Source organism: Castanea sativa, chromosome 3 (assembly GCF_040712315.1).
Source record: "Castanea sativa cultivar Marrone di Chiusa Pesio chromosome 3, ASM4071231v1".
NCBI classification, from domain to species: Eukaryota; Viridiplantae; Streptophyta; class Magnoliopsida; order Fagales; family Fagaceae; genus Castanea; species Castanea sativa.
In genome coordinates this window covers 19,307,094-19,451,272 of record NC_134015.1, presented here as the reverse complement: position 1 = coordinate 19,451,272, position 144,179 = coordinate 19,307,094, and the positions used below count along the sequence as shown (strand labels likewise).

Below are 144,179 nucleotides of genomic sequence, written 5' to 3'. Positions count from 1 at the left end.
ACATGAAATTAACACTGTTAAACAAGAAATAATCCAATTAAAAAATGATGTAAAAATTGTTAAAAATGATAATGTTAACCTTAAAGAAGAATTTTTTATTCTAAAAATTGATAAAAATATGGATAAACATCAGTCTGCTAATGATGAGCAAGAAGATGTAGATGAATCCACTCAACAAGCTCCTCCTTCTAGTAATGTTTCTGACAATGCTTTGATAAACTTGATTGATAATCAACTTTCTCTTGTTAAACATGTAATACTTCCAAAATGGTTTACTAAAGTCAAAATTGTTGTCTCACATGATTATGCTTTCAAAATAGTTGCTATGATTGATTCTGGTGCTGATGTTAACTGCATTCAAGAAGGACTGATCCCTTCTAAATATTTTGAAAAATCTACTGAAAGATTAGTTTCTACTAATGGCACTCAGATGAAAATAAAATATGAACTGAGTAAAGCTCATGTTTGCCATGATAATGTTTTCTTCAAAATACCTTCTGTGCTTGTTAAAAACATGACTGATAAGGTGATACTTGAACTGCCTTTTATTGCTTCTTTGTATCCTTTCTTTGTTGAAGATGATGGAATTACTACTGATCCTTTTGGACAGAAAGTAAAATTCAAATTCTGTTCAAAGTTTGAAACTCATGATGGTTTTAATCTCATTCATGCTAAAGTTAAACATCTTGACTTCCTTAAGCAAGAAGTTAGATACAAAGAAATTATTGAACAACTTTCTGATAAATTGTTATAGTCTAAAATTGATAATTTTCAGAAAATCCTTATGAATGATGTTTGCTCGGATATTCCTACTGCTTTTTGGCATAGGAAGAGACATATTGTTGACTTGCCTTATGTTAAAGATTTTAATGAGAAAAATATTCCTACTAAAGCTTGTCCTATTTAGATGAATGCTGAAACTGTTGATTTTTGCAAAACTGAAATCAATGATTTGCTCAAAAAGAGGTTGATTAGGAATAGCAAATCCCCTTGGTCTTGTGCTGCTTTTTATGTCCAAAAAAATGCTGAGCTTGAGAGAGGAACCCCTTGCCTTGTGATTAACTACAAGCCTTTGAACAAAGTCTTAGAGTAGATTAGGTATCCTATCCCCAATAAGAATGATTTAGTTCATAGATTGAGTGATTCTGTTGTATTCTCCAAGTTTGATATGAAATCTGGATTTTGGCAAGTCCAGGTTAGTGAAAAGGATAGGTATAAGACTGCTTTCACCGCATCTTTTGGTCACTATAAGTGGAATGTTATGCCTTTTGGTCTAAAAAATGCTCCAGGTGAATTCCAAAATATTATGAATGATATTTTCAATTCTTTCAGTCATTTTACTATTGTTTACATTGATGATGTTTTAATCTTCTCCAATTCCATTGATGAACACTGGAAACATTTGTAGTCGTTTCTAGATACTATCAAAAGAAATGGTCTTGTTGTTTCTGCTAAGAAAATCAAACTGTTTCAAACCAAAGTAAGATTTCTTGGCTATGATATTTCTGAAGGACAGATTCGTCCTATTGATAGAGCTATCCAATTTGCTGAAAAATTTTCTGATGAAATTACTGATAAAACTCAACTTCAAAGATTTCTTGGATCCCTAAACTATGTTGCTAACTTTTACAAAGATTTAAGGAAACAATGCAAACCACTTTTTGATCGACTGCAAAGTAATCCTCCTCCTTGGACTAACATTCATACTTCCCTTGTTAAACAAATCAAATCTCATGTTAAAGCTCTACCTTGTCTTGGTATCCCTATCGTTAATGCTTTCAAAATTGTTGAAACTAATGCCTCTGACATTGGTTATGGAGGTATTCTGAAACAGAAAGTTTCACCAGACTCATCTGAACAAATTGTTCGCTTCTACTCTGGGGTCTGGAATGTTACACAATTAAATTATAGTACTATAAAGAAAGAGATTTTAGCCATAGTACTATGTATTTCAAAGTTTCAAAGTGATCTATTAAACCAAAAGTTTTTATTGATAATTGATTGCAAAAGCACAAAATATGTCATTGAAAAAGATGTTGAAAATATTGCTTCAAAACATATTTTTGCCAGATGGCAAGCCATTTTAAGTGTTTTTGATTTTACTATTGAATATATTAAAGGTTCTCAAAATATTCTTCCTGATTTCCTTACTCGTGAATTCTTGCACTACCACAATGGCAAGTAGAAGATCCAAAGACAAAAACCCTATTGAACCACCCAAAAATATTGTGAAACAAGAGCCAGTTTCTCCTACTGAAATTGTTAACCATTTCACCCCTCTAGGAACAATTCCCAAACCTAATTACTCCTCTGTCTTGGCCTTTGCCTATGATCCTTATGCCTTAACCCCTATTAACCACCCGGTTAAAACTGTTTACCCAAGAAAACCCAATGCTTCCCAATATATGAAAAATCAATATTTCCAAAACCTATTTTTTATTGAACCAAACTGGTCTGCAATCCGAAATCCACTTCAGATTGCGAAAAACTACTTCCCTCCATTGTTTCACTGGATTCCAGAACATGGAGATAAAAAGCTAGAATATTATTCTGATATTTTGTGCCAGGAAGGATCCATTGTTATTAAAACTATTTTTGATCAAAATGATAAGTCCAAAATTATTTACCACAGTGTTTATTTGAAAAATGTTATTTCTGAAGTCAAATAGGGACACTCCCCTGCCTCAACAAGGAGACTTCCAAAGCACCCTGTTCTGGACTCATATTATGATTATATTACTGCCTGGTTCAGATTCATGCTTCATCAGAATGACACAATGACTCATTCATGGTTTATTAACTTTGATAAAGAATTTGATGAAACAACTGATTTGCCTCTTTGGTTCAATCGTTGGTGGAATCAATTTGGTCCTGATACTGATTTTTTCCCCAAGCCACTTTTGGACTGCTTCAAGTCTTTTGACAAAAATCTTAAGACAAATGCTCATAATGCCAAGTTTCCTGCTCTTCTCCATTTTGTTAAACATTTCAGAATCCCTTGGATTTTAAAATGGCAATATGAGAAGGAAGGTGATATTCTTACTAGACATTAGTATGTTAAATGGTGGGATAAGTTTGGTTATGTTCCACAAATCATGGATAATGTTTACAGAAGATTGTCTCCTAAGCCTCTAGCTCAAGTTAATTCTACACTGTCTACTTCATCCTCCAAAATCCATAAGGAAACTTCTTCCTATGATGATTGAGTAAGGACGCTTTGTATGCTCTTCTTGAAAAGAAGATCAAAGAAGAAAAAGAGGCTGCTAACAGAAACTCTGATGAAGAAGGTTCTGTCGCAGAAAGTCCTTATTACCCATATCCCCAACCTTACCCAAAAGATTGGTTTGGACATGATGAAGAATATGATGAAGAAAATACTCCTGATTTAGGAGCATAATGGTAATTGATCCAATGCTTGTCTGGCCTGCACAACGACCAAATCTGCTACAATGTTTACCCAAGGTTAAAAATGTTTACTGTTGCTTTTACGGATAATGATTCCGTTGTTGACTACTTTTGGCACAACATGCCAATCTACTTTCAGCTCCAAAGCCAACCTGATTCCTTCTGGATTTGGCGCTTCCGTTGCTCCTGTCACCCCTCACGGGTCCTGATATGAATAGTAAAAATGTCACTATTTACTTTTTCTCCTTTAGAACTCTCTTTAGGACTTCCCTTAGATCAGAATATCTCACTATTTCCACAAAGCTTGTAACTAGAACCAGGACTAGTCTTTAAGCCTTGTACTGTTTATCCTATTGATCACTGATCACTGTAATCTTGTAACTGCTACTACTACTGTAAGTGTTTTGAATTACTTTCAATAAACACTTCTATTTTAATATCTTTTAATCTATTTTGATATAACTGCTTGGCTGGTTCTACCGCCTTACTTTCAATTATAATTTACTTTGAATTATTATATATCTGTTGTGCTTCCTCCTTTTGCGTTGTTGTCCTCCCCCCTTTATGGTATTAGAGCCTTAAATCAGGTATTTCAAAATTCTTTTTCAAAAATTCATTAATATCATGATCTGGTTTAACAAAAATTTCAGATCCAGCAAAGGAATGTCTTCCTTCATTGATCCTTAAAGGTTTGTTTTCACCAAAACGTATTTTAACAGTGCCATCAGTGTATTGTGCAATATGAGTAAGATCAAGTTCTTCAAAAACAGGTTTAACAGGTGGAGTTTCACGTTCCAAAGTCCATTCTTTGGGAAGAGTAATATCTTGCCATTGAATCATTTTAGGGACTTGGATCTTAGCATTAGGGGTTGAACATTGAATTAACATAGTTTTTCCAGCAGGATCTCTATCCTTAGAACTAGGATCCAATTGAGAACCAAGCAATCGATAATAAATGCGATAAATAAGAGCAAAAGGCTTATTGCCATCATCCATATCATAACCAAATTTCAATATACTCAATGTCAAAGCTTTAACAATATTAGGATCATCCAAATCAAGAGCAAGATGAGGATAACAATCAAAGTAAACAGGTCCATCATACAAAGAAGCAGTAATCATACCAAGAATGCTATCATTAAATCTTTTAAATCTAGCATCTCTTAAGCACATGAGAATAGAAGCATCAATACTTTTTCTTGTCAATGGTTTAACAGCAACTTGAATAAGACCAATATGTAAATATTTGAGTTTCTTAGTTATGAAATCATTAATATTTTTTCTGGAAAATAAACAGCATTTTTCATGAGATTTAGAAATAGAAAAAGTTTGTTCAACAGTTCTAACTCTGTATTCAGAGAAAGAATGATTTTCAGCCCAACTAAGCTGGTAAACAGACTTGGAAGAGACTTTAGGAATAGTCCATTTTCTAAAATCAGGGTACTCACTTTCTCTTTGACTGGGTAGATCAATCAAAGGTTTCTCAGGTTTTGAGACAATAGGTTTTTCAACAATTTTTTCTTCAATACAGTTAAGCAGTTGACCAATAATATGCAAAGATTCATTAGTAAAATTGTTTTGTTCAATAATGCTAACAATAGGAGTTTTATCATCAGCAATTTTAAAAGGGGAGGCTTTTATCTCAGCCTTTTGGTGAGTTATCAAAACAGTTTCAAGGGGAGGATGACTAGACTGAACAACGGTTTTGTCTTTCTTAACAAAATTTGATTTTCTTATTACATTCAAATAATTAGTATGAACATCATTTTTTGAAACATAATAATTTTCAAGATAATCAAAAAACAAAATATGTTTTCCCAACAAATTCATTTTTTCTTTCCATTTCCTCTTAACTCTGTCTTTTTCAGACTGAGCAAAAGTACTTTGGTAATACTTTCTTTTACTTCTGTTTTTTGCATAAATAAATTCATTATACAAAGCAACCATATCAATTTCAAAATCATTATTAACACGAGTTAAAACTCTCAATTGATTTTGGTAAGGAGGAGTTTCAATAGGAGGAAAATCAAATCCAGAAGGAGCATCAAATTTTGCATCATCTTCTTCTTCATTAGCATTAGAGGGAAATTTAGCTTTAGTTGAATAATAAGCATTGCTAACTTAGGAATTGTTGCTCGCAACTCCTTTTAGCCTTAAATCAGGTTTTTCGAAATTCCTTTTCAAAAATTCATTAATATCATGATCCCGTTTAACAAAACTTTCAGATCCACCAAAGGAATGTCTTCCTTCGTTTATCCTTAAAGGTTTATGTTCACCAAAAAATATTTTTACAGTACCATCATTATATTGTTGAATATTAGTAAGATCAAGTTCATAAAAAATGGGTTTAACAGGTGGTGTTTCACGCTCTAAAGTCCATTCTTTGGGAAGAGTAATATCTTGCCATTGAATCATTTTGGGGACTTGGATCTTAGCATCAGGGATGGAACACTGAATTAACATAGTCTTACCTGCAGGATCTCTTCCTCTAGCCCGAGGAGTTAACTGAGAATCAAGAAATCAGTAATAAATGCGGTAAATAAGAGCAAAAGGCTACTGCCTTCATCCATATCATAACCAGATGTCAAAATATTCAAAGTCAAAGCTTTAACAATATTAGGATCATCCAAAGCAAGAGTAAGATCAGGATAACAATCAAAGAAAACAGGACCATCATACAAAGAAGCAGTAATCATACCAAGAATGCTATTATTAAACCTTTTAAATCTAGCATCACGTAAACACATGAGAACAGAAGCATTAATACCTTTCCTAGTTAATGGTTTAACAACAACTTGAACAAGTCCAATATCTAAATATTTGAGTTTCTTAGTCATGAAATCATTAATATTTTTTCTGGAAAATAAATAGCATTTTTCATGAGATTTAGAAATAGAAAAAGTTTGTTCAACAGTTCTAACTCTGTATTCAAAGAAAACATTTTCTTTCTAGCTAAGTTCGTAAACAGATTTAGTAGAAACTTTTGGAATATTCCATTTTTTAAAATCAAGGTACTCACTTTCTCCTACAGTGAGGTCTTCTTCATTCACAATATCAGGAGGACAACCAGTCCTAGAGCTAACAGAGGAGTTGGATCTCCACATCCTATCCATAACTATCTTAGTTATAACACTCAATTATCATGTTTTTCTCACAATCATTGCATTTCGTAACACATACTGCAACCAACCCTATTCCTCTCATGCCTTCACGCTTTCCGGGCTTCACTGGCCTTATTGTTCGGATCTGTGACTACAATCTACGACTACGGTGGCGCCAACAACGGTAAGAAGGAACACAACAACGAAGTATCACAAGGTCAGGCAGACACAAACGGAATATAGAAGACACAAAAACACTATCAGCTAAGGAAAGAATGGCTCTGATACCAAAAGTTAAAAGATTTGTTGGAAAACCAAATCCCATGTCTTTTACAAAAAACTGGTATTCAAAACCTACTCCTTCTGATATGCAGTTTGAAGAAAGAACTTTTCAAACTCAATTTTTAGTTTCTGCTGAAAAATTGTATGAATGGAATATTGATGGTTTGTCTAAACAAGAAATTATTAACAAAATGGCTCACATGTCTATGGTTGGTATTGCATACATAAATTACCATAATGATCTTGATTACCCTGATATTGTTGATTTGCTCGCTATTGGTTTTACTGGTTCTCTTTGAGGATGGTGGGATTCACATCTCACAGATGAATCCAGAGAATCTATTAAACATGTTGTTAAAAGAGATAATGATGGTATGCCCATTTTTTATGAAAATATTAATCGAGGTATTCCTGTAGGTGTTAATACTTTGGTTTATACTATTCTTAAACATTTTGTTGGTACTCCATCTAATATTTCATCCTGAATTTCTGATTATTTGAATAATTTGAGATGTCCCATTATGTCAGATGGTACCAAGATGTGTTCATTTCCAGAGTTATGCTCCAGAAAGATTCCACGAAGCCTTATTGGAAAGAGAGGTTTATTGATGGTCTGCCTCCTATCTTTGCTCATAAGGTAAAAAATGAATTAATTGGTAAAAATGATTCTATTGACTATGATAATTTAACTTATGGTGACATTTTTAGCACTATTAAAAAACTTGGAATCAACATGTGTAATGATGAAAAACCATTAAAACAAAAATTAAAAAACAAAAAGAAAACTAAATATGAAATGGGTAATTTCTGTGAACAATATGGTTTACCTCCTATTGCCCCTTCCAAGCAAAAAGGAAAAAGTAAACATGATAAAGTTTACAAAAGTTATTCCCATAAAAAGCATAAAAGATACAGAGCCAACTTTGTTAAACCCAATGATTTTTATGCTAAAAAGAAATATGCTTTTAGAAAGTATAAAAAACAAAGATCAGGTAAATACAAATGCTTTAACTGTGGCAAATTTGGCCATTTCAGTAAAGACTGTAAACAAAAGCTTGGTAAATTGAAAAATAAATTGAACATGTTAAACATTAATGAAAATGATCAAAATGAACTGTTTCAGATTCTTGAATCTACTACTTTGACTAATTCTTTTGAAGAGGATTTCTCCTCATTTGATTCTGCTTATAATTCTTGTAGTGATACTTCTAATTCTCCTAATGTTAAACTTGGTTGCACAAATTCTTGTTGTAATGTTATCAAATCTGTTAATGTATTAACTAAAGAAGAAGAACAAGATAATTTATTATTTACCATAGTAAGTAAAATTGAAAAGCCTGTTTTACAAAAGGAATTTCTTGATAAGTTTAAACAAAACTTAACAAGAGATAAAAATGTTAAAAAACTTAAATCTAATATAAGTTTTGAAGAAACTTTGGAAAGATTTAATAAAAAGAAAACCAAAGAATTAACTGTTAATGATCTCCAATATGAAATTAACACTGTTGATTAACTTAATTGATAATCAACTTTCTCTTGTTAAACAGATTATGCCTCCGAAATGGTTTACTAAAGTCAAAATTGTTGTTTCACATGATTATGCTTTCAACACTGTTGCTATGATTGATTTTGGTTCTGATGTTAACTGTATTCAGGAAGAATTGATCCCTGCCAAATATTTTGAAAAATCAACTGAAAGATTGGTTTCTGCTAATGGTACCCAAATGAAAATAAAATATGAATTGAGCAATGCTCATATTTGCCATGATAATGTTTGCTTTAAAATTCCTTTATGTGCTTGTTAAAAATATGAATGATAAAGTGATACTTGGTTTGCCTTTTATTACTACTTTGTATCCTTTCTTTGTTGAAGATGATGGAATTACTACTAATCCTTTTGGACAAAAAGTAAAATTCAAATTCTGTTCAAAATTTGAACATAATGATGCTTTTAATCTAATTCATGCTAAAGTTAACCATCTCAACTTCCTTGAATAAGAAGTTAGATACAAGAAAATTGTTGAACAACTTTCTGCTAAATTATTGCAATCCAAAATCGATAATTTTCAGAAAATATTGATGAATGATGTTTGTTATGATATTTCTAATGCTTTTTGGCATAGGAAGAAACATATTGTTGACCTGTCCTATATTAACCCAAAAGATGACATTCTTTCTCGGTCTAATATTCAACCCCAATCCATACTCCACCTTGTCATCCATCCAGTCAAAACTCTCAAAATTAGTCACTCTCATCTTAGAAGCTGTAGTCTTGCACAACTAAGTCATACTATTACCATACTAGCATTTTTAAAAAATAATTTTCAAAAGAATTCCATTTTCTCAAATATCTTTTCTCTTGCCTAGCAGGAAAGAGGACATATTAATACCACTAGTAAGTGGAATATAATGCCTTCTTCAGCAGAGAAGAAGAACAAAGGGAAAGCACCGATAGAGGGCTATTCTCAAAACAAAAGGCTCCATGCGGAACCACCTTTTGTAATGCATGAAGGTGCATCGTCTAGGATAAAACCTAGTGGTGCAACATCCCTTCAGGAATTTGTCATGACAGAGGAGACATATTCCAGTGGTGATATAATAATTTCTTTACAAGAAGTTTTGTCCAAAGAACTCCAATTCCATAATGGAATCTTTAGTGAACTGCCAGATTCCATTAAATTCATTCTTGACAACCTTCAAGCTGCCTTCTTATTAAACCACCATAAACTTTTCAAAAAAGCTATGAGAGCACTTGAAATTCACCTTGTTAGCCTAACTCAAAATGAAGCTTGCACAAGTCATCCTGCTGACCTTACTGCCCAAAATGAGGCTTATGCCGACTACCTTGTTGACTACCTTCTTAACTCTAAGGCCCATAAGAGCCATCCTAATAAACCAAATACTGCAACCCTCATTAGTCAACTCTTTGGCAAAGAGGAAATCCATTCAATGGATAAAAAGACTATAATGGGCACTGATTATGCTAGATTGAGTCTTAAGACCCAATCTCTGCTAAGAAGTGGTGTTGCCAACTTGCCTCTAGAAGTACAATCTTGTATTTTTGAAAGCAAGGCTATGACCAAAGATCCAGACCTTTGGTTCAGATGTTTGAAAACTCTTGTTACAATCACCCCTGATCTTGTTCACTCAAATGATCTTAATAATGCTCAATACAAGATAGAATGGAGAAAATACTTTGGGAGTAGTCTCAGAGTTCATGAGATGAATCATACTTTTCCTGGCCTTTTGATTAACTACGAAGATGGTTCAGATGATAATCCATTCTGGCTTTCCTAGATGTTTAAATTTGGCTTCATCAGACTGATAAAATTAACTAGTCATGATCAAATTAGCCAATTCCTTGATATTATACAAAAGGCTATTGCAGGAACTGAAAGTCCTTTTGTATCTATTAGATGCTGGAGCACTCTGCCAAAATGGGAAAGAAATAATTGGATGAATATTCAATCATCACAACATCTTGTTCTCATTAATGGTTATACTCACCAAGGACAATGGTATGAAGGAAATACTTACATTTCCTATAAAAAACCTTTTGCGCTTGCTGAATGTTGGAGAACTTACTTCAACAATCAAATTCTAGACGTCACCCAAGAATTGTGGAAAGATTATCACTTCAAGGGATGCACAGATAGAATTTATGTTTTTGTGAATAAACCTTATACACATGCTGTCCGCCATATGCACAGGAAAAGTCATGATAATCCAAATAAGTTCCTCACACCAAAGAAGGATCCTATTTATGAGCCATTGTTATATTATGGTTTCTACAATCAATATTCAACTTAATATATATATATATATATATATAAACCGAAGCATCTAAAACTCTCATAATTTTTCACGTCAGCACAATATTTAAATAAAATTATTTTTGTTTAGTCCAAACTTAACATGGAGTGAAACTCTATCTCCCTAAGAGCACAACCATCAGGTGTGTCAAATGCCAAATATTTGGCATTTGACACACCAAACACTACTGTTCAAGCCTCATGAGGTGTTTCAAATGTGTCAAAATTTTGACACATGCTACCGTGATAACTTTGGCACGGTACAGAACATTTTAGCACATCTGTTTATTATTATTTTATTCATCTTTCTCTCTCATCCCAATTAAAATATCTCCTCCTCTTCACTGATCAATGTCTGCTCTCTCTCTCACTTCCACCATTTCTTTGCTCTCTCTCCTTTTACTCCATGTCACTACCTCCCTTTCTGACGAAACCCAGGCCAGAGCATCAAGTCAGGCCGATCTCTGTTTCTGTCTTTGTGTGTGTGTGTGTGTGTGTGTGTTTTATTATTATTTTTTTTTTTTGCAGTGATTTGATACCCGGTTCAGCAATGGGTGGGTTAAGATGGTGATGGGCAGATCAGTGGTAATGGGCAGGTCGGTTGGTGATGGGCGAATTGATGGTGGGCGAATCGGTGGTGGTGCCAATCTCTGTTTTGATTTGTTTTTGTTTTTGGTTTTGTTTTGGTGGTTGTGATTTGATGGTGGATTCGGCGGCGATTGTGGGTTGATTTTAGTGGTTGTGTTTTTTTTTTTTTTTTCTGGTGATTGTGGTTGCAACAATTTTTCTAGTTGTTGTTGTTGTTGATGATGATGATGATGATAATGGGGGAGGATTTTTTTTTTCTGGTAATTGTGGCCGCAACAATTTTTTTGGTTGTTGTTGATGATGATGATGGGGGAGGATTTTTTTTTTTTTTTTTTTTTGGTGATTGTGGCCACAACAATTTTTCTGGTTGTTGTTGTTGATGACGACGACGACGACAATGACGACGATGGGGGAGGAATTTAATATATTATTCTAATGTGTTGTAAATATTATTTTAATATATAGAATTGAAGAATAAAACATCTGATGAATGAGATATTGTAAAATTATGTGATAAAATAATAAAGTAGGCTTTTGGTGTGTCAAAATGACATTTTTTATAACATACCTGATGGTAATGATCTAACAAGTCCAACTTAAACACAAATTCATCATTTTTTTTAAATAAAATTATTTTTGTTTAATGCAAACTTAACAAGGAGTGAAACTCTATCTCTTTAACAAGTCCAACTTAAACTCAAATGTTGATATTATTATTATTATTATTATCAAGCAATGGCTTCTTCATCAAATTGTAACACAAATTGAAGTCATATAAGAGCAAATCATACAATAGTGTAATTTCTTAATCAATTTAAGATTTTATTAAATTATTTTAATCTACCTTACAAATAGGTAGGTTCCCGTGCATAGCACAAATTAGCAACTAGTATTAAACAAAACTGAAAGTTTCATTATCAAATTTCGAACAAACCCAGATAAGGATTTGCAGAAACATGAATCAAATTGAAGCTGAGTCACTCTTTCTTTGCATTGTTGACCAGTTAAGTTGACAAAGATCACACATTTTCTTGTAACATCAAAAAACAGAGGCCAAGTAAATGCACGACTATTGCAAAAATCAGTTATATTTTATTGTACTAGCAAATAGTGAAGATTTATAATGTTTATTTTAATTTAATATATCAATGAACTGCGTTGACTATATATCACAGTGAGTGCCATGCATTTTGTGAAATTATATCATACATAGTACTCGACGTTTGCAAACTCGATTATCAATTAATTAAATCTTTAAGTTCCATGTTCAAATTTTAAAATTTTTAACTAACTCGAACTTAAAGAGACCGAGTTTTGTTTATAGAGGCCTCGCTTTTACAAAACTCTAGTTCCAAGTGGCATTTTTTAATTAGAAAAATCCACGTTAGTAGGTGCCACAGTGGCTATTTTTATGGAACTCGAGTTTCACAAACTTGAGGTTTAAAAATGTGTTACATTGCTAATTATTTCACAAATAGTGATAAATTACTAAAAATTTCAGCCAACAGTGGTATTTGGCCATTTTGGCCCTAATTCATGTTTGTCCAGTAATGAATTGGGTAGTCACTGTAATCTAATTAATCTACAACCATCTATATAAGAAGCAGCAGCTGGACTAATAGAGAAGAAAAAGAAGCTCACAAAGAGATCTGCATTAAGATGGATCATGTTCATGGTGAGGGAGTGAATGAGTTATTTCAAGTTCAGTCTCATTTGTATAAACACATCCTTGGCTTCATCGACTCCATGTCAATTAATTGTGCAGTTCAGCTAGGCATTCCTGACATAATCCACAATCATGGCCAACAAATTACTTATTCCCCTCTACTCTCCTCCCCACTACTCCCTTCTACTCTCCTTTCCCTCCAAACTTCCAAACATAGCATAAGTTTTATGGTTCTGATATGATATAAGCTAAGAATAAGTCTTGTGCCACATAAAGTGGTACAACAAATGCCACAACTCGCCCATGTGGCGAGTTGTGGTTGGTAGAGGGTTCATGTGGGGACACCCCTACACCACCACAACTCGCCCCATGGGCGAGTTGTGGCATTTGTTGTGCCACTTTATGTAGCACTAGAGAGGCTCTATAAGCTAATGCCATTCCACTAATACAGCGATACTTTAGGCACCCTAAATGAATGTCAAGGGAAACTAGGTGCTCAATTTTCTTTTCCTTCCTTCTGTTAATATTGTTCCTTATATACAGTTTTATTGTGCCAATAGGTTTCATTTTGACTTACATTTTCTTATTATGCTTTGGGGAAAGAAAAATTGAATTGCGAAGAAATTAGGCTTAAAATTGAATTGTGATGAAACACCTATAGTTTGCCTAATTATGCATTTGTGCTGCAATCTATGTGTAATTTTTTTTTTTGCTGGAAGAATAAATAGGTAAAGGAGCGACCAGATTCCCTTAGTGTAATTTAGGGCTTATTTGGATGCTTTTTTTTATCACTCAATTTTTGTCACTCATCACTCATCACTTAAAATACCACACCCGTTCGGCATCATCACTTAACTTGTCATCACTCAATATTTTTCAACTATTTGTGGGCCCCATACACTGACCTAATGTCAGTTGACTTTTCTCTCTCTCTCTCTCTCTCTCTCTTTTTTGCTTTTTCTTTTTCTTTTTCCCCTGCCTCTCCCCTTCATTTATCTCTGCTTTTTTCTTAGTTTTCCCCTGTTTTCTCAGCTTTTCTTTTCATCCATGTTAACACAATGAAAAACCATCACAACAACCACCGCCACAGCTGCCGCTACAACCCACCACAGCCACAATAGCAACATCAACAGCGGAGACAACCTCGATGAAATCGAGAAAAAAAATGGAAACCCAGTGAAAAGGAAAAAAAAAAAAAAACCCAAGCCCAGAAACCCAGTGAAAAGGAATGGAAAAAAAGAAAAAAGAATGAATCAGAAAAAACCCACACCACCACCACCACTCACCAAACCTAGAAAAAACCCACACCCAAACTGGCAAGCAACCCACCGATTCAAGACCGAAATTCAAACCGTCCTTCAACACCGAACTCAAATTGATTCAAAATCGATTCAACCCGAAACTCAAACAACACCACCAGCAACGAGCCGATATGACGAGACAATACGAGCCAGCACCGTGATGTGGTGGATCGGATCCGAAAGGTGGCGGATGAGGACCCGGCCCACCGCAAGATCTTTGTCCACGGTCTTGGCTGGGACACCGCCACCAAAGCCCTAACCGCCGTGTACAAGGAATGGGTATTTTGAAACCCATTCATGTTTGTATTTTGAAACCCCAAATCAAATCCAAACCCATCCTTACCCGGTCATGGAGTGCAGCAAAGACTAAAATACCTTCTGTGATGAAGAACCACAAAAAAAAAAAAAAAAAAAAAAAAAAAATCATGATGATCTGAGATGGTCTAAAGGATGGGCGGCAGATGGGTATGGAGAGCAGAGAGTTGCTTGGGAAGAGAAGAGGAAGAGGAAAAAAAAAAAAAAGAAAAGAGATGGTCTGATGATGGATGAGACAGGACACAGATAATGGGGGCCACCGTGTGAATATATTTACGAAAATGCCATTGAAAACAGAGTTATGGAAACTGAAAACACCTAAAATGTGTTTTCAGTTTCCATAACTCATAACTCAAAAATTATAGAATTGAGTGATGGAAACCAAAAACTGGAAACAGAGTTATGGGGTGCCAAACAAACTTCTCAGCTATGGGTCCTACCATTTTTGAGTTATGAGTTATGAAAATCATCAATCCAAATAGCCTCTTAGTAACTCTGTAGGATAATGATTGATAAACAAATAAAATCTTGATTTTTGGTGCTCAATTTTCTAGAAGCATTCTTGTTTATGGGACACATGGCGGGGATGTTTCTGGGTAAGCATTTATAAATGTACTACTCTGAGTAGTTCTAGACTTCTAGGTACCAAATTTTTTAAAAAAAAATTAAAAAAAAATTGAATATGAGAGAGAAAGAGAGAGAGAGAGAGAGCCGTTGAGCTTGAATCCTCAATAAATCATTTTTGTTCAATATACCTACAGGAAAGAAAAAAAATCATTTTTATTCAACGTGAATGCAGAGGGAGGCAACGCAACTAAAATGCTAATGTGATGCTTTTAAATAGCTTAAACACATTTTAATACACAACATCTTTATGGTGGCAAAGATCATGTCCTTTCGCTTTTAAATAGCTTAAATTTTCTTTGTTGTAATGCATATTTCTTGATTCCACAATTTTAATGGAAGGGTTGCATTTGCCAATACTCGATTTGATCCCATACTCAATGAGTGGTGGTTGGCTCTAATAGATTGATACAAATTGTTAGAAGCTAAGGGTGGCAATTTTTATTCATATCCATATTCATGAACCCACCCATTACCCATCTAATTTGGATAAGTCTTAACCCAACCCATTTGAATATTTGGGTTAAGGTTTCTCAATATATATATATATATATATATATATATATATATATATATATATATATATATATATATATATATATATATATATATATATATATATTTGGGTTAAATGGGTAAAGACCCATTAGGTTATTTAATTATATGGGTCTTAATGGATAAACTCACTAAAACCCATCTAAAATTTAAATAAACAACATAAGATTTAAATTTCTAAAAAATAACCAAAATACCCCCAAACCCAAAAATGACCAAAATACCCCCAAAACCTAAAAATGACCACAATACCTCTAAAACCTAAAAATGACCAAAATACCCCAAAAACCCAAAAAATGACCAAAATACCCCCAAAACCTAAAAATGACCACAATACCTCTAAAACCTAAAAATGACCAAAATACCCCAAAAACCCAAAAAATGACCAAAATACCCCAAAAACCTAAAAATAACCAAAATACCCCCAAAATGCAAAATTGATAAAAATACCCCCAAAACTCAAAAAATGACCAAAATACTCACGAAACCTAAAAATTACCAAAATACCCTCCCCCAAACCCAAGAAATGATCAAAATACCTCCAAAACAAAAGAAAATTACCAAAATACCCTCAAAACCTAAAAAATGACCAAAATACCTCTGAAACCCAAAAATGACAAAAATACCCCCAAAAACAAAACAAAAATGACTAAAATACCCCGAAACCTATAAATGACCAAAATACCCCCAAAACGACCAAAATACCCTTGAAACCTAAAAGATTACCAAAATACCCCAAAACTTAAAAATTACCAAAATACATCTGAAACCTAGAAATTTACCGAAATAACAAAAAAATCTAAAAATTATTGAAATACCCCTAAAACCTAAAAGATGATAGAAATGACCTCGTAACCTAAAAAATTACTGGAACACCCTTAGGTTATGTTTGGTAACAGTTTTTGTTTTCTATTTGCAAAAATTTGTTTTTGGGAATATAAAGAAAAAACAATTTTCTTGGATTTTTGAAATCAAAAACATATTTGGTTAGTTGAAATTAAAAAAAAAAAAATTGTTTTTTGAAGAAAAAAATAGAAAATACTAAAATATGTTGTTACTAGCATTTGAACTCTAATGCTAACTCATTAAATGAGATAGATTTATTAAATTAAATGTGTGTTTTCATTGACTTTTGAAAATTAGAAATTGAAAACATATAAAAGGTTGTTTTTAGTTTCCTTCACAAATTGAGATTTGAGAACAGTTTTTGTTTTCTGTATATTTTGGGTTATCAAACAAGTATTTTAGTCTAAAAAATAGAAAATTGTTTTTGAAAATAGAAAATAAGAGGAAAAAACAATTACCAAACATACCCTTAGAATCTAAAAAATGATCGAAATAACCCTGAAACCTAAAAAATTACTGAAATTCCCTTGAAACCTAAAAAATAACCAAAATTCCCTTGAAACCTATAAAATGACTGAAATACTCTTAGAACCTTTAGTTTGTCAAAAATATCCTCAAAACATCCAAAATAACCCAAACCTCTACTTTGGTAATTTTAGATGTTTCAGGTGTATTTTCGTCATCTTACATGTTTAGGGGTATTTTGGTCATAATTTAGGTTTTAGGAGTTTGTATCGATTATTATTATTATTATTATTATTATTATTATTATTATTATTATTATTATTATTATTATTATTATTATTATTATTATTATTGTTATTATTATTATTATTATTATTATTATTATTATTATTATTTTATGTTTTGAGGTTAATTTGGTCATTATGATCATTTTTTAGGTTTCAGAGTGTTTTGGTAATTTTTTAGGTTTTAGGGATATTTTAGTCATTTTTTAGGTTTCAGAGGTATTTCGGTCATTTTTTAGGTTTAGGGAGTATTTTGGTAATTTTTTAGGTTTAGGGTTTATTTTGGTAATTTTTAGGTTTAGGGTGTATTTTGGTCATTTTTCTAGGTTTTGGGGGTATTTCGGTCATTTTTTTAGGTTTTGAGGTATTTCGGTCATTTTTTAGGTTTTGAGGTATTTCAATCATTTTTTAGGTTTTAGGGTTTTGGTAATTTTTTAGGTTTGGAGGGCATTTCAGTCATTTATTAAGTTTCGGAGGTATTTCGGTAATTTTTTAGGTTTTGGGAGTATTTTGGTAATTTTTTAAGTTTAGGGTGTATTTTGGTAATTTTTAGGTTTTGTGGCTATTTTGGTCATTTTATAAGTTTTTGGGGGGTATTTTGATCATTTTTTCGGTTTCAAGGGGGGTATTTTAGTCATTTTTTTTGGTTTCAGGGTATTTCGGTCATTTTTAAGTTTAGGGAGTATTTTGGTAATTTTTTAGGTTTCGGGGGTATTTCGATCATTTTTTAGGTTACGAGGTAATTTGGTAATTTTTCAGGTTCTGAGGGTATTTTAGCCATTTTCTAGGTTTCGGAGGTGTTTTGGTCATCTTTTAGGTTTCGGGGGTATTTTTGGTAATTTTAAGGTTTTAGAAGTATTTCGGTCTTTTTTTTTTTTTGGTTTAGGGGGTATTTTGGTCATTTTTAGGTTTTGGGGGTATTCTGGTAATTTTTTAGGTTTTGGGGATATTTTGGTCATTTTAGTGGTTTTTAAGCATATTTGGTGATTTTGGAGATATCGGAGGTATTTTGGTCATTTTAAAGGTTTCATTGGTATTTTTCTTATTTTAGAGATTTTGGGTATATTTTGGTTATTTTAGTGGTTTTTGAGCATATTTGGTAATGTTAGAGAAATCGGGGGTATTTTGGTTATTTTAGAAGTCGGGGGTATTTTGGAAAAATTAAGATCCGTGCGGTGCAATCATATAAGGTCTTGGCAAGGAATTTTCTTGTAGGTGTCTAACAGTGTAAACAAGCAAAATGCTAGTGTTATAAGCCTTTTTCCATCTGTCCTAAAATATTACATCCATCATCTCAGAAGTCTAGGGTGTGACAAATATAGGGGCAAATAGATCAGTAATAATAGCTGCTAAGCCTGGGCAAAAAATGAAAAAGCACACAGCAGTGTATAATTTGACTTGGCAGTTCTTTTTTCATTTTAATAATCAGAATAATGTCTTTGGATACGAAGACCATTATGCTTCTTTATCAATGCAAATCCTAGTATTATTATTGTCTCTCCAAAAAAATTTCTTTCCAATAGCTTTCATCAGGTGCTTCTTGACTCATTAGACAGCTTCAATCAAAAAAATTTCTGAACGAAGACATTTCAATAGGCTTGTTCAGCCTCTTCCCCTACTGCATTGTGTGAACTGTGAAGGCTTATTTTCTGATGTTGTAAGCATATCATACTTTTTTGTTTGCGTGCAGTTTGGTAAGCTTTTTGCATCATGAATCAGAACTCTACTTGCTGTTTTAAGTATTTTTCATGTGATAAATAATTATTTTATTGATTGTTAATTTTTAAAATTTGAATATTTTTGCATGTAAGAGTTCCTTATTTTTTCTGCATGATCTCAAATGCTAGTTTTGGTGTGTTCTACCTTTTTCTTTATCATGTGATTCTCATATTTTTAAGCATTTTATTTATTTATTGTTTAAGTTGTTTCGAAATTCAGTGTTGGTGGCTTTCCTTGAAATCCAGTTCTTCCACAAACTCAAAGTCAACTTCTGAGAAAAGTTTCCTTTCACAGCACTATCAAACTTCAGTTTTGTTGCTCTTTGCAACAGTGGCGGAGCTAGGATTTTAGTCTAGAGGGGGCAAAATTAAAAGACGATATTAAAAATAAAATTTATCTAAAAAACATTAATCAACAATAATAACAAAATAAATAAACGATTGTAAGCAAATATGAATATATTTCATATTATTAAAATAAATAAACAAAAACAACCAATTCATAACTACTAAAAAATTTACAAACTGATGGAGTAAAAATGTAATTAGTGTTACTTAAAAAATATAATGAATAAATGTTTGAAATTATTTTTTGTGATTGATAACATGCCAATTTGTAAGATATAAGTAGTAAAATGTATAATATCTCTAGCATCATTCAAAGATAAAATGCTGTGAAAAGTATCATAAATATTAAAAATTGTGTAAATAATGATATAAAATAAAAATAAAAAAATTAGTGAAATAGGTGGTTTGGTCACTTTCAAGTTTCAACAAGTAGAAGTTTTTTTTTTTTTTTTTTTTTCCTCCATGTGACTACTAATACCAAAAAAAAAAAAAAAAATTAGGAGTCAGGGGGGGCAGGTGCCCCCCCTCGCCCCCCTCTGGCTCCGCCAGTGCTTTGCAATCACTTTTTACAATGTTTTGTTAGTTACACTGCTTAGGAGACTAGGAATTCTAAGGTCTGTTCTGCAATTTTTCTATTTAACTTGTCAATTGTGTGGTTGTTTCTTATTTATTAGCAAGCTTAACACTATGTGATTCTGATGCATTAAAATAAGTTTTACTGAAGAGTAGAGAAATATCTTAACCCATTAATAAGGAAACTAAAGGAAAACATGTTTTTATGGTTGTACATACATAGAAATTTGGAATTTAGGCATTGTCCCCAAAATTTAGAGCTTAGATGCTGTCTTGAAAGTTTGTTTAGACTATGAAAAAGGGAGAACCCAGCAGGTCCAGGGACGATGACAAGGATAAATGTGAAGCCTCTCCAAGAGACGAAGATCACGCATCTCAACGACCAGCAAGTGTGATTGGGGAGGTAAAGACGATCACAGGAGGACCATCGACAGGGGGATCATTCAGATCTCTCAAGAAATCATATCAAAGGTAGGTGAACAGCATTCATAGGACACCACCCTTGAAGCAAGGACGAAAAGACAGGGATATGTTTTTCTCGGAAAAAGACGCCAGAGGAGTGAAACAGCCACATGACGACCCCTTGGTCATAATGCTAATGATAGAAGGGTTCAACACTAGGAGAATCTTTGTAGATAATGGCAGCTCCACAGACATCATCTATCTTGCAGGCATAGTGACATTGACGGTCACTATGGGGGCTTATCCGCAACAATTGACTCGTCAGTTGGACTTCCTTGTGGTAGATTGTCCTTCATACAATGTGATCAATGGGAGGCCCACACTTAACCACTGGAAGGCAGCCACGTCCACCTATTGCCTAAAGGTAAAATTTCCAACGGAAAATGGTGTAGGTGAAGTAAAAGCAAATCAAGTACTGGCTAGAGAGTGCTACCAAGCAGTGTTGGCTATAAAGGAAAACCATACATGGATGATTGAGGAGAAAGAAGAGGAGAAGGTGGAAGCCCTCGAGACCGTGGAGCTGGTAGACAAAAAACCAATAAAGACCACGAGAATAGGGACGACCATGAGTGCAGACATGAAGAAGAAACTAGTCCGATTCCTTAAGGAGAACCTGGACATCTTCGCTTGGAGTCACGAGGACATGCCAGGCATATCCACAGAGATCATCAAGCACAAGTTAAATGTTAACCCCGAGAAAAAGCCCGTCCAGCAGAGACGACGAGTGTTCACTCTAGAACGGAACCAAGCTATCATGGATGAGGTAAATAAACTACTAACGGCGGGCTTCATCTGCGAGGTCTACTACCCGGACTGGCTAGCCAACGTCGTCCTTATAAAGAAAGAAAATGGGAAATGGAGGATGTGCGTGGACTTCATAGACCTGAACAAGGCCTGCCCAAAGGACAGCTTTCCCCTGCCAAGAATAAACCAGCTGGTGGATTCCACGGTAGGACATAAGCTCCTCACCTTTATGGACGCGTTCTTGGGTTACAACCAAATAAAAATGGCAGAAGAAGATCAAGAGAAAACTACGTTCATTACAAGCCAGGGGCTCTACTGCTACAAGGTGATGCCAAGCATATCCACAGAGGACATGCCAGGCATATCCACAAAGATCATCAAGCACAAGTTAAATGTTAACCCCGAGAAAAAGCCCGTCCAGCAGAGACGACGAGTGTTCACTCTAGAACAGAACCAAGCTATCATGGATGAGGTAAATAAACTACTAATGGCGGGCTTCATCCGTGAGGTCTACTACCCGGACTGGCTGGCCAACGCCGTCCTTATAAAGAAAGCAAATGGGAAATGGAGGATGTGCGAGGACTTCATGGACCTGAACAAGGCCTGCCCAAAGGACAGCTTTCCCCTGCCAAGAATAAACCAGTTGGTGGATTCCACGGTAGGACATAAGCTCCTCACCTTTATGGACGCGTTCTTGGGGTAAAACCAAATAAAAATGGCGGAAGAAGATCAAGAGAAAACTACGTTCATTACAAGCCAGGGGCTCTACTGCTACAAGGTGATGCCTTTCGAGCTGAAAAATGCCGGAGCAACCTACCAAAGGTTAATGAACAAAATGTTCAGTTAGTAGATCGGGAGGAACATGCTCGTCAAAAGCAAAGAAGAGTCTGCTCACGATCTCCAAGAGACATTCACAACACTCAGGCAATATCAAATGAAGTTAAACCCCAATAAATGCACCTTTGGGGTGGCATCAGGGAAGTTCTTAGGGTTCATGGTGTCCCAGAGGGGAATAGAAGCGAACCCAGAAAAGGTGCGAGCTATTCTGGAGATGACGTCCCCCAAGACCATGAAGGAAGTCCAGAAGCTCACAAGGAGGATAGTAGCGCTCAACAGGTTCATCTCGAAAGCGATGGATAAATGCCTGCCCTTCTTCAAAACTCTGAAACAAGCCTTCACATGGACGAACGAGTGTGAGGCAGCTTTCCAGGAACTCAAGTGCTACTTGAGCAATCCACCCCTCTTAAGCCCATCCAAAGAGGGAGAAAACTTGTATTTGTACTTAGCAGTGTCAGCCGCTACTCTAGAGCCTCCACCCTGGACGTCGCTGACGTGACCTTTGCCTCATGGGTAAGGAACTCCGAAGCGAGGTGAAGGCTTTCCCCCAACATTTGAAAGAGGATCCAACCTTCTAAACAATGCAAAAAAAAAAGAGGGTGAAACTACACAAGTACGTTACCTGGATGAGTTTGTGGACATGACGACCCATAACCTCATTAAAGGGCATGCTAGAAAAGGCCCTCATTTCCTCGGCAATGAAGACCTCTTGTACCCTCGCCAGGGCAAGGCCAGCGTCGTCCCAAACGTTGGACGAGCGAGAATCGGCCTTCTCTTTCCCCTTGTCGGCCACATAGGGCTTCTTCTAGATGAGAGTAATCTCTTCAACTGAGGTAGTCAAGGAGGCTGTCTTCGTCATCTCAGTGCTGGGGGTAGCTAGAGTGACAGAGACCCCCTTCTCCACGACATGCACTATCCTTTTCTCGAGATTGGACAGAGGCTCATTCTTCTTAGACCTTATCTTTGCATACATCTCCTAGTTAAATTTAGTCATCATCTTTGCAAAAGGGAAACAATTGTTAATAAAAAAGAGAAAAGCAGAAACAATGACGAACTAAATAAAGTACTTACTCTTCTTCTCCTCAATCTTGATGGTGCGCAGGACGTAAGTGGAAGGCTCTGGGCCAAGGTAGTGCAGAGCTAAGGTACGGGGATCGACCAGATCGTCAAAGTCGTCAATCATTTTTATGTACTCAATAGCCACCTCAACACATTGCCTGTACCTGCTTTTGAGTTTGAGCTGTCTCTTGACTGTACAAGAGCAAACAGGAGAATTAGCTACGATAGAATGTATACAAATGAACAAAAGACAAAGGACTAGCAAAAAGGACGACTCACCTAGACTTGGGGTTCTCCACCGACGGAGCAACCTAGGGAGATCACCCCAAACCTTATCAGAGGGAGTCTCCCATTCATCCCCAGAGACAAAAAAGAATCGAGACTTCCAATATCTGAATGACAAAGGCAGGCCCCTGACGATCCTATTCTTCCTCTCCCAAGGCACCAGTTCGTAGTACCTATGTTCCTTGGACTCCTTTAGACGATACAAATAAACAAGCTCGTCCACCTTAATCATATCTCCTTCAGTGGCAGCCAGTCATATCTCCTTCAGTGGCAGCCAGCCATATCTCTATACAGCTGACCACTATCCTCCACGAGTTGGGCATAAGTTGCCAAGGAGCAATGTTGAAGGCCTAGAAGCTCCATGATAAAAGGATGGACGGGGAATCTAAGCTTTCTTAGGAAAGCAGCCTCGTAGAAGCATACCTCCCAAGTTGAAAAGTGACAAGCTCGTTCCTCCCCGTGAGGAAGACGAACCCTAACCCTCTCGAGAAATTGAAATCTCTCTCTAAACCTGGAAAGCGTTTCGGCATCCAGGCCACACACCTTCCCAAAAGCATGGAAGGCCTTAATTTGCCGTGGCCAGAAGCCACAGTGTCCTCCTCCACCTCCACAAGGTCGTCGCTAGACGACAACCCTGTCTCGAGCTCACTAGATCTCACATCTAACATTGCTCTTTGCTCACCAGCTAGATTCTCGAACCAATCTACTGACTGACGCAGTAAGGGGAACAAATCAGCCAATGCTACACTTAGGCTATTACTCTAAAAAACAAAGCCTTCAATTAAGGGGGAAAAGGAACGGGAAGCACCTAAAGAAGCCCCCAAACGCACAAAAAGAAACGAAATAGAGGGGCAAGCTATCCTAACTTCAATACCACTAACCATGGAACCCCAAAGAACAAAGGAAGAGGGACAAAATCCTAAAACCCATACAATTTATCAAAACTCAAAAACCCAAAACAACCAAAAACCCGTACAATTCATCAAAACCAAAAACAAAAAAGAAAATCAAAAATCCATACAGCTTATCTACACAACAAAGAGCAAAAAAGGAGGGGAAAAAGACATACCTCAAAAAGGAAGCAACCACGGAAAGAAAAAGCTTGAGAAAATCGCAGGGTAGAACAGCTTGGAGAAGAAGAAGCACCGAGTAATACTGGCGAAAGAGTGGGAAAAGTGAAAGGAAATGAGAAAAGAAAGGAAGTTTAAAAACTAGGCACAAAAAAATTGAAAAACCAGCGAGAAACCCGAGAGTTACACAAGTGCGGTATTAACTCCACCAGTTAGGGCACGCCACGTGGCCACGATGTGTACAGTGCCGCCACTATGCATTAAATGCGGAACGTAATCCCTAGAGTCGTGTCTGGGCAGAAAACCTTTCACCTTCTAGTGGTCGTCATAACACGCAATGACGACCACAAAAACTGGTGGGGCAACTGATGGGACCGACGAACTCTCCTACCTAGATGACCTCATTGAGAACACGCGTCCACCCTGCCATGACATGGACAAAGGCAAGCAAATCATTAATAAGAAGTTTTAATGCCTCAAATCAGTTGCCAATTAGCTGTCATACCATTTGAAGCTCATCAACACCTACATTAATAAACCCTGAAGCGTTACAAAAAGGGCACTAAAGCCACAATTAAAGCTCCAACGGCTAGAAACTGTGAAGCTATATATACAATTCCATCGGGACTAGACCAGGTACATACACACAACTGAAACACACTCTAGCACACGTAATTTTGATATTCTAAGCTCTCTCATTTCCTAAAAAGCTTCCATTTACTAACTTTATCATCGGAGGCTCTGTGGCAAGCACCACACTGGTGTCCATCTGAGGAGAGCTTTACATCACGTTTGCAGGTTCAATGACGAGGATTCGACCCTATCTAGACAAACCTACATAGATGACGATTTTCACATCATCAATTCCTATTATATATGGCGGCATGGGATTAACCTGTACTGGACTGTGCGGGTCTTTTAATAGAGATATTTAATGCATACAAAGGAGGGAGTCTACAGGTATTATAGGTAGCTTTTATTTTATAATTGTTTATATTTTTGTGACCTTTCAATTTGATTGTGTGGGAAAAACTTCTATGAGCCTTTTTTGGCGTCCTTTTAATGGGCTTAATTTAACAAGTTTAATTTATAGGAAAACAATACTTGTTTGTGTAGGTGGCCCAAATGGACGCTGCACTTTTGGAGCAGTTAAAGAAGCTAAAGTCACGAGTGCCCACATTGCCAAAAATTTTACAGTGCTTAAGGTGCCGTTTGAGGAAGAGCTGGCTAGAGCTCATTGGCGAAACATGTAGTGAGACTGTGAAATAGTGTTGAGTATTCATAATTGGAATGTTTTTGAAGACCAAATATTCCATGATACTACTGATCAGATGTTATATGCACTATAAATTATCTACTTAAAGATCCTTCGGAGAGACTTTTTTTTTCTTTTTTTTTCTTTTTTTTTTAATTTGGGTTAGAATTTTGAGAATAATCTATGGTTGCTTCAACAAGACAATAAACAAATAGTATCAGTGTAAGCTCTTGCTTCTGCGAGGTTAATTAAGGAAATATATGTCTTCAGAAATAGCAATAGACTAGAAAATCTATGTTGTGGCTTTCATCATATCCTTACCATGCACAAGTTTGGTGCTATTACAATGTGAATTGTCCCAGCATATTTGATAAATGTTGATTAGTGATTGGTCATTCTAGGGTCTATATACTGTTAGGTTCTAAGTACTTAGGAACTAATGTATTAGAACTCTAATATGTATTGTTGGCAAACCATGATCAAAACAAGTGTCTAGTTATGTTTTACACTTGCTCAAAGTATGTGATTTATGTAAAGTTGGAATCAAGTTAACTGCAGAAGTTACTGTGCATTTTTGCCTGACTTGATCGATCGAGAATTAGACTCGACCGATCGAAAGTCGTGCAGATTGTTTTTTCCGCAGAATTTCCAACTCAGCCCTAAGCCCATATGACGTGTAGGGTTTTATGTTTTGCCATAGGTATAAAAGGCAAAACCTAGTCATGTTTTTGAGGTTGCTCATATTGCTGTTTGTGTGAATCTCTTGTGAGATCTGAGAGGTGCTTGCTTCACACAAGCTTGGGATTATCAAGAAGGAGATTTCTTCGAGAGCTTGATGATCATTCAGTTGCTGCCATAAGAGCTTAAAGATACACAAGCAGGAGTGCTTGTACTTGTTGGAAAATCCAAGAAAGAAGGAGTCCGTGGTCTCGGAGCTTGCACGTGGTCGTGTCAGTAAGTTCTACTAGTGGGTAGTAATAGGATGTTAGTGGTCTAAGTCGCTATTGTACAACTTCAATTCTTTTATAGTGGATTCAGGTTTACCTTGAGGATAGCTAGGTTAAATCCTCCCCAGGTTTTTTACCAGTTTGGTTTTCCTAGGTCATCATATCTTTGTGTTTTTATATTCCGCACTTTGCATTGATATGATTATATGATTGTGTTAACCTAGATATGGAATTTGGACTAAGTAATAACTTGGCTTGTTAACTAGGTTAATCCAATCGTGGTTTAAGGGGTCTAAATAAACTCTACAAGTGGTATCAAAGCGGGTAGCTCTTGTGTGTTGATCTTTTGATTTCTGAGCTGATCCTTGACCTTTGTTGTCATGGATTCTTGGAATATCTTTTTGCACATATGTCAACTTGTTTACTCATTGTTTTTGTCCCTTGTTGTTTTTGTTAAATCTTTCCTTAAGCATCTTGATATAATTGTGCCTGATAACAATCATTTATGCTATACTGCTTTAACCACCTTAAAGGCACGAGATTCTTGTCTCCGGTATTTGGATAGTGGTTGTTCCAGGCATATGACAGAAATAAAGCTTTATTCAAGACTCTTTTTGAAGGAAAGATTGGTTCAGTCACATTTGGCGATGGAAGCAAATCTGTGATCAGAGGCATTGGAACCGTGGACATTCCAGGGCTGCCGGTTTTTGAAGATGTTTGGTATGTTGATGGGTTGAAGGCTAACTTACTCAGCATTAGTCAGATTTGTGATAATGGGCTGAATGTTCTCTTCACCAAGTATGAGTGTGAGATACTTGATGAAGGAGGTGATTGTATTTGTATTGGTGTGAGAACAGCTGACAATTGTTATGGTATAACACCAAGTATAAGCAACAAATGTTTTAGTGCAAAGATCAATCAAGTTGACTTATGGCACCAACGGTTGGGACATGCAAGTCACAAGCAATTAGAGAAGATTTCCAAGCGTGATGCAGTTATTGGTTTGTCCAAGTTTGAGAAGATTGAAAAATGCATATGTGGACCATGTCAGATGGGTAAACAAGTGAAGTCCAAACATCCGTCTGTAACCGATGTTCAAACTACTACACCTCTAGAGCTATTACATATTGATCTCATGGGTCCGGCCAGAGTTCTGAGTTTAGGAGGAAAGAGGTATATCCTAGTGGTTGTAGATGATTTTACTAGATATACATGGGTTGTGCTTTTGAAAGATAAAGCTGAGGCTTTTGAAAAAATGATTCATTTGTGCAAAAAATTGCAAGTTGAGAAAGGTACCGTGATAGCCAGAATCAGAAGTGATTATGGAAGAGAATTTGAAAATTCAAAACTGGCTACCTTTTGCAATGATCAAGGCACACATCAAGAGTTCTCTTCTCCCAAGACACCACGGCAGAATGGGATAGTGGAACGGAAGAATAGAGTTGTCCAAGAAATGGCACGTGTCATGCTACACAATAAGAAGATGCCTAAGTCCTTCTGGGGAGAAGCGGTTAACACTGCTTGCCATACAATCAATCGGGTGTATTTCAGATCTGATTCCAAGAAAACTCCCTATGAACTCTGGAGAGGAAAGAAACTTGTTGTCAAATATTTCAGAATTTTTGGTAGTGATTGCTACATTCTGCGTGATAGAGAGAACCTAGAAAAGTTTGATACAAAGAGTGACAAGGGATACTTTCTAGGATACTCTTCCACTAGTAGAGCATACAGAGTGTACAATTTGAGAACTAAAATAGGCATGGAGTTTCAAATGTAGTGATCAATGATGAATTGAGTCCAGTAAGCCTTTCAGAAAACACTACTCCAGTTCAAGAAAAGATCATGGAAGCTGATGATTCACTACCTGATGATTATGTGGGGAAGCATACTGAGGAAGAGCTGTTGTTGTTAAATGATGCGGTCTCTGTACCATCAAGTTCAGAACCATCCACACCGTTCATGATACCCAACAAATACAGAGTGAGCTTAGTCCTCCATCTAAACAGAAAGGTACCTCCACATCTCTGGTCAAAGGTCCATCTTCTAGAGTGAAGTTAAATCATCTTGTCACAAATATTTTGGGTAGTCTGAATGATAACATGAGACTGAGATCCAAAGCCTTGAATGTCATTACTCACTCATGCTATCAATCCCAATTTGAACCGAAAAAGGTGGATGAAGCTCTTCAAGATATTGATTGGGTTAATTCTATGCATGAAGAACTTCATCAATTTGTTCGAAATGATGTATGGGAATTAGTTCCTAGACCAAAGGGAGTAAATGACATTGGAACTAAGTGGATTTTTAAGAACAAGTCCGATGAACATGGTACTGTTATCAAAAATAAATCAAGACTTGTTGCTCAAGGATACACAAGTGGAAGGGATTGATTTTGATGAGACCTTTGCACCGGTAGCAAGACTGAAATCCATTCGGATACTTTTGGCCATAGCAAGTCATCTGAATTTCAAGTTGTATCAAATGGATGTTAAGAGTGCTTTCTTGAATGGTATGTTGCAAGAAAAGGTGTATGTTGAACAACCAAAGGGTTTTGTTGATCCTCATAGATAGAATGATGTCTACAAGTTGAAGAGGGCTCTCTATGGTTTGAAACAAGCTCCAAGGGCTTGGAATGATAGGTTAACTACATATCTCACTGAGCATGGCTTTAAACGAGGATTTACAAATACTAATCTCTTCATTTGAAAGGATAAGAATTTTTTTGTTGTAGCTCAAATATATGTTAATGATATTGTTTTTGGTGCTACTAATGACTCTCTTGCTACATCTTTTGCAGATGAAATGAAGGCAATGTTTGAAATGAGCATGGTTGGTGAGCTGACTTATTTCTTGGGATTACAGGTAAAGCAAATGGATTCGGGAATCTATATCAACCAAGCAAAGTATGCAAGAAATCTAGTCAAGAGATTTGGACTTGACAAGGCTGCACATGCTAGAACACCAATGGTTGCAAATGCAAAACTAACCAATGATCCGGCAGGTGAGTTTGTTGATGTTACATTATACAGAAGCATGATTGGTTGTCTTTTGTATTTAACTGCTAGTCGGCCTGATATTGCCTTTAGTGTTGGTGTTTGTTCTAGATTTTAATCTAATCCTAAGGTTTCACACTTAAATGCTATTAAACGGATCATTAAATATGTTGGTGGAACTTGTGACTATGGATTGTTTTATAGCAAAGAGTCTAATCTATCTCTTGCTGGTTTTTCTGATTCTGATTGGGCCGATAATGCTGATGACAGAAAAAGCACCACTGGTGGGTGTTTTTATGTAGGAGCTAATCTTGTTGCTTGGATGAGTAAGAAGCAAAATTTTGTGTCTCTGTCTACCGCAGAGGCAGAATATATTGCTGCTGGAAGTTGTTGGTCACAGCTTCTTTGGATGAAAAAGCTCTTGAATGATTATGAAATATCACAAGACACCATGGTTGTTTATTGTGATAATTCTAGTGCTATTGATATCTTTAAGAACCCTGATCAACATTCTAAAACTAAGCACATAGAGATTAGGCATCACTTCATTAGGGATTTGGTTGAAAGGAAGATTGTTGTTCTTAAATATATTCCTACTGAACGTCAAAATGCTAACATTTTCACCAAACCACTTGATGGAAGCAAGTTTGAAGCACTTTGTCAAGTCATTGGTGTGATTTTGTGTCCCTAGGCTTTCTTAGCCTTCTTGGTCCTTGTGCTTCATTGCTCTACTCTCTGTGACTATTTTTTTTCTAGGATTTGCATTGCATAACACTCATGCATTTCATTCTAGGTTTTTGTTTGTTATTATTAAAAACAAAAAAAAAAACAAAAAAGGAAAGGGGAAGCAAAATGTGTTTTGCATTTATTTTCTTGGTTTTTGAAAACAAGGTTGGTCAATTTATTTACACATAACATGTCATTGTACTGTGTTTAGCTTGGATGAGCTTAATTTCTTGCACTTTACTAGTTGAAGCTTTGTAGTGCATGTTGTGTGGGAAGATGTTTGTAGTTTTTGACTACTTTGTCGTGATCTTGAAGTCACTAGTCCTTGACTATCGGACTTGAACCTTTTGAGAAAGGCATACATAACCATCTCACCACTGTTCACTAGCCAATCATGAACACCTTAGTGCATATCATAAGATTTTGTGCTCGAGAAAGTGTAGCACATGCACAAAAAGAACATAAGGTGTAGCCTCGGTTTAATGCTAAAATTGGTGTGTACATTATTGGACTTAATGCTAAATCAAATAAATAAAATTGGTGTGTACATTATCCCGACTATTTTTAATAAGTTTCTGAACAATTAAAATCTGTGTGTACATTATGAGGCAAAATCAAGAAACTTACATGATTGCAAGCTTATGATCTAGGAGATGATAGAGTCATATGATGTAACTCTTTAAGTGATAGTCTCTTTCAAATTCTTTGTGATGAATTTTGTAGACTTTGTGGTTGATTTCCACTTACATATCACCTCACATGTATCTCAAGTTTTTGCTAGTTGCACACACTACACAAGTTATTCTTTGCTAAACTTTGTACATGTTATTGTGTGTGTTTTTGGTCTGACCAACCAAGTTTGAAAATGCCTTGAGTTTTATGCAAAATAGATTTAATGCTTGAGAATACAAGAAAAATGTTTGGAAATCTTAATTTTGGGAAAACTAGGTTCAAAACATGTGTTTTTGAAAAAAAATTTATCTCATACTCATGCATTTTATTCATACTTTTCAATGCTTTGAGCAGTTTTTGCATAAATCTGTGTTTTTCAGGATTTCGACCGGTCGAACCTATTTTTCGATCGATCGAAATTGCGATTAAATCTTTGGTCAGCCTCTGTCTGTTTCGATCGATGCTCGATTGGTTTTCGATCAATCGAAGCATTTTCGACCGATCGAATCTATTTTTCGATCGATCGAAAATCGTGTAGAAACTTTTTAAAAAGGAATTCTTTTCACGTGTTCTTTCACTTTTCAAAAAGTTTTTCAAACTTTCTCTCTCTATACGATCCGGTCAAGGCTCCAATCCAAATTTTTGTCGTTTTCCTCCATTCTTTTTGCAAGGTTTTTCCCTCCCAAGGCCGGTAAGACCTTTATACCCTTTCTTTTGCATTTTATTTCATGTTTCATGCATAAATTCATGCATTTAAGGGAGATTTTCGAACTTAAACATTTTTTGGGGTTTTTGATGATTCAAGCCATATTTTCTAGAAATTGATCAATGGGTTTTTGTCATACAATGCTATAATCATGATCCTTGGTGTTTAATTTGATCAATTTGGTGTTTTGTGAAGACTTGAAAATTCTAGGGCTTATTTTGATCCGAATTGGGGATTTTGTTCAAGTTGAGTTTGATTGATGAAATTGGCTTGTTGGTTTGATGTAATTGATCATTCTAAACTGTTATCTAACTTGTGTGATGATCAATTGGTAAATTGAGTAAATTTCTACAAGTGGTTTTTCAAAATTTTGGAGTTTTTGTTTTAAACTCTATGCTCAAGCCAATTTTGTGATTCTAAACTTAAAAAATTTGAACTTGTTGTCACTGTATTAGAGCATGCATCATGACTTTTATTTGTTCCTACATCATATAGATTTTTTTTTTTTTTTGGTGCTAACTTGCAGTCTGCCCTTGTGTTTTGTTTTTTACCCTTTCTCTTGTGTCTCTGTTTCTTACTCTAGCACCATGCCTAGGAAGACTAGAGTCAATAGGTCATCCACCTCTACTTCTGATCCTTCCTTTGAGAGTGATAAGTTCTTGAGTGAGAAACACCAAGCGACTTTTGAGTCCCTTAACACTAAGAGAAAGATTTGGGCTGAGCGTAGGGTTTTGTTAGATAAGATTGATCCTGCCATTAGGGCAAACTTTGAGTGTCGAGGCTCGTTGTCTCTTTCGGATTTTGATTCTCCTCCTCTAGCCATCTTGATTAGAGAGTTCTATTCGAACCTCTCTGTTCACCCCTATGATTCCGACACTCTTGTGAAGAGTTGGATTCGTGGTGATGAGTACACCATTACCCCTTCGGGAGTGGCTGATGCTCTTGTTCAGCATCCTATTTACCCCTATGATGTGTCTCCTCCCCTAGACGACATCATGTCATACATCACTGGTACTTCTATCCGGTGGGGTTCTAATCCTCGGATCACTTTTGCTAAGCTCACTGAGTCTACCTATCTTTTCTTTAGGATAGCATGTCATTCCTTATGGCCTATTTCGCATCTACACACCATTCCTTTGGAGCGATGTGCATTTTTGTATGCTCTTGTTACGGATGCTCCTATTAGTTTCCCTCATCTGTTTCTTCGTTCTTTGAACGAAGTTTATAGGAGTTCCTCTACGGCTCATGCTCTTTTTCATCCTATTTTCATTCATAGGATTTTGTTATTTTTAGGTTTGTCTGACTTCCCTGTTTCTGAGCCCGTCCATGTTATTGCTCCCATACGTGCCACTTTTCTTAAGCAGAGGGCTGCTCAGAAGAGAGAGCGCTCTAAACGTCCTAGAGTTGAGCCTTCTAGTACCGTACCCCCTTCTTCTTCTACAGGTGTTCCTTCTAGTGAGGAGTTTGCTAATCCTGTAGGAGATGTTGCTGCTGATGTTCCTCCACCATTGACTTCAGATGACTTTGACATTCGTCGTACTTTGGAGTCTATCATGACCGTTCAGGCGGCTCATGGTCAGATTTTGGTGGAAATTTCGGACGAGATCCGTGCTTTGTGAGCAGACTTGGCGCTTCTTAGACATTCGTCTTTGCCACCTCCTTTTGATGATGGGTTCTGATTTGTCCTTTGGCTTTCCGTCACAAAAAGGGGGAGTAGATTATATCTTGTTGTTAGGGGGAGTTTATGAGTTTTGGAGATTTGGAGTTTTGTGACTTTGTTCTTTGAGAGCCTATGGAGATTAGATTGTATCTAGGTGCCTCACTATGTACTTATTGTTTTTTTTTTTGCTCTTGTAGTATTCTTGTAAGGGGGACTTTCATCTTATTTTTGGATATGATTCTTGTTTCACTGTTTATAGACTTATGCTTATGAGTTATTCATTGATATTTGTCTATATTTTGTGTTTTGTGAAATCAAGATCTTTATGTTTATTTACTTGTATTTTCCACACATACGTTTATGCGTTTTGTTTAAGTGTTTCAGGAAATATACAGGTTGATTCAATTGAGCTGCTGTCTACACTTGCAACTGATGGATAGTAGTTAGGATTGGATTTGTTAAAATGGGCATATTTTTGTAAAGGGCTTTTCTTTGTAAACTTTGAGCTTTTATTTGTGTTTTGTCACGGATTGCCAAATGAGGAGTTTGTTAGGTTCTAAGTACTTAGGAACTAATGTATTAGAACTCTAATATGTATTGTTGGCAAACCATGATCAAAACAGGTGTCTAGTTATGTTTTAGACTTGCTCAAAGTATGTGATTTATGTAAAGTTGGAATCGAGTTAACTGCAGAAGTTACTATGCATTTCTGCCTGACTCGATCGATCGAGAATTAGACTCGACCGATCGAAAGTCGTGCAGATTGTTTTTTCCGCAAAATTTCCAACTCAACCCTAAGCCCATATGACGTGTAGGGTTTTATGTTTTGCCCTAGGTATAAAAGGCAAACCCTAGTCACGTTTTTTAGGTTGCTCATATTGCTGTTTGTGTGAATCTCTTGTGAGATCTGAGAGGTGCTTGCCTTCACACAAGCTTGGGATTATCAAGAAGGAGATTTTTTCGAGAGCTTGATGATCATTCAGTTGCTGCCATAAGAGCTTAAAGATACACAAGCGGGAGTGCTTGTACTTGCTGGAAAATCCAGGAAAGAAGGAGTCCGTGGTCTCGGAGCTTGCACGTGGTCGTGTCATAAGTTCTACTGGTGGGTAGTAATAGGATGTTAGTGGTCTAAGTCGCTATTGTACAACTTCGATTCTTTCATAGGGGATTCAGGTTTACCTTGAGGATATCTAGGTTAAATCCTCCCCAGGTTTTTTACCAGCTTGGTTTTCCTGGGTCATCATATCTTTGTGTTTTTATATTCCGTACTTTGCATTGATATGATTATATGATTGTGTTAACCCAGATATGGAATTTGGCCTAAGTAATAACTTGGGTTGTTAACTAGGTTAATCCAATTATGGTTTAAGGGGTCTAAATAAACTCTACATATACTTTAACATGAATTTTGTTGTTTCATGTCAAAAAAAATTGTTTCATGTATATAACAAGGCAATTTAAGAGTTTTACCTTTTGTATTGACTTACATTCTTAGATGGTTACTCTTATAGTAATTTCTAAATGGACAAACTAGCTCTGCTTGATGTGAATAAATTTTGAATCACTCTTGAAAAAAAGGAGAAGATGTATACAAATTTTGAATCACTCTTATAATTGTTGTAAGTCTAGCTACTTTGCTATTTCATATAGGCAGTTATTAACGAGACCCAAATAAGTGTGGAAAAAGTTAACAGAGTGGAAAAAGTTAACAATACAGTAAGAGTATTGGTGTAGGAAATATTTTTAGAAAATATTTATGGAAAAAAAAGAAAATAATTAAATAATTTACCTAACGATGTATTTGGATGGTAAGATTTGGGCACATAAATTTGGATTTTGGTGATTTAAATCCAAATGTCTTGTTTGGATAGTTTAAAAATGGTCAAAGATTTGGATTTAACAAATCTACCAAAGATTATAAACCTTAAAATCTTTGAATTTGAAATAACTTCAAAACCTAAAGAATTTTAGAAATTCATCTATACTATTTATAAGAGGATTTTCCTCTTTGGACTAGACTTTTATATGGATCTAAACACTCTCCCACTCTATTTCACCAATTTCCCAAGAACTCAAATTCCCATTATCTTTTATTCTACGCTCTCAATTCTCAACAGTACCCCTCAAAACAAAACCAAAATGTCCAACTCAATTTTACAAAAATGCCACTGAAACTCAATTCTCATAACTTGAAAACAACAAAAATCAGCTAAAAACTGAAAAAAAAAAAAAAAAAAAAAAAAAAAAAAAAAATCAAAATCAAAATCAAAATCAAAAACTGATCGGTTCAACCGTAAAACCAAAAACCGGCATGGTTGAACCAGTTTTGCAAAATACAAAAAAAATGATTTTGTTTCTCTTGATTTCTTCCCCATTCGACCTCTCTCATTGGTGCAGCTGTTACTTTGTTGCTGTGAATGATGGGAATGAATGATTTCTCGTCCTCATTTTGAGAATCTTAAATCTGTTGTAAATAAGATTTGGTGAATGAAGCTTTCAAATATGTGGGTAAAATAAAATTTGGAGAGGAGGTAAGAGAAGCAACATGAGAAGGGTGGAGGAAGGTATTTTGGTTTGAAGTTTGAATTATTGATAATTGATATGTTGTAGAGAGATGGATGGGCTTGGCAGAGAATGTGAGAGGGAGAGATAGATTAGAGAGAGAGACGAATGAGAGTTTATGGGAAATTGTCAAGATTTTGATGGATTTATTGATGGAAAAATGCATGTGCGCAGCGGAAAAACAACGGATCTACTTCATTCATAAAAGTTAACATGTACTATACAAGTTTCAGAATTTAAGAACAAGAGAGTGTACCTTGGAGCGGTGAATTTCAAAACCGAAGATCAGAAGTATTTGGGAACACTTTCAATCTTCACTCCAATTCTACTAACGTCCAAGATGTGTGGTCTCTCAATCAGTTCCAAAGGGAGAATGTCAAGGAGTGTCTAACACTTCTTACACCACTTCACAATAGTGTTCTTGTAAAATTCTCTACCGAAAATTCTGTATTTTTCTCCCTTTGTGTCTAACCAATTATTCTAATTGGGCTGGCCTTTTGGGCCTTTCCGATTGGGCTTAAGTGTGTGGCTTGGAGTGGGACCAAAAGGGATCAATAAGACACTAACTCCAATGGGCCTTGGGCTTTTCTATCAACTCTTGACAAGTCCAAAGTTACCATTAACTATATTTAATACCACTATATAAATATAGTTGCACTCTAGCTCTTATCAATAAATTATATCCCAAGACTTTATTGTACATGCAACCCCTTCATAAAATATTCATAGTAGTACAAAGTCATGAATATAAACTACCACTTTGTAAATTACTACATCTTATCCTTGAGTATCCGGTTTAATCCTTTAAGTTATTCATCATATATTTATGAAATCCAATTTCATAAATATATACTCTAGTAACTATTTACTAAAGTAGTTAGGCCTAACATTCTAAATAACAAACCCATTAAACTTATCTCAAGGGACTATGAACTCCATCTTAAGAATATATGTTCTATCAACATTAAATGTGATTACCCAACATAGTGAGGTTTTGACCGTTACTCTAGATCTCACTCCTAGTATATCAAAACAACCTACACCTCATAAATCAAGTCCATTATTCTCTCAGGATTAAGAGTTCATGGAAATATAAGTCGTGAGTTTATTATTCATTTGACAGTCGTTAGAAGAATAATAAATCTCACACCGGTCCAGTTCAATATGTCTTAACTCTTAAAACATATCAACATATCAACTAGAAATCTCAATTTCCATGATCAAGACAAATCATCTTAGTTGATATGTTATAGTCTTCGCAGATGAAATGCCCAATTTTCATCATCGATTACGAACTACATTTTGAGTTTACAAGGAACTTATGATTTACATCTTCTGTGACTAAATCACATAAATCACATACAATGCATCTCATAGACTATATGATAATGTCCCAATATTCACGTTACCATTATTTTTAGATAATAATAAAACAACTTATTAAACACAACATTAAGTCATACATAACGTCATACATAATAAAATACATAGCATCATACAATAGGATTTAAGGGCACTAATCCTAACATTTCTGTTAGAAAAGTGGAAAGGCTGGGAGTCTTGGGACTTGGGAGAAGTAAATGATATGTTATAAAAGTCAAAAAGTGGGTGGGTGTTAATTGTTAGCCGAAAATGCACTTTTGGTCCCTACATTTTGGGTCAATTCCCATTTTTGTCCCAAAATTGATTTCGTTGCTAATGTCATCCCTAAAAAAAGAAAATTGATTCTATTTTGGTCCTTTCCATCAACCCACTAACAGAAACCTCCCACGTGGCAAACGGAATCCCCTATTTGCTGATGTGGTGCTAACGTTAGCATTAAAATATTATTTAAAAAAATTACTTGGCATTTTTCTAATGCCACGTCAACATTTAAATTTTTAAAAAATCCACATCAGAAAATTTATAAAAAAAAAGAAATTAAATTAAAATAAACCTTAAATCTAATTAATCAAAATTATTTCTTTAAAAAAACAAAAATAATTATCCTTTTAATTCTTTTTCTTTTTATTTTTCTTTAACCTCATCAGTGATCAGCTTAAGTTTATCTATATGTTCTTTCTCTTCTCCCAATACTTAGCTAAGGCGGCGATTCTGATCTTGATCTAGAATCGACTGTGGCGGTTGTGATGAGGCGGTGGAGGATGAGGAGGTAGAAACAGTGGCTTTAGCGGTGGAGGAGGTTTGACGGTGGGATTAGAGAAAGGCTCGTGGTCCCAGGTGCGTGAGGTAGAGACAAGCCTGATCGTGTAGACGATGTAGGTGATAGTGACGAAGAGGATGAGCCAAAGCAAAAGCCTAGGCAAGACTCTGGATTTTGGGCCCGACCCAGCATTGGGTGTACCCAGATTCATCATCATCATCTTCTCTGTATCTTTCTCTCTTCACCCTCGACGAAATCACTCTCAGACCTAAACTCTCTCTAATCTCAAAATCTCATCTCCGCCGATCTGCCAAACTCCGATCTGTGGTGGTGCTTTACTGGATGTTGGGTTCCTATTCTTTTGCTTGGATTTGATATTCATGTTCTTTGATTTGGTAGTGGTGATTTGGGGGTTTTTGTTTGTTTTTCCTATGGGTTTTCTATGTTTGTTTGCCAAGAAATTTATGGGTTTGAAGGGTAAGCTTTGCTTTGCTGGGTATATGGGTTTGGCGTTTGGTGGAGATCTGGGTTTGGGATTTGGTTCTTTGCTGGAGATTGATCATGGGGAAGAAAGTGCATTTTAGGCGAAAACATGCACGCTTAGTAAAGTTTAAGCGAAAACACAGATTTGGGTTTGGGATTTGGTTCTTGGCTGGGATTTGGTTCTTTGCTAAGAATAAGAATCTTAGAGATTGGAATAAAAAAAAATCATTTTAATTAAAAGAAAGTAAATTATTTGTTTAAAAAAAGTTTTAAAAAAAATTTTGTTTTTAATTTTTTTAATTAAAATTAAAATTAAAATTGAGGAATTAAAATTTTTATAATTTAAATGCTGACATGGCATTAGAAAAATGCCAAGTAATTTTTTTAAATAATATTTTAATGCCAACGTCAGCGCCACATCAGTAAACAGGGATTTCATTTGCCACGTGGGAGGTTTCCGTTAGTGGGTTGACAGAAATGACCAAAATGGAATCGATTTTCTTTTTTTAGGGACGACATTAGCAACAAAATCAATTTTTGGAACAAAATGGAAATTGACCCAAAATGTAGGGACCAAAAGTGTATTTTCACCTTGTTAGTAATGGCTAGGAGAAGTAACCAAAGTGGGGGTGGGTTTTTTATTTATTTATTCATTATCTCTTTTCCTTTTTTGGTGGAGCTTAGAAAGTCCTTGGAGCTGTATGTGCCTCTTTTAAAGTTTTAACCATATTTGTGAACAAATATAGTAAGTTACCTTTAACATTTAAATGATATTTATTATATAAGTTGTGAAAACTTATTAACATTATAAAATAAAATATATTCATCATTATTTATTTATATAATTTAAAAAAATTATTAATTAAATTATTTATAATGTCACCGGATCGACCATCGGTCGGACTAAAAAACCGATAATCAATCCCTTCATCAGTTCTTTCACTGTACTGGTTTTTAAAACCATGAATTTCTAGCAATTTTATCATCTTCTAAATGTTTTTCATACATTCTTTTTGCAGTGGCATTAGAATTTTCAGGTGGTGGAGTTGGAATGCCGATATCAATAACATACTCAACCTTGTCTTAAAAGAGTATGTGACGGATACGATGGTTCCAAACAGAATGATTAGCCCCGTTTAATTTTTCAGTTTTGCTTAAATCTTGACTTATAGCTTTACTAGTCATGATCAATCAATAAGAATTAAAAGGATTTTAGTTTAGAAAGCTAACCGTGATGGAGAAACCCAAAAAATAAATTTGTGTGTACGAAATCTGTATTGACGTTTGCTCCAGCACTCTCTTCTTTTTTTTTAGCCCAGCCAAGCTTTCTCGTTAAATAAAAAAAGTCTTGGTGTAATTTCAATGGCCTTCCACCACGTAGCAAGAGTCCCACCCAATCACAAAATCTACTTGTCCATGGCAATGCAACCTTTTCTCTAACAAACTTCTTCTTCACAATAGTATCAATACTCCAACAAAAATCATTGATGAGATTTTCTTCCTTTGTAGGCCCCTAGAATGGAGTAAAGCAAATATCCAAATGAAAAGAAGTTGGATTCAAAAAAAATAAAAATACTTGCACAGCTTTACTAGGAAAGTAGACTTGCTTCAATGCTCTGATACCAATGAAGCAAAATTGAAATAGAACTCTTATTTAACTAAAACACTGAGGAAGTAAATATCTGAAACGTATATTCAAATGGAGAGATAAGAGTGAAATAATGTTTAGGTTGCAGTGGGTTTTTTCACTCTGCAGGATTTTTGTATGGTTATCTTATTTAGAGATCTCAAGTGAGATATTTAGAGACCCACAAAAGTTGCCAACATTCATTTCAATTCCTACAAATTAGGACATGAACGTTAAAGTCTCTAACGTTTATTTAAACGTTAAAATCAGATCTCTTATCCACCTCACTGCCCCGATTCACAACTCATTATCCCTGAGAAATCTCAACTGCACATTTGACTATGTCAAACCCCACACAGCCAATCATAGCCAAAACATGCAATTCCATTATTCAAACAATTTTATTAATAATAATCATCTCATATACAATATTGTGTAAGGTAATTTCTTGTGAGAATTACACACATACACATTGTGGATTATTTAACCACATAATTCAACATCCATATTGTGGGCTATTTGGCCACACTATCCAACATCTCCCACTTGGCCAAATAATTTGAGATGTACAATAATTATTCAATAACTCCCATAGTATGGACCTGTTCCTTGAAACTTTCTACAGCAGCTGCCTTTGTCAACAGATCCGCCACCATCTCCTTTGATGATGCATATTCTACAAGAATTTCATTTTTTTAGTACCACATCAAAAATATAATAATAATGACGTTCAATATGTTTACCTCTTGTACCAAGCTCACCACTTTTTATGGTGCATATTGCAGCTTGGTTATCACACATAACTTGTATAGGCTCATCTGGTATTTCTTTTATATTTATACTTTTAAGAAAGCCTTTTATCCAAACAGCTTCTGATATACCACTACTACAAGCTATATATTCTGCTTCGATAGTGCTTTTAGCTACACAACTTTGTTTTTTACTACACCAGGAAATAGCTCCTCCTCCAAGGAGGACTACATAACCTGATGTGCATTTCCCATCATCTATGTCACCAGAGAAATCAAAATTTGAATATCCAATAACTTTCAAATGTTTCCCACTATAAGTCATTTTATGACTTTTTGTACCTTTAATATATCTTAAAATTCTTTTAATAGCTATCCAATGGGCCTCACCTAGATTACTTTGAAATAAACTCACCAAGCTTACAGCAAAGCTTAGCTCAGGTCTAGTACATAGCATAGCATACATTATGCTACCAACAACTTGAGCATAAGGTCTATGCTCCATTTTTCTTTTCTCTTCATCATTTATAGGACACATTTTCTTAGACAATTTGGTTTGTTTATGGATAGTAGTATCAATAGGATTTGAACTATCCATATAAAATCTTTTTAAAATTTTATCAATATATTGTTCTTGAGATAATTGAAGTATTCTTGATTTTCTATCTCTAATAATTTGAATTCCTAACACATAGGAAGCTTCACCCAAATCTTTCATTTCTAATTGGGATTTTAGAAAATCTTTAACTTCACATATAGATTTAACATGATTACCAACAATTAAAATATCATCAACATACAAACATAAAATTATAAAATCACTCTCACTATTCCAATGATATACACAATGATCATAATCATTAGCTCTAAAACCAAATTTAACAATTGCATTATGAAAAGTGTAATACCATTGTCTTGATGCTTGTTTCAAACCATACAATGATTTCTTAAGCTTATACACTTTATTTTCTTGACCCTTAACTTTATAACCATCAGGTTGTTCCATAAAAATTTCTTCCTTTAGGTCTCCATTTAAAAATGCAGTTTTAAAATCCATTTGATATAATTCTAAATCTAAGGCAGCAACAATGGACATTAAAATTCTAATGGAAGTGAATTTAGTAACAGGAGAATACGTTTCCTCATAGTCTATACCAGGTTTTTGTGTGAATCTTTTTGCCACTAATCTAGCTTTATATTTTTCAATACTATCATCACACTTAAACTTTCTCTTTAATATCCATTTACTACCAATTGCTTTCCTATTTTTAGGCAATTCCAGTAATTCCCACACATCATTTTTAATTATTGAATCTAATTCTTCCTTAATAGCTTCTTTCCATTTCAATGAATCTGCGGCAGACAAAGCTTCTTCAATTGTTAAAGGGTCTTCAACATCCCCTTCACTTATAAAAGTGAAATAATCTTTTAATTTAGTAGGGGGATTTCTTTCTCTTTGAATCCTACTAAGTGTATCATGAGTATTTTCACTATTAGGAACAATAACATATTCATTATTAACCACTTCCTTCTCCTTAGAAATTTCAAATAATTCTACTAATTTATTGGGATCTCTTGTATCAATTTCTTCTTCTAAGAATCTTGCATCTCTACTTTCAATTACACTAATAGTTCCATCACTATGGTGAATAACAAATCTATACCCCTTAGAATTTTCAGGATATCCAATAAATGTTCCTTTGATAGTTTTACTATCTAACTTACTTCTTAAATGTGATGGGATTAATATATGAGCTGAAGAACCCCAAACCTTTAAATTTTGTAGATTGGGTTTTCTTCCAGTCCATTATTCATGTGGTGTTCTATTATGAATGTTTGTAGGAACTAGATTAAGCAAGAACATAGCAGTTACAATAGCTTCTCCCCAAAAATTAGAACCTAATGAAGAATGGCTTAACATAGACCTTACCATGTCCAATAGGGTTCTATTACGTCTTTTAGCAACACCATTTTGTTATGGTGTATAGCTCATAGTAAGTTGATGTATTATTCCATTTTCGTTCAAAAAATCACTAAATGGATCTGACACATACTCTCCCCCACAATCTGATCTTAGTATCTTAATATTTCTTCCTAATTGATTTTCAACTTCCTTTTTGCACTCTTGAAATTTTTCAAAAACTTCAGATTTTTTATGCATCAAGTATATGTGTCCATATCAAGAAAAATCATCAATGAATGTCACAAAATATAACATACCCCTATGAGTTTTAATATTTAATGGACCACATACATCAGAATGTACAATAGGTAATAATTCATTGGATCTTTGTCCCTTAGGAAAAGGAAGTCTAGTCATTTTACTAAATATGCAAGGTTCACAAGTAGGAAAAAAAATGTTCATGTTTGAAATTAATCCCATATTAATCATCCTTTTCATTTTATTTTTATTAATGTGTCCTAATCTCATATGCCATATATAAGGATCATCCATACATAAACAAGCATCATCATAAGCATAAGAATGATTTATAGACATATCAAAGTAAGCAAAAGAACCAACTATTGCATTATTATTAGCAAAGTAAATGTCATTAAGATGATACAAACCATCCATATTAATACCCCACATTAAGATTCTACCATGTTTTCCAATTGACACTTTTCCAGAACAAAAACGAATCTCAAAACCTTTTTCATCCAAGCAAGGGATAGAAATGATATTACGACTCACAGTGGGTGCAAAAAGTACATCTGACAGATAGAGGTTTCGTTCTCTAGGTATCATGATCTTCATAGTTCCAATGCCTAACACATCACAATATGTGTTATTGCCCATGTATACGTGATGATCACCGGCTCTAACCTCTTTCATGTCAACAAAGAAATCTCTCGTCTTTGCCACATGGCGTGACGATGCAGAGTCTACCCATCATGCTCCAGAGTCAACATTAGTTAATAGAAATTCAGATACCACACAAATTATATCCTTGGAACCTCCATAATTTGGTTTGTTATTATTTTTATTTTCATGACAATTAGCTCGATAATGGCCAATTTTTCCACACTTAAAACACTTTCCCTTACCCCTTTTATTCTTATCATTGTTCTTGAAATTCTTTCCTTTGCCTTTGAAATTTTTAGAAAAGTTTTTCTTGTCATTTTTACGAGTTTCATTCCTTGGGGGTTAACTTGTGGAAGCAATTTTTAAGAGAGATTTAGATGTATTCTTTTTATTTCTTCTTTCCACTTCTATCCCCAAAAGAGTTGGTACGTTTTTCATGTTCACATGGGTTGCATAATAGTTTCGAGCTACCACTATAGAATCCCATGAGTCAGGCAAACTATGCAAAATAGTAGACACTTGCATCTTATCAGGAATTGGATTTCCTAAGACAACTAACTCTTTTGCAAAAACTAACATTTTATTGACATATTCAATGACATTATCACTTTCATTCATCATGGTTCCATTAAATCTCTCAATTAAAAGTTGAATGTATGTTTCAGAAGATGCACGATATGCTTCAGTAATAACATCAAACATGGCTTTAGCATGTGTATATTCTTCAAAAAGAGTTTCAATGTCAAGTTCCATGAATGTAAGCAAAATATTTCTACATGGTTTTAAAAACCGGACCGAACCAACCGATACAACTGGTTCAACCGAGAACTGGCCTACAATTTGGTCCAGTTATGGCTAAAAACCGAAAATCAACTAAAAAACCGGAAAAAATAAAAAACCTGCCGGTTCAACCGTAAAACCGAAAATCGGTATGGTTGAACCGGTTTTGAAAAATACAGAAAAAATGATTTTGTTTCTCTTGATTTCTTCCCCATTCGGCCTCTCTCATTGGTGTAGCAGTTTCTTTGTTGCTGTGAATGAGGGGAATGAATGATTTCTCATCCTTATTTTGAGAATCTTAGATCTGTTGTAAATAAGATTTGGTGAATGAAGCTTTCAAATCTGCTAGTAAAATAAAATTTGAAGAGGAGGTAAGAGAAGCAACATGAGAAGGGTGGAGGAAGGTATTTTAGTTTGAAGATTGAACTATTGATAATTGATATGTTGTAGAGAGATGGATGGGCTTGGCAGAGAATGTGAGAGGGAGAGATAGATTAAAGAGAGAGACAAATGAGAGTTTATAGGAAATTTTCAAGATTCTGATGGATTTTTATTAGAAAAGTGGAAAGGCTGGGAGTCTTGGGACTTGGGAGAAGTAAATGATATGTTATAAAAGTCAAAAAGTGGGTGGGTGTTAATTGTTAGTAATGGCTGGGAGAAGTAACCAAAGTGGGACTTGGGAGAAGAAAATGACATGTTATAAAAGTCAAAAAGTGAGTGGGTGTTAATTGTTAGTAATGGCTGGGAGAAGTAACCAAAGTGGGGTGGGTCTTTTATTTATTTATTCATTATCTCTTTTTCTTTTTCGGTGGAGTTTAGAAAGTCCTTGTAGCTGTAAGTGCCTTTTTTAAAGTTTTAACCATATTTGTGAACAAATATAGTAAGTTACCTTTAATATTTAAATGGTATTTATTATATAAGTTGTGAAAACTTACTAACTTTATAAAAATAAAATATATTCATCATTATTTACTTATATAATTTTAAAAATTATTAATTAAATTATTTATGACGTCACTGGTTCAACCATCGGTCGGACTGGAAAACCGATAGCCAATCTCTTTTCTAGTTCTTTCAATGTACTGGTTTTTAAAACCATGTATTTCTAGCAATTTTATCATCTTCAAAATGTTTTTCATATATTCTTTTTGCAGCAGTATTAGAATTTTTAGGTGGTGGAGTTGGAATGCCGATATCAATAACATACTCAACCTTGTCTTGAAAGAGTATGTGATGGATACGACGATTCCAAACAGAATGATTAGCCCCATTTAATTTTTCAGTTTTGCTTAATTCTTGACTTACAGCTTTACTAGTCATGATCAATCAATAAGAATTAAAAGGGTTTTAGTTTAGAAAGTTGACCGTGATGGAGAAACCCAAAAAATAAATTTGTGTGTACGAAATCTGTACTGACATCTGCTCCAGCACTCCTTTTTTTTTTTTTTTTAGCCCAGCCAAGCCTCCTCGTTAAATAAAAAAAGTCCTGGAGTAATTTCTGATAATGTGAAGAAAATCATTAGGCTGGATGCTCCGAACTTGAAAGGACTACTTGCTCTTTTGATGGCCTGGAAAAGAAAGAAAAACGATCAAAGGTGACTGGGGCTGCCGGCCAAAAACCCTCCGATGGCAAAGTTAGTTTTTCTCTCTATATTTTCTCTCTATATTTTCGGAGTTCCAACTTTTTGGAAAATGTATGGCGTACCTTTGTTTTGTCTGAATGAGCGTTTATATAGTGTTCTAATAGACGGTCATCACACTTGTAACCTCCCATAGATTCAAGGAGGTGTAAGGATTTAAAGATAACTTCCATAACCGTTTAGGAGTTATATACTTCTCACTCAACGGTTATTGGAAGTTATACGTGTAATAAGGAGTCGTAACATTACACTCGAAAATTTTCCTAAGTGTGACAGCCTCGTCCTAGTATCTTCTTGTCGAGCCCACTTAGTTTAGAAATAGGGGTCGTTCCTCCTATGGCCGAATTTCCTTCAGGACAACCTTCGCAACTCTTAGGACGAGGCGTCTCGTTCCCTGGTCATGCAGACCTCGTCCAAGCTTCTTCCTGCTTGGACGAGGTAGTTATAGGTAAGGTTTTAAAGGGGTTCTTGCAATACTAACTGAGTCACGGACGACCTATACGGACGACTTTAGGGTAGGCGCTCTATCGTACCCTATCAGTTGCCCCCTCGTCCAAAGGTCGTCCAGAGCTCTTGGTCTTTGGACACATGTTTCATTATGTCACCCTACGTGTCTCGATCTTGATGGTTGAGCTCCCTTGGCTTCGGATTGTGCCACATGTCATCACTATGTTGGTTAACCGTTGCGTCGATTTGTGTTTTCGAGGAAGTTGCCACGTGGTTCTTCATGATTGAGCACGTCGTTCCAGTTTCCGTTTTTCAACACCTATAAATAGTGGATTTCCTCCCATACCCTCTGCATTTCTTGTTTGACATTCCTCGTCCATCGCCTCATCTAGAAGTATTCCAGCGTCCCTAGTTTCCCTTCGTCTAGAGCCAGGTATTCTCTTTACACTCGTCTTTAGGTTTCCCTTAAATTTCCACAATGTCTGATGTTTTTTCTTCGTCTAGTAATAGCGTTGATAGAGAGATAGACGAATACCACAACTCAACTAGTTACAGTGGCTCAAGCAGTAATAGTAGTAGTAGTGGAGGTAACACCACAGACGAGTATGTTTCTGGGGTTCCCAGGGTTCCCTTGGAAGTCTTTCAAGAGGAATTTAGGACGAAAGTGGCGTCTGGGTCTGGGGCTGGTCCTTCTAATGCACCCTCGTCCATTCAGAAGGACGAGGTTGAGACCATCTATAGCTGTGCTATGGGGGTTCCTGCTAAGACAGACGAAAAGAAATTAGCATCTCTTAGGAGCTGGTATCAGATTCCAGATGAGCTAAATCCTAAGTTGGTCGTCCATGATGAGTGGTGTTGCCAGCCTCATTTTGGCATAAGAGTCTACGAGGCCTATCTTCTAGGACGTCTTAGGTTGCCTCTCAATGCATTTGCTAGGGAGTTGCTCACTAGATTGGGTTTAGGGCTGTGTCAGTTCAATCCCAATGCATGGAGACTTATCGTCTCTATGCAAATTTTGTGGAGAGAGGTTTTTGAAGGGGATTGTCCCCTTACCGTGGACGAATTCTTTTTCTGCTACAAACCCTCTGAAATTAGCCAATCCCATGGCTTTTATCAATTTACAGCCAGGAGAAGAGATTGTAGGATAATAAAACCGTTGGTCACATCAGATAGGAACTGGAAGACGGAGTTTTTCTTCGTCTCTGGTTTTTGGGCAGGGCGCCCTGTTGAGGTGGGCAGGGATCCATTTGCCCCATATATAGGAGAGTTAGGGAACCTTCGTCCTGAAGGTATGCTTATCAATATTGTAGTAATACCTTTATCACATATCGTTCTATACTAACTAAACTCCTCGTCCTTGTTGCAGGTGTTAGAAGGCCGTCTTTGAACAAGTTTTATTTGGGACGTGTTCAAAAAGCTCGTCTTCACCCAGAGAGGGACTTCCATTCTTTGGTTACCCTTCAACGTCTCGCTACTTGGGGACTTGGCCCTGAGCCCTCTCCAGAAGCCCTAGCTCACGAAATCACAATCCGTCGACGTAAGTTCTTGCCCTGAGATTTCCTCGTCATTTTGTTCGTCTTACCATAGCCATTATCATATCATTATAGATACATATATATTGACTTATTTATTTATTTATTTATTTGTTTATTTGTTTATTTTTATTTGCAGGAATGGCTACTATGAAAGAGAACAAGGGCAAGGGAGTCGTGGACGAGGCCAGCAGGCAAGATGTTAAAACTCGGGCTCGTCTTGCTATTGGTGACAAGAGAAGCCTGTCGAAGGCTATTGATCTTGAAAATCTCCCTAGCCATCTGAAGGAGAAAAGAGCAAAGCATAGGAGGTCGTCCAAGCCTGGGGTCGTCACTCCAATTGTCCCTGTTCCTCCTCCGTCTCAGTCGTCATCCATCCAGATCCTGGACGTAAAGTCGTCTGAGCCTGCCCATACTCCGTCTAAAACTGGTGCTTCCACCTCGTCCCAACCTCCTGTGGAAGTTGCTTCAAACCTCCTTGAGAGTGAGGACTTGACTTGGGAGAGGTTTGAGAAGGCAGTTTCCGGCGAGGATGTGGCTGCGTGCTATAACATGTCCTTGAGAGAGTTCGAACACTCAGGTGTCCACGACCTTTTCAAGGTAATTAATACAAACTTCTCTTCATTCTTTTTCTTTTCGTTCATATCTTCCTCGTCATACGCTTATTTCCTTTGCTCACTTGTGTAGGCTATGTCCAAGTTCATAGCCGTGTCCAGACAGGCTACTGAGCTGGATAAGACGAGGCTTTTATTGGAGAGGATACAGGAAGTGAGGGACGACTGTAAAGGCTGGGCTGAAATAGCAGCTAAGGCTAAGGAGGAAACCAAGGGCTTGCTGAACCTCGTCGAAGAGCTAAGAGCTGAAATAGTAAAGAAAGAAACTCGTCTTAATCACTTTCAAAAGAAGACCGATAAGTTAAGCAATTCTCTTAAGAAGGCCAAGGAAGATGCTGTGGAGGAATTTAGGGCCGCAAAGCAATTAACAGACCTTCTAGACGCCAACTATGCAGCCGGATTCGAAGACTTTCGCATGGAGGCGAAGGAAAAGTTTCCCGAGGTTGATTTCAGCTCTATCATGCTTCAATTAGGGGGTGCTGCTAGTTCTTTTCTCCAGACGAGCTCTGAAGATATCAACATTGAAGACAACGCCTCAACTAAGCCTGCCCAGGACGACCCCAATGCCGATGCCCCTGTTGCCTGAAGACGATATTTTGACTTTGTTTAAAGTTTGTTTTATTTCTTTGTTTTGGTCCACTATTTGTAGGACCTTTTTCAGATGTATTTGAATACAATTATCTCGTCCAAAGTTTTCTGGACGAGTTTATTAACAATTGCCTTTTAAGGTTTACTTTGCAGGGGTTTTTGGACGTTGGTCGTCTACCCTTGTTTTAAACTTTGATGAATGCATACTTTTATTCAGTATTGACTTTTATTGTTTAGACGAGTTTATGCTCTGTTTTTACCATTAGATGTGGGCTTTTAAACAATGAGCAGTGTTGTATAATCGTCCATGCATTTTTCTCATGGACGACCCACCTATGCATGGACGTCTTTATTAGCCATTTTTCTAAGTATAACTCGTCTCAGAAAGGGCAACGATCTATTAGCCATTTTAATTTTTCTAAGTATAACTCGTCTCAGAAATGGCAACGATGATCATGCGTCCTTTTCCTCGTTCATGGCTAGACAATTGCCTTTCGTCTTTCGTTCAAATGTTTCTAGTGTTTACCTCATCCTAGAGCATCTTGGCGTCTTGGCCATATGCTCGTCCATGGACAAATTTCACTGTATGCCTTTTTTCCTCTCGTCCGTGGACGATTATGCCTTAGCTTATTTTCCCTTTGCTTTATCCTCGTCTTGAGAAAAGCTTATGAACATCACATCCCTGCGTCCAAGGATTTTCATTCATTTCAAGTTTTCGCCCCCCTTAAGGGTATTATTATGGAAATTAGATTTATGCATTGAATACATTAGAAATCCAAACCATATTATTATATGAACATTGTCCACAGGTATGGCACACGTTTATAAGCTAGTGCCTTATTAAAATACTTTAGAAAGTACATAACCTTGTCTTTCATAAGCTGGTCTGTAAATGGTGCAAAAGTTTAAGAACTAGTGCACTTTTTATTCTTAATACACACCATAGTAGTAGTAAGAACACAACAGTAAATATAAGCGAACACGCAGATCATAGCTGTAACTTCGTCACTGACTTCCCTCGTCCCTGCTTATCACTAATAATACCTCCTCAGGTGCTCCACGTTCCAAGGATGCTTTAACTTCCGCCCGTCCAGAGCTTCCAGGTAGTAAGACCCCTGCCTCTTGCAGTTGATTACCCTGTAGGGTCCTTCCCAATTGGGTCCTAATTTTCCATGAGCTGGGTTCCTAGTTGCCAAGGAGACTCTTTTGAGGACAAGGTCCCCCACACTGAACCGTCTGGGTTTCACCATGGCATCATGCTGTCTAGCCATAAGATTCTTATATCTTGCTGTCCTTTGCTCCGCATCCATTCTTACCACATCAATAAGATCGAGGTCAAGACGAAATTGTTCCCCATTCTCTTTCTCCTGATACTCCATCACTCGATGACTAGCCATATGAACTTCCGCTGGTATGATAGCTTCACTTCCATAGGCTAGTTTAGAAGGGGTTTCTCCTGTCGGAGTTCGCACAGTCGTCCTATAGGCCCAAAGAACACCTAGTAACTCGTCTAGCCATATCCCTTTTGCCCCCTCGAGCCGAGTCTTGATGATTTTCAACAGGGATCGGTTCGCTACTTCTGCTTGTCCATTCGCCTGTGGGTGGGAGGGTGAGGAATAGTGATTCTTGATTCCAAAATGTTTGCAAAAGTCCTTGAAGGGTGCGTTGTCAAATTGACGTCCGTTATCCGATACTAATACCCTGGGTACTCCGAACCTACATAGAATATTCTTCCATACAAAATTTTTAACGTTTTGTTGGGTGATTGTTGCAAGAGGTTCAGCTCCTACCACCAAAAACTTCATTTGTCTGGTTCCCATGGCAAAGGGACCTAGGATATCCAGTCCCCACTGTGCAAAGGGCCATAGGGCCATCATTGGGGTCTGGTACTCTGACAGCCGTCTAGGGACATTGCTATAACGCTGACACTGGTCACATACCTTAACATAGGCCTTAGCATCTGCCTACATTGTAGGCCAATAGTAGCCTGTACGAACGATCTTGTGAACTAGTGATCTCGCTCCTGAATGATTTCCACATGCTCCTTCATGAACTTCCCTCAAAACATAGTTTGACTCGTCAGGAGCCAAGCACCTTAAATAAGGTTGAGAAAAACCTCGCTTGTACAACATTTCATTTATGAGGACGTACTTGGCTGCCCTGACCCTCAACTTCCTAGCTTCATCTTTGTCTTCTGGAAGCTTTCTATCTTTAAGATAAATTACTATTGGACTCATCCAATTGTCTCCTCCTCCTATCTGCTGTATGTCAGGAATGTCTATGCTTGGCATATATTGGACGTTGTCGCACTCGTCCGTAACTCCTGCATAAGCTACTTTTACCAAGGCATCTGCTTCCATATTTTCCTCCCTGGGGAGTTGAACAAAACTTATTGCTGAAAACTTTCATGCGAGTCGTTTCACTCTGCTGAGGTATTTCTTCATCCGATCCTCCTTAGTATCACACATTCCATTTACTTGGTTGATAACTAGCTGAGAATCTCCTTTGATTGTTATCGACTCCGCCCCTAAGGACTTAGCCAATTCCAATCCTTTGAGTAGTGCTTCGTACTCAGCCTCATTGTTGGTGGTTTGATACTGTAGACGGGTCGCGTACTCTAGCTTGTCACCCTCGGGGGACTTCAATATAACTCCAATCCCTCCTGCATATAGTGTGGACGATCCGTCTACATTAATCACCCACCTTTTAACTCCTTCGTCCTTGTCCAGGTCATCCTGGCTAGGGGTGAACTCTGCGATGAAATCTGCTAATGCCTGCGCCTTTATCACACTCCTTGGAAGGTATCTGATATTAAACTCGCTAAGTTCAACAGCCCACTATATTAGCCGTCCAGCAGCTTCCAACTTTTTCATTGCCTTCTTTATGGGATGATCTGTTAGGACGTTGATGATGTGAGCTTGGAAATAATGCCTTAGCTTCCTGGAAGCCGTAATCAATGCAAAGGCTAGTTTCTCCATCATCGGGTATCGTCCTTCTGCTCCTCTCATTGCACGGCTGGTGTAATAAACCGGTTTCTGGATTCTCCCATCTTCTCTGACCAATGCTGAGCTTACTGCGTGTGGCGACATTGCCAAGTACAAATACAGCTCTTCTCCAGGTACAGACGGACTCAGCAGCGGCGCTGTCATGAGATATGTCTTCAAGTCTTGGAAGGCCCTTTGACACTCGTCCGTCCACTCGAATGCCTTCCTGAGGACTTTAAAGAATGGCAAACACTTGTCAGTAGCTTTCGACACAAACCTGTTAAGGGCGGCGACTCGTCCGGTAAGAGACTGGACTTCCTTGATATTTTTCGGTGGTTCCATATTCAATATCGCCTGGATTTTGTCCAGATTTGCTTCAATTCCTCTGTGCGAAACCATGAACCCCAAAAACTTCCCCGACGAAACTCCGAAAGCACACTTGCTTGGATTTAATTTCATGTTGTACCGTCGTAATGTATCAAAAGTCTCTTGAAGGTCGTTCAGATGATTATCCTCGTCCTGGCTTTTCACCAGCATGTCGTCCACATAAACCTCCACATTTCGCCCGATTTGAGGACGGAACATATGGTTAACCAGCCTTTGGTAAGTCGCCCCTGCGTTTTTCAAACCAAAGGGCATTACTTTGTAGCAATACAACCCTTGGCTTGTAATGGATGAGGTCTTTTCTTGATCCGCTTCATCTATCTGTATTTGGTTGTAACCTGAGAAGGCGTCCATGAAGCTAAGTACTCTATGACCTGTCGTCAAGTCCACCAGCTGGTCAATGTGTGGCAATGGGTAACTATCCTTGGGGCAAGCTTTGTTTAAGTCGGTGAAGTCCACGCACATTCGCCACTTGCCGTTAGCATTCTTCACCATGACCACGTTTGCTAACCAATCTGGATAATAAACTTCTCAGATGAACTCCGTGGCAACCAACTTCTGTACTTCTTCCTTGATGGCATTGTCCTGCTCAGGAGCGAAAACCCTTTTCTTCTATCGCACTGGTTTTGAATAGGGACACACGTTCAGGCTATGAGTAATAACACTTAGATCAATGCCAGGCATGTCTTCATGACTCCATGCAAAGACATCGAGGCTTTTCTTCAAAAATCGGACCAAAGCGTGCTTTGCCCCTTCTTCCATGCTCGCCTCAATTCTAGTGAACTTCTCAAGCTAGTTCTCATCCAAAGGGACATCTTCCAACACTTCAGTGGGTTCCGCTGCGATCCTTCTTCCGTCTATACTCATTGCCTGCATGTGCTCGTCCATCGCCAGCATGGCTAAGTAGCATTCTCTGGCGGCCAATTGATCTCCTTGTACTTGGCCCACTCCGTGCTCAGTCAAAAATTTGATGGACAAGTGGTAGGTAGAGGTTACCGCCTTCCAGCTATTCAGAGTTGGTCTTCTAATAATCGCATTATATGACGATGCACAATCAACAACAAGGAAATTTATCTCCTTGGTTATCTGCTGTGGATATGTTCCAACGACCACTGGTAATGTGATGGTGCCTACCGATTGCACCTTCATTCCTCCGAATCCCACCAATGGCGAATTCACTGGTCGAAGTTGATCTCGTCCTAGCCTCATTTGCTGGAATGCGGGGTAGTAAAGAATGTTTGCAGAACTGCCATTGTCTATCAACACCCTCCTGGTCGTGTAGTCAGAAATGAGTAGGGTGATGATTATCGCGTCATCGTGTGGGTGGTGAAGTCGTCCTACTTCCTCGTTCGTGAACGTAACGGCCTGCTCGTCTACTTCCCTCATCTTAGGAAGTCGTCCAGATAGCTGGATGTTCTGCACCACCTTCAAGTATGTCTTCCTTGACTTAGATGACTAGGCTGTCGAGTTTCCTCCTATAATTACCCTTATTTCTTCTAGTGGGGGTCATGATGACTCTTCCACCTTAGCTTTCAGTTTCTCATCTTTTTGGTCTCGTCCAAGGAAGTTCCTTAGCTTTCCTTGTCTAATGAGATTCTCTATCTGCTACTTCAAGTCAAAGCACTCGTCCTCTCTGTGAAAGCGACAGTACTTGCTCCTATTGCGCTTGTTAGGGTCTCCTTTCATCTTATCCAGCCACTTCAAGGACGGATCATCCTTGATCTGCATAAGAACCTGCTCTAGTGGCATAGTCAGGGGCATGTATTACTGATTCCTCGTGGAGGAACTCGCCTTCTTACCATCCTTGTCTTTCCTCTGGTTTACCCGAGCTTTCTTTGGACGAGGTCCCTGATCTGAGTAATGATGGTGACCCGCTTCCGAGCGTTCTGCCCTTTTTCTTTTCTTGGCTATGATAGCGTCCTCAGCATTCATGAAATTCTGGGCCGAATGGACGAGCTCGGCCATAGTCTATGGTTCCTGCTCGTAGAGCTTATGAATGAACAAGTCAGAATTGACCCCATTGTGGAAAGCGGCCAGCAATAACTTGTCATCCATTTCGTCCACCGTCAAGGCTTTCCTATTAAACCGGGTAATAAAGGATCGCAAACTCTCATTTTTCCCTTGCTCTATAGTCAGCAGACTAGAAGAGGAACGCTTGTGACGCTGTCCTCCAATGAAATTATTGACAAACAACTTACTCAACTCTTCAAACGATCCCACCGAGTTTGGGGGTATTTTACTAAACCACACCCGCGCTGGTCCCTTAAATGTGGTGGGGAAAGCTCTGCACATAATCTCGTCCGGGACCCCTTGAAGGTGCATGGTCGTCTTGAAAGTAGCAATGTGATCGCACGGGTCGCGATTTCCATCATACGAATCCAAAGAAGGAATTTTGAATTTTGGAGGTAGGGGATGACTGTTGATGGAAGCTGTGAAAGGGGAGTCTGTTCGGTGAACCATATCATCCACTGGGTTTGCCCGCCTCATGCTTTCCCTCATCTTATCCATGGCTTTTCTCATCTGGTCCATCTCTCTTTCCAAGTGTGGCACTCTTCTTGAAGCGGTACCCCTTGTCTAATTTTCGAACTTGACATTTTCTCCTCCACCTTCCTGACTTTGGGCTCGTCCCTCCATGTGGCCAGCTTGGCGCTGCCTCCTAAGGTTGATCTCCCTATTCAACTCCTGATTCTGGCGTGTCAGTTCTACCATAGCGGCAACCATGGATTGTATATGTTGAATAGAAGGCGGTTGCATGACAGGCGCTGACCTACGATCGCGAAGCGGATTGCTAGATGCATCCCTACTCTCCTGGTGGCCTGGGCTAGTAGCCCTTGATCTTGTTTGAACCATTTAGCCTTTTGTCTGGGAAAAACTAATCCTCAACAACAAAAACAGAGTCAAATGAAAAGAATAGTGAATAGTGTTTTTCCCACAGACGGCGCCAACTGATAATGCAAAGAAAATCAGTAGGCTGGATGCTCCGAACTTGAAAGGACTACTTGCTCTTTTGATGGCTTGGAAAAGAAAGAAAAGCGATCAAAGGTGACCGAGGCTGCCAGCCAAAAACACTACGATGGCAAAGTTAGTTTTTCTCTCTATATTTTCGGAGTTTCAACTTTTTGGGAAATGTATCGCGTACCTTTGTTTTTTCTGAATGAGCGTTATTATAGTGTTCTAATAGACGGTTATCACACTTGTAACCTCCCCTGGATTCAAGGAGGTGTAAGGATTTAAAGATAACTTCCATAACCATTTAGGAGTTATATACTTCTCACTCAACGGTTACCGGAAGTTATACGTGTAATAAGGAGTTGTAACATTACACTCGGAAATTTCCCTAAGTGTGACAACCTTGTCCTAGTATCTTCTTGTCGAGCCCACTTAGTTTAGAAATAGGAGTCGTTCCTTCTATGGACGAATTTCCTTCAGGACGACCTTCGCAACTCTTAGGACGAGGCGTCTCGTTCCCTGGTCATGCAGACCTCATCCAAGCTTCTTCCTGCTTGGACGAGGTAGTTATAGGTAAGGTTTTAAAGGGGTTCTTGCAATACTAGCTGAATCACGGACGACCTATATGGACAACTTTAGGGTAGGCGCTCTATCGTACCCTATCAATTTCAATGGCCTTCCACCACGTAGCAAGAGTCCCACCCAATCACAAAATCTACTTGTCCACGGCAATGCAACCTTTTCTCTAACAAATTTCTTCTTCACAATAGTAGCAATACCCCAACAAAAATCATTGATGAGATTTTCTTCCTTTGTAGGCCCGCAGAGTGGAGTAAAGCAAATATCCAAATGAAAAGAAGTTGGATTCAAAAAAATAAAAATACTTTCATGGCTTTACTAGGAAAGTAGACTTGCTTCAATGCTCTGATACCAATGAAGCAAAATTGAAATATAACTCTTATTTAACTAAAACACTGAGGAAGTAAATATCTGAAACATATATTCAAATGGAGATCTCAAGTATGATATTTAAAGACCCACAAAAGTTGCCAACGTTCATTTCAATTCCTACAAATTAGGACATGAATGTTAAAGTCTCTAACGTTTATTTAAACGTTAAAATCAGATCTTTTATCCACCTCACTGCCCCTATTCACAACTCATTATCCCTGAGAAATCTCAACTGCATATTTGACTATGTCAAACCCCACGTAGCTAATTATAGCCAAAACATGCAATTCCATTATTCAAACAATTTTATTAATAATAATCATCTCATATACAATATTCTGTGAAGTAATTTCTTTTAAGAATTACACACATACACATTGTGGGTTATTTAACCACACAGTTCAACATCCATATTGTAGGCTATTTGGCCACACTATCCAACATTACATGCTAACAAATGTGAGGTTTTAAAGTTTATAACTGTAGCATTACTCTTTTAGTAATCAAGAAAGTAGTTTTTGTTGCTTAACAACTGACATCTCATATACCAATAACAATGAAAGGTATCCTAAAATTATTGGAAAATTTTATGGACAACTTTAGGGTAGGCGCTCTATCGTACCCTATCCATTTCAATGGCCTTTTACCTCGTAGCAAGAGTCCCACCCAATCACAAAATCTACTTGTCCACGGCAATGCAACCTTTTCTCTAACAAATTTCTTCTTCACAATAGTAGCAATACTCCAACAAAAATCATTGATGAGATTTTCTTCCTTTGTAGGCCTGCAGAGTGGAGTAAAGCAAATATCCAAATGAAAAGAAGTTGGGTTCAAAAAAATAAAAATACTTTCATGGCTTTACTAGGAAAGTAGACTTGCTTCAATGCTCTGATACCAATGAAGCAAAATTGAAATATAACTCTTATTTAACTAAAACATTGAGGAAGTAAATATCTGAAACGTATATTCAAATGGAGATCTCAAGTATGATATTTAAAGACCCACAAAAGTTGCCAACGTTCATTTTAGTTCCTACAAATTAGGACATGAATGTTAAAGTCTCTAACGTTTATTTAAACGTTAAAATCAGATCTTTTATCCACCTCACTGCCCCTATTCACAACTCATTATCCCTGAGAAATCTCAACTGCATATTTGACTATGTCAAACCCCACGTAGCTAATTATAGCCAAAACATGCAATTCCATTATTCAAACAATTTTATTAATAATAATCATCTCATATACAATATTCTGTGAAGTAATTTCTTTTAAGAATTACACACATACACATTGTGGGTTATTTAACCACACAGTTCAACATCCATATTGTAGGCTATTTGGCCACACTATCCAACATTACATGCTAACAAATGTGAGGTTTTAAAGTTTATAACTGTAGCATTACTCTTTTAGTAATCAAGAAAGTAGTTTTTGTTGCTTAACAACTGACATCTCATATACCAATAACAATGAAAGGTATCCTAAAATTATTGGAAAATTTTATGGACAACTTTAGGGTAGGCGCTCTATCGTACCCTATCAATTTCAATGGCCTTTTACCTCGTAGTAAGAGTCCCACCCAATCACAAAATCTTCTTGTCCACGGCAATGCAACCTTTTCTCTAACAAATTTCTTCTTCACAATAGTAGCAATACTCCAACAAAAATCATTGATGAGATTTTCTTCCTTTGTAGGCCCGCAGAGTGGAGTAAAGCAAGTATCCAAATGAAAAGAAGTTGGATTCAAAAAAATAAAAATACTTGCACGGCTTTACTAGGAAAGTAGACTTGCTTCAATGCTCTGATACCAATGAAGCAAAATTGAAATATAACTCTTATTTAACTAAAACACTGAGGAAGTAAATATCTGAAACGTATATTCAAATGGAGATCTCAAGTATGATATTTAAAGACCCACAAAAGTTGCCAACGTTCATTTTAGTTCCTACAAATTAGGACATGAACGTTAAAGTCTCTAACGTTTATTTAAACGTTAAAATCAGATCTTTTATCCACCTCACTGCCCCCCATTCACAACTCATTATCCCTAAGATATCTCAACTGCATATTTGACTATGTCAAACCCCACGTAGCTAATTATAGCCAAAACATGCAATTCCATTATTCAAACAATTTTATTAATAATAATCATCTCATATACAATATTCTGTGAAGTAATTTCTTTTAAGAATTACACACATACACATTGTGGGTTATTTAACCACACAGTTCAACATCCATATTGTAGGCTATTTGGCCACACTATCCAACATTACATGCTAGCGAATGTGAGGTTTTAAAGTTTATAACTGTAGCATTACTCTTTTAGTAATCAAGAAAGTAGTTTTTGTCGCTTAAGAACTAACATCTCATATACCAATAACAATGAAAGGTATCCTAAAATTATTGGAAAATTTTATTGCACGCACACACTTAGAGCACTCACAACAGTGGTGCTAAATAGCTATATAGCTATTTTAGCTCCACCAAAATACAAAAATCCCCACTACAGCAGTGGAGCTAAAGGTAAAAAATTTTAGCTTCTTGCTACATTGCACAACTATTTATGGTTGGGCACTGTAGCAAAAAGCTAAAAATAATAATAATATTTTATTAAACTTGTCTCTCTTCTCTCATTAAAATAATATTTTCTCTTTTTCTTTCTTTCTCTCTCTCTAGCATCCCTCATCTCCTTTCTGCTTCGTCGGCCAGCTCACCGGCGGTGGTACTCATAAAATCCATATAAAACCCATCGAATCAGACACCCAGCCACCAAAAAAATACCGGATCAGACCACCAACAATGCCAATCCACCAAACCCACATCACAAACCCACAGAGATAGAGTAGAAAGAAAGATCGAAGCAACGCCGGTCCAAATTCCATACAACCACCACAAAACAGAAACCCATGGCAAATCGATTAGAGTAGAGAGAAAGATCACAACCGTCTCCCGGTAACCTCCAAATCGTCAAACCCACCGTTTCCTCTGCCTCAACCGCAATCTCAGCATTGCTCTCGTTTCGGCTTCGCTCTCGCTTGCTCGGCAACTCATGCCGACAAACCGGGCAAGGCATTTCGCAAGCCTCGGATCTGAGTTGGAACTATTCCTTGCAGACCGCGCAATGCGACTCGGCCGAGACATGGATCTCGATGATTTGGAGGTGGCTATGGCTGGGTTATGATGTGGGGGTTTAGGTGGCAGTGGGTTTGCTAAGTTGAGAAGAAAGAGTGGAAGTTTTATCATTTGTTGGTTCATCTTGGTTCAGAGAAAGAGACAGAGAGGAAAAGAGAGAAAGAAATAATAAAAAATAATAAAGAAAAAATAAAGAAGGGATATTTAATTGTAGTAAATTTTCTCTCAAAAAAAAAAATTGAAGTGGTAAAAAAATATCATTGCAGTGGTGGGGGTGGTGGCGATGGAAGAGTCGATAGCAAAGGCGGTGGAAGAAATAGTAGTGGCGGCGGTGGTGGCAGTAGTAGTGGCAGCGATAGCGGTTGCGGTGGTTGTAATTGTTGTTTATTGTAGTGGATATATTATTTTATTATAATAGATATATTATTTTATTATGATGTTTATATCATTTTATTGTGTTGAAAGCTAAAATAGATCCACTGTTACAACATGTGAGTAAGTAAAATAGATAAAGTAATTTTTTGTAGTACCAAATAGCTAAATTTTTAGTTCTACTGCTGTGTATGCTCTTGCCCATATAATGCTTTAAAATTATTATTTCCAAAACTTGGAATGCCCCTCTCCTCACCCAAAACGACGTACGTTTCTATCCAATCCAACTCTTATTTGTCCTGTAATGAATTGGGCACCGTCGTACTGTGCATTGAAATGCAGCAGTAATCTACAACCAATTAATCTATATATAAGAAGGCAGCTGGACCTCATGGAGAAATAAAAGAAGCTTAGAATCATAGAGATCAGCACTAAGATGGATCTCATTCATGGTGAGGGAGTGAGTGAGTTATTTCAGGTTCAGTGTCATTTGTATAAACACATTTTTAGCTACATAGATTCGATGTCACTTAAATGTGCAATTCAGCTAGGCATTCCTGACGCAATCCACAACCATGGCCAACCCATTACTCTCCAAGAGTTGGTCTCTAAGCTTAATATTCACCCCAAAAAAACTAGCTGCGTGCACAGGCTTATGCGTCTATTGGTACATTCTGGCTTCTTCGCTAAGACAATAGTTCATGAAAATCAAGAGAAAGAAAAAGAAGAAGAAGCCTATACTCTAACACCTTCTTCTATGCTCATCCTCAAAGATAGTGCCACTAGCTTATCACCATTTGTTTTGGCAATGCTTGATCCTGCACTTGTAAGCCCATGGCAATTCTTGGGAGATTGGTTGCAGGGGAGTGAGCTCACACCTTTTGAGAAAGCACACGGGAAAGGTTTCTGGGATTATTGCAACCAAAGCCCAGAATACAATAACATTTTCAATGAAGGAATGGCGAGCGATTCCCGACTGATGAGCTTGGTTGTTAAGGACTACCAGCCCATTTTTGAGGGTTTAGGTTCATTGGTTGATGTTGGAGGTGGTACTGGGACAGTTGCAAGGATTATTTCTGAAGCTTTTCCTCACATGAAATGCACTGTGTTTGACCTCCCCCATGTTGTTGCCGACTTGCCAGATAGTAAAAATCTGAAATTTGTTGGTGGCGATATGTTTCAGTATATCCCTCCTGCTGATGCCATTCTGTTCAAGGTATGTGGCATACGAATGTGTCTTTAATAATTGAAATAATAACATCTCAATTTCACTTAAATTTGATAGTTTATTTGATGGTTAGTACATTATTTCCTATATTTAATAATGTTCAAAGTGTCACGTTTTTTATGATATGATAATACATACACTTTTAGATTTGTAATATTTAACATAAACAATGAAGCAGGTGTGAATTTTTTTAAGTTGCATCCAATTGTTTATTTTGGCTATTAATATTGCCTATAATAGGGGGTTTTTATTTTGGGCTCGAAGGTGGTAATAGGAATTTTTCTTCATGTGTGCGTGGATGTTGTACTTGTATGTACCATTCATATGATGTAAAAAAGCTCTTTAACGATTATTACTTTCCATAACGTACATGTTTCCAAACTACAAACAGTTAGAAAGATAATTAAGTAGATATTAGGTAGGTAATCTGAACAATATAAATGATAAATTTCAAGACTTCCATAGGTGAAAGAATTTCGAAGAATTATTTAACATTATTTTGAGGTTGGCTAAATTTAAAGGATGCTAGAGATATGAAGGCTGAACCTCTCTAATTTGACTGTTATATTACTATTTGGCAGTGGATTTTGCATGATTGGAGCGATGAGGAATGTGTCAACATACTGAAAAATTGCAAGGAGGCTATTGCGAAGAAAGGTAAAGAAGGAAAGGTAATTATCATAGATGTAGTGATAAATCAAGAGAATGACGAACATGATGTTACCACTACAAAGCTCCTCTTTGATGCACTAATGATGGCTTTGGTTACTGGAAAAGAGAGAAACAAGAAAGAATGGGAGAAGCTGTTCTTGGAGGCTGGCTTTAGCCACTACAAAATTGTGTCCTCATTTGGCATGAAGTCTGTCATTGAGATTTATCCTTAAGAGATGAACAAGTACATATGTATATTAAGCCGGCAAAGACTGTTGACAAAATATATATATATATATATGCTTGATACCTTAGAATAATGCTTGCGAGCGTAGGAATTAAAGTACTATCAATCTTGAAACTGCCTATTGTAAGATATCATAATTAAGCATAATAAATTGTGCTTTAGTATCTTATTATTATTTTAATATGGTTTCGGTGAAAGGTGGCCCAAAATTTAGGAATTTCTTCTAAATTATTTTACTTTGTTTTTTGCCTAGCAAAAAAAAATTAGTATTAAAATAAAGGGGGAGGGGAAAGCCAAAGGCCATAGCCTGCATTTGGTTGTGGATTTGGAGTAAGCGACATTTTTCTATGGGTCATGCTAACAAATGCCTTTAGGACATTGGTTAACAATTCATTTGAGAAAAATTTTAACACCACTTTTATGGGAAATGAAAAAAGTTATCAAAACATTAATGGCTATATTTACTTTTCTCATAAAAATTTTCTTTAAATGGATTATTAACCAATGTCCTAAGGGCATTCATTAGCATTTCTCTTTTTCTATTACCCATACATTAATAACAACACTTTTGACCTTCTAATCTATGTTTTTTGGAGAATTAGCTAGCGTAGATGTTTGGATAGACCTGAAATTAGAGATTCACTAAAATCTAGATGAAAAATAGGTGGCTAGTGGGTTTATTAGGAAATAGGTAAGGTGGTGGTACCAAAATCATTGCGACTTTTTAAGCCTATTTAGAGATTTTTTCAAGAGACAAACATGAATGGGTATATTAGGATCATGAAATCCTGGCAGCTGAACCATGTACACTAGTCTTCCATCTAATTGGCCTTGAAAAATGACATTTTGAACGTCTTGCAAACATAACCTCTTAAAAATAGAAATGAGCAGCCTCGATCAATGCTTTGGGGTGTATGTTACACGATTTTTAAGCTATATAAGTAAACCTTAATAGTACTCTAAGATATGATTTAATATGGTTAGCACTTTCCTCAAGTCCTGAAAAAAAGATACTGTATTAAACTTATCAAATAATGAATGTGGCTTAAGCCTTAACGACCGTTACTGGAAAAATGTAAAAAGTAGAGGAAAGGCGTTCACGGTGGGACTCGAACCCACAATCTCCCGCTCCGGAGGCGAGCGCCTTATCCATTAGGCCACGCGAACATTTTTGTTTTAATTGTGGTAGATATTTTTTATATAAACTATAAATGAGTTAAATAATAATGAAAACTCCCACGTGAGCGCTAATTGACATTTCATTAATCTGTGTGAGCATCCGTACGACCTCTTTCTTATTATTATTATTTTTTTATTTTTTAAAATTTTTTTCCCTTTTGCCCCATGATAAGTTGGAGCCTCTTTTTAGGTAAACAATGAATTCTTAGAGTATTGTCATTTGTTGTATTCCAAATGCCATTTTCACACATAAAAATCTATTTTTTTTATTTTAACACACCACTTTATAATACACCATTCATCAAATATTCTATTCTTCTTTTCAACGTATTAAAATAATATATACAACACATTAAAATAATTTTTTTTTAAATCCTATAAATTAAAACCCCACCACAGCCCACAACCAACAATCACCCCACAAAATCAACCACCAATATCAGCCACTGCTACAACAACAAAAAAAAAAAAAAAAACATCACAACCAATATTAGCCCACTGCAACACCACAACCAATATCAACCCCTGCACACAAAAAAAAAAAATTTAATTTAAAATTTAAAAGAATTAAAAAAAAAAAAACACACACACACACACACACACCACAACCACCACGATCTAGATCTTGAGGAAAGTAGGTTGTGCGAATCAGTGGACTTAGGGAAAGGAGGTTTGGCACTGGTGAGACTGAGATCGATGGCGATGTTGAGACTGAGATCAGCAGCGGCGCTGGTGAGGCTAAAGGAGTAATCGGTGGCGAATTCAGAGGAGAGATCAGACGGTGGCAAAGTTTGATTAGACGCTGGTGTGGATTGGGTTCTTAATCTTGTCTGATTGGGAGGATTGGTGGAGAGGATGAGAGAGTAATCAGAGGGTCACGGTGAGAGAAGAGAGAGAAAAGTAGAATAAATAAATATTAAAAGTTTTAGCATTGTTATCCGTATAGTTGTATATTTAGAACTGTACTATTCATTCATGCCAAAACTTTTAGCATTTAGAACACTTCATATGAGAGGTTTTTTGGTGTTTGGTGTGTCAAATGTCAAATATTTGGCATTTGGCATACCTGATGGTAATGCTCTTATAAACTGACACATATTCTAGATTCTCTTAAGTCTTCTAGTTTCATATTATACTAGTCGCTAACCCATGCGATGCACAGAAAAGTTATTAACTCTGAAAAAAAAAGAATCCAATAATGAGTAAATAGACATTTTGCTAGTTAGTATTTTTGAAAAAAAAAATGAAGAAATATTTAACTTCTAAAGTTTAGAAGTGCTGTCTAACATTGAACATTATTGAGTTGCAAGTGCATAGTTACCAAAACCTACAAAATAATTTACAATTCTTAAATTAATAAAGCAAAACTCTCAATAGTTATATATATATATATATATATATATATATACACATACACTCAAAACTAATATAAACTACAAATATATAAACAAAGACTATGATATGAGGAAGACACACCAAGTTTCAAATTTGAGTAGCAATATGATTTTCTTGTAGTAATAACTGTATAGACAATTCAAAACATGGAACAATATCAAAATTATAATACCTAATTTCATTATCTTTTATGTTGAATCCAAACAAATAATTAATTGAAATTAATCCAAACAATAATTAATCAACCAAAAATCATAGCTTTTAATAAGAAAACAAAAAATCACATGAATCTAAAAAAAAAAAAAAACATTTAAGGTAAAGAATTAAGATCAACCTACTGAGACGCAAATACCATAAACCCCAGGACTTAAAACTTCAAAATTTATAGAATCCCCAAATTCTACTTCAGAACCAAACCAAATTCAGCAAATTTTTATATATAACATACCAAATAAAAATTTATCGTTCCCTAGGCTGAAAGACATAGGTTGCATTTTCAATTTTTCTCCAAAAAAAATAGAGATGTTTTATCTGCCATGTACAATATAAAAAAAATAATTAGTAGAAACTTTAACCCAAAAAGGAAACTGACGATTATCAATGTGGGTCTTTTTTTTTTTTTCAACGTTAGTCTTTTTTTTTTAGTCCTATCATAATTTTTGTTTTTATATAGATTATCAATGTTTGAATTTGAGTTTAAGTTGAATTTGTTAAAGAGATAAAGTTTCACTTCTTGTTAAGTTTTGATTAAACAAAAATAATTTTATTTAAAAAAAATGATAATGATGAGTTTGAGTTTAAGTTTAAGTTGGACTTGTTAGAGAGATAGTTTCACTCCTAGTTAAATTTGAACTAAACAAAAATAAATTTATTTAAATATTGTGTTGAAGTGGAAAATTGTGAGAGTTTTAGAGGTTTCGATTATATATATATATATATATATATATATATATATATATATATATATATATAATTTAAAAGATAAAGAGTACAACTTTATCAACTTTATTTAAAAAGATTAATTGCAATCTTTTGTTTATTAATAACAATGTTATTTTTATTTATGGTGGGTTCCAGTTAACTCAACAGGTAAAATCTCTAATGGTTGAATAAGCGATTTGGGATTCAATACCCGCCTACACCAAAAATCAACTAGTGTCTTTGTCTGATAATAAAAAATTATTATCAAGAGCGCACCTCATAGGTTAAAACTTTCTAATACTCTTTATTATTATTATTTTTATATAAGATAGAAATTCTACTCTACTTTTTATCATTTTTTTTATGGAAGATAGAAATTATACTCTAGCCTAATCTATGTGTATATGTGTGTAAAGTTCTCTCTTGGAGACTTGAACCCCAGCCCTTGTCTCCCACACCCCACAAACACTTAGAATATGTTTGGTACACTGAATGTAGATTACATTAAGAATAGTAATCTTTATTACTGGGAAAAAAAGACATTGTAATGGAATAACTATTACTATTCATAAGTTTGGTTGTTACATGAGGAAAACTTGTAAAAGATGATGTTTAAGGAAATTTTATATTTTTGAAAATATATTAATTTTAAAACCTATTATATACACTAAGGAATAGCTATTACAATTATTTTAAAGAGGAATAGCTATTCTTCAATTTGAAGAATAGTTATTCCAATGTAATAACTAATCCATGTAAGAAAGATGCAACCAAATGACCAAATTGATATTACACATGAATAACTATTCCATTACAGGAGTTATTACAGTGTATCAAACGTACCCTTACACTTGAGGAGTGACCATCGCACCAAATGAATATGTGTGTAAAGTTCTCTCTTCGTCATGTTCTACAATATTGTCTTTCTCACTAGTTCCCTTTCTCTCTGATTCATATGAGCCCACTTCAACAACCAAATGGCACCATAACACCAACCCATATGAGCTCACTTCAACAACCACCTAAGTTGCCAATCCAGATTAAAAGCCAACTCAAAAATCAAAGATTTAAAAAAAAATCTTACTACTAGAATTGCTTTTTTAGATTTGGTTTTGTGGGTTTCATTCTTCCCAACTTTTTTCATGTAATTGGTGGTGAAATTCCACCATGGAAAGATTGATAACTTCTATTCTTATGGATTGAGAGATAAATAGTGTCTTAGGCAGCTTCCACATTGGGTTTGAAGGGTTGTTAGCACTGCTCCCAATGGCTCCTCCATGGCTCACTTCCTCCATCACTAGTTGTCCTCCAAGTTTGATAGCCGTAACTGGAGTCTCTCAGCAGCATCTCTATTTAAGGAAGAAGTGGTGTGGGATTTGGTTTTCTGTATAAAGAGGGTTTGATTTAGAGTGGAAGTGATTAGTTTTTTATTTGCAAAAATCTGATGTGGCACATCATTATTGGAGGGCGTAAAAGTACCCTTTATGCCACATCCAAACTGAATTTATTCTCTTTAAATATTACTATATAAATTATTTTTTAAACACACTCCATAACTCTCTCTCATTGTCATTTCCCATTTACTCATTTACCCTTCATAACTCAAAACCCTATCAAAACCTCAAAATCCAATTTCCAATTTCCAATTTCGGCTAAGTTTCCTCTCTTGGAAAAATTATATGTTTAGTCCATATATAATTTTGGTAAGTAATAGACTAGTTGGTTGATATTTAATGAAGTTTTAGAGATGTAATTATGGTTTTTTTTGTATTTTAACCAAATCTTAGAGAGTAAAGAGAGCATCTAATGCTAGATATGAGATACTAATATATATTTAGCCATGTGCTTGGAATTGATTTATATGAAATTAATAATATAATTATATTTTAAAACTTATATTATATGATGGACATTAATTTTTATATAAAGAGCATGGGGAGTTTTATCATTTCAAGTGTTATGTGATATGAGAGGCTTGCCAAACGCTACCTATTGCACACTGACCCGTTAGAGTTCAGGGAATTGGGGAAGACATGCCAAGCAACATGCTTACCTTTATCAACTTTGAACCACTGGAATTTTACTGAACATATTTCTTGCCCTCCAAACCACGACTCCCAAAATTCCCCCAATGAGACTCATGAGCTTGGATCGTGAACCAAAAATGAGATGATGTACTATGAGCTTGAACCATGGGCTTTGACACCTTTTTTGTGCAAATATGGGCTCTTTTGGGCTTTAAAAGAGATTTTCCCTAAATCCATGATAGTGTTGACGTGGTGCAGGTCGCCAATGAAACAAAGCCATGTGGTGTGAAAAATTTGTCCTCAATATAGTGGTACGCTGGTTATGTAACCATTTGGTAAGAGATTTCTAGTAATATTGTTTAAGTCTTGTGGAAATATGTGTTGTGGTGTTTAAATAATAGTTTTCGTTGTTTAAACGTCATTACCAAACAAGGCCTAATGTCTTATAAACCAGTTTAAAACACTAGTATATATACTTTCGTGTGTGTTCTAATAATTATTATTGTTTCTCGAAAAAAAAAATTTGTACAACAAAAACTTTTGTTATAGTAAACTCCAAATATTATAATGAAAAATTTGATATATATATTGCTGCAATAAACAATCTACTGCTTTGAATATCTTATAGTAATAGACTATTTGTTACTTCACGAGTCTTATTGCAATAAATTTCAAATAATTGACAAAAATAATTCGAATCAAACTATTGCAATAATATTTTCGTTGTAATATATAATTATTTCATTTTGTCATTGCAAGAGATTATAAAATAATTGATATCAAGTTATTGCAATAATATATTCGTTACAATTTTGAGTTTGTTATTGCAATAAATTGCAAAAGAATTTATGTTAAATTATTGCAATGATAATTTCATTACAATAAATTATTAGTTTGAAATTTTCATTGCAATAGAATCAATGTGATAATGGAAATGCTTTGCCACAAAAGGATTCTTTTAATTCTTGATGATGTGAAAAACTTAGTGTAGGTAGAAAATTTGCTTGGAGAATGCATTTGGTTTGCTTCTGGAAGTAAAATCATTATAACAGCAAGAGAGGAAAAGTTGCTAGTTGCTCTTCGAGAAGATTGACATTTAACCTACTACAACTACAAGGTTAAGGAATCAGATGAACATGAATCTCGTGAACTCTTTTGTCAACTTGCATTCAAAAGAAACAAGCCTAAGGAAGATTATTCAAAACTTGTAGACCAATTTATATGCTATGCCAAAGGTCTTCCATTAGCTTGATTTGTATGAGAGAAATATACGTTGTTGGAAAAGTGCATTAAAAAAACATTCCTAATTCAAATATTCAAGAAGTACTCAAAGTAAGCTACACTGGATTGGACCAAACTCAATAAGATATTTTTCTTGATACTGCATGTTTCCTCAAAGGATTCTACAAGGATATTGTTATGGATATATTACAAAATTGCAATTTCTATGACTCATTTTATGATATTGAAAAACTTATTGATAAGTGTCTCATAGTTGTTGGTGAAAATGGCATATCAACAATGCATGACTTGATACAACAAATGAGTTTGGAAATTGCTCGACAAGAATCAATAGTTCCCAATGAGGATGCTCCTAAAGTACTAACCTGAGATGCGGTATAGGTCATTTTAATTTACTATTTCCTTGTTTTACATGAGGTAGATGTAATGATTTTTTTTTTCTCATTTTATTAATATTTTTGTTCTTTCTAATATTGAAGAATATGTAAGTTTATTAATATGTGTACTGTTTAAAATTTAACCATCGTGAATTACATTGTGTAATGTGATTCACACAATTCTTTATCCAATTAGAGATCTGATGAAATTCGTGGCATAACATTGTGCTTACCACAACCAAGAATCATGTAATTGGATCTTGAAAAGATGAAAAATCTCAAATATTTGAAAGTTCATAATATAATTTGTGGAGACCCTAAATATCTTCCCAACGAGATAAGATTGCTTGATTGGCTTGAATTTTCTTTTTCTTCCTTGCCATCCAATTGTTTTCTTCAAAAGCTAGTTGCACTCAACATGCCAAAAAGTAATATTCAATTGGACATCATCTTCTTTTACTTTTGGTTCTACCAATAATACTCCTTCTAGATCATGATCAGACAAATCTAGATCTGTGTCATTAATTACTGGAAGCACAAAAGGTTCCTTTGGGTCTTCAAGGGTAAGGGTTTTGAGAAATGATGAAATTGGGTTTGGAGGGTCGGGATCTATTGCCAACATGCTCATATATGGAGGTCTTGAACAAGCACCAACAGTTGGATCCGGGGGTTGGTATAATGGTTCTTTGTCCTTCTGCTTAAGAGAATGTTCATTCTGTGATCTGGTTTGAGGTTCTAATTGAAGTGGTGCTGAATATGTTGTGCCAAGGAGATTCCACTTGGTTTAAAAGGGTTATGATCAGGATGTGTCATGGCTAATGGTTGAAGGTTTTGGTAGGGAGAACTTGGTGTGAACGGTGAGTTTAAAGGCATGGACAAGTCTTTATATAGTGATTGGCGAGGTTGGTAGGGCATATAAACTTGCATCGGGAAAGTTTGAGTGGCCTTCTGCTATGATTCTTCCATAAACTGAAGTTGTGTTAACATTTGTTTTCTTTCCTTTTCTTTTTGCCCAATGAGAGGGAAAGAAACAGACAGGTCTTTGACTGTGGAAGCAATAGTTGCCAATTCTTGTTTAATTAACTGGATTTTCTTCTTCAAGTCTTTAATAAGGGAATTTGAGGACGAGAAGGTATGAGTAACTGCTTCTACCATCTTTTGTTGGTTATTAAGGATCTTTGAAAGGACTTGGTTTTCTGCCATAGCATTTTCTGCCTGCCAATTTAAAGCTGCTTCAGCTGAAGAAACCTGTCTTGCGATTCCATCTGGATTAGTTCCAATAGGATTTTTGATTTTCCAAACATTTTTGGTGTTGCTTTGGGGATGATCAAAACTCTCTAATGGAGAAAAATTCTGTGAATAAGAAGTTGAGGCCTGGTCAAACATGTAACAAGGTAAAGGTTTTTGTATATGGGTTTGACTGGTAGGAAGGGGTTGACATTTTGGTATTTGGGGAAGAACTTTCTGGTAGTATGGGATTAATGGAGGTTTCTAGTTTTAATCATGATTTTCTTTGCATGGAGATGGAAAGGAAAGTTTTTGCTTTCTGGTTCTACGATAGAGAATATAATAATCAAATTTTCCAGAGGGTTCTCCAAGGAGGTCAACTTCTGGATCTCTTACTTCATACCTTCCTTGGAGTATTTGCTGAGAAGATTTTTTCTTTCTTCTTGAATGATCTTCTTCAAAAGCTTCTTCTTCTCGACAATCAGCACAATCACAAATATCCCACCATATGTAACCAGAAGGTGATTTTCCTTCATAGCAAGGCTTTCCATCATCTTGAAATGTCTTGATTTTAAGGCCTTTTTCACCAACATATGACACTGGCTGGAGCAATACAATTTGAGTAGGAAAGACTGTTACCTCTTTCTTCTCTGGTGTAGTTGCCAAGAACCTAGTCTCAACTTCACCATTTGCTTTCCTGATAAAGAAAGGATTATTAGACTATATTGGCTTAGTCGTCTGATGAAGCATCTCATATTTCATAATCCATGATTCTGGAAAGAGAAAAGTCATCTGGTCTCTATTGAGTTGTCTTGGAACAAATGTACACATGGGTGTCATTCCTGGACCAACTTGGATCAATAGAGCATTATTGGATTGAGCTATGTCTGGAACTGCCATGTCAAAAGCATGATTTTGAGGTCTATTGGCTAGCTGGTAATGAAGTGTGGCAGCAAAGGTGTCTTGCACTTGAGAAGCCACTGAAATTTGGACTTGTACTTTGAGAGCATCACAAAGGTAAGGATCTTTGAGAGACATATTGAAGTTGGGGAAAACTATAACAAAAACTATTCCCACATTTAAAGGGGTCTAAACAGTTCCTAGGACTGCATTTTGATATTCTAGGAATCTAAAATCAAGGAGTGAAATTCTAGAGACTACAGGGAGTCCCTTTCTTCCGTGGAAGGTTAATGCCAACCTTACTACACCAAAATGAAGGTGTGTGTACCCTTATTTTTGCCATGGAATTACAAATTCTCTAGGAAAAGCAAGGTGATAAAGTTTTCATTCTCACATGCTAGAATATTAAACTGATCAAACTTGGAGGCCTGAACATATTCTTTTACAGTAGAAGGATGAAAAGGACCTCAAAACTTTTTAATGGATATTTTGAAAGAAGTTTGAGGTTTATCAAACATGGTGTAGGGATTTACAATAGGGAAATCAGTAATAGGAATCTTACTATCCTCAGGTACATGGGAGATTTCATACAAATAATCTAACCTATTTGTAGTGGATGTACGAAGAGAGAGATCAAAGGTGGGTTTAGTGGTATCAGTAACTGCTGAAGATGAACTGGCCATGATGGAGGGAGAAACTGGTCACAGGGCTTTGTACCAACTAATAGAGGATACAAGAGAATAAGAGAAAAGAGGGTGTAAGAAGATTATGGAAACTAGTTAATGATGTATATTGTTAAGAACGTATAAAAGATAACATGAACATAGGGATTAGAACACAGAACAAGATACAACAAGCTTAAAGATATTATTAGATTCAACAGCTTATTTACATCAGACATAAGAGACAATGAAAGACATCTTACAAGGGCTTTCTTCACTCTGCCCATTCCAAAAGAGGCCTATTTATAGGCAATAACTTACAGAAATAATTTACATTCAGAGCATAAGAAGTTTCTACAGCAGACGGTAGGGGCTGGCTCCTTCTTGACAAATGTCCAAGGGAGTAGGGGTCCTAGTTGTCCAATAATGTCATTGGGTTAACAAATGTCAAACTGAGTCAGGGGGCTTGGGATGTGGTGATCTTCATTCGGATATGATTTTGACGAAGGAGTAAATATCTCTGACTACAAAAGATAAGGGTGGTACGTTAGAAGATGTTTTTGGGACTTTTTTTTTTTTTAAGTGTTAGAGATGTCTAGTCCCATCCATCTCTTCTTTGGAACCATTCTTCATCAATTTCAGCATCGACATCTGGATCATGGTTATGGTAGTAAAGGTCATCATATCCAAAAAGAGGATTGGGCATTTCCCAATGGTCTTCATGTGGCCACTATTGTCTACAAACATCTGGATCAGCTGGTACTATTTCAGATAAACCCTTATTAAGGGATTCTGCCATTGTGAGAGCATGGTAACAAGATACCCAAGAAACATCCATATGTGTGTGGAGGGTGCCATCTGAATTAGTGACCCAATGCATATCTGTCGGGTGGAAGAATCCTTCTGTACAAACATCATTTTTAGAATTAAGTTTAGCAACTAAACATGCCGAAGTGATCTTGTTTCCAAATCTTGGATGATCTGTTTTGGGATACTTTATCCATTCACCATCATGAGCATCATTTTTCAAAATTTCAAACCAGAATTTGTGAAAATATTTATTTCCACGTGGGAAAATATATCTATAAAACTCTGGCTCAAAATGAAGACACAGGTAATACTCATTGAGTAAATACCACATGTAGAGATAATGTACAACTGTCCAATTGGTTATCTAAAAGGCAAAAGGGGTTTTCCATGGTTGGTCTATATCAGGGAAGATAGCAAGAAAGTGTCTTTGATGATCTTTGAGGTAATTATGGAGGATTCTAATGATTCTTTTAGATCGGGCTTCTAGGGTCAAGATCTTTATTTGGTCTTTTATCTCTGGGGGAAGGGTTTCTATCATATTAAGGACATCATTAGGGGCTGCAGAGGAAGGGCCTGAAGATGAGGATGGATCTGTAATTGGATATACACACAAAGGTGGAGGAATAATTGTGGTGTTAAGGACTAGAGGTTTTCTAGAAAGGTAGTCACTAATAAGGTTATCTTTTCCTTTGATATGCTTGACTTGAAAAGACCATTGTGCAAACTAATTTGACCATATGAGTAATTGAGGATGTGAAAGCATTTTCCTTTTGAATTGGAGCATTTTGGGAAAGGAGGACATGTCCATCTCTACTAGAAAATTATGCCCAAGAAGATGAAACTTGAATTTTTCAATCCCATGTTTAACTGCCAAGATTTCTTTCAAAGTGGAATGGTAATGAACTTTTGAGGGTTTGAATGCACCGCTTTTATAATCATAAATACTTCTCTTGCCATCAATCTCTTCAAAGAAAGTTGCTGCCCAGTACTCATCACTTGCATTTGTCTACAAAATCCGTTTGCCTGGTCCTGGAATTTGTAAAGGGGGAAGCTTTTCGGCTAATTTTTTCAATTGTTGGATTGCTTCTGTATGAACAGAATTCCATTCTAGAGGAGATTTCTTCAGCAATTGAGCTAAACAATACCTGCATCTGGAGATTTTTGGGATGGAATCTGACATGTAATTAACAATTCCAAGAAATTGTTATATCTGTTTGGTATTTGTGAGCTTATCTGGAAATTCATCAAGAGAGACTGCTATGTGGGGCTACAAAGTATACTTTCCATCTGAAATGTTTACTCCCAAAAAGTCTATAGAAGATGCTCCTATGACCATTTTCTTTTATGAAAGCATTATCCCTTGGGTTTTTACTAAATTGTAGAATTCAGTAAGCAACTTTTCATGGGATTCTGCATCTTTTGAGAATAAGAGAATGTCATCTACATAGATTAATGCATTGGTCAAGAGTGGTTGGAACAACGTTACCATTGCCTTTTGGAATTGAGATGGAGCATTTTTGAGACCAAAAGGCATAACAGTCCATTAATAAAGGTGGTTTGGGATGCAAAATACTATCCTTGTATCTCTCTTCTGGATGAATTCCTAATTGTCAAAATCCTGCTTTAAGATAAAACTTGGAGAATACTTTAGTATTTGAAAGATGCTGAAAGAGAGCACTTTTGTTTGGCAAAGGGAATTTTGTCATCAACAAGGAAATGATTAAGAGCCTGGTAATTGATTACCAATCTGAGTTTTCCTCTAACTTACTCAGCATGCTTGTTGACATAGAAAACTTCACAAGGCCATGGAGAGGTTGTGGGTTCAATGAGGCCTTCTGAAAGAAGAGTAGATAATTCTTGCTTAGAAAAGGCTAAATGTTCAGGATTTATTCCTCTATGACTGGCTTATGTAGGGTTAACATCTTCATTCTTTTTAAAGAATAGGTGTATGAAAAAATTTGGGTTTTTCCACAAAGGATTTGGATTTTTAAGGAGGAATTTAAAGTGGCTATTTATACAACAGTCATTGATAATCTGGAGTCTCAAAGAGTCAAAGGCGTCCATTGTGAATAAATGAGGTACTTGGGTCCAGGTGAGAAGATGTTGTTTATGCAAAAGTCCTTTTGAAGACCATCTGAGGTTAGGTATTTGATGAATGAGATCAAACCCTATAAGAAGGTCTCTACCTGTAAGAGAGGATCCAAGGACTTGGTGTTTGATGGTAAGGGTTGGAAAGATTCTAATGAAGATAGGCTTACTTTTCTGGGTGATCAGAAATGTTTCTCCATTTATTGCTCGGAACATCTGATTATGGGGTAATAAAAAATCTGCAGGTAAAATCTTAGGATGGAGAATTGTTGTTGCTGCTCCTGTATCAAATAAGGCTATTACTGGAATGGGTTTAGAATAAGTGTCAAGAAGGATATGTACTTGGGCTATGGGTATGGGACTAGTTAGAGGGGTTATAATAGGCTGGGATGTGTAAATGGTTTGGATTTCTGGGTTTGAATCAATTTCATTATCTGGGTCTGAATCATCTTCAGAAGTAGAATAGACCATGACTACCAAAGCTTGGGAAGAGTAATCATCATCTAGTGAGAAGAGTGATTCTACATCTGAGAAGGGAGTATCATCTGCATGGATCTGGGCTTGTTTAAGAAGTTTTGCTGCTTTCTCTTTTTTTGGACAATTTTTTGCAAAGTGACCTGGTCTTCTACATACAAAACACACTTTTGAAGTTTTTCCTTTAAACTGCTTTTTTCTGAGAAACTTCCATTTTTTCTGCCTAAAGGATTTTTTTTTCTTTCGACTTGCATAGTATTTTTTCTTCCAAGAATACTTCTTGAAATGATCTCTCCTTTTTGTTGGACAAGCACAATTTTTGTCATAGCATTTTATCTGCAAATCTTTTCTTTTACAATTGTCTTTAAGCTTGTTAGGAACCTTGTCAATTTCTAAAAGAAACTTTCTGTTAGGTTCTAAGTACTTAGGAACTAATGTATTAGAACTCTAATTTGTATTATTGGCAAACCATGATCAAAATAGGTGTTTAGTCTTGTTTTAGACTTGCACAAAGTATGTCATTTATGTAAAGTTGGAATCGAGTTAACTACAAAAGTTACTGTGTAAATCTTCTTGGCTCGATCGATCGAGAATTAGACTCGACCGATCGAACGTCGTGCAGATTGTTTTTTTTTTTTTTTTTGCAGAATTTCCAACTCAGCCCTAAGCCCATATGACATGTAGGGTTTTATGTTTTGCATTAGGTATAAAAGGCAAACCCTAGCCACGTTTTTGTGATCGCTCATATTGCTGTTTGTGTGAATCTCTTATGAGATCTAAGAGGTGATTGCCTTCACACAAGCTTAGGATTATCAAGAAGGAGATTTCTTCAAGAGCTTGATGATCATTCAGTTGCTGCCATAAGAGCTTAAAGATACACAAGCGGGAGTGCTTGTACTTGCTAGAGAATCCAAGAAAGAAGGAGTTCGTGATCTCGGAGCTTGCACGTGGTTGTGTCAGTAAGTTTTCTACTAGTGGGTAGCAATAGGATGTTAGTGGTCTAAGTCGCTATTGTACAAACTTCGATTCTTTCATAGTGGATTCAGTTTTACCTTGAGGATAGCTAGGTCAAATCCTCCCCAGGTTTTTTACCGGTTTGGTTTTCCTAGGTCATCATATCATTGTGTTCTTTATATTTCTGTTGCTTTACATTGATATGATTATATGATTATGTTAACCTAGATCTAAAATTTAGACTAAGTAATAACTTGTCTTGTTGACTAGGTTAATCCAATTGTGTTTTAAAGGGTCTAAAAACCGTACAAGTGGTATCAGAACGGGTAGCTCTTGTGTGTAGATCTTTTGATCTCTGAGCTGATCCTTGACCCTAGTTGTCATGGAATACAGACACTCTCTTGTTATTCCTCCTCACTTTGATGGGAATAATTATACTTACTGGAAAGTCAGGATGAAAGCATTCCTGAAATCCATTGATGAGAGAGTCTGGAACTCTGTTGAATACGAATGGGAGAAGCCCACTACTCCTATGAGTGATTGGCAAACTTCTCAGAAAGAAGCAGCCGCCTTTAATAACAAAGTTATGAATGCTATCTTTAATGCTGTTTCTATGGAGGAATTTAAGAGAATCTCTAATGTTGAGGCTGCTCACACTGCTTGGAATATCCTCCAGACTGTGCATGAAGGCACAAAGGCAGTTAAGATCAATAAGTTGCAACAATTAACAACTAGATTTGAAAGCATTAGGATGTCTGATGATGAATTTTTTGATGAATTCTATGCTAAACTTAATGATATTGTTAATTCTGCATACAACTTGGGTGAAATCTATGATCAACCTAAAATTGTTAGGAAGATTCTTAGATCTTTAACTGAAGATTTTAGACCCAAAGTGACTGTCATCACTGAGAGCAAGGATGTGGACTCCATCCATGTTGATGAACTTGTAGGATCTCTTTAGTCCTATGAGTTGGACCTACCCAAAACTAGCAAATTCAAATCAATGGCTCTTAAGTCTGTTCATGATGTTGATGTTGGTGGATTTGATGATGAGCTCTCTGCTACAGAGATTGCTTACCTTGCCAAGAACTTTAGGAATTTCCTTAGATATAGCAACAGAAGGGCAAGAGGTAAAAACACTGATAAACCTAGAAACTTTAGAAAGAATGATCCCACTAAGGTTAACAAAATTGAAAAACCTAGAGAAAAAATAGGTCAGTCTTCTAATAATTCTATGGGTCCTCAATGTTTTGGATATCAAGGGTATGGTCACATGAAATCTGAATGTCCAACATTCTTGAGGTCTAAGGGTAAGGTTATGGTTGTAACCCTTAGTGATAATGAAGTTTCTGATGATAAGTCTGGTTGTGATGAGGATAGAAACTTCATTGTTTTCACTACTACTGCTGTGGTCAATGAAAGTGTGACTGTTGAAGAGAACCCTTCTGATGGGGAACTCTCTGAGGATGCAGATCTTCAAGAAGCCTACAATAAACTTTGCAAAGTTGCTACAAAGGATGCCATGAGTGTTGAATTAGGCTTAAAGAAAATTGCATCTCTTGAGCTTGATAAGAAAAATTTGCTTGTGAATTTGTTTAATGCTACTGAACTTTTGAATAATATGAAGACTAAGAACATGCTTTTGCTCAATAAAGTTAAATCTTTGAAAAATGAACTATCTGTTGCTAGAGAACAAACTAATAGGTCTGCTAGTTCCAAACTTGATCAGATGTTGAGTGTTTAAAAGTCTCCTTCCGACAAAACTGGTTTAGGTTTTGTAAAAAGCATCAATGTGTCTGCACCCATTTCCACAATCTTTGTTCCTTCATCTTCTTCTGAACCCCCTGTGAGTGAGGTTGTCAAACCCCCTGTGTGTAAGGTTGTCAAACCCATGGAAGTTTCACCTCCTAAGAAGAGTAGGGTTGATCTGAAAGAGTCTAAACCTAAGAAGTCTACTCTTTCTAAGGATAAGTCACATGATAAGCCTGCATGGGTTTGTCATGTTTGTGGAAAGTCTGGGCACATTCGTCCAAACTGTTACAAGCTACAAGCTACTAAGAGAGCAAACAAACCAAAAGTACATGTGCCTCAAGCACAAGATCCTATGGTACTCATTAGTGAATTGGTAAAGGCTCTAAACCTTTATTCCAATCCTGGAGTTGGAAATCATTCCCTTGTGAATAAGAACTCAAATGCTCGAGGTGCATCTAAAAAGTTTTGGATGCAAAAAGTTCAATCTAATTGAGTCTTTCTGACATAGTCCTTGTGCTTCGTTGCTCTACTCATTGTGACCATTGTTTTTGTTTCTTTGTCTCTAGGATTTGCATTGCATTACATTCATGCATTTCATTCTAGGTTTTTTTTTTTTTTTTTTTTTTAAAGGGGGAAGAAAATTGTGTTTTGCATTTATTTTCTTGGTTTTGAAAACAAGGTTAGTCAATTTATTTTCACACAACATGTCTATGTACCTTGTTTAGCTTGGATGGGCTTATTTCCTGCACTTTACTAGTTAAAGCTTTGTAGTGCATGTTGTGTGGGAAGATGTTTGTAGTTTTTGATCACTTTGTCTTGATCTTGAAGTCACATGTCTTTGACTGTCGAACTTGAACCTTTTGAGAAAGACATGAATAACCATCTCACCACTGTTCACTGGCCAATCATGAACACCTTAGTGCATATAGTAAGATTTTGTGTTCGAGAAAGTGTAGCACATGCACAAAAAGAACATAAGGTGTAGCCTCAATTTAAATGCTTAAAATTGGTGTGTACATTATTGGACTTAATGCTAAATCAAATAAATAAAATTGGTGTGTACATTATCCCGGCTATTTTTAATAAGTTTTTAAACAATTAAAATTTGTGTGTACAATATGAGGTAAAATCAAGAAAGTTACATGATTGCAAGCTTATGATCTAGGAGATGTGAGAGTTATATGATGTAACTCTTTAGGTGATAGTCTCTTTCAAATTCTTTGTGATGAATTTTGTAGACTTTGTGTTTGACTTCTACTTACATATCACCTCATATGTATCTCAAGTTTTTGCTAGTTGCACACACTACACAAGTTACACTTTGCTAAACTTTGTACATGTTATTGTGTTTGTTTTTGGTCTGACCAACCAAGTTTGAAAATGCCTTGAGTTTTATACAAAATAGATTTAATGCTTGAGAATTCAAGGAGATTGTTTGAAAATCTTAATTTTGGGAAAACTGGGTTCAAAACATGTGTTTTTAAAAAGCATTTCATCTCATACTCATGCATTTTATTCATAAAATTAAATGCGTTGAGGAGTTTCTGCTTCAATTTGCTCTATATTTTTAAAAACTGATTTTTCTAAAATTTCGACCAGTCGAACCTGTTTTTAGATCGATCAAAATTGCGATTAAAAATTTTGGTCAGCCTCTGTCTATTTCGATTGGTGTTGGATCAATCGAAGCATTTTTGACTAATCGAATATGTTTTTCGATCGATCGAAAATCGTATAGAGAATTTTTTTTAAAAGACTGATTTTCACGTGTCAAACTCACTTTTCAAAAGTTTTTGAATTTTTCTCTCTCTATATGATTCAGTCAAGGCTCCAATCAAGATTTTTGTCATTTTCCTCCTATCTTTTTGCAAGTTTTTCCTCTCCCAAGGCCGGTAAGACCTTTTTACCCTTTCTTTTGCATTTTATTTCATGTTTCATGCATAAATTCATGCATTTAAGGGTGATTTTCGAACCTATGCATATTTTGGGGTTTTTGATGATTCAAGCCATATTTTCTGAAATTGATCAATGGGTTTTTGTCATACAATGTTATAATCATGATCTATGGTGTTTAATTTGATCAATTTGGTGTTTTGTGAGGAATTGAAAATTCTAGGGCCTGTATTTATCCGAATTGGAGATTTTGTTCAAATTGAGTTTAATTGATGAAATTGGCTTATTGGTTTGATGCATTTGATCATTATAAGCTGTTATCTAACTTGTGTGATGATTAATTGGTCAATTTAGTAAAAATTCTACAAGTGGTTTTTCAAAATTTTGGAGTTTTTGTTATAAACTCTTTGCTCAAGCCAATTTTGTGATTCTAAACTTAAAATTGAATTTGTTGTCACTGCATTAGAACATGCATCATGACATTTATCTGTTCATGCATCATATAGATTTTTTTTATGTTTTTGTTGTGCTAACTTGCAGTTTGCCCTTGTATTTTGTTTTGTTCTTTCTCTTGTGTCTCTGTCCTTACCCTAGCACCATGCCTAGGAAGACTAAAGCTCATAGGACACCCTCCTCTTCTTCTGCTCCTTCCTCTATGGGCACTTTGTTTCCGAGTGAGAAAAGCCGAGAGCTTTATGAGACACTTAACCTTAAGAGAAAGATTTGGGCTGAGCGTAAGGTTTTGTTAGATGAGCTAGATCCTGCCATTAGGGCAAAATTTGAGCATCGGGGCTGGTTGCCACTTTTGGATATTGATTATCCTCCTCCAGCAACCCTGATCAGAGAGTTCTACTCGAATCTCTCTATCCACATCTCTGATTCCAACACTTTGGTAAAAAGTTGGATACGAGGTGTAGAGTTCACCATTACTCCTAATGTTGTGGCTGATGCTCTTGGGGTACTTTTGATCTAGCATCCTGTTTACCCGTATGATGAGTCTCCTCCCCTAGACGACATCATGTCATACATCACTGGTTCTTCTATCCGGTGGGGTTCTGATCCTCGAATCACTTCTACTGAGCACACTGAGTCTACCTATCTTATTTTTAGGATAGCGTGTCATTTCTTGTGACCTATCTTTCATCTGCACACCATCCCTTTGGAGCGATGTGCATTTTTGTATACTCTTGTTACGGATGCTCTTATTAGTTTTCCTTATTTGTTTCTTTGTTCTTTGAACGAAGTTTATAGGAGTTCCTCTACCGCTCATGCTCTTTTTAATCATGTTTTCATTCATAGGATTTTGTTGTCTTTAGGTTTAGATGACTTCCCCGCTTCTGAGCCTGTACACATTATTGCTCCCATAGGTGCCACTTTTCTTAGGCAGAGGGCTGCTCAGATGAGAGAGCGCTCTAAACGTCCTCGAGTTGAGCCTTCTAGTACCGCACCCCCTTCTTCTTCTACAGGTTTTACTTCTGGTAAGGAGTCTGCTATCCTGTAGGTGCTACTGTTGCTGCTGCTGCTATTCCTCCACCATCTACTTCGGATGACTTTGACATTCGTCATACATTGGAGACTGACGTGATTGTTCAGGCGACTCATGGTCAAATTTTGGTGGACATGCTTGATGAGCTCCGTGCTTTACAAGCAGATTTGGCGCATCTTAGACTTTCGCCTTCGCCACCTCCTTTTGATGATGGATTCTGATTGTCCTTTGGCATTCCGTCAAAAAAAGGAGGAGTACATTTTGAGTACATTTTTGTAGTTAGGGGGAGAGATTTTTTGTGAGCATGTTTTTTGTGAGCCTATGGAGATTAGATTATATCTAGGTGCTTCCCTTTGTATTTACATTTTTGGCTCTTGATGAATTCATGTTAGGGGGAGATACAATTATTTTTATATATGTTTCTTGTTTCACTGCTTATTGACTTATGTTTATGAGTTATTCATTGATATATGTCTTTTATGAAATCAAGATTTTTATTTTGTTTACTTGTATTTTCCACACATACGTTTATGCGTTTTGTTTAGTATTTCAGGAAATATACAGGTTGATTCAATTGAGCTGCTATCTACACTTGTAATTGATGGATAGTAGTTAGGATTGGATTTGTTATAATGGGCATTTTTTTAAAGGGCCTTTCTTTGTAATCTTTGAGCTTTTAGTTGTGTTTTGTCACAGATTGCCAAATGGGGAGTTTGTTAGGTTCTAAGTACATAGGAACTAATGTATTAGAACTCTAATTTGTATTATTGGCAAACCATAATCAAAACAAGTGTTTAGTCTTGTTTTAGACTTGCTCAAAGTATGTCATTTATGTAAAGTTGGAATCGAGTTAACTTCAGAAGTTACTGTGTAAATCTGCCTGGCTCGATCGATCGAGAATTAGACTCAACCGATCGAACGTCGTGCAGATTGTTTTTTTTTTTTTTTGCAGAATTTCCAACTCAGCCCTAAGCCCATATGACATGTAGGGTTTTATGTTTTGCCCTAGGTACAAAAGGCAAACCCTAGCCACGTTTTTGTGGTTGCTCATATTGCTATTTGTGTGAATCTCTTGTGAGATCTAAGAGGTGCTTGCCTTCACACAAGCTTAGGATTATCAAGAAGGAGATTTCTTCAAGAGCTTGATGATCATTCAGTTGCTACCATCAGAGCTTAAAGATACACAAGCGGGAGTGCTTGTACTTGCTGGAGAATCCAAGAAAGAAGGAGCCCGTGGTCTTGGAGCTTGCACGTGGTCGTGTCAGTAAGTTTTCTACTGATAGGTAGCAATAGGATGTTAGTGGTCTAAGTCGCTATTATACAAACTTCGATTCTTTCATAGTGGATTCAGTTTTACCTTGAGAATAGCTAGGTTAAATCCTCCCCAGGTTTTTTACCGATTTGGTTTTCCTAGGTCATCATATCATTGTGTTCTTTATATTTCTGCTGCCTTACATTGATATGATTATATGATTGTGTTAACCTAGATCTGGAATTTGGACTAAGTAATAACTTGTCTTGTTAACTAGGTTAATCCAATTGTGTTTTAAGGGGTCTAAAAACCGTACACTTTCTCTAGTTGCAGAGTTTTTCAAGAGCAATAAGCACATGCTGGTAAATTTCTCCCAAAGAGGCTTGCTGCAAAGTTATTTTTTGGAGATTCATCATGCGGAGAGTTTCATCTCCCAATCATTCTAGAAGGGAGTTAAGAAAGGTGTGCTTGGAATTAACATCATCCATGCCATTAAAAGAGTAGTATCGGCTTGTCATCCTGTCAAAATGTTTCTCCAAATCTTTCTTTTCAAAGGAGCAACACTTCATCAATAAGAATTCTTCTCTTGCCACTTCTGTATAATGGGTCACGGAGCCAAGAAATTCATTATAAATGATTGTGAAAAAGTCTTCTAGAGTGTTACACTAAGCTGCCTGTCTTTGCCTATACTCTCCTAGATTGATCCACCATTGTCTTAGTCTTCGTGTGATTCTTACAACAAATTTGGCAATGGTATGTGCGACAGTAACATTTAGGGCTTGTAGTTCAGCTATGCACTATGAATACATGTTAAAGATCTCATCATGCCATTTGGAAGGAGGGGTATTGTCAATGATGATTACTCTCCCCCAAGCTTTGGTAGTCATGGCCTATTGCTGAAGAAATCTCCTCCAGAATGGAACACACACACACACACACACACACACACACACACACCATATTTTGTCCACCCTCAATTTGTGTGCTAGACCCCAAAATTTCCAAAAATATTATCTTTCCTTTATGGGGCTATGGAAACATCTAGATTGATGTGGTGTAACCCGTTCTAGCATCGGGGCAATTGAAGTGCCATTTCAAGTCAAATTGACCAAAATGCCCTTGGTCAACCCTAGGTTGACTGAAAATCAAAGTCAATCAAAATCATCCCAAAAAAATATTTTTCATGTTTCTACATCAAACCCGAGTTATTCGGTGATTTTCATCAACTTTGACCAAGTTTGACCCGAGGTTGACTCCTAAGGGCACTAGAAACCTTAATTTTGATCTAACTGTTAGAATGGGTTAGGACTAGCACACTTGCAAAGATTATCAAATTCCCTTTCCAATGACTATTCATGGGTCGAAATCAAACTTAAAACGGTTGAGATATCCAGAAAACCGTGAAAAGCGCTTCGGCATGCTTCCCAAGGCCATAACTTTTGATTTGACCATTGAATTTTCAATTTCTTTAGGGTTCTGGAAACTAGAAATCCAGAGATTTCCAAAGACACCAAGATCGACTCAATCCAAGTCCGAGAAGTCCTTAAAATATGCGTCCAAAGTGGAATCGGGAAAATGCCAAAACTGCTGACATTAGTAGGGTGGCCAACGACCCTTCAAGGTGCACTGGAAGTCGAAGGGGCATTTATTTAGTATAAATGCCCCCAAACCCCTCATTTTGCAAAAAAGTAGACTTTCTGGGCAATTTTGGGCAGATTCTCTCTCTCCTCTCTCCAATTTCTCTCCCAAGCACATCAAAACACCCTTAAACATCTTAGATTCTCATCTTTTTTCTACAATCTTTAAGGTAGTGTTCTTGCACACAATCTTTCTCTCCTTGGTTCCATACCTTGGATTTGAGGTTTAAGGGTGTGGATGTAGCTTTTTAGCTATAATTCACACCCTTTTATCTTTATAGCTTTATTTTGCTTAATAAAATGCTTTTATTGCTTTTCCTAGCATGTTTTTGCTTCCTAGCATGTCTTTATAGCTTTTCTAGCATGTTTCCTTGCTTAATGCCATGATTTATTGCTTTGATGTTGTTGGCCTAGCCTTCATGGGCTAAGACATGTCTAAATTTAATGTTTGTGCTTAGATCTACATGTTAGTGCTTAAATCTATGTGTTTATGTGCTCCGTGCCATGCTTGTGTGCTCAAATCTATGTTGGTTGCTATGTCATGTGCTACTTTAGCCCGTTTTGTCCCTTGATATCTCTCTTTCTTGCTTTTTGGCCCTTATTGGTGGGGGGTGGATCTAGATCCTATGGTCTAGGCCTACATACGCGCACCTAGGCCTATATTAAAGGATTTGGATCATTTTTTTTATGCATGTCTATGTTTGCTTCTATGCTTTATCTCCGTGTTAGCCTCTAGGTCACACCCATCCCTCCTAGGAATTGATTAGGTGTGACCACTTATGAGATACACCCCCGTGGTGTTGGTGTTCTTGATATACACATTTCTTTGCTCTATGCGATGTTGATATGCTTGTCTTGCTTGCTTTGTGCCATCCGTTTGGCTTTCTTTACTTCTTTGCATCTTTGCTCGCTTGCCTACATGTTCATGCATGAGTCTGTGTGTCGTCCATACTCCTATCTAATGGAGCTATGGACACTCGATCCAAACCTACATTTTTCCTCCTAAGACACCCTCTTTTGTTTGATAACATGTTGCTTTGCCTCTTCTTGTGCTTCACATGTTTGTTTGCCCCCATTTGACATCTTTTCCTAGCTTGTCTTTAGCATGCTTTTCCTTCCATTTGCTTCTTTGCTTGTTTGCTGGCTTATTTCTTTTGTCTTTGCATGTATATGCATGGAGCAAGAGCGCTTAGAGTAAAGGTGCGACCTCCTAGGCGCAAGCAAAAAGGGCAAGGATGCAAGCCCACAAAAGGCAATGTTCAATAGATTAGGGGGCCTAGCCCCTCCAGAGTGGTCTTCTCTTTCCCTCTCTCTAAGCCTCTTCTCTAGAGCATGTATTAGGGTCTCTCTCCATGTACCCCCTTTTATTTTCCTGCTCCTTGCTTGGGCTGCGTTCCCTGGGTATGGCAATATCTATTTTACATTTCCTGTACCTTGCTGGGCCATACCCTTGGAATGTTGGCAATGTTTGATTTACTTTCCCACTCTATGTGGTTGCATTGCATATGATGTGTGTGTGTGTGTGTGCGCACATGTATGGGTAATTGTGCACTTTGTATGATGTACTCTTTTGGCTATGTGAGTTACATTCTCTAGTCATGAGAGCTCTTGACCTTGATCATTGCGGTGTAATTGTCTTGATCCATGTCACCAAGTGACATTGGTTTCCTCGTGTATGCGACACGCATCAACATGCTTAACACTTTGGAGGGCTTCGGCTTGTCATGGTGCAAGCATGTTGGTACGCACCGTATACACAGACATGAAACCCTGCCAATGCGCCATAGCACACCAAATGCGAAACTCTGCTGGATTTTCGTCATGAAAATGGGGCATCTCCATTACTGTATTCTCACGTCGAAAGCTTGGTAAGAATAGTGTTTTGCGTGTTATGATGCACTTGAGGTAAAACGCTGCCAGATTTTCGCCACAAAAATAAGGCGAATTACTATTAGATTTTAGCCATGGAAATTTGGTAATGACTTCAAACACACTTGGAAAGCATCGATCGAGACCACACCCATTCCGAAACCAAACCTCAAAGCCCAACACATTTAAAGCCCCAAAAGCTAATGCAAATAACTCGTTTTTAACTGCCAATGTCCTTGAATTATGATTTTACCAAAACAAAGGACTGTCTTCGGACAGGGGTTGTGAGGTGCCTAACACCTTCCCCACATGTAACCAGACTTTCGAACTCAAGAATTAAGATTTTTCACCCATTCACATTAGATTAGGAAAAACGACATTTTTCTTAACTTAAGATCGGTAATAAAATCAAATAAAGTCAGCTGACCAATCACACCTTTGAAAAAACCCAATGATTGGTGGTGACTTCACTTACCCTTGGTAATATCCTTAAAAACGACTCATATTCTAGTCACACACCCGAGGTACGACACACCTCCTCCACACGTATATAAGCGCGCGAGCATCGTCGCCATGGGTGGTATGTGTGTGTGTATCAGAAAGCACACTTAACTACAATTAGTTCAAACCAGGTGAGTTCAAAACAAACTTCGATGGTGCTATGTTTAATGAAAGTGGTAAGGTGGGGATTGGAGTTGTAATTTGAAATACAACTGGGGAGATCATTGATGCCCTCTAGGAAAAAATCCATAAACTTGCTTTAGTGGCTATTCTCAAGTTGCTAGCAGCAAGAAGAGCAACCAAATTTGTCCAAGAGATTAGTCTTTGCTAATCTCATTTTGAAGGTGATTCAAAGGCAGGTGTTAAAGCCCTTCAGATAAGAGATTCTTCATTCTCTTCTTTTGGTCACTTTGTCAAGGACACTTTATTTTTTGTTAGCTCACTTAGGAGTTTTCTTTCTCTCACACTGTAAGGCAAGGAAACGTTGTTGTGCATTCCTTAGCTTAGAGAGTGACACTTTCTTTTATGTTGCTAGTTTGGATAGAGCATGTTCCACAAGACTTAGAATTTGTTGTTCTTGCTAGTTTATCAACTCTTTTCTTTCTCTCACACTGTAAGGCAAGGGAACGTTGTTGCGCATTCCTTAGCTTAGATAGTGAGACTTTCTTTTCCGTTGCTAGTTTGAATGGAGCATGTTCCACAAGACTTGGAATCTGTTGTTCATGCTAATTTATCAGCTCTTTAATTCTATTCATGCCGAGTTGGCTTCTCAATAAAAAAACAAATGAGAAACTACAATTAGTTTGTGCGCAAGACCCAAATATGTTTGGAAAATATAATAAATACTCTAAAAGAATTGGTTTAAAAAAATATTTTTAAGAAACAATTTATGATTTTTTTTTTCCCATTAAGGTGGTATAAAATTTTTGGTTCAATTAACAAATATCAAGGACCCATAAGTGATATTTCCCAAGAATTCGAATTCCCATTATCTTTTATTTTACGCTCACAATACCCCTGAAAACAAAACCAAAACCCTATCAAAACCTCAAATCCAATTTCCAAACCCCCCATTTTCACACAGACACAGAGAGAGAGAGAATCACACAGCAATGGCTTTCGCAGTCTCCAATGCCTTTCACTGCCCCGCACTCCACTCTCCGCAAAGGAATTTGGTGCCCAAATTCTCAAAGCTCCCACCTTCGTTCCTCAGGTAATTGGGACTTCAAATTCCTTTCCTTTTCCCGTAGTTTCTCGTCGACCAAAACAAACTTAAGCTAATTTGTAAACTACAGGAGCTAATTGCTATTAGTGTTATCAGTAAAAGTAAAAGCTAAAATAATCTGTGTCGTAAACAAAGGAGCTTTACGTTTTGGGATTTTTCTTTTCTTTTCTTTTCAAAGAAAGAAAGCATAAATTAGTTGCTTTTGTTTGTGAATCAAATCAGTGGTACTTAGTAATTCAATTAGGATTTCTCTTCTTTTACAGTTTTACTATCTTCTTCAAGATGGGAAGCATCGATTTGAATATGGGATACACATACAATATGATATGATATGTACACAGCCATTAATGTTTTGAAAAATCTAGGATACAACATAGGAGGGATACTATTTTAATTTGTAGCTTAAAATTTAAGCAACAAATGCTGAAGTAATTTAGAAGTGTCCTCCGCTCAAGCAATGTATCGTGGGGCCGAGTCTGAAAACGGGCTTCTAAAAAAATTGAAGGTAAGGCTGCCTACCAACGTCCTATACCGGATCCCATGAAAGCAGGAGTCTTGTGCACTGGGTACTACTATTTTTAGTTTCATAGAAAGTTGTTGTATCTGGAGTATCCTTATTAGATACGTATTTGATATGGATATGGCTACTTGTTTGAAGTATCTGTGCTTCCTAATGAGTTCAAGGAACCAAACTGATATGAAAGAAATTATAGTTAGTTTTGGTAGTTCTTTACTGAAATTTTCTTTGGGTTGAAAACAAATAGGGCATTAGTAACTATATCTCTTTTCTAAAGTTGGAGTTGTTTGGAGGCTTGGCTATATGATATTGGGAATTATAAAAATAAGAAGCATGTAAAATTTCCTAAATGGTTTTATTGTTTAAAATTTGATTTGTGCATTCGACAAATAACAATAGCAGCAGGTTGTTGATTTTATCAGATTTCCTAGAACAATCCTGCGGACTAATGGAAGGGTGATCTATGCTGCTGCATCTGCTGCAGGAAGCTCTAATCCTGGCAGTGATTTAAATCCGTATGAGGTATGTGCTTTGACTTTCTTTGAACCCTATAGATAAGAGTTCCAGGTCATGGAATTATTTGAGTATGTGTTTACACTTCTTGATCAGTATTTTCAAATTTTCAATGCTCTTATTTTCAGGTGCTTGGTGTGAGACCCATTGAGGGATTTGAAAAGATCAAGACAGTATATACAAAAAAACGCAGGGAAGCTGAGAGAGCAGGTGATGAAGCAACTGCTGCCAGAGTAGGTCACATCTTGCTTTTTCTGTGAGAAATTATTTGGCTGCAGAAGGATCTTTTTCTCATAATCATATAACAATGGAAATGCTGTTATGATAGTGTGTTGCCTCACGAGAATTACTACAGCTTCTTTGATTTATATATGGAAAAAAATCAGAACATTAAGCATTCTAACATATCATGAAATATAAATCGGTTAGACCAAATCCCATTAGAACTCCCCAGTTAAGCATGTTTGGGCGAGAGTAGTACCAGGATGGGTGACCTCTTGGGAAGTCCTTGTGTTGCACCCCTTTCTTTACTTATATATAAAATAAAATAAAAAATGAAATATAAATCGGTTAGGGCCTATTACACTCTTGGTAACAAGGACAAACTATGAATCTGAAGATTCTGTTTGTCAAAAGTAATTGAACTTTATTTACTAGCTCATAGCTATTCATTGATAAGAACCTGCTGATTCTATCAAGAATAGGAATTATCTATAGTAGTTCTTCAAGGGAACTGGACCTTCTAGGGAAATTAGAACAAGAAAGGAAGAGAGAGAACCAAGAGAGTAAGAATGAAGAATGTACCTTGCTTAGTATTTCCAAAGATAATCAATACAGAGTAGTAAAAGTCCCTTACATCCAATACAATGGACTAACAAACTGATTATCCAACTAATCCACAATTGGTACACCCCGTTGCAAGAAAGCTACATCTATTCTAACAGTAACTAACTTAGAGAAAGCTCAGTAACTAACTCCAACTTGGGACTTCCAGCATCAGCTTATCCACTTGTACTTCCCTTAGCCGTGAACCTATCATGCATAAAGTTCTATTATCATATAATTGTAAGAACATTGACCCTATTATGATCTATTTCATGATTTAGATCAATAGGGATTTAAACAGATTTACTTCTTTAGAGTGCGTACCGATTGAGATGGCTCACTGCTGTAGTTTGTCTGCTCTGTATAGTTACTTATTCACACACGTGTGTCTGTATTGAAAATCAGAAAGTGTGCTGATGTATAAGATCTTGTGGGTTGTAATGTGTAATCTCCAGCTTGAGCTAGCATATGATAAAGTCATGATGGAACAATTCACAAATCGGAAGAAGGGCATGGCATATGGTTCATTCAAGGTACAGTTAATGATACTTTCTTTGTTTTATTTGAGTTTTCTTGAGTTTGAGAAGAGGACCGGGGGGGGGGGGGGGGGTTGAGAATACATGATTCACATGTTGATTATGATTTGACATCTAAGATTTTTTGCAAACTTGAAATTTTACAATTTGTGTAGCATTCCATAATGTTCTAATGCCCTAAATGAAAGGTTTAACCAAATTCTCATTGTTTCAATAACAAATACTATTATTCTAGATTGGTTTTCTTTCCAGGAAAAATATAAGTTTTCATTCCAATGATACCTTCAGATTGTTCTTTGTTGAAAATTTGAATCCTATCACTAGCTCTTTGTTTGTTATTTTCTTTGTATTTTTCAAGTTTTAGGTTAACTGTGTTTTTCCTTTTTTTTTCTGTCTCATGCTTATTAATCTTAGATGTTTGTAAATTTCAGGTTTCAAAGGACATCAAATATGCTGATAAGCAGCCAATAGTACCATGGGGTCCAAGGTTTGTCTTTGCATCATAGAAATTCTAATAAAGGCATGATAGAAGAGTGCTGACATGCAACTGTCATAATTAGAATTGGATGATTTAAATGTTTTTTTGACTGTATATTCTCTGTTCTTTTATATTAAGTACTGTTAGTACTGATTTTTTTTTTTTTTTTTTTAAATTATCAAAATATTAAATTCTGTTAGTAAGAGGGCTAGGGCTGATCAAGCAAGCAACCAACCTGATTCACCCGCCTGACCTGGTCAGACGTGAACCATTTTGGATGGTTTTGCCCGGTGATTCAATTGGAGTTGGATCTCATACTCTCAAACCCAACCTGTTTTGGTTGGAAGTTGATTCCTCAAATCTCAACCCAGCTAACCCAACCCAACCAAATCCTTGAATTCTCTGCCTATCATCTGCTTCCATTCCTTGCCTTCCCCAGTTCACTCACCTCACCAAAATCCAATGGTCCTAATTCTGAACCCCAGAAATAATCTTAGATCAAGTCAACCCCAAGCATTGCTGTCCCTAAGGTGCTGTTCTGCCTAGGCAAGGGGAGTATTGAGAGCTGCTGTCATCATCCTCTGGCTTGGTAGAGTGGAAGCCTCTTAGATCAAGTTGCACCACTCACTTCATCACTCAATCTCCATGTGACGTAGGACAAATTGGAGGTACTTGTCTACGTGTGGTTGTGTGGGTTAGGGTTTAGGAGGATTTGTGCATTTTGGGGTTTAGAACCTCTTTTTAGAAGAAGGGTTAAGGTGCAAGAGAGAAAAGATTGGATTTATGTTTGAAAAGAGAAGAAAAAAGAGAGAATAGAATTTTTTAATCTGTGAACAGTAACAATGAACAGTCCTGTGAACGTTACAGTGATCATGAAGAGTACTTGAGAAAAGAAAAGAAGAAGAAAGAAAGAAAGAAGAGAAAGGGAGAAAAAAGAGCCCTAAGCAAATGTGCCGCATTTCTCAATAATTTTATTAATCAACTATAATTTGTTTGAATACAATAACAAACTTGTTTAGGCCATACTCTTGACTTCTCCTAGTAGAATTAGTACTTCTACTTTGACTTGTAAACCAAAGCCCATGCATAAAAACCCATAAACTAAATAAGAATTACTTACTAATAGAAGAAAACCCATGGCCCATAACTATGCCCCATACCCAACAATTGTAGAATTACTAAAATACCCTTGACTCTAGAATAAATAAAATAAAACTATAAAATATAAAAACCTAATGACATGGACCCTTACTCTTGGATTTTGCCTTGGCCTCAAGCTTCCAAAGAGGATTTTCTTTCTCTAACCATGCTATGGTTGCCCCATCACCATGACTCCACTATATCTCCTTTGGTAACCTTAATGAACAAACCCGATGAGAACGACTGATTTTAACCAATCCATCTGTGAGATTGTTATGATCCTAGTGTCCCACATGGATTAGAGAAAGAATTGACTATGTATTTATAAGCTCTTGGGCACCCTCCCCTTGCGAGCCGGTTTTCAAAGGTGAGTTCTATCCATGGGTTTGTATCATTTAGTATCAGAGCCAACTACCACCTTGAGTAATCGGGTGTAGCTCATTGAGTATGGGATCAAATGAGTTGCGGCTTTGTAGTCGGATCCTAGAAGGGGTGACCTAGAGGCTAGATTAAAATAATTAATAAATGAGTGGAGCTGCCAAAAGAGAAAGGGCTACCATTAGGTCAATGTCATTAGAGTGCGCCGTCATGGACGTCGGCTACGAAGCTTGGTGGTATGTTATGATCCTTGTGTCCCACATAGATAAGTATAGGCTTAACCATGTATTTATAAGCTCCTGGGCACTCTCTCCTTGCAAGCCGGTTTTCAAGGGCGAGTTCTACTCGTGGGTTTGTATCAGAGATTCTGTCAATTCAACTATGCTTTTTGGTCAACAATAGGTGACAGGTGGTTGACTCTAAACCTGACTGAACCTGACCCATGATCACCCTTAAAGAGGGCATGGCTTCCTTTCAGTTTAGTGGGAAAAATGGATAGAACCTTGCTGTATCTTGTGGCAGAGGTAATTGAATAGTTGCTATGCCATCATGTGCCTGGAGGGTGGTTCACAATATTCACATGGTGCACCATGTCCCATCCAGTTCTACTGGAGCCGGATACCAAGTAATTTCTAATAATTTCATTGAGCCTTAAATTAAATTGGTTGGAATTTAAGTAAATTGATTATTCATGTCTGCTTAAATGAGAATCTGGCACATTTGCCTTCAAAAAGCAGAAATGTGACAACAATTCCCTTGTTAGATGGTTAAAAATGTTGCATATACCATCATGTTTGAATTTGTAAGAACACTCCTATGAATGTGTATATAACTTCATATTTTTTATTTTTCTATTTTCCTTCGACTTTCATAAACATGTAACCTCTGGCTTATTGTGTCTTATTTATCTATTAGGAGATTTCTAGCCAAATATCCACTCTCCCTTCCTGTCTGATATGGCAGATCTTTTTACAATTTTCTGTAGTCTCCTGATGTCCTAATTTTTGAGCTCTAATATGTTTCCAGGTTCACCAAGTCCAGTGAAAAAGATATGCGCATCAACATGGGAATATCTGCAGTATTTGTAAGTAGAGATGATGCTCTTCTTGTTTATTTGTTTCGGTAAACTGTTCACTAATTCATGCTTGGCTGAAACTTATAATCTTGTCATCTGTTTTAAGTATTAAGGCTTGGAAATTGAGTGTACATTTACTTTTGGATATAAATGGCTGTCATATACTCAGCATGCCCCTACAGTTATTATAAATATCCTTGTAGTCCTTTCAATCTTGAAGACCATATGGTGCATTCATTGCTCATTCTACTAATGGACCTGTTAACCAAGGTTTTAATGAAGTCTGACATTATTGACTATCTAATGTTTCCTTCTTTTTTCTTGATATTCACAGGGACATGTAGAGTATGTTTGGTAACTGTTTTTTCTTCTTATTTTCTATTTTTAAGACTAGAAAACTTGTTTGGAAACCCAAAATGGACAGAAAACAAAAACTGTTCTCAAAACTCAAATTGTAAAGGAAACTGAAAACATCTAATTTTCAAAAGTTAATGAAAACACGCATTTAATGTAATGAATTTGTCTTATTTAATGAGTTAGCATTAGAATTCAAATTCTAGTAACAACATATTTTAGTATTTTATATTTTTTTCTTCAAAAAACTATCTTTTAAATTTCAACTAACCAAACATATTTTTGATTTCAAAAATATAAGAAAATTGTTTTTTCTTTATATTCCCAAAAACAAGTTTTTGAAAATAAAAAACAAAAACTGTTACCAAACATAACTGTAGTCTTTTTGTAATATTTTATAAACTGACTTTTACATATTTTGAGCATATGTCTATGTTCTGATGTGCAAAGAAAGAGGAGATTTCTATGAACATAATTAGCTTAGACTAATCATGCACTAGCTGTCTTAGCTGGAGCCTCCCCTTAGCTTAGACTAATCATGCACTAGCTGTCTTAGCTGGAGCCTCCCCTTAAGCCCTGCCGTACCCATATCAACACAAAATGGCATGGGTTAACTTAGGGTGTGGTTATTGGACACTCCAAAATGGTGGAAATTTATTCATAAATAGACAGATCTGAAACATGAACGCCTTCTCCCCCCCAACACAAATTCCCAAGCCCTTGTATATGATGTGGGGGATGATACTAGAGTGAAATTTGGGAAGCATGTGTGGTGTGGGGATTGTACTTTCCAAGAGGCCTTTCCGGAGCTTTATTGTCTTAGTAGGTCAAAGGATTCCTCGGTGGCTGAAGTTATGGGTTGGTCTGCTGGGAGGTTTCACTGGAATGTGCAATTTCGTCGTCCTCTACAAGATTGGGAAGAAGAAGCCTTTGATCGGTTTATGGGGTTGGTCTATTCTTCGATAGTGAGGGGGTTTGGTTCAGATAAGGTTTGTTGGAAGCCTACAAGGAATAGAGGTTTTGAGGTTAGAGGATATTATAACACCTTCTGCCCTCCTACTCTTGTTTCCTTCCCATGGAGAATGATTTGGCAATCGAAGGTTCCTCCAAGGGTAGCTTTCTTTTCTTAGTCTGCTTCCTTAGGTAAGATCTTAACAACAGATAACCTTCGTAAAAGATGTGTGCTAGTGCTTGACTGGTGCTATATGTGTAAGAGATGTGGGGAGTTAGTGGATCATCTTCTACTTCATTGCCCCATAGCTTGGGAGTTGTGGTCTATGGTTTTCTGCTTGTTTGGTATTCAATAGGTTATGCCTCATACTGTTCTTGCATTGTTTGAGGCTTGGCAAGGAAAGTTTGTGCGACATCGTCACTTTGATGTTTGGAGATTAGTGCCTCATTGCTTGATATGGTGCATTTGGCGTGAAAGGAATGCTAGAAGCTTTGAGGGTTGTGAACGTTGTTTGCTAGAGCTTAAGTCTTTTTTCTTGCATACTCTTTGAATGGAGTGTGGTCTTTTCTCATTTTTCTTACTCTTCTTTTTCTATTTTTCTTGATCGTTGTACTTTTGTTTACTAATTTGTGCCCCATAGTACATCCCCAATGTACTCAGTTTGGCACTTTTTCTATTTTTAATAATATTCTTACGTTGCTTGTCAAAAAAAAAAAGCTTTCTACCTTTGCCAATGTGTGATTTGCATGGCTGTATCTCTATGATTGTTTGTGTGAGAACGAACTGAGTACCAATGGCATGTCTGGAAATGTGTGGTCATGGCATGACTTCCATTATGCAGTTACTCAGTCATTCGTGTTTATAACTTTCCCTTTTCACACTCATCTTTTGTTGTCATTCTGCAGGCAGCTTGGATTTTTATCAAGCGCAGTGCTGAATATAAACCTTTGCAATTTTTAGCCTTCGCTTTTGTTTATCGGATTTTTGAGAAGTTGAAGTCCTTTGAGCCATCTGTGTCACCAACATATACAGTGAGTTCCCTTTTTTATTTTTAGCACCATGTGCACGGCTTCAAAGAAATTGATGCTCAACTTTTTTGAATTACCCTTTCAATCTGTATATATTCAAGTTGGTCTTGCCTGCAGGAAGATGGTGAAGATACAGGGCGAGCACTGCGTATGGGGAAGCGTCTGCTTCGTTCTCTTGGACTAGTTTTTGGCTGTATTGCTGTTTCATCTCTGGTATGATGTTTTATTTGACTTCTATATGTCTTTAAAATGTTGCTGATAGGTCAAAATGCCAGAAGCCTGAATCTTATGGATTCTCCAAATCAAATCTGATAATGTTACCGTTTGAAAATATAAAGTAATATGATTATGTCAGGCTACTTGTGTTTTCCCCCCCTTTTTGTCTAGTTGATATAGGACAGCCTTTATAGTATTCAGTTTAGGGCTGTCTTATGTTATAACAGGTGGTGGGTTACTGTTTTTGAGAAAATTGGATGCTGTGAATTTCCTGGCGGTGTCAAATTTATTAAGCCAGTTTTATTAAGTTTCTGGCTTTTATGTGTGGACTTTAGTCTATTCCAATTCGGAGTTTGTTTACTGGTCCAAGTAGTTCCCCTTGTCTTCAGTTTCTTGCAAAAACTATGTGAGAGAGAGATGGTGGAAGGGATATAAAGCTGCTCCTGCTGGACAGAGAGGTTGAGAAAGGCTAGTTGAGAGTTAACAATGGTTTTGGTACTAAATTGACTCTCAATTTCTTTCTCTTTCAAAGGGCGAGCCTGCTAACCTGTACAAGTTGGGAGGTTAAGATTTTGGCAAGCTGAGTTCAAGGCAAATTTTAAAAACTTGGCTTAGCTTGACTTGTTCATAGATGCATTTCAAGGTCCTGAAGTGGTTGCAATCAATTCTTTTCAACTTAAAATGTATTTACACCGAACCAGTTAATTTACAAGATGAATGCAAGTGGTTGTTTTTTTCCTCGCCCTTTAATGATTGAAGATATCCTCTTGAAATATTGCATGATTTGTCTCTTAATATTGATATAAAAATGTGTCATAGTTTTCTTTTTCTGATCTATCTGTTCTTTTAAATGATCTTCTGTAATTGAATTCTTGCAGGCATACACTGGTGTTTTAAATTTGATTGAGTTTGTAGGTGGTTACATACCTGCCTTTCTTTACAACAACCAGGTACTGGCTTTTACTTATTGACATGAATCATAGGCTTTGTTGTATTAATAGACAGTCTGTCTCATACTCTTTTTTTTTTTTGTTTTTTTTTTTTTTGCCATGGTCTCACTCTATCAACTAGCATGATGCATGTCTAGTTATACACATTTTTTCATTGAATGTCTTATTTCAAAATCTTCCATTTTGACCTACTGTAGAGTTGGAAGTAAGGGTGTTCATGGGTTGGGAGAAAAAAAGGTTCCTGGGAATAGTGTCTTCCTAAAAATTTAATAGACTGCTATTGATATGAAAAAAAAAAAAAAAAAGGTGCCGTCCCAATGGAACCAACCCAACATATTTCAATCGGTTTGGAAAAGGTTCATTGGGACTGGGGGAAAAAAAATCAAAACCGAAATTGAATCATATCTATGATAGGTAAACATCAATAATGGTTACTTTATATTTATAAATATGTGCTTATTTCTTTTCTATTATGCTTGAATATTTTATACACACAAACTTTTTGGTCTTCATGCCCCTAAACGTTTGTACTATTGCACTAAATTTTCCTCTATTTTTTTGGTCAATTTGGTGTAGTAACTTTGATGCATTACCAAATAGACCCTTCTCTCAATGCTCCGTTCATTTTTCTAGTGGAGAGAGCATGTGGGTCTCAGATTACCCACCAAAAAACCAAACCCTGAAATTCCAGCTTTCATAGCTCTCTAATAAATACTTATAAAAAAATAGCTCTCTAATTATTACTTATTTTATAATAATCCACTGAAATTCACACGAAGATTTCTCCAACTTTTCTCCAAGACTTCATCTCCCACTTATCTTGCAGAATTCTTCAACTTTCACACACACACACACAAAAACAAAAACAAAAAAAGACCTTGATTCTTCAAGTATTCCATTATGCACTTCAAAACCCATATAAGTTCATGTTTACATCCAACATGCAAAAACCAACAAAAGGTTGCACCTGCATCATACCCCCCCCCCCCCAAAAAAAAAAAAAAAAAAAAACCTAGACATCTCTTCTTCTTCTTTTTTGACAAAATTCTGGGCATTATACATCAAATTGAGGTCCCAACTTTGCATGCACAATTTCTTTAACCTTAAAAATCACAATTTTCTGTTTTGTATCCACCTCTGCAAGATTCATCATCAAAGAAAATGAAACACTTCCGCGCACAAAAATTTTAAAACCTAGAAATTTCCAAAACCTGCAAAGACAATTTCATAATAAAATGAAAAGCATGAGAGAGAGAGAACTTTTGCTATGTTGAGGGTGAGGTCATGGGTTTAATACCTACTGAGTGTATGTGTGTAACTTACCATTTAAAAAAAAGGAATGTCAGTTCAATTGTAATGTAAATATCATTTTGTGCAGTGTACATCACCATACATTGTTGCTATTGAATTACTCCCAGATATTTTTTTCAAATGTTTTGTTGCTTATTAATTATTTTGAAATTCTAACACTAACATAGATGTCTAAAATATATATTAATATTCTAGTTTTTTAAGAATTGTTGTATTGTGGTATCCATATATTATTGAATTTGCATCTTGTGTCAATATTGGTGCTTTCTAAGTTGCATTCATACGTAGTACAAGAAGCTACTTAGAGTGTTCAAGTTCTAAAAAAAGTACCAAATTTACAAACGTGTGCTGTTGTTTTCGAATCTAACCTTCCCATGATTCTAACAATTGTTGACATGCACTATGCTTATATTTAGTTCACAAATATAACAAAAGCCTAACTTCTAGTAATCAAGTACTTTTCCAGATAAACGGTTAAGCAAGTGATGCCAAACACCATTTTCATGCATTTTGCTTAGCATTTGTCATTTCTGTGTCTTCCTATCTTATGGCTTATTCTTGTACACAATACTGAACAATTTATGTATGCACAGGAACTATTAGTCACTGCTTCAACATCAATCATGCTCTACGTTATGGCATCATATTATAGATAAAAATCTCTCAAGAGATTGAGGAACCATATGGCAACTTATCATTAAAGAGTCAAATTCTTGATCTGTTATGTCAAATTTTGTTAAGTGAGGTACTAATATCTTTCTTTCTTTTTTTTAGTATTTTAAATACTACTGATTTTGGTGTTAGCATTTTTATTTATCTGTAAAAAAATGTCTGTTTCAAAGACTTTCATGTTGATGTATAACAAATGAAACTCTTTTTTACTTCCTTTTTCCCTTGCCTTGTGCCTTGCATAGTGATTGTTGGTTAATGGTCACCATTGAGATTTTAAGATATTCAAGTATGGTTCACGTCCTCGGTTCCTTGAAATACTAAGTTAAAATCATAAATCAATGGTCATGGTTGTTAAAATCGCAACTTGGATCGTAGGATCGCACGATTTTACGATCTCACATCACCAAAACGTATAGGATCGCACTAAGATCATAAAAATGGTAGGATCGTAGGATCATTTGGAATTCTACTGATTCTACCAAACCATTAGTTTTTTGTTTTTTTTTTACTGTTTTTTTTTTTTATGGGATAAATATTTGGTTTTGATGAAGCTTTAAAGGTTTTCATTTTTCTATGCCGTGATTGTATGACTTTTTATTTTTTATTTATATATAATTATGTTAACAAGCGAAATTTTTCCTAGTTTTTAATTCACTTGTAATCAAAATGAAGGAATACTTCGTCATTTCTAAATTAAGAATTTATATTGGTTTTGTTACCTTTTAAACTATAATGTTGTTAAATTTGTTTGATCAATATACTAATTTGTGTTCTAATATTACTAAAATGTTTTTCTTATATATAATTTAGTATGCTTGTATTTGTATATTGATTGATTGATTTTTTTTAGCATGCTCTGTAATTGTTGCTAAGTGGTATAACTTGAGTAGTTGAGTGGGAAGTTGTCTCTTGATCTCTTTTGCAGTTCTAATATACAAATATATAATGTCTACATAGATGACGAAATGAATAATGATAATTAGGACAGTGGTTATAAGAACTCTAGAATGTGAATAATTAAATGTTTACTTCACTTTAATATTCATCTTGCTTTTGGATTTCATATTTAAGTTAGCTAGTTTTCATTTGATAACTTATTTTGGATTTTAAACTTAAAATTTGGAAAATATTTTCATATGTGTTGATAAATATTTTGGTATTTGGTTACTAATTAAACATTTATTAAATTTTTTCGATACATTGAGTTTAAACTTAAATAAATTTGGTTCGTTAATATAGACACAGCGATGTATGACACGCAAATTGTATCATATGATGCAAATCTTTGTTTTTTTATGGATAAATTCACAATTTACATGATTATTCAACATACAAAGTTATTATCAATGTATTTTTTTACTTTAAATCTAAAAATATGTGGAATCTTACTATCCATAATCCGATCCTATAATTTATGATTCTATTTACCTCTCACGATTTTGTATAGGATTCCGATTTTGACAACTTTGTCTATGGTGTATTTGGAAGTTGTATGTATGCTGTATTTGGAAATTGAACTTATACTTTTATTGTTTGAACAATAAAAACAAATGGCACTACCTCCTTTTTTAAGGCTAGGTAGAGGGTGAGGTATTGGGTTCGACTCTTCAAGATCAAGACGCACCAAGTGTGCATGTATAATTATCAAAAGAAAATTCAATAACGATAAAACAAAAAGTTGTATGTTGATTACTTATTATTGGGGAGAAAAAACATGTCTAACTCTACAATCCTACGTTCATGATGGATTGATCCAAGTTCATACTAAAGAAGATGTAGGGCTCCTTCACCGATCGTTTAGTTCATATTTACAGAGGAAACTGAAATGAAGAAAGAGGATAAAAGAAAAAGAACGGAAAATTGTACTATTTGGTTATGCAAAGAAAGTCGGAAAGTCCAAAGAATTTAAAGGGAACGAACTCAAAGAAGTACGATTTTAAAATCTTTTGTTTCTTGCACTTGATTTTCTCATTGAATCTCACCCATTCTAGCTGGGAGATTTGAGTGGATTTGACATGGAAGAGTTTAAGTCTCTAGGCACCGAATTGTGCTCGTGTGAGAGGAAGGAAGACTCTTCTCATAATAGTGAATAATTTTTCAATAATAAATGTAACAAAATTTGAAGGAAAAAGTTCTCTTCAAACTTTCTTGGCACGTAAAAATTCATTGAAACCCTTTTGCCGTTTGTATTGTGGTGGGATCCCATACAATATGTAAAAGTGATTTGGTAATTTTTTATATGGATGATTTTTTTAAGGTTAAAATGCAAAACTCGCATTCTATGTTTTACAAAAATTCATTTAGTCCTTTAATTTTGTATTCGTTCATCTCAGTTTTTAAAGTTTAATGTTTATTTAATTAAGGCATTTCCATAAACTTTTGTTAAATGTAGCAGTTAATTGTCCAAATTTTTAATTATTTGCTTCAAAAATTTTACATTAAAGAATTTCTTTTATAAAAAAAAAAAAAATGGAAGTTGACTAAAAAGCCTTAATTGAATAAAGTTGAAATTTAGATAACTAAAATGAATGAAAGTAAAGTTAGAGAACTATAATAAATTATGGTAAAACTTAATATGGGTTCTTTTCTGGTAAAACTTAATATGGGATCTTTTTTGCATTTAAAGAAAAAAAAAAATTTATGACGTTAAACCCCGCTAAGGCAAGGCCCAATAGACACATTCGTTAGGAGTAAACTACAGATACACGATCCTTAGAACCATGTATCAAGTAATTCAAGAAAATTCCTAGTGGTGAATAGGCTTAGGATGTCTAGGTCTATAGCTCATCCTAAGCTTCCAGCCATCCTCTAACCATTAGATTGCACTCTAATTGTTTTTCGTGGATTATTTTGTGTTTTTGGTGACCATACCCACCTCTCCATTGCCAATTTCACCTTATGGGTCTTTCATTTCTTTCTTTTTCTTTGTTCTCCTACTTTTTGTTTTAATAGTCTTGAGCTTAATTGCTTTCCCTTAAACAAATCCTTTAATTAATCCTTGAGTTAAAGGTAGAATAGCTTCTTTGCCTCTTCCTTCGTACTTGCCTTGACTTGAGGAAAGCATAATACACATCTACATTAGAATCTAAAAGGACTAGTCGGGTTACAATTAAGACTCTTTATCATTGCTTACATAGCTAAACTCTACTTAGTACACTCAACTTAAAACTTAGAACACGTCCGTAGAAACCACTCTCATATTCAATCCAATACCAAATCAGACAATTTGAGGTATCACAATCTTCCTCACTTATGTCCCTAATGATCTCATTTAAGGCCTAGTTGCACTGCAATGCTCTTAAGCCACACGTGCTCTACTAGCTCTGGCAGTTTGTCGTGACTTGGGAAATACGCTAGCCACATCCATGTTATACCTTTAAAGAACTAGTTAGCTTACAATTAGGGCTACTTGTAATTGCTTATATTAATATTAGCTAACATCTACTGAGTATGTAGGATTAAGAAAATGCTTACACAAGCTACACCCATATCAATCTGATACCAATTTACACAATCCAGGGTATCAAAATATGCACCTTTCCATGGAGTGGGGTCACGTAGGCACGGTTGAGGTATATTTTGGGGGAATTGAGTTCTTAATGGGTTTGTAGGTTTTCAAATTTGGTTTTTCATTGACACCTTATCTTGTACTGATCAATGACTTGTGAGTTCTGCAATTTATGAGTGGCCCACACCATGGAGGGGACTCATTAAATGCAACCTTGTTAATGAGGTACCATAGTTCTATGGTATTTTGCTTAATTATAAGCTAGTTTAATGGAGCACTTGATTAGGGTTACACAAGTTAGAATTTGGCTAAAACCAAAATGTTGCATCATACATAAAATAGTCACATAACACATTTTACTTTTATTTTTTTTCCACAACTTGTTAAAGGGGTCGATTGTGATTAGTATAACATTACTTTTAGCTGAGAACATTATTAATATCACTTTTATTATACATTAATTAAAATTTGAGCTAAATCAACTAAACTCATGTTTTAAAAATTGGATTAAAAAAAGAGTAAAAATCTAGATTTTAACTAAAATAACATCTTTTCCTATAAAAAAAAAACTAAAATAACATCAAAATATTATCAATGTATATAATTAATATTAAAATGATATTATTATTATTATTATTATTAAAAAATTTCCCTCAATATAATTAAGGCAATTTTGTTTTTATTTTTAAAACAAAAGGTTAGAGAACACGCACACACACACTCCCCTGGCCCTTTTAGTTTTAAAACAGGAAAACAACAATAAATAAAACTCCTTTCCTGCAGTCACACACAGAAGGGAGAGAGAGAGAGAGAGCGCTGAGGGTTTTGCTGCAGCTAGCATATTGATTTTGTGGTGGTGGGTTTTTGAGGGTTTGAAACCCAGAAAGCAGAGAAGCAGAAGTAGTAGGAGAAGCAACACAAGAGAAGAGCGAAGATGAGGATAATGATAAAAGGAGGGGTGTGGAAGAACACCGAGGATGAGATCTTGAAAGCGGCGGTCATGAAATATGGCAAGAATCAATGGGCTCGAATCTCCTCTCTTCTCGTCCGCAAGTCTGCCAAACAGTGCAAGGCTCGCTGGTACGAGTGGCTCGACCCCTCCATCAAAAAGGTCTTGCCTTGCCTTTCTCCTTTTTTTTTCTCAATTCAGATAAAGAATGCTATAGCTATAAAAGCTATGGAGTTTAGATTATAATTTGGATAATTTTCCACTATTTGCATTCTGGGTTTTTTTTGTTTCTGGGTTACTCTTATCTTAGTGTGTTAGATTTTGCATTTTTGTTTTGTAGATTGAAAATGGATGACTGTTTGTTTTTGTGGGTTCTGTTCTGATTTCGGGTTACTCTATTCTTCTGCTGTTATTTTCATATATTTCCAATAGAGTGTTAGATTTTGCATTCTTGTTTTGTAGATTGAAATTGGATGACTATTTGTTTTGTGGGTTATTTTTTGTTTTTGGGTTAATTTTTATTTTTATGTAGTTCTAAAAGAGTGTATATAAGTGTGTTAGATTTTGCATTTTTGTTTTGTAGATTGAAGTTGCATGACTGTTTGTTTTTGGGTTACTTTCTCCTCTGCTGTTATTTTGATATATTTCCAATAGAGTGTCTATAGTGTGTTAGATTTTGCATTTTTGTTTTGCAGATTGAAATTGGATGACTATTTGTTTTGTGGGTTCTTTTTTGTTTTTCGGGTTGCTTTCTTCGTCTGCTGTTATTTTTTTATTTATATTTATTTCTAAAAGTGTATATATAGTGTGTTAGATTTTGCATTTTTGTCTTGTATATTGAAGTTGCATCAAGGTCTACTATTTTTTTGATACATTAAGTAATGAACACAGGAAATTTGGACCCTTCCTTTAATGCGTGTGTTTGTATTTCTGCATTTTTTGTGTTGTGTGATTATATATAGAGGGAGGGACTGTGATAGCCAGGTGTCCCATCAAAGTTGATGGGGTTATATCCTTTATAATGTATAGTGGTGAACTTTTGTTATAATTTTTTATCATTTAATAGGTTATGCATTTGTTATAGGGTAGATAATTGAGTGAAAATTATAAATTCAATACTTATTTTTACTAGAAAATAATGGTTATTTTGTTGCTCATATATTGTATACGATATTGTTAACTATACAAATATGAGTAAAGATATAGATCACTTTATTTTATTGGTTCAAAAGACATTTGATAATTGTCTGCTCTTATATGATTTCTAGATTTGTTTAAATGGTTTGGGTCTATAAATGATATGATTATCATGGACAAAATAGGGTGTGACCTTGTCAACTTTGATAGGAACTGATTAATTGATTTTGGTGAGTTTTTGCAGACTGAGTGGACAAGAGAAGAGGATGAGAAACTGCTTCATCTTGCTAAACTTATGCCCACACAATGGAGAACTATTGCACCAATTGTTGGTCGTACTCCATCGCAATGCCTTGAGCGGTATGAGAAACTCCTTGATGCAGCCTGTGCTAAGGACGAGAACTATGAACCAGGGGATGACCCTCGGAAATTGCGTCCTGGAGAGATTGACCCGAACCCCGAGTCCAAGCCAGCACGTCCAGATCCTGTTGATATGGATGAGGATGAGAAAGAAATGCTTTCTGAAGCACGAGCTCGGTTAGCCAACACAAAGGGAAAGAAGGCAAAGAGGAAAGCTAGGGAGAAGCAGCTTGAAGAGGCTAGGAGACTTGCTTCTTTACAGAAGAGGAGAGAGTTGAAGGCAGCTGGGATTGATAATAGGCACCGAAAGAGGAAAAGAAGGGGAATAGACTATAATGCGGAGATTCCATTTGAGAAGAAGGCTCCTGCTGGATTTTTTGATGTCTCCGATGAAAATAGGCCTGTAGATTTGGTCAAATTTCCGGTCACAATTGAAGAACTTGAAGGGAAAAGAAGAAATGATGTGGAAGCACAATTGAGAAAACAGGATATTGCGAAGAACAAAATTGCGCAAAGGCAGGATGCTCCGTCATCTATATTGCAAGCCAACAAGATGAATGATCCAGAAACAGTTAGGAAGAGGTCGAAACTTATGCTTCCTGCTCCACAGATTTCGGATCATGAGTTGGAGGAGATTGCAAAGATGGGATATGCTAGTGATCTTCTTGCAGGGAGTGAGGAAGTTAGTGAAGGAAGTGGTGCAACACGTGCTCTTCTTGCAAATTATGCACAGACACCACAGCCAGGAATGACGCCTTTACGAACTCCCCAAAGAACACCTGCTGGTAAGGGTGATGCTATTATGATGGAAGCAGAAAATCTAGCCAGGTTGAGAGAGTCTCAGACACCATTATTAGGAGGAGAAAATCCAGAGTTGCATCCTTCTGATTTTTCAGGGGTCACTCCTAAGAAACGGGAGTTACAGACACCAAATCCAATGCTGACTCCATCAGCAACTCCTGGAGGTGCTGGACTAACTCCTAGAATTGGCATGACACCATCAAGGGATGGATTTTCTTTTAGTATGACCCCTAAAGGAACTCCACTCAGGGATGAACTTCATATTAATGAAGACATGGATATGCATGAATCTGTGAAACTTGAACAACGAAGGCAAGCTGATTTGAGAAGGAACTTGCGGTCAGGTTTAACCAATCTTCCACAGCCCAAGAATGACTACCAGATAGTTATGCAACCGGTTCCAGAAGATAATGAAGAACAGGAGGAGAAGATTGAAGAAGATATGTCTGATAGGTTAGCTAGAGAAAGAGCTGAGGAAGAGGCACGGCAGCAGGCATTACTTAGGAAAAGATCTAAAGTACTGCAAAGGGAGCTTCCTAGACCTCCTGCAGCTTCTTTGGATCTAATTAGAAATTCTCTGATGAGAGCAGATGGAGACAAGAGTTCCTTTGTTCCTCCCACTTCTATCGAGCAGGCAGATGAAATTATAAGAAAGGAACTTCTAGCCCTGCTAGATCATGATAATGCAAAGTATCCTGTTGACAAAAAAATGAATAAGGAGAAAAAGAAAGGTTCCAAGCGTTCTGCAGATACAACTTATGTCCCAGAAATAGAAGATTTTGAAGAAGATGAGCTTAAAGAGGTATGTGTTTAGCTCTTCTGTATTTTTATATTGTATTTATTGCTTTCATCACTGCTTCTCTAATCATGTCACTTGTTGCTTTTCCTTTTTTATTCAGCTTTAGTTGAAGCACATTGTTTTAGTTACTTGTCCTGTCCTAGTTGACAGAGTTGTTCATTGATGTAAAATTGAAGCTATTGTCTTTCATGTTTGAATTAGTAGAATTGTCTAGAACAGATGCTGCTGTGAGGGAGCTGTAAGGTAACAAATTGGAACATCTTTTGATGCTCTGTAATATCTACTGGTATATGATATTATTATTTCTTTCTCTAGAAAGTTTGAACATTTATTTGATATATTTTGATGTTGATGTAGAGCACAACCAAAATTATTTCATAATTTATTAATTTAATTTAATTTTTATTTAAAATCTCATATTTCATTTTTTTTTTTTTTGAATTTCATATTTTTCTTGATTTCTCTTTTGAATTTAGAATTTAAAATTTAATGTTGTTGGGGATTTATGGAATGTAATTGTGGCTTGATGTACTCTTTGAATCATATTAAAAAGAGTCTCCAGGAATGATCTAGAGCTATGCAATTTGGATAAGAAATATGATTAAATATACTTAACAAAAAAAAAGAATTATGATTAAATATGTTTCTCTATGCTTGGTGGCAATTTCAAGCATCCGTAGGTGTTCAAGCATAGGGTTTTAGGAAAATTCTAGGTGGTGAAGTTTAGGATTTTTCCTGTCCTTTTTTCTTTTCCCTTATTTCTAATTTCTACTCATCATTTGACTCCAACTTGGTATCAAAGCAAACACTGATCTTTTTTTTTTTTTTTGATAAGTAAAACACCGATCTTTTATTTGTGCGCCTTTGAAACCAATAGTCCCAATTAGTTACAACTTGTGCCAACATAGCAACCCATCCTACCACCATTAGGGGAAAAAAAACCGAAAAATCATCAACAACCCACAATCTATAAGGCCCATCACCAAGCCAAACTTGCCTGAACTTCAAACCACCCACATGGCCAATAGTAAGTCCATCCATCATACAAAGTCCCATTACCAGTGCCTCAAGGTCCCAACCTAAAAATTGCCAAATCAACAACCCAAGGCTGACACAATCACCATGGCAACCCAACCCAATGAGGCGTCTTCACCTATCATTGAGGACACATCACAAAAATAGTACCCCTTGTCACCATCGAGAAACAACGCCAAAACCAGGAACCACAATTATAGCCAGAAAACTCATTTGGCACTGTGACATCACAGCTAAACAAAACATCACTATCACTCTAGCTAGTAGCCACCAACCCAATTTGAATCCAACATGTACTCATCCAACCTCTGCCCTTAAACCCAAGAGAGGTTCAATTTGCTTAAGCTAAATCCATACCTAACTACGCAGCCACCACTATTGAACCAAATGGCCATCATCCCCATCTCCCAAATCCTTCAAAACTTAGTCCTTTTAGTCTTCTTTCATCGCTGCTGATCTCTGTAGTTATAGCCCGCTGATATTGTTGCCTACCATCGTGGAACTGGGATTGGGCATTAAACCCATGTTCGAAATCGAGTTGCCAATTGCCCCCGTTGTGTGCCCTTGTGTTACCACTTGCCGTACAACCACCATAGGCCCATTGGATGCCACTTCACTCATCATTAGTGCCAAAACTGAGTCGGTGAGTCGATGACCACTGCTTGACAAATTCCCTTGTGAGGACCATCAGTTCAGAGTCACACACCCATCCTATTGGTTATTGTTTTCGTAGTAGAGAATTAAAAGTAAAAAAGGTTTGAAGGCTCAAAGCAGACTGTGATGGGTCCAGGTTGTTAGCATGTGATCAACCCAGTTGATAACGTGCCAGCACCACTTGTTCACAGCATTGGCTCGCTATTGACAGCATGTGGTCCAATTAGCATTTCTTCTACAGCCTAGACTTAAGACCTTGCCTGGTCCTGTGATCCATATTTGCACAAGCTAGAAATTAGCCTAGCCAAGGTCAGTAGATTGATTCTTTTTTTGATAGATAGGTCAGTAGGCTGGTTCTTATTAGTTGAAGCTCTATTCTAGTGAGCTATAGCTCAACTGGCACTTCCTTTAATAATGCTCCTTTTGTTTGGAAAATCTTGTATAATGATAGTTTTCCACATTTTCCATTGTTTGGTAGCATAAAAAAAAAAGTCAAGGAAAACTATATTTGGTCAACATAAAAAGTATTGCTTATTTTTTAGAGATTGTTTTCCATCAAATTTTTTTGGAAAACAACTATATCACTTAGTAGACTAAATGAGGAAAGTTAAGAGATTGTTTTCCAACTCATTAGAGGTTGCAACCAAACGTAGGAAAATGAGATAATTTTATAGAAAATACCTTTTGGAAAATGACTCATTTTTTAGAAAATATTAACATTTGAAACAAATAGAGCATTAATAATGTGATGGAGGGAGGTTTTGACCCACTGGCTTCTTATGTAACTTACTAATAAAAGATAATTATTAGAAGCACCCATATTTGATGGCTGTCCAAACCCATGGGCCTTCATCAATTGGTTAGGTGAGATGAACCAATTCTTTAATCAAATATGTTTTTAGATACTAAGAAGGTTAGGTTTGCCTAGGTAGAGATCAAGAATACTGGAATAGCATCGAGAACCTCCACCTTAGAAAAAGGCAAACTTACTGACAATAACTGATTGGGAAGAAATGAAACAAAAACTAAAAGGGAAATAAGTTTTGTATTACTATATAGAGAAATACTTGTCCCAATCCTATCAGAGTGATATATATATATATATATATATATTTTTTTTTTTAAATTTTTTTTTTATAAAAGAAACTATTTGAGACTGGAATAGCTCCGTATTTGTTATGTGTCACAAATTGAAAAGGACAAAATGAGGGTTCAAGTCAATGGCTCCTTCCTCCAAAAGGATGAATGATTGCAATGAAACCATGGTTTCACACAAGAAAAGCAGTGCTGTTGGTAATGAAATCTTGAAGATGAAGAAAACTCAAGTACTGCCAGAACTTAATGCTGAAAAAGAAATACAAGTGCCAACATATGAAAACTTACCACATCCTAAACCATAGGTGGTAGTGCCAATACATAACGTTTTTAGTGGGTTCTTAGTGATTTGAAAGAGAAATTTGATACAATGATGCTTCCTGTCAAGCAAGATAAGGCCGTATCATTTATTCCACCCATTAATTTTATTATTCCCAATGTACTTAATATGGTGGAACAAAAAGTTATTTTTTTTTGATAGGTAATAACACACTTTATTGATAATAAAAGTACAATGAATTTATGATAGTAAACTCACTGCACTGAAAAGAATACAAACCAATCAAAAAGAAAGACTAACGGTATTAAGGAATTCAAACAAAGAATGACAATGTGTAAACCTCCAAATACGAGACCACTTAAACAAAGTCCTAAGTAGCAAAGACTTCACACAATCTACAAGTTTCTCAGTTTCCTCAAAAGTTCAGACATTGCGCTTCTTCCAAATTAATCACGTAAGACATGCTGGAACCATATTCCACACATCTGAAGTGTGACTCCCCAACCAATTCCACCATGCAGAGAGAAGAGAAACAACATTGTTCGGCATCACCCACTGAATCCCAAACAAATGAAGGACTGCACTCCACAAGGTATGAGCATACTTACAATGGATCAATAAGTGATCCACAGTTTCCTCTTCACATTGACAAAGACAGCACCAATTAACAAGAGGTAAATTCTTCTTAATGAGGTTGTCTATAGTAAGAATCCCACACCTAGCAGTTGTCCATAAGAAGAAAGCCACTCTTTTAGGTACCTTAACACACCAAATGCTCATCCAAGGAAAAGACACCAACGGGGCTGCTAGCAATGAAAAATAGAAGGAGCGCACATCAAAAACACCACTACGATTCAATTGCCATATCATGGTATCATCACCCCCTCTAGGTAACTTGGATGAGATATGTGCAAAAAAATCATAGAAGATCCTTGTCTCCCAATCTTGAAAAGCACGACGGAAGCGTAAGTTCCAGGTTCTACCACCCCCATCTGGTGCAAACTCAACCAAATCAGAAATCATAGCTGCCTTATCCATAGCAATAGCAAACATGGCCAGGTATAAATCTTTCAAGGCAGTAGGGCTACTCCAAGGGTCATTCCAGAATATAATATGAAAACCCTCACCCGCCACATACAACACATGACCAAAAAAGCACTCAGCCCTCTTCCTAATGTTCTTCCACATACCACATCCATGCGTCCCTCTAACAATATAGTACACCATCCCCCACTGGCCTCCCCATATTTGGAAGCTATAACCTGCCTCCATAAACGTGTGACCTCATTCCCAAATCGCCATAGCCACTTCTCAAGCAAAGCTTGGTTAAACAGCCCAATCTTCCGGATCCCCAAGCCACCTGCCTCCGGCCACACAACTTTCTCTCAAGCAACCAGTGAGAATTTAAAAACATCATTAGATCTCCCCCAAAGGAAATTCCTCTGAATCCTTTCTAATTTGTCCGCCACATGTTGTGGAATAGTGAACAAAGATAAAAAATAAGTAGGGAGACTTGATAAGGTACTCTTCAATAAAGTAAGTTTACCCCCTTTTGACAAATATAACTGCTTCCAGCCTACGAGCTTCTTTTCCATCCGTTCAATGATAGGGTTCCATATTGAGGAATGCTTATAATGTGCCCCCAAAGTCATACCCAAACAAGTCATGGGTAAACAACCTACCTTACAACATAAAATACGAGCTAAGACATCCAAATTCCCAACCTCACCAACTGGCACAATCTCACTCTTACCAACATTTACTTTCAATCCTGTGATAGCTTCAAAGAAAATTAGGACCATACGAATATGTAATAATTGTTCCTCGGATGCATCACAAAAGAGAATAGTATCATCAGCAAATAAAAGGTGAGAGATATGCAAACCTCCACTTGCATTGGGATTTGCTTGGAATCCACTGAGAAAGCCTCCATCTTCTGTCTTTTTCAACAACCTACTCAACACCTCCTTTACCAATAAGAATAGGAGTGGAGATAAAGGATCCCCTTGGTGAAGATCACGAGAGCTGCCAAAGAAGCCAGCTGGAGACCCATTAATAAGCACTGAAAAACAGGCAATAGAAATACACATCTTCATCCATCTCCCCCACTTCTCCCCAAAACCCATCCTCTCCATAAGGTAAAATAAGGCACTCCAACTGACATGATCATAAGCCTTCTCAATATCCAATTTAATAATCACGCCCAGGATACCACTCTTCAATCTACTGTCCAAGCATTCATTTGCGATAAAAACAGAGTCAAGAATCTGTCTTCTCCCAACAGAAGAATTCTGGGAGTTGGAAATAAGTTTATCCAAAACACAACGTAGTCTATGTGCCAAGACTTTTGTAAGTAGCTTGTACAAACTACCTACAAGGCTTATAGGGCGAAAATCTCTAATATTGACTGCACTAAGCTTTTTGGGTATCAAACACAAAAAGGTGGCATTAAGAGATTTTTCAAAGATACATTCTTTGTGGAAGTCTGCAAAAAAAGCCAAGATCTCCTTCTCAAGAACACATCGGCATTTTTGAAAGAAAGCCATAGTAAAGCCATCTGGATTGGGATCCTCGCCTTAGCCTCCCGTAGGGCTGCAATGATCTCCTCCTTCTCAAACTCCCTTTCTAAAGTAAGCTTGTTGGTTTCTAAAGTTATTTTGTTCTTAGTGTAACCAGAAGTGCTTCTAGAGTTGGTGCAAGTGTCAAGCGTAAAATTTCATATTTTTCAAAACCCGAGATCTAGTTTTATCCAATCAGGGGAATATGATAATTTTTTTTTTTGAATTTTTGAGTCTCCAAGATTTCACCTTTGAATTTAGAATTTAATGTTGTTGAGGATTTTATGTAATTGTGGCTTGATGTACTCCTTGAAGCCTATTAAAAAGAGGCTCTGGGAATGGTTTGAAGCAATTCAATTTGATAATAATTTTCTTATTAGAGATGTTTCTCTAAGCTTGGTGGTGATTCGAAGCACCTTAGATGGTGAAGCTTAGGGTTTCGAGGAAATTCTATGTGGTGAAGCTTGGGATTTTTCTTGTCCTCTTCTTTTTTCTATTTATATTTTCCACTCTAGCAGTTTGGCTTTAGATATCTTCTGATTTTTTAGTGAGCACCCTTTGAAAGAGTGGACATGACCCTTTCTAGTGTAGGAAAGGAGGAAAAATAGCTGTGAAAAGCATAAGAATCTAATGTATCCTATTATTTTGATGAAAATCTTGAGTTAGAGGGTTGCTCGTTGCCCGGTTTATAGTTATCCAACTTTCTTCCAGAACAAGAAACAAATACCACAAGAGCATAGGAAGAATTTGTTATATTTGGATGGAAGTAACTCACTGAGTGGTGATTTATATTTTAGATAATATCGGTGTTTTCCTGACCCACAAGAGTGTGGAATGGATGGGGGGGTTTAGCTAGGTGAAGCAACCTTCATGAGGTGGTTGACTATTCCACTAGAGCATGATGAGGTGGTTGAATCAAGTACTCCACAACCACAAAAGCATGCAGATGTGATTGAAATCTACTACTCAAGCAAAGGCTTTCTTTGTAGATGTTATTAATTACTTTTAGACATATGGATTTTATAGTAGAATCCCCATAACAAAGGCTTCCTTTGGAGAAGTGATTAAATAATTTTAGACATATGGATATTCCCCCCGGTTAAAGGAGATTTTTCCTGAGTTGTATGGCATTGCTTGATACAGGGATGCATTAGTGGCAGAGCTAATTTCTTTCTCAGGGAGAGCTATATAATTTTCATTTGGTCGGTTCAGATTCAGGAGTTAGAGTCTGCTGCCTCCTTCATGGATTTACTGTATAATGGAGTGTGGAAAGGGGTAAGGGTGGATAGGCTGTGGTTGAAACTTGCTTCTCGGGAGATTTTTGATGTTAGATCCTACCATAAAGTTTTACAATCCCCTTCCCAATTGTCGTTTCCCTGGAAGACTACGGAGTTCCTAAAGTGGCTTCAAAGATTAATTTCTTTTGTGGATGGTGGCGTTGGGTAGAGTTTTGACTAATGATAATTTGAGGAAGTGTAGGCCTATTGTTATTGACTGGTTATGTGTGAGAGGGCAAGGGGAGACTATTAATCATTTACTCCTGCATTGCCCAATAGCCAGAGAGTTGTGGAGTAGGGTGTTTATACTTTTCAGGGTTATTTGGGTTATGCCCAAGGATGTAGTGGAGCTTTTTGCTAGCTGACCAGGCATGTTTTAGAAAACATAGAAATGGGGTGATATGGAATACAATCCATCACTGTTTGATGTAGGGTATGGAGGTAGAGTAATGCTTGGATTTTTGAAGGAACCGAAAGATCGATTCAAGACTTGAAGATTTCTTTCTTCCAGACTCTGTTTGGGTGGACAAATGCGTCGGGTGTCTTCTTTTTTAAGTCTTTGTCTGATTTGCTTGATAGATGCAGTTTTTACACTTCTAAGTTCTTTCTGTTCTCAAACTTTCTTTAGTACACGTCCTGTGTGCGTTGTCTTTATGTATTTGTTATTTCTATCAATGAAGTTTATCATTTATAAAAAAAAAAAAAGAGGATATTATAGTAGAGGTTAGTCATGTCACTAATTGATTTAGACATGTGAGGTAAATGTTGTAATAGCTAACTGTAGCTTGTGATTTTTTAGCATGTGACTGATTGTATTACACATGTGCTAACTATAGTTTAGGGAGGTTTTATTTGTGATGATGTCAGCATGAGATCATCATAGCAAAATCCTTAAGTGATAAATCACTATGCTTAGCCATTGTAAACTCAGTTTTTCCATTGAATAAAGATTATTCTCTAAGTTTCAGATTGAGGTTGAGATTTGTTTTTCTCTACTCAATTTTTTTTCTCTTTCTTGAATCTTCTCAAATTTCCCTTGCATGACTGGGGTTAGTTATAAGTGGATGATGGATGAATGCCCCCCATATGAACAAAGGACGCCTGAATAAGATTACCCTTAGCTATCAAAAAGAAAAAGATAATCACCAATACATATTCTTTGGCGATATTGGTAAATTATTATATTTATTCTTCATTAAACAACTTGTCATTCCAAAATCAAGACATTTTGAAACAAAGGATAGTGTATTAATATATATGTATGTGTGTTTTCTTTATTAGGTTTAAGTTACATCTTGTGTAATTTTTGGTTAATGTTTTGCCACTTAATATCATTTTACTAGATAAGAATTTCTTTTTACTGTTTAATGTGATTTCTGCTGTAGATGTTTAACTGTTGTGTTTCCTGTTACTAATTTATGTAATTTCTTGGATCTTTCCTCTGGTCCATATCACATCTTATATGATGCAAAGCACATTATATATCACCTATATATACAGTTTAAACTTATGCTTCTGTCTTTGTAGTTTATAGCCCTTATATTTCCTGTTGTTGGAGCATATCTATTGATGATTTAGTCTCAAAGTTTTAATAATTACACTGTTGTTAGCAGGCTGATTCTCTGATAAAGGAAGAGGCACAGTATCTTCGTGTGGCAATGGGGCATGAGGATCAATCCCTAGATGAATTTGTTGAAGCACACAAAACTTGTCTAGGTGATCTCATGTACTTCCCCACCCGTAGTGCTTATGGTCTCTCAAGTGTTGCTGGAAACATGGAAAAACTGGCGGCCTTGCAGAATGAATTTGACAATGTGAAAAGGAAGATGGATGGAGATAAAGCTAAGGCAGAAACCCTTGGGAAGAAGGTTGAAATTCTCACACAAGGTTATGAGGTATGTTTTCCCTCTGAGATACTAGTTGACTCTTAGCTACAGGTGTCATTTAATGCTATATGAGTGCAATTTCTTAATATAATTTCTTTCTGTTACCAGACACCAAAGATGTATTTTCCGATCTTGTATTTAAATGATAGGAGTGAAGATCTTTCTACTCTCATATTTGCTTCAAATACAGAATATGATTAAACTTATAGCTGTGTAACACATCCTTCTTTGAGACAATTTTTGAAGATTTCTCAACATGCATATTTGTTGTGCAAGCCCTCTGTTGGAATATTTTTTTTTTTAATTATCAATTACATCACATTTCTGGGGAGCAGCAATGTCTATTGAACGAGTCAATAGTATTATCTTACAAATATTTTGCCAATTAAAAAAAGGGTGCTCATAATATAATAATATTGTTCTCAAAACACAGTATCTTTGATCAAGATCATGGAAGATTTCCCATTCATGATTTGTGATATTAGCTCATAGATTTATTGCTTTTTAGTGATGATGTTGTTATGAAACTCATAGATTACTAAGTAATTGGACATTATGATTGTTCAGAAACGGGCTAGAATGGGTCTCTGGCCACAAATTGAGGCAACCATAAAGGTGATGGACACTGCTGCAACAGAACTTGAGTGCTTCAAAGCTTTACAAAAGCAAGAGCAATTAGCAGCGTCGTACCGTATAAATGGTATCCGGGAGGAAGTTCAGAAACAAAAAGAGCTGGAGCGAACTTTACAGGGGCGGTATGGAGATCTTGTAGCAGAGCTGGAAAGGGTACAAAGCCTCATGGAAAAATACAGAGTACAAGCACAAAAGGAAGAAGAAATTGCAGCCAAGAATCGTGCTCTAGAGTTGGCTGAGGCTGAAGAAGGTAAGACCGTTGTGCCAAGCACGGAGACTCCTGTGCCTACATCGTCTGATGAACAACTTGGAAGCTGTGTCCCAGTTGGACCATCCCACAATGAAAATGAAGGACAGCAAATGGAAGCTTCACGAAGCCCAAAAACTGATATGGATGTTGATATCGAGAAAGAGCATGAAACACTGTGCATAGACACAACAGTTGTTCAAGATAATGGTCCGGAAGGTTCTGATATTCAGCTCTCAGAGTCTGAAAGAAACCCTGGTGGAGTTCTGGACACGGTTGTGGAGAATGATAAGATGATTACCAACTTGGTTGATGATGCGGCTGGTGATAGTAGCACGAGTACTGAGGTTGCCAAGGAGGCTCAGGATATCGAGGATCCGCTGAATGTTGTGGAAGCTGGAAAACTGGATGGTGTCTTGACCAAGCAAGAAGACCAAGTCTCAGAAGCAAGTGGCAATGATGATTTCGGCAGTGGAGATGCCATGCAAGTTTCTGGTGGCAAATAGGAGGTGGTGATTTTGGCTGGAGATGGCATATATCCAATTTTAAATGTTTGGAAGTTGAGAAGAAATCAAACTCTTTCTGAATGGGATTTAACTGAGAAGCAAACTAAACTACAATTGCAGATAAGAACGGGAAATGAAGTTTGAAATGTAACAGAAGTTGTGATCTGAGAGCAGTATTCAGGGACCTTTAAGAGTCAGACTCTTCTAATTTTGTCATTAAGATCTTAATGTGGTCAAGGATATGATCATAATCTGGTCATGTGTACGGTATAGCTGTTATTAAATGAGGTACTATTATAGCTTTCCTTGCGATAATTTGTTGGTAACAAATATGTATATTCTGGGTGGATTTTATAGATTGCTTAATCTAGTGTATTGCCATTATAGAATACTTAGCTTTTAGGGTGGAGTAATGTGATCCCCTAAAATAATTTATTAGAATTAGAGGAACAGATGAGGTCTATTATGTAAAATCCGAGTCTCTCTCGAAGAGTATTGACTTCTGAGCACAGTGATGTTATGTGCACTTTCTATAATGTTACTCTCATCTTTTAGGTGTTTGAGTTGCACATCCCTAGACCGGAAACTTTTGCAAGGATTGATAATCGGTCATGATATTAATGCTAAAACATTGGGTGCCGTTTTGAATAGGTATCAATGGCAATGGGTTTGCCAAGGAAGATTATTTTGTTTGGATGGAGGGGAATTGAGAGGATGGGAGGCGTATGGATTAATGAACCTTGTTTGAATGTTTTTTAAGAGGGGAGGGGTTTGGACTTTGGAGGGGTATCTCCCCTCTGGGTTTGGACTTTGGAGGGGTATCTCCCCTCTTAATCCCTCATTCTTAATTAGGGGTGTGCATCCAACCTATCAACCTATCAAAACCAACCCGACTCAACTCGTTGGGTTGGGTCGGTTTTTAGGGTTGGGTTGTGAATTTTTTTTTTAATAGTGGGTTGAGTTGGGTTTGGGTCATAACAATCACAACCCGCCTAACCTAACCCGATCCACCTATATATTTAAATTTTAAATTTTAAATTATATATATATAATTAATAATTTTTTATTTAAAATTTTCCCCTATTAAGCTCTTCCTATATAAGACTCAATTACTTTGCAAACTCTAACAATCTTATTTCTCTTTCTGTCGCCTTCCATTCCCACTCTCTCACTCTACTCTTATTTGTTTATAACTGAGTTGGGATACTAGTTCATATATATTTTGTTTATCAACTCAGTTAGATATATTTTGTTTATAACTGAGTTAGAATACTAGTTTATGTATATTTTGTTTATCATCTCAGGTGGCAAATGAGATATATATTTTTGCTCAATTTAATAATAATAATAATAATAATAAAAATTGTCCAACCCATGGATTTAACTCGACCTAACCCGATTCATGTGGGTTGGGTTGAACTCTTGTAATGGGTTGGGTTGGGTTGGATTTTTTTTAACCCACCATGGTGCGTTGGGTTGAAAAATTCCCTTAACCCAACCCAACCCGACCTATGCACATCTCTATTCTTAACTCTCCTAAATTAGAGGAATTTAAAGGGATATAGGGACGTTTATGGGTGGGATTGAGTTGGGTTTATGCTTAACCTGCACTGACAAGGAGCAGCCTGTTGGGCTTTTTACAATTGTCACTACGACGGAGAGAGTTAGAGTACTACTTAGAATAGAGAAGATCTGATGGAGATCTTGCTATATATTGGGAAGATCTTAGCCCTCATTGGAGAGGAGAGAATGGAATGGAATGGAAATGAATGAAAAGAATTATTTTAAAATCTTCTTCCCTTTCTTTGTTTGGAAGTTTTAATGGAGGGAATGGAAAATTCATTCCCTTGTTGTTTGGGATTTTAAGTGAGAAGAAATGGAATAAGCAGGAGAGAACACGCATTCCTCTTTATTCCTTTAAAATCTCAAATTTTCATTCCTCTTGAAATTATGAAGTATAGGAGGGATTGAAATTAGATTTAATGAATTTTTTACTAAAACTCCCAAAATATCCCTATATATTCAACCATTTACTTTAAAAAAGGGGTTTAATAGTAATATTGTCATAAAATGATTCCATTCCCTCTATGTTACTCTTAAACAAGATTATTTACATTCCATTCCTTTCCATTCCTTTATTTTAGAACATCCAATCAAGGTTATTTAATTTCATTATTTTCCATTCATTTCTCATGCTTAAATACATTCTATTCCATTCCATTCATTTATAATCATTCAATTTCATTTCATTCTATTCCATTCCTTTTAATTCCTTTATAATCATTCAATTTCATTCCATTCTATTCCCTTATGAATTCCCAAACATAGCCATAATGAATCCTGTAGATCTCCATCGGATTTGAGTGGGTTTGTAGATGGATTTTGCGGATCTTTGCCAAATTTGACTAGGTTCATTAGTTGGATTGGGTGAGTTGTATTTTGGAGGAGGAAACCTACCACTCAACTTGTCGTCGTTGGATTTTGAAGGTGGTGACTCGCCGTCGATTACCATAATTACCAGATTGGATTGAGTTCGATTTGGGTCAAGTTGGATCCCTTAGGTGGTTCAGGTTTGACATGTCTTTGGACAACCCAAGAGGGAGACAATACGGGAAGGGATTAAAAAAAATGCCAATTTTGTTCTTAAAATATATATTTTTTAAATGTCAAATTTATAGTTATTCCTTTTGTAGATGCTCATTTTTTGGGAAGCCCAGCATGAAAAAGAAGCCCAACAACGTGGGCAGAAGAGAGTTGGATAGAAAAGCCATTAAGCCCAAGCGGCAGGAATAATAGATCATAAGTCCATAAAGCAAACAAATGGACCTTGAGGAAGCAAATGGGCCTAAAAAGGCCCGGAAAGAGAGAAGTAGCAAACTCATGGACAGTATGGATGTAGAAAAGTGAGAATGAACCACAGCTGCCACAATAGGCCCAAAGTAATGTAAGTAAAGAAAGTAAGGGGTAATGGAGAGTCCATAAGCCCCAAGAATGAAGTATAAAGTAATTGTGCTAGGGAAGCCCAAGGAGTTAGTAAAAGCCCATGAGAAGCACAGAATTAGAAAGGGCCAAGGACACCCTAATAAAGTAAATGGGCCAAGGATGCCCAAAAGGAAGTAAACGGGACACAGGAGCCCGCAAGTGATGTAGTAAAAATCCCAACGAGTTTATTGGGCCATCAGAAAAGAGATAAACAGCACGATAGGCATAGCAGAATGATGTGGTAAGAAGTAACAGCAAGACTCTAAGAATAAAGCACGGAGAATGACATGAAGGAGGGGAAGCCCACAATCGAGCAAAGCCCAGCAAGCCATAAAGAATGAGAAATTAGGAAAGTAGCCCATGCCATAAGAAGTCAAGGATGAACGGTAGAATGTGCAGACTGACCTTTAGACTGCGGCAAATGCATGAGTAGCAGACAGATTTTGGACGAACATGGAAGTGAGGCATGCGCAAGACCCAGACACCACTAGCCTATACCCAGCTAATACAAGAAGTGGTGGGTCATGGGTCAAAGGTAAGAGGGCATGATCTGGCGGTGGGGAGGGGGGAAAACCTATTTTTGTGTTTCCTACTTAGGCTCTTTTGGAGGAAGTGTCCTACTGGGATGACATACCGCCCAAAAGAAGCAAAGCTGAGTTGGAACCATTAGGTGCATGCCATGAGGGACAGAGAGAAAGAGAGCACTCACATCGTGGCAGGTAAGAATGTTACGGCAAGCAAACAAACAAAATAGTTTTCTTCGTCTGGTGATGTAGAGTGGCGCGGCCAGCATAGGTAAGTGGCGCTGGCTGGGCGACTGACCAATCAGTAATGGTCGGCAAGGACGCTCACACCAGACAAAGACGGTTAAGGGTTAAAATGGTAAAAGCCAGCCGCGGTAGGTATTATATAAGGAACCCCTACTGTGCATAGAAAGGGGGAGGGTAATAGTAATCTCTAAGGAGAGAACCACAACGACTAAGTAAAAACGAAGAGATAAAAAAGGAAAGGAAAAGAAAGAAAGAATCGGGGGAGAAAAGGAAAAAAAAAAGAAAAAGAAAAAAGAATAGCATAGTAGGCATGCATCGAATAGGATGATTTCCCCTTCTCCCTCTCCATCTTAAACCACGCTTTCCGCTAAAGGCAAGAGGCTCCTTTGGGCATAAGTCATTTAGGCCCGTTTCCTCAAAGCAATTAATTTCTTCGCCAGAGAAATTATTTGTATTAAGGAAATGGTTTCCATCTTGACTTAGACTCTGTATCATAACTCTGCACGACAGACTGATATTTCTTTGTGATTCAATATGCTTATTAACACCTGTTCTGTATTTATTTGTGTTGCTATCTCGTAAAACATGTGTTTCTTGTAATAACCCATTATTTACTTTTGTCTAAACGGTGAACAAATCTTTGTTATACTCTTTATTATATCTGCTTGCCGTAATTACCATAGCATCCTTGCCTGCCAGGGGCATGTGATCAAAACCTTGGCAAAACGGGGCATAGTTTGCGCACAAGCTAGACCAAGGTGGGTTGTAATTGGACCGGTCCCAACTCCCTGATCCAGAACACCTTGGGCCTAGCACGGCAGGAAGCAGTCCAGCCCAATATCGCACAAAAGGCCCACCACACCTTTAAAATTAATAAAATAAGGTGATAATTGTTAATATATAAATGAAATTCCCCTCCCATCTCTTTAATTTTTGAAACATTTACTACTGCACATCCTTAGTGTGATGATCACTCACTCTACAAGTACAAAACTTTTATGAGGTGGGGGGGAGGGGGGTAAGGGTCGGGTTCAAGTCTCCATGAGGGAGCTTTACATATATTTATATATACACTTAGATTAGGCTAGAGTAGAATTTATATCTTATATCGAAATATTTTTTTGAATGGAGAGATCTATTCCCCTTCCCCTTTGCTTAGTTTTCAGAAGTTCAAAACAAGAGGAAGGATTAATAATTCACTTCTCCTCTCATTTCCACTCATCTCCTTACCCTCTACTCACCTCTCTCTCTAAACTTCCAAAAATATAAGAGAGTTGGAGGATTCTTAGAGAGAAGGGAGTCGGACCAAGCTTGTTTATAAAATGTCATAATCTTGAGGAATATAAATGGTGAAGGCATTGTAGAGACTAGAGACCCATCTTATTGCACAAGAACAATCAGGAGCTTCAAGTGGATAGAAAGCTCTTGAATATAGGCATATAACCTCACTCACTGTTTGCTACATATATGACAAATAATAATATAGTTCTGAAACAGTCTAGGGGTATCAATTAATTGTGATAGATCTTGAGAATTTTTTTTTCTCCAGATGATAGAATTTGACTCTATAGTATTCTCTTCATAATGATTACTCTTTATCAGGCTATGAGATCAATTTGTTTTTGATATAGGCAGGGTTCAAACTCCAAATCTCTTATTCAATAACAAAAAATTGTATTAACTGAACTAATTGAAACCAAATTGGATCTTGAGAACTTGATTAGCCTTAATGATGTAGGGACATTTCATGAGGAAGACGGTGGCAACAATCTTGGAGATTTAAAAATCAACAAGAATCAACGAGATGACGGCAATCCATGGCAGAAATCAAAGAGAAAAATTAGCAAGCCGTCTCTAGAAAATTACGTTCCTTGATTCAAGCTAATTTGTCAATCAAGACGAGTCTGGTGGAAGAACCATTAATATTGATAATCTGAGTTTGGAAAATTATTGAATACTCCGGGAGTACCATAAATGCATACTTCCCCCTCTCATATGAATTATGGGGGTCATTCTATGGTACTAGGGGGGGTACGGTACCCACTTGAAATTTTCAACCATTGATTTCATTTGTTTTAATCCTAGTCGTTTATTTAATTTTAAGGAAAACCTGTTACCAGTCAAGCACGTTCTATATAAAAGTAAAGTCAATATACAGAAACAAAAAGAAAAAATAGACGTCTCTGCATCTCTCGGGTTCTTTTTCTCTCGCTCTCGTTCTTCAGTTCTTCCTCTGCATCTCTTGAGTTCTTGCTCTGTCTCTCTCTTGTGTTTTGTGTGATGGGTGAATCTTTTTTGGCATCCCATGGCTTTACTCAGTGGTGTGATGGGTGAATTTCTTTTGGCATCCTGTAGACTTATTGAGTGGTGAAGGCTTCTAAAAAAAATCAAAATCGCTTTAACATAGTTGAAGGTAAGTATCAAACGACAAACCCTAACTCATGCAAGCTGTAAAATATGTTTTGTTTCCCCAAATTGTTTGTTAGTTTTTTGGATGTTGTTTTGCTTGACGAGTTGTATAAGAATAGATGTTATGCTTAAAGATTATTAAATCTTGGAACATTCAAAATAGAATTAGGCCCTATCAACTATGCTATTTGTGTTTATGTTTTGGATTTAATATATTGTGTGTACTAAAGTGGCTATGTTGGGCTGGTTGTTCTGTTTGTAATTTGTTTGCTCTTCAATATAATGTCTGAATTATCCAAAAAAAAAAAATTAGAAGTACATCTTATGCACTGGATCATGTGGAACAATGTTAATCTACTTTCATTTATTACTTTCTATTTCAAATGATTAGTGTTGATTGCGCATCACTACTCTCTCTATTTTATATGTTTGAATATGCTATAAGCCTATAATTGGGGAATTTATCCCTCTATGGTGCTTGTTGACTCTTAGCTAGCTTGCGGGGTTAATGATCTATTGTTTTTTTTTGTTAGTAGTTTCTGCTTTGAGTTTGTATCAGGTCTCCCCTGTTATTGTGCAAGGGTTTATTTTGCTTTTAGGTTGGCCTTTGTGATTTAGAGGCTGATGGTTTGTTTGTTTCATTTTTAAGGTCTGATGGCCTAGACTTTGTAAAGTTTAAAAGAGATGTCCTATCAATTAAGCTGGAGAAAAAAGGCCTAAAGCTTTCAAAATACATTCTACAAGTGTTGATTTTGGACCCAGACCATCATGAGCCATCACTACTGATATTAATACGTTACCACTAAATGTTATCATATATCAGCATTCACTAGATGTTATTCCACTTGAGTGTGATATGATTATAACATAAAATACCAAATAGTTAGACAAATAGTGAATTCTATAAGTTTCTTTTGTGTAAAAAGCTACAACAAAGTATTGAAAGCGAATGGAATGTAATCTAAGATAGCTTGATGGATGAATCTAAGATAGTGGGTATGGGGTATGGTACCCTCCCAAATCTTAGCCATATATTTTTATTGTTTCAATCTTGACCGTTTATTGATTTCTAATACATTTTCTACACATGTATATGGACAATGTAGTCATTCATCAGGCAAAGTTGAAATAGTTGTAGAAATATTGAATGTAAATATGTAATTGTTAAATATTGATAACATTGCATTTTGGCAAACTTTGAAATCTAAAATTATTTTGAAATGTAGTTATAGCTTGCTGCTGGTTTGGTGTATTTTTGCTTTTGCTTGGTTGCTTCATTTTGTTACTTCCTAACAAAAATATCATTAGCTATTTTCATTAGAATGCACAATTTATTTGCTTATCAATTTTATACTCTCTTTCCCTTCATATTTGGTATATCAAGCTCTTCAAGAACACGCTCTGATGCCTAAATTTGTTTTATGTTTCAATTCCAAGTTCTTCAAGAAAACACATTGAGGCCTAAATTGTTTTAAGTTTAATTTTTTTTTTCTTTTTTAGAGTTCACAGTTACAGCATTGTATGGTCTAAATATATAGCTTCTTTGGAATCATTTAGAGGATCAAATGTTTCCTAACAAATAATGTTTGCTTTGGGTCACCTTTTTTTTTTTTTTTTATTAAGAAAATTTAACACCATAAAGGTATCAAAAAAGTTGAGATGTGTTTGATTAAAGCTGATATTTAGCGTTACTTTGTTCATTTTTAGTGTTTTTTTAAAAAAATTAATTTTGAAAGTTTAAAAATGTATTTTAGTCATTTTATAGGTTAATGAAGGTATTTAGGTAATATTTGAAGCATTAGGGTATTTTAGTAATTTTATATATTTTTAGGACTATTTTTTGAAATCCTTAATTTCTAGGGTATTTTTGTTAATTTTCAAGTTTATAACTATTTTGGGAAATTTTCTTGTTAACATTTTAATTATTACCAAGATTGTTATGAATTGACAAAAATACAGGCATATGTGATGTTGGTATTGCCCAATGTAATGATAAAACTGTCAAATGTGAGAAACAAATTATAGAAAATTAGGGTACCACCAAATGTGACAAACGTACGGTCACATGTGAAACTATTGTGACCGTACTTTAGGTATTTTTGTTATATATATTCGTCGATTATTAGGTAATTCAGTGGGGTTGGGTTGGGTTGGTTACGCCATATGTAATGTTGGTTCTACTTAATGTGATGATGAAATTATCAAATGTGAGTAAAAAAGAAAAGAACCATTAAATGTGACAAAAGTACGGTCATATATGATGTTGATACTACCTAATATGACAATATAATTGTCAAATGTGAGAAAAAAAAAATAAGGAACTACCAAATGTGACAAAAGTACAGTCACACATGATGTAGGTACTGCATAATGTGAGGATGAAACCGTTAAATGTGAGAGGAAAAAAAAAAGGGAAACTACCAAATGTGACAAAAGAACAGTTACATGTGATATTGGATTTGCACAATGTGAGGTTGTAACCATCAAATGTAAGAAAAAAAATAAAGGAACCACTTAATGTAACAAAAGTACAATCAAATGTGATGTTAGAATTGCACAATGTGAGGATGAAACTGTCAAATGTGAAAAAAATAAGAAAACCACCGAATGTGACAAAAGAAGTATCACATATGATGTTGGAACTGCATAATGTGAGGATAAAATCGTCAAATGTGAGAAAATAATAAAAGAACCACTGAATGTGACAAAAGTACAGTCACATGTGATGTTGGAACTGCACAATGTGAGGATGAAATCGTCAAATGTGATAAAAAAAAAATAAGGGAACCACCGAATGTGACAAAAGAACTGTCATGTGATGTTGGAACTGCATAATGTGAAGATGAAACCGTCAAATGTGAGAAAAAAAGTAAGAGAACCATAGAATGTGACAAAAAAATTGTCACATGTAATGTTAAAACTGCACTATTTGAGGATGAGACTGTCAAATATGAGAAAAAAAGTAAGGGAACCAATAATGTGACAAAAAAAGTAAGGGAACCACTAAATGTGACAAAAGAACTGTTACATATGATGTTGGAACTACACAATGTGAGGATGAAACAATCAAATGTGAGAAAAAAAAAAGGAACCACCAAATGTGACAAAAGAATTGACACATATGATGCTAGAACTGCACAATGTAGGATATAACCACCAAATGTGAGAAAAAAAGTAAAGGAACTACCAAATGTGAGAAAAGAACTGTCACATGTGATGTTGAAACTGTATAATGTGATGATGGAACCGCTAAGTGTGAGAAAAAAGTAAGGGAACCACCTAATGTGACAAAAAAACTGTCATATGTGATGTTGAAACTACACAATGTGAGAATGAAATCGTCAAATGTGAGAGAAAAAAAGTAAGAGAACCACCAAATGTGAGAAAAGAACTGTCACATGTGATGTTGGAACTGCACAATGTGAAGATGAAATCGTCAAATGTGAGAAAAAAGTAAAGGAACCACCAAATGTGAGAAAAGAACTATCACATGTGATGTTGGAACTGCACAATGTGAGGATGAAACCGTCAAATGTGAGAAAAAAGTAACCTGATATAACATGTTACCTACTAGTGGGTACCGTACCCTCCTTTTTTTTGAGGGGGTATCGTAGAATTACGCGAATTATAGGTTTCACCATGAATTTAATTAGTAGAATCTACAATTATATGAGAAGGGGGAGCAGACATTTATAATACTCTGGAAGTACTCAATAATTACCCTATGAGTTTAGAGCGTTCTATGGTAATTCTCCTATAATCCTACAATGGATTGGGATCCAACAACAATTGAAAAGATATCGTCTTATCTTCAGTGGAAGTCAGAATCCAAAAGTTGGAAACCAGCAAATCACTTTAATTATTTCCTTCTACTTATTTCCCTTATTAGTATATTAGTTGTCTTAGGTGATTTTGAATTTGATTTAGGATCTTCAAATTTATTTCATTTCCATGTTTATCTTTATCATTATTTTTATTCTTGTTCTCCAAGTTCACGGTAGGTGGGTTTCTACAATAAAAAGGTGTAAAGAAACCTTAGGAAGACAAAGTTTTGTATTATCCCATTGATTATTATAATAAAACTTGTAGGTTTTCATCGAGAGTTTCTGTAGCACCCTCTTATCCCCTCTTTTCGTCTTGATCATGGCTCGATGACCCATAGATCGGAGTAGAGTCGTATTGTTGACTCTTATTTCACAATCCATTTCACTGCATCATTCTGCTGTAGCCATGGTCCCTACCTGCCCTGCGGCACTTAAAAACATATTGAATTGTGAGTGGAAAAGATTTTGAAAACTACCAATCTACTATTTTTTGAGTCACAAGATTCTTTCAATTTTTTTTTTTGCTGAAAAAAAAAATTAAGTAATCAAGTATCAGTTTTGCTGTATGGTTTCCGTAGCCTTGTTAAGTTTTCAGCAGTTTGACATTGATAACTGATAATTACTCAACTTCAAGATTCTAATAACTTAAAACTCCCTAAGAAAATAACAAGCATAGCAATTACTCCTTAAATTTCAATGCTTTTCATTGCTCTTAATTTAATACTAACACACAACAATCAATGAACCTCTAGCCTTCCTTATGTACTAGGTGATGTCACATTGAGCATTGTTAGCCACCAAAGGCTACAAAGGCAAAAAGTAAAAAAAAGTACCCATGAAAAAGCAAAGACAATGTTTTTAAAATCAATGGTTTTGGGGGCCAATTGAAAATTAAAGTTGTTTAAACCATGATCTGTTTGCCGTGTCAGAAACAGGTCACAAGAAAAGGTTCATCCATTAGTGCAGGTGTGCTATAATTAACATTTTGTTATTTGTCCTGGCCTAGAAAGTGTAAAGGAAACAAAATCAAACACATTCTCTTATGTGTCAAAGACCTAATGGTCATCAATAAGGAAGAAATTGTTACACCCCCTTGTTTTTTATAACAAGATGGAATGTTTCACACCCCAAACTAATTGCATATTAAAAATATATTTCTGGATAACCATCCCAACTAAGCAGAGGCCAAAAGGAACATTTCTTGGTGCTTCTGGATCAGCTTAACTCATCATTCAAACCTGCATAAAAAGCCTTCTCACCTTCTCTTTCTCTCCAAAGTTGCTGACTTGCAGTGCCTTTCATGTTTTATATGGTGCTTACTTCTTGCAGGTACGTAAATTTTCTTATATCTTATAGATGCCATTAATACTAGTCTTCTCATGTGGTGTGGTTACTTGTTATGGTTGTACCTAATAACTATATGTATTGTGGTGTTTGGTATTGGGTGATGTTTTAAGATTTTTAAAAATGTTTAAAGATTATCATGTTTGGTTGCAAATCACGCTAGAGAATCAAATGTCAGGGGAATCCGGATTCCCCCTCTAAACCCCTCTTAGTAGGAATATGGATTCCTTTAAAACAGGTGGGTATCTAGATTCTCAAGTTTAAAGGAAAATGTCTATTTTATAAATTAACAATTTTAACAATTTTTCTTATCATTTAAGCAATTAAGATAAAATATAAAACAAATCATCAATATCTTTTCTCTTGTTTTATAGACCTTAACGTTGTCATGTTGTTTTGTTATGGATTAAGCTCTTTTAAAAATTATTATTAAGAATAAAGCATTTGAGAATTTAAATAGTTATTTTTTATTGTACTTGTCATTTTAAAATGTAAGACTACTGTTTTAGTGAATTTGCCATAATTAATAGTTTATATTTTGTTTTTCATTATTTATTTAGATGAATATTTTTTTTAAGGACTTGGTAGTTCATGTTCAAATTTAAGGATAGAAAATGAAAAATAAATAATTCATTTAAAATTCCTAGAATAAACTAAACATTATCATCTTACATTCCTAGAAATCTTAAGAGATTTTCAATGAAACCAAATATAGAAATAACTACATTCCTAGGCATCCAGATTACAATGAATTACATTTCTAGGAATTTAGATACCAGGAGTAATGTGGATTCTCTTGTACCAAATGTCCATAAGTGTATTCGTGCCTTTGCCATCATGTTATCTGCATTGATGTAGATAGAATCCTAAGGTCATAAATATGACAAAACCAAGATACCAAAATTGTTTACCTTTTAAATAGGGAAAAAAAGGGCAACTTACAATTTATCTACTTGTGAATTGGAGAAATTTAAGTTATCTACTAGTGATTTGAAATTTGACACTTTACTCACCTGATGTTTAATCAAAATTTAAATTGTCTACCTATGGTTTGAAATCCTATTATGCAAGTGTTCAGCTGTATTATTTTTAATCTTATTTGATCTTGTATTTTTACGTGTATATTTGTTTTTGGAGGAGCGAGACATAAAAATGGAGCAAAATTACATATTTAGTCCTGTTTTTAATAGAGGTGGGTTACAGAACTCTAATTGAGCTAACCTTAGGTAGATAAAGTGTTAAATTTAAAATCATAAGTAGGCAACTTAAATTTTAGCCAAATTACATGTGGATAAGTTGTAATTTGCCAAAAAAAAATTTACATTGTAATTTGTGACTAAGCCAAATGCCCATTACTCATGGTATAATATCTCACACCTTTGCAGTGATACCATAACTGAGTGCCTAATCAGCTATCTAACATTTCTTCCAAAGAATTGAAGTTTACTTTATTCATCTAATTTGTTTTTTTTCCCTTATCCCTCTGGCTATTTGAAGCTCTTTCCAACACTAGATCCTAGTTTAAATTTTAAAAACCCCTAACCAAAATATTTAAGAACTATAGTAATGACATTGAGGGCATTACTGTCCATATAACACTTCAAAAAACATCATAATATTAAGAAATCATATGAACAATATCAATTATTAAAATAAATAGAGAAACTGAATCTAGTACCTTTTTTTTTCTTTTTCTTTTTAATAAAATTTTAGAATAAAGTTATCTACTGCTTGTGTAATACATTCCCTCCAATTCGATTTCAACTTTCAAGTTTTAATTTAGTTTAATATTTGTGTGAATTTTCTTTGAGAGGTGTTATGTTCACATTATTTTCACAACAAATCATAAGTGATAAGTTGTTATCGGTTCTAATTTGAATCTACAACTTAAGTTACTTTTTTGCCCACTTATAATAACCAATAATAACCTACCACTTAAGATTTATTGTAAAAATATTATAAAAATATTATGGTTATAGCATTTCTCATTTTCATTTACATCTAGTAATGGTCTCTCCTACCCAAACTTTATGACTATATCGTTAATTAGACATAACAAATTTAAAAAAGAAATATGAATGATGTGATTTTCAAAAAGAGGTGAAAGAAATATGAATGATGTGATTTTCAAAAAGAGGTAAAATATCGGTAGAGTAACTTTTTTTTAGGGGAACGATATAGTAACTGAAAGTGAACTACATTAAAATTTTCAATTAAATTTAAATACTTGGTTGCATTGACCAATAAAACACAACTAAAATTATCTTTTCAAAAAACAATTAAATTTAACCATAATTCCAGGGCAACAACTTTTCTCACAACTATCGTATATAACTAATTGTGAGTGACATAATAGAAGTGATGATTATGTGTAAAAATGTTGAACAACTAAAGGTATGTTTGGTAGATTGTAATAGGTGCTGTAATGTAATAGTTATTCCTATAGTTTAGTTATTTTTTAGTTTGGTTATGTTTTTATTATAAAAAATAGTCATTTCTTATGAATAACTATTTTTCAAAATGAGGAATAACTATTTCTCTTTAAAAGGTTGTATTTGCTATTCCTTAGTAATTGCAATAATTTTAAAACTTAATATATTTCCAGAAAAATTACACTTTACCACCTTAAATTATATACCAGATTATACATTGCACCCTAAACTATCCAAATGCACACTTTGCACCATAAACTATTACACCTATCACACTTTGCACCCGGTGTTACTTTTGCTGTTATGTTTAACGAAATCTTGCTGCATGTGACAAGTATATGTTTCTTACTTAGGTGAAACAAACTTAAAAGGCTGAAATGACCTTCTTTAAAATTAATTAAAACAGCAAAATTCCGTTAAACATAATAGTAAAAGTAACACTGGGTGTAAAGTATGATAAGTGTAATAGTTTAGGGTGCAAAGTGTGCATTTGGATAGTTTAGGGTGCAAAGTGTAATCTAATGCATAGTTTAGGGTAGTAAAATATAATTTCTCCTATATTTTCAAATAAATAAACTTTCCATATACATCTAATAATTATAAAAATAAAAAATCATAAAAAATAACACATATTTCTCTTAAATTTAAAAATAACAATTTTAAAAAAAATATAATTGTATAAATAAGATATTTCCTAAAATAAATGTTAAATTTCATTCTAATGTTATAACTCACAACCAAACTAATAAATAAGTTTAGTTATTACATTACAACACACAATTCTTGTAATAATCCCTATTCAGTGTATTAAACGTTTCCTAATTATAATTTGCCCGTAAAAAAAAAAGAAAAAAAGAAAAAAAAAGATAAATTCCAGTAAACACTTTGAGGTTAAGTCCAAGATATTTTAAAAATGACCGATTTGGTCCTTAAAATAAAATAATAAAAAAAACTCTTTTTTTTTTCAATCCTATCTGTCGCTCTGTTTCTCTCTTCTTCCTTATAGCTCTCTTTCTCTTCCCTTTCATCTCGCCTCTTTCTGCCTCCTTCACCGATCAAAGCCATGACTTGAACCGATCTTAGCCATGTTTTGAAGCCACAACCATGTTTAAAGCCACACCGCCGATTTGAAGCTACACCGCCGTTCTCAAGCACCACCGTTGAAAGACGCCTCCACCACTGATTGCTGCCTCTCTTACTAGCTTGTTTTGATTTTAATCTAGTTGTGGCTTCTTCTTTTTTGGGTTTTTTTTTTTTTTTGGTGTGGTTTGGGTCGATCTGGTATTGGTGGATTGTGGTGGTTATGGGTTGTAATGAGCTGCTTTTCGCAGTTGTGGTTGAGGTGGTCGGTGGTGGGCTATGATCTGGTAGGGGTGATGCTATTTTTGTATTTGGGTCTTGATGGTAGTAGCAGATCTAAGGTTAGAGATGGAGAGAGGGGTTTTGGCTGTGAAAGGAACCAGCGATAGGGAGAGTGGGAAAGCAGGTCTGTGAGGGAGAAAGACAAGAAAAGAAAAGTGTAACGGAGGGTTAAGATGGTAAACGGTGTAAGAGTTTTTTTGTCTTTTTAAGGACCAAATTGGTCATTTTCAAAATATCTTGGACCTAACTGTTACTAACCCAATCCTCGGAGGTATTTACCGGAATTTACCCTAAAAAAAAATCTATAGAAAAATGCGTGCTAAAGATCGTGGTACCATGCGAGATTGTATTTCGTCTCGTAACTCTCGTTCTTTCATAACAGTAATAGGCTACAAAACTAGTGGGTTGAACTGTAAAGGTATTTATATGGGTCCCATCTCAGCAAATACGTCCTTTGATTCCCACAAAATGGGAAAACCAAACGCAATTTTTCTTCCGGAAAAATTAAGGCCGCCAGAAAAGTTCCACACAAAGTCCGAAAAAAAAAAAAAAAAATTTTTTTGGTTTTTTTTTTATATCTTTTTTTTTAAAAAAAATTGGCCGATTAAACGGAAAGTACAAAACAGGTAATACTAAAAAAAAAAAAGAAAAAAAGAAAAGGAAAACGGCCAAAAAAATAAAAAAAAACAGAAGGGAAGCAAAAGCCAACTTTGGCTTTTGTTTTACAGCTATGCTATACCATCCTAAATGGTACGGACGACGTTTGTGCGGATTTAAAGCTCTGTTCTATTTTATTTTGAGAAATGTTACATAAGTAACTATTTCAGGATAAGTCATAAGCCATAATTTTTTACTAGTTCTACTTTGAATTCATCACTTATATTATTATTATTTTTTTTCATTCTTAACCATTAATAATAATATTTTATTTAGAATTTGTTGTAAAAATATTATAAATATAATATTTCTCTTGAACTATGACACTATTTGAACACGTTAGTTGGTTTTTGTGGATACAATTTAGTTGTGGCTTTAATTAGCTCAACTAATAAAGAATAATTATAAGTTGAAATTATCTTTAAAAAAAAAAAAAGAAGTTTGTTTCTGCCAATATATATCCGGTCTTCTTTTCTTTTGTGATAATTAGGAAGCTATAACACTTAATTAGCCGAAAAAAAAAATGTAGCATATGTAGTTTCAAGAAAAATACTAGGGTATTTCTCAAAAAAAAAAAAAAAAACTAGGTTTCCATTAAAAAAAAAAAAAAAACTAGTTGTGAGGGTATCAACTTTCAAGTCATGGTAGGATCTGAATTCTGAACCTCTCTTGTATGAAGGAAAAAAGAAATTTTTTTCTAAGTTTTGACTATTTGTGTGTGTGAGAGAGTTCTGAGAGTATTTGAATTTTGGATTATTTGAGAGAGCATGTGTCCATTTCTATCTCTCTAAAAGTGAAACTTTTTCCTTGTTCTTATGGATGTGTTTAATGATTTGTTTTTATTTTTTTATTTTTACTATTATTGCTGGTTAGAACTGCAAGAGAGTATTGGACAACATTGCAATACAAGGAAAAATACAAAATGATGTTTAGGAGATGAAAATTAAGTTTGATGGGAGACTATAGGATGTGGGGTTAATATATAGTAATTGTTAGTCTTTACATAAAGAAATAAAAATACCCCAGTGTGTTGTGCAGTTGTTGATTTATTATTAGTTTTACATAAATATATCATAAACCCCATATGATTTGTTATTATTTTTACTATTATTGGTTTGAATGGCAAGAAAGTATTGCAGGACATTGCAATATATGAGTAAAAATACCTAATGATGGTTAGGTGATGAAAATGAGTTTGATGGAATTGTAAAACTAACGTGTGGTTAAGATTTAATTTGTCTAAAAAAAAAATCACAAATCCATCAATTGCATCTCATGCATGCATTGTCTATTGTTGTCATTTTGCAATTGTCATGCTGGATTTTAGAACCACTAGTTCAAGTTCTTGTGATTTTTGTCTATTCATAGCTTTTATGGGTGGTTTTGTCACTTCATTGACATATAGAAGACATGCTTTGATTTCAGTGCAAAAGTATGCAATTTGACGCGGATACATACAAATAGTACCCACACTCAGCCATATTTCTATGTCTCTATATATATGTTTTGAGTGGTGGTGCTAAGGTTAGACTATTAGGAATTTTTTTTCAATATTTTCAAAGTTCCTAGCTCCTAGTCATTGTGATTTTCACAGGTATCACAGACTCATAAGCCCTGTCAAGTTTGAGAAAATAATTAAGGTGTTTATTTTGATTGGTGAAAGTAGTAACTTTTGTTTGAAATTCTTGGGATTTATCCTTCCAAAAAGGAAAAAATTATTGGGCATTTTTTTTTGCTCTGAAAGTTGGAAAATTGTGCAAAGATTCTTGAGTAACTTTAAGTGGTAAAGTAGTTTTTGCCTTTGCACGTCTATCTTCTGGGAGCTTCTTTAAAAGTCTATTTTTCCTGTGTCTCCAGGTTTAGTTTTCACATGTAATTTTATGGGTTTTTCATATAATTTGTGTATATATCATTAAATTGCTTGTTTTTGGTAAATTTTTCACAATTTTTGCAATTCTGCAGGAACTTTTGCTAAAATCAAGTTAAAGACAGAGAAGAAGAAGAAGAGTTTGTAAAGGTATGAGCAAATATCCTCTCCCTCTGTGTCTCTTAATGTTATATTGGACATGAGAGATGACTTCTTGAATTCCTTCCTCAAGACTAGTTCAAGACGAATTGGCGTGGTTTACCTCTTTGGTTGATAGGTTTAGCCATTCAGACAGAAAAATTACTAATAAAACCCTTACTGTGCTGTTTTAGCCTTGACCATAACAACTCAACTCCCACGTAAAACTGGTGACTAGGACAAGTTGAGGGTCAAAATGGTTATAGCCTAGCTTAATTCCGTTTATCTTGGCACATCTGTTGCATTCAGAATCTTATGAAAACTGTTCTTAGATTCCTGTTGGGTATACACATGTGAGTGAAAGTCCCACGTGGAGAAAAAAGTAAAGGAGACGGGGAATTAATATAACATAATTGGGCCAAATCGTTCCGCTTAAGATTTTGGGTACTATATTGATTAGTTAATTGGGGTCTCTAGTGTTATCTAGCCAACAATTACATATGTTGTGCCTTTATAGTTAGTTCCTTTCTGGATTTCACAGAGGAGATTTATATTTTTATCTATTTTATTCAAATTTTGGTGGCCATCACGTGATCATTTTGGTGGATATTGTACAAAAATGGTTGCAGAAAAACAAGCCTGTAAGCATCAATATACTCAAAGCTATTGAGATTAAGTGATTTAAAAAAAAAAAATTGATGCATTGCTATCGTGAATATGGTGTATGAATTATTTGATTTCTTGTTTATTATTTACTTTTTCATTTCTTTTTAATTTATTTTTCTGTGGATTAGTTCAAGCAAAAATGGTTACTAGAACTGTGGATCTCCGGTCTGACACAGTCACCAAACCAACTGAAACAATGCGGGCTGCTATGGCAACTGCTGATGTTGATGATGATGTTTTGTGCCATGACCCGACTGCTTTACGCTTAGAAACAGAAATGGCAAGGATCACAGGCAAGGAGGCAGCCTTATTTGTTCCCTCAGGCACAATGGGTAACCTCGTTAGTGTGCTTGTACATTGTGACATTAGAGGGAGTGAAGTAGTTCTTGGAAACAATTCCCATATACATATCTATGAGAATGGTGGCATTTCAACAATTGGAGGTGTACATCCGAGGACTGTGAAGAACAATGAAGATGGAACAATGGATATTGATTTGATTGAAGCCGCCATTAGAGATCCTAGAGGGGCGCTTGTGTACCCCATTACAAGGCTTATCTGCTTGGAAAATACACATGCAAAGTAAGGATTATTATAATTCCTGTAAGAATTACTTTTAGCTTGTTGTGGATAATAAGACCATATTCACTTTCTATTATCTGATGGCTCTACGTATATATTGGTAAATCCCAACTCTGTGTTCCGTCAAAGCTGGTTATCTTATTGTACTAATTCATTCTGTTGGACTGTGAAAATGTTGCCGCTGGATTTATATTTGACTGTTGCGCATAATTCTTTAACAACTTTCCTCATGGCTACCTCAATTAGCATGTGGGGTTCAAAAAGTTTATTTTTAATTGACTGGTTATTCTTTAATGATCACCAAAATTCTGAAAATATATGTTTTATTTTATTTTATTGTATTTATTATTATTATTATTATTATTATTATTATTATTATTATTATTAACACTCCAATTATAGGGGAGCTGAGTGCTCATTCAGTTGGAAAGTAAACTTTTCCTGAGCTTGAGAGGCATACTTAAATTGCCCTGCACTTGCAGAGTTAGGGAAGAATTATCTGGCTTTCTCTTTCTGGTTGTAGATAATACCTTGCAATTCTATTTTTCAGTTATCATTTTATGCTCTAATGTGACTATTCTTTTTTTGGAGGCTTCTTCAATTTTCATGTATAGATGACATGTTCCCTTCTTAAAGTGGCCAACAAAATAAAAAGAGAAAGGGAATATTCCCTCTGTTAATTTTACATTCTTCTTAATTTTATTCATATTCATTTCACTGTCCAAGGAGGCTCCAATCTATCTGCAATAGCTTATCTCTCCTTGAGAAGTTGTCTTTGAATGGATCCTGATTATGGACTTGAGATCTTATTTGTCTGCTCTTAATATAATTTTTGATAATATTGAAGACTTATGTGTAGTATTGGGATAGAAAAAGATTGGGCGTGAATAACATTTTTCCTGTTTCATTGCCACTATTAGGATTTGTGGTGAAATTATGACATCTCATTTTGTGTTTGGATTTGGTCGATAACTGAGGTAGACGAGAAAAATCAACAAGTTTGTTAAGACATTGAATTTGATTATGTTTCGAAATTAGTGCCATTTTTGTTTTTGTTTGAGAAAGAATGAGACTCATATTTTGGAGTAACATTCATTCCCAACCCTTTTTTGAGGTTTGATGGGATGGGATGGACACAGAAAAAAGTTTTATACTATTACTACTTGAAAGCTATATTGTGGTGTCACAATTTGTTAAACATCCTTGGTGCATGGCAGCTCAAACTACACTTGGCACAGAATGGCATTTACTGGAATATTTATGCAGTAGCATTAGTTTTAGGCAACACATTGTTAGTGTATTTTAAGTATAATGCTTGTTGTTATTAAATTTATCTGTTATTTTGTTGAGGTTTAGGATTTTTTTCATGAATGTTTCTTGAAGGTTACATACACACACACACACCCTTTTCAATTCATTGAGCCATTACTGTGTTGTTTCCTTGATTGTGATGTCTTATGAGTGGTATCTCTTTTAAATGCAGTTCTGGAGGTAAATGTTTGTCTGTAGAATATACGGATCAAGTTGGTGAGCTAGCTAAGAAGCATGGTTTAAAGCTTCATATTGATGGGGCCCGCATTTTCAATGCATCAGTTGTGAGTAAAAGTTTTTAATAAGTTTATTTGATCATTATATATTATTGTGTGGTACATTTCCAATCATCCATATGAACGTAAAGGTAAATTCATCCCTATAGTTATGAAATGTAAGCATTATTGGAGTGTATCTTTCCATCACAAAAATCAAGTTGCAAATTGGCCATGTTTTATGGGGTGTAGCTTTAGGCACCACAGAAGCAATATGTTTACATTAGCTCCAGTTGAAATTTGCTACTAGGAAGTTGTCTTGATATCAAAGGAGACTAGTATAGGAAACTTCTTGAATGAGTGCATTCTCAATGTCGATAGGTAACTTGAATGAGTATACTTCAGGAAAGTTGATTGAAAAATGTTTGCAATTATAGAAGACACACCCCATAGAATTATTTCTTTGGCATTATATGTCGTTACCAGCATTAGACATGACATCACTTTGGAGCTTCTAAAATTTCAAGCACAAGATGCAATATTGCCAAAAAGGCATATAATAAAATAATTATTGATGTACATCTACTCGGGAACATAGTTTGGAGAATTTGACCTTTTCAAATACAAATTTTAAGCTCGGATGGAAACCATGTGATTCCTCATTAGAGAGAGCAGTCCAATAATTATTACTAGCAATTTTCATTTTCTCAAATGAATAGCTAACTGAACTTGTCGTGCCATTGTCAGGCATATGCAATCAGAAATGTGCCAGTCTTAGTATCTCAATGTTTAGCATCATAATTGCATTAGCAGTTCTTCAGTGAAATAATGTTGTAGAAAGCCCATGCAAGCCATCTTGTAGCATGAAGTGGCCAATTACCTTAGAGTACTCTGTCTCTGTATACCTTCGTATGTTTAACCTCATCCTTGAACATTTTTGCAAACTAAATGTTGCACAAGTTTCTTTCTTTCTTGGTTACAAGTGGAAAATAATAAAACCAAAACCTCAAAGTAAGCTGAGACATAGTATTCTGGCAAATCTTTATGAGTTTTTTTCTGCACTAAAACATGTAGTATACTTTTTTTTTCCTCATAACTTGTCTTTAAATATCATAATGAGAAATGCCATATGTATAATTGTTAATTATTCTACAGAAAATTCTACCCTTCTCATCTACAGTAGTTTAAGCCTTTATATATATGACCAATCCTGACTAGTTGAAAACCGTTCTATCAAGCCAACTAAAAAATATGTACAAGTTTGTATTTTCTGCCTTGCAATATCGAATGAGAAGACCAAGTGTGAGTTTGGACTAGCCATGCCATAACAGGGCTCATTTCATTAGTCCTCATGAAAATTTCAATTTTATGTTTTAAGTAAACGCATATGATAGATGAAGTTCTGAAAACATATCTGGAGGGAATTGAAATAATAAATCTGTTAAATTTTCTTTTTAATTGTTATAAGTGATTTTGGTTCCATATCTGTTTTTGAAGCTAATTTTGTCTTTCTTTGTCGAATTTTAATTGTTTTAACTGATTGGTCTGTCAGGCTCTAGGAATTCCTGTTCATAGGCTGTTGCAAGCTGCTGACTCAGCTTCGGTAGGCATTCTTAGCCCTCTTTATTATGCAAATTTTTGGTAATTTTGCTTATTATTTAGTTAATATTAGTTTGCAACTTAATTCTGAAATTCATGATTTTCTGAACACATTTAGATGGATAATTTGATTTGGAGGGACCTAGCATAGCAATGTCTTTACTTTCTTTTCTGTTGTCAAATTTGTGCACCAGATATGTCTATCGAAAGGTCTGGGTGCTCCAGTTGGATCTGTTATTGTTGGTTCCAATAGCTTTATTGCCAAGGTACTGATAAAAATTATGCAGTTTGGAAAATCAACAGCTCCTTTTACAATTATTAGAAGATTAATCATCAAACTCTTCTTTATCTACCTTTTAGGCTAAAATACTCAGGAAAACTTTAGGTGGTGGGATGAGACAGGTTGGAATTCTTTGTGCTGCTGCTATTGTAGCAGTACAGGAGAATGTTGGAAAGCTAGAGGGTGATCACAAGAATGCTAAGGTTCTAGCAGGTAGGTATTCTAGTGTGTTTGATTCATATGACATTATCCTTGGTGGGAAGACCAATTATTGCCTTCTCTCAAACATCTTTTTAATTCAATTTCTCCCTCAGTGCAATAACTGGATACATGTTTTCTTTTTTTCCCCAGAAGGATTGAATAAAATTAAAGGAATAAGAGTGGATGCTGCTTCAGTAGAGACCAATATTGTGAGTATCTCTTACCAAATTTGGTGTTTTGCTATGTTATATACAAACTTGGAGATTCTAGTTAGCAAAAACAAATAAATAAAGATTGGGAAATTTCTGGACCAAGTAGCAAATACGTTAAGAAAGTTGTCTTATCTGTTTCATCTTTATTTGTTATCAAAGCTTTAAGTATTTTAGCCTGAGAAAAGAATAGATTAAAAGTTGGACACACATGAATTTATACTTCAGGCAAAGTTTGAATACAAATTTGCACAGGATTCTTGCCAACTGGCTCATACTTGAACCAATGTAGCTCTTTTGGAGGACTTATTGTCCTACACAAGCTATCTCTCTCATCTTTCTTGTATGGGGTGTTGGGTTAATATAATGGATATATAGAGCAATTAAAGTTACCTGGTCAGTTACACTGCAGATTTGTTTCATTTGTTATATTTCATACTAGTCCTTTTCTTGATCTTAATGTATATACTCTGAACAAGTACTTAAATATAATTTTTCTTTGATGCACGACTAGTTCTATTTTGATATAGAAGAGAGCTCAAAGCATACAGCAGAATCACTAAGCAAGTACTTGCAACAACGTGGTATACTTGTGATGTTAGAGGGCCCATCAAGGTCTGTTTTTACCTCACACAAAGAAACTCTTTTATAATTAATTTTTCATTGCTTGTTCCTTAGTAGGCAAAACAATTGGATTTATTTTTTCTACAAATAGCTTCACAACAAAATAAGAAAGCATGTGGATGCATATTTATTGGGAAAATAACAATTACTTCCATGTGGTTTGAACCTTTCACTGATACAAATTTAGTCTGCATACTTCCAATTGTTACATTTAGCCCCATAAAGTTTGGATTTAAATGAAATTATTAGGTTTTGTTTAAATAACATTTTGCATTAATTAAGATTTTCCTCTTTGTGATTTGGTACTATCCTGATTTAATTCCACAAGCTTTTCAATTGTCATATTTTGACCTCCTAAAGTATGGCTTAAATTAAAATCATGAAGGTGTCACATGCCCCACATGTGCGGAAAGACGAATATTTTAGACAAAACCTTAATGATTTCATTTTAGTTCAAACCTTATGGGGTCTATTGTAGTAATTGAAAATTTGTTGATTGAACTGTGATAAGACCAAACCACAAGGGGTATTTTCACTGTAATTGATTGTGTGTCCTGATATGCAAAAGAAACTATGCCATGTGTGTGTTTGCTCTAAGAAAGCTTGGTTTTTGTGGGTTTCTTCTTGATTTTAATTTATTTTATTTTATACAAACATAGTTTATTTTTATTTATTTTGCATGAATGCAACCCAACCCTTTCTTTGACCATTTTGCAAAAAATCAAATGTGTTGAAGGGCATCACTTAGTGGTTTTTACCTTTAAAAATTCTTAATGAAGCTTAAAGTTTCATGTCAGAAAAAAATTTATGTCAATTTCAAATTTTATAATCACTTTCAATACTCCGTTTATGTCGATTTCACATTTTCTGCTAGTTACATAATTTTGATAATATGACTTTTATAAAGATACTGAAAATTTTGTTTTACTGTATATGTATTTTGATATTAAGATGAAATTGCTCAGCTAGATTGTATTCCAAGAATACGTATCATTTCTTGGTTGAATCCAGATCTACTACCATGCAGCCTTATTTTTCTTTGGTTGAATCTACATGTTTTTTTCATTTATTTTTCTTTTTATAGAGGAAATAGAGGTAGGACTAAGGAATTTGACAAACTAGAAGCCCCTAAAACCCAGCCAAGATCAGCAACAATGCATGTCAATGTCCTCTAAAAGCTGCTAAGAAAGTTTGCTCCCTATTTTGAGTAGAAGTTTGCTCTGCTGTAGACAATCTTGCACACTAAAAAGCTTTACAAATTTTTTTTTGAATTTGTTTGTTTTAGAGATTAAAAAACTGTTCTGCTCTCAAGCACTGAGAGTCAGGAGAGGCAATTGAAGTAGGATTTTACAGGATGGCTAGAATTCTGAATGCAGAAGTTCAAACGGCACATTGTTAATGATCTAGTTTTACCATTTAGCAGTCAATGTTTTTATTCATTAAGCAATTAATATGAAAATTAATTTAGAAGATAAGGTGCATATGTACAACAAAATGATGTTGGTATATTTGCTATTTCAGAGTCAGGATCGTCCTCCACCACCAAATTTCTGAAAGCGATGTGCAATACACCTTGTCATGCTTTCAGGTGATCAATCACCCTTATCTCCATCTCCTTTTTCTAGTTTATTTCCCAAGATTATGACTTACACTTCTTCATTGAATTTTACAGCAAGCTCTAACTGGAGTACCTGATCAAAATGGCATCTAGTGGGATAAATTGTCATCTGTATCTCCATTAAATTTTATAGCAATCCTTAAATGTCATAGACATGGGAACAATTGCATTATCTTGGCAATCTTCTAAATGGGACAATTTTTAGTTTTGAATTGCATTTAAACTAGGGAAATTGATCCTTTCCTACCTCCTTCTCCCTTTTTCTTTACTCTGAATTTGGTATTTCACTACTTCTGCTAAACAGAGTTGATGAATTTAGATAGAATAGAATAGTGGAAAAAGATGAATGTTGCATATTCCAATGAGGGCGGTGGTTTTTTCACACACCGTGTGTTTTCATGACTGAAAATATGAGTTAAAACTCACATTTTCAGTTATGAAACACAGTGTGTAACAGATTTTACCCTTCCAATTATATGCAAAGAGACTTGTGGAGCTTACCCCAAATTAGTTGGTATATTATAGGAGTCAAGTGACTAGAGTGGACTTCTGAGGTGTTTGTGTTTTTGCCTGGCATGTGATTTAGCCATCTCAAATCTGCAGATCATCATTTTAGGAGCTACAAGGTATTAACTTATAGAAGGATTAGAAGTTAAGATTGGCAATATTGATGTATGTATAATTGTATTTAGTTGGATCATTGATGGAGCATGTCCATGAGATTTGATCTCTCATCTCTGAGAACTGAGATAGATATTTGCACCTTGTCATGTACATGCGCGGACAACCGCTACCCTCTTACACGTATGCTATACTTTGATTATCTATGAAGATCCTCCATACCATAGCACCCCAAATTTCTCTAGCCATTTTAATTTACCCATATGTATCCCATTCTTGATTCTAAGAGAATCCTAGCACATATTATGGTTGTATTGTCTTTTTGTATTCTTCCTCCTCATCATCCCACATATTGTTAGCTCCTGAAAACCCTAGCACATTCACTTCCCTCGATAGGCTGGATTAGGCTTGTATAATTTTGTCCTCCTTCCCCAAGCTTAATATTCTTTGGGTTTTTTTGAGAATCTCCCCAATGTAACACTCTTTATTTTGAAAGAAAACCTTTATGAAAATAATATATGTATATATATATATATATATATATATATATATATATATAATTTTTTTCTAGCGTTTGGTAACATAGAAAAAAAATGTGAAAGGAAAATTATTTCATTTAACAAAAAACCCTATAGAAAAACTTATCCAAAAAAAAGCACTTTAAAAAATTATATTTATTTTTTAGAGGTTGTTTTACATTATTATGTCATGGTAAATAAAGAAAATTAGGAGACAATATGGAAATTATTTAAGATAACTCTATCTCAATTTTAAAGTTGCTACTTAACATAGGAAAATAAGATAATTTTTTCCAAATTCATTTTGAAAAATTATTCTTTTTTTAGAAAACGTTAATGTTCTAATAAATGGAGCAATATGATTTTTTTTTAATTATTTTAAGTAGCTATTGTTTAATTTATATACAAAAATATACAAAGAAATATATAATTTTATTATGATGAAAATATTCAAACGGCACACACGCTATTACATATTTGGTCAAAGCAATTCACTGACTTTTTCAGTTTGGATCAACTTATTTTGCTGAAACTAAAATTTTTTGCTGAAAGTATTATAGATATAGGTAAAAATTAGCATAAATAGTACAATGAGACTTATGAACAGTACCAAAAAGTACAATGGGACCCATAAATAGTAGCAAAAATATGCTAAATAGTAAAATAAGTTGGCAATAGTAATTTTTGCCAAACATACACTTAGGGTCCATTGAGGATCCACTTATTTTGCTGAAATTGAAAACATTTTGTTGAAAAGTACTGTATATAAAGGTAAAAGTTAACTGAAATAGTAGAGAACTGAAAAATGCAGTAAGATCCATAATTTTATAGATAGTAGCAAAAATAAGTTAAATAGTAAAATAAGTTAGTAAAATAATTTTTTCCAAACAAACACTTAGTAGAATATTCTTTTTTTGATAATCACTTAAGCATGCCAAAATATTCTATTGACTAACGGCCTTAAGCATATGCCAAAATATTTTGTAATGCGTATTAATTAGTAGTATTGTTTACCAGGAGTTATTAAATATTCATTAATTAACGTTCGTTTTGAGGATTTTAACGTTAGGGATTGAAAAATAAAAATATTGGGAGCATATCCCCTGCAATTGACTGAAGAAACTACTCTTCTAACTAGGGCGTGAGCCAATTTATCAAGGGAAGGAAATAAATTGACTTGGATTTTTTAATCGACTTGCAAATTTTAATTGGACCAACTAAATCATATTTGCAGGG

At 35.6% G+C, this 144,179-nt stretch overlaps 3 protein-coding genes, 1 non-coding gene and 1 pseudogene across 10 annotated transcripts; 4 read left to right on the top strand and 1 right to left on the bottom strand.

The window, feature by feature from the left end:
* The first annotated feature begins 60,438 nt into the window (after window positions 1–60,438).
* On the top strand, window positions 60,439–62,183 carry LOC142629778 (trans-resveratrol di-O-methyltransferase-like; annotated as a pseudogene).
* A 1,084-nt stretch (window positions 62,184–63,267) lies between these two features.
* On the bottom strand, window positions 63,268–63,340 carry TRNAR-CCG (transfer RNA arginine (anticodon CCG)). Its single transcript has one exon. It is a non-coding gene; the product is annotated as a tRNA-Arg (tRNA).
* A 24,412-nt stretch (window positions 63,341–87,752) lies between these two features.
* Window positions 87,753–99,206, top strand: LOC142627284 (protein CHLOROPLAST J-LIKE DOMAIN 1, chloroplastic). Its single transcript, XM_075801107.1, has 10 exons — window positions 87,753–88,032; window positions 88,984–89,083; window positions 89,203–89,307; window positions 90,355–90,432; window positions 90,867–90,922; window positions 93,458–93,515; window positions 95,718–95,843; window positions 95,958–96,053; window positions 96,935–97,006; window positions 98,911–99,206. The coding sequence occupies exons 1-10, from the start codon at window positions 87,932–87,934 to the stop codon at window positions 98,971–98,973; spliced, it is 855 nt and encodes a 284-aa protein (XP_075657222.1). The 5' UTR covers window positions 87,753–87,931; the 3' UTR covers window positions 98,974–99,206.
* Window positions 99,207–103,210: 4,004 nt separating this feature from the next.
* LOC142627421 (cell division cycle 5-like protein) lies at window positions 103,211–117,105 on the top strand. Its single transcript, XM_075801282.1, has 4 exons — window positions 103,211–103,608; window positions 104,828–106,546; window positions 115,056–115,337; window positions 115,896–117,105. Exons 1-4 carry the CDS (start codon window positions 103,432–103,434, stop codon window positions 116,712–116,714), a joined length of 2,997 nt encoding a protein of 998 aa, XP_075657397.1. The 5' UTR covers window positions 103,211–103,431; the 3' UTR covers window positions 116,715–117,105.
* Window positions 117,106–127,828: 10,723 nt separating this feature from the next.
* On the top strand, window positions 127,829–142,050 carry LOC142630033 (low-specificity L-threonine aldolase 1). 7 transcript variants are annotated; one of them, XM_075804087.1, is made up of 11 exons: window positions 127,829–128,028; window positions 134,457–134,511; window positions 135,294–135,747; window positions 137,231–137,342; window positions 138,826–138,876; window positions 139,067–139,138; window positions 139,233–139,365; window positions 139,504–139,562; window positions 140,077–140,177; window positions 141,708–141,774; window positions 141,859–142,050. In XM_075804087.1, the coding sequence occupies exons 3-11, from the start codon at window positions 135,305–135,307 to the stop codon at window positions 141,895–141,897; spliced, it is 1,077 nt and encodes a 358-aa protein (XP_075660202.1). In that variant the 5' UTR covers window positions 127,829–128,028; window positions 134,457–134,511; window positions 135,294–135,304; the 3' UTR covers window positions 141,898–142,050. The 7 variants fall into 7 exon arrangements, with proteins under 7 accessions (XP_075660202.1, XP_075660207.1, XP_075660206.1 ...); XM_075804091.1 differs by lacking the exon at window positions 127,829–128,028 and adding an exon at window positions 133,796–134,018; XM_075804089.1 differs by lacking the exon at window positions 127,829–128,028 and adding an exon at window positions 133,859–134,351.
* The last annotated feature ends 2,129 nt before the right edge of the window (window positions 142,051–144,179 follow it).

Coding starts and splice junctions, on each gene's coding strand:
- LOC142627284 (XM_075801107.1), top strand. CDS start 87,932: ATGGCTTTCGCAGTCTCCAATGCCTTTCACTGCCCCGCACTCCACTCT. Junction 90,433..90,866: donor TGGCATATGGTTCATTCAAG/GTACAGTTAATG, acceptor TGTAAATTTCAG/GTTTCAAAGGACATCAAATA. Junction 96,054..96,934: donor GTATTGCTGTTTCATCTCTG/GTATGATGTTTT, acceptor GAATTCTTGCAG/GCATACACTGGTGTTTTAAA.
- LOC142627421 (XM_075801282.1), top strand. CDS start 103,432: ATGAGGATAATGATAAAAGGAGGGGTGTGGAAGAACACCGAGGATGAG. Junction 103,609..104,827: donor TCGACCCCTCCATCAAAAAG/GTCTTGCCTTGC, acceptor GAGTTTTTGCAG/ACTGAGTGGACAAGAGAAGA. Junction 115,338..115,895: donor TTCTCACACAAGGTTATGAG/GTATGTTTTCCC, acceptor ATGATTGTTCAG/AAACGGGCTAGAATGGGTCT.
- LOC142630033 (XM_075804087.1), top strand. CDS start 135,305: ATGGTTACTAGAACTGTGGATCTCCGGTCTGACACAGTCACCAAACCA. Junction 137,343..138,825: donor GCATTTTCAATGCATCAGTT/GTGAGTAAAAGT, acceptor TTGGTCTGTCAG/GCTCTAGGAATTCCTGTTCA. Junction 139,139..139,232: donor CCAATAGCTTTATTGCCAAG/GTACTGATAAAA, acceptor TCTACCTTTTAG/GCTAAAATACTCAGGAAAAC.